This window comes from Mustelus asterias, chromosome 7 (assembly GCF_964213995.1).
Source record: "Mustelus asterias chromosome 7, sMusAst1.hap1.1, whole genome shotgun sequence".
Classification (NCBI taxonomy): domain Eukaryota; kingdom Metazoa; phylum Chordata; class Chondrichthyes; order Carcharhiniformes; family Triakidae; genus Mustelus; species Mustelus asterias.
Genome location: NC_135807.1, coordinates 26050467 through 26194645, shown reverse-complemented (window position 1 = coordinate 26194645; position 144179 = coordinate 26050467).

Below are 144179 nucleotides of genomic sequence, written 5' to 3'. Positions count from 1 at the left end.
GGGTAGGGGTGGGTCAGCCGGCTGGTGGGGGTCAGGACTGCAGGGGGGGGCATAGTTGGTACTGAGGGGGGGGGGGGCGCAGTTGGGAGTGCCGGTGGAGGGGGGTAAATCATGGGGCCGGGGGTGGAGATCGAGGTTGGCTGGGAGGGGAGGGGGGAGTCAAAGCTGGGCCCGGACATGTCTGGGAGACCAGCAATCAGGCCCTGGGGTTGGTGAGAGGGTCAGCGTTGCAGGAGTCGCGGGGCTGGCCAGTGATCGAGCTGGTCAGCAATTGGAAGGCCAGCAGTGCGAGGCCATTGCACATGCGTTGATTTCGGCACTGACAGATCAACACATGTGCAAAGGCCCGCTCAGCACTACGCTGCCAGTCTTTCCAGTGAGAATAGGTCCCACCCATAGCTTTTTAGAGGGATTCACACTGGCGCACTCTGCAATGCACAGAGAGTGGGTGATTCATTTTTAAACTCTCACTGAAAAAAGCAGTGTGATTTACTCCAGTTTTCACGTGAATTTGAGCTTTTGGGAGAACCACTCCCAGTTTCAGATGATATAATAAATACAACACATATGCTGTCAGTTATAGGAAACTGGAGAGCCATAGTTTCTCAAAATAATCGAGGAATCGATGCCAAGCTGTATAAAATCCATCAGTGGAGCCTTTTATAGTGAACTTTATTTTCTTTAGTTTTGGGATTCTGTATAAAGGCATATATCCAATTAATTAAGGAGGGCGGAGCAGACTGCTTCCAATTTAACAGAACAATGCACCTGGACAATAATGTTGCAAAGGTGAGTGCATCAATCTGAATTTTTGTAAGAGGGTTGCCATTTGGTTCTACTCCAAAGACAGCTGGAATAGAAGGTTCAATGTGAGAGTGATGTAGTAAAACAAAACAAAGCCAATTTAGCAAACGACCAGTACAGATTAATTAGAGAAGCTGGGGCAGGATAGCATTTATCACAGGTTGGATCAAAATTTGGATAAATCTTAGATCATTTAACTTTGGATTGATGGATACGATGTAAGATTTTAAATTGCTGCAAGCCACATCTTGCAAATACACATGAGGAATGTACATGAGAGAGAATCGACTTTCAGTTATCTTCTGGTAAGTCTGAATCAAAATCTTGCTCCCAAAGATCTTTTAGGATGGAAAGTGAAGGGCAGTGCAGTGAAAAGATTTGAGAACATCATCTGAAGGTGAACTCCCTAACAAAAGGATTTAGTTCCAACGTAAATCTTGGGGCATTGAAGGGTGGCATGGTGGCACAATGGTTAGCGCTGCAGCCTCACAGTGCCAGGGACCCAGGCTCAATTCCAGCCCCGGGTGACTGACTGTGTGGAGTCTGCACATTCTCCTCGTGTCTGTGAGGGTTTCCTCCGTGTGCTCTGGTTTCCTCCCACACTTCAAAGATGTGCGGGTTAGGTAGATTGGCCATGCTAAATTGCCCCTTAGTGTCCCAAGGAGTGTCGAATAGGTGGATTATCATAGAATCTATACAGTGCAGAAGGAGGCCATTTGGCCCATTGAGCCTGCGCCGACAATGACCCCACCCAGGCCCTATCCCTGCAACCCCATATATTTATCCGACTAATCCCCCTGACACTAATGGACAATTTATCGTGGTCAATCTACCTAACTCGCACATCTTTGGACTTGGATTAGCCATGCTAAATGTGGGGTTATGGAGATAGGGCAGGGGTGGGGGCCTGAGTACAAAATTCGGTCAGAGAGTCCATGCAGACTAAATGGGCTGAATGGCCTCTTCTGCACTGTAGGGATTCAATGAGAAATGGAGCAATTTTGTTGCACACAAAAGTAATAATAGAATTTCTGATTTTATTTATTAGTCAGAAGTAGGCTTACATTAACACTGCAATGAAGTTACTATGAAAATCCCCTGGTTGCCACACACCAGCGCTTGTTTGTGTACACTGTGGGAGAATTTAGCATGGCCAATGCACCTAACCAGGTCTGTGGGAGGAAACCGGAGCACCCAGAGGAAACCCATGCAGACATGGGAAGAATGTACAGATTCCGCATAGACAATGACCCAAGCCGGGAATCGAACCCAGGTCCCTGGGGCTGTTAGGCAGCAGTGCTAACCACTGTGCCATCGTGCCTGCCCGATTTGTAAGTGACAAAGGAAGGGTCCGCAGGGCAGATCATATTTCCAAGAGAACGACTCAAAAAAAGCACAAATATTTTTCATATATAAGTTGGTAAGAGTTTTGATGCCTTTGGTGTGCCAGACTTTAAAGGCAGACCTTCAATGAAGGTGGAAATAAATGATTTCCATTGTCTTGTTGAAGTTGTAAAAGACCATTGGTAAGGCCACACTTGGGATACTGTGTGCAATTCTGGTCACCATATTATAGAAAGGATACTAGTAAACTAGAAACAGTGCAGAAAAGATTTATGAAGATGCTACCGGGACTTGATGGATTGACTTATAAGGAGAGACTGGATAGACTGGGACTTTTTTTTCTGGAGCATAGGAGGCTGAGGGGTGATCTTATAGAGGCCTATAAAATAATGAGGGGCACAGATCAGCTCGATAGTCAATATCTTTGCCCAAAGGTAGGGGAGTCTAAAACTAGAGGGCATAGGTTTAAGATGAGAGGGGAGAGATACAAAAGTGTCCAGAGGGGCAATATTTTCACACAGAGGGTGATGAGTGTCTGGAACAAGCTGGCAGAGGTAGTAGTAGAGGCGGGTACAATTTTGTCTTTTAAAAAACGTTTAGATAGTTACATGGTAATGATGGATATAGAGGGATATGGGCCAAATGCGGGCAATTGGGATTAGCTTAGGGGTTTTTAAAAAAGGGCGGCATGGACAAGTTGGGCCAAATGGCCTGTTTCCATGCTGTAAACCTCTATGACTCTATTTGCATCAATAGGGCTTCATAAAGAGAGAGATTGTAGCCCAAAGCCAGATGTGAATTGAGTCCAACTCTTAAGCGACCTGATGATAGAGTTTGAAGAAAAGCGACTGATTAGAAAAGGAATGGAGCAGGACAACAGAGCAGACAGAGATGGAGGTTGCTTCCAATTGCACCCACGCTGAACTAGCAGGGTCCGAATGATGCCAGAAAGAAACATTACGGATATTGTCTGTGTGGAGTTTGCATGTTCTCCCCGTGTCTGCCTGGGTTTCTTCCCAGGTGCTCCAATTTCCTCCCACAGTCCAAAGATGTGCAGGTTATGTACTTCTTAGTGACCAAAGATGTGTCAGTTAGGGAGACTAATGGGGTAAATGTATGGGGTTAGAGGGATAGGACAGGGGTTGAGCCTGGGTGTGATGCTTTGTCGGCGAGTCATCACCATCTGCAAACTCTGAACAATGATGAGTCAGCTGACCAGATTTAGTTTCTGTTGGAGGTGGAATTTGTTGACTAAAGCTCTTGGAAATTGTGGCTGCTGTGGCCTGTTCTGGGCCTGCTTTCAGCTCATTCTCTTCTGATTTTTCAGACAGATTTTCCTATTCAATCCACGCTGCAATGAAATCGAGCTAAGGGTCCACGTTCGATGGTTCATCATGAGCTTCATCTGTGTATTTACTTGTGGTGACTTCCTCCAGCTGTAAGGTGGAAAACAATCTGTCATTTAACCCAGCCTTTCTGTTCCCCTGGGGAACCTCCATTTCTGTAGGCACCTCATGTCTATATGCAATCCCCACAGCTGAATGATCAATAGTGCTGAGGGAGTTGAGATGTGTTGACTCATTGTTTACTTGCTTGGGCTCTTTGGAGATAATAGACGGGAAGTCTATCTGCCTCTGGGACTTGGTAGACACTGATGCATCTTCGACCATGTTCATTACATTATTATCAAGAGAGCTTTGCAGCTCCAGCTTCTATTCTCCAACTGTATTGCCAATTTCTGAAATAGTTTCTTCAATCAGCTCAAATCTCTTTGTAGTTACATTCTCTGCACTGTACAAAATTCCACCGGCAGCACAGCTCAAATCACATAACTGGCTGTTTGGCACTGCAGTGAAGATCTGAAAAACCTCCCATCTATTTATCATTCATCCCTTTTGACTCAGACAGTGTGGGTTCAGTTTACTCGTGTCCCTTAGACTACAAGAGACAGCCAGCAGTAGCACTGAAGGCCGGCTCAGTGCTGCAGACAGAGAAACCACCTCCATTTCTCTCTCATTTCTCTCCCTGACTTTATGGGTAACACGGTATCTTAGTGGTTATCACCTCTGCCTCACAGTGCCAGGGACTCAGGTTCAATTCCAACCATGGGTTACTCTGTGTGGAGTTTGCACGTTATCCTCGTGTCTGCGTGGGTTTCCCCCGGATGCTCTGGTTTCCTCCCACACCCCAAAGAAGTGCGGGTTAGTTTGATTAGAGTCATAGAGTCATAGAGGTTTACAGCATGGAAACAGGCCCTTCGGCCCAGCTTGTCCATGCCGCCCTTTTTTTTGAAACCCCTAAACTAATCCCAATTGCCCTCATTTGGCCCATATCCCTCTATACCCATCTTACCCATGTAACTGTCTAAATGCTCTTAAAAGACAAAATTGTACCCACCTCTACTACTACCTCTGGCAGCTTGTTCCAGACACTCACCACCCTCTGTGTGAAAAAATTGCCCCTCTGGACACTTTTGTGTCTCTCCCCTCTCACCTTAAACTTATGCCGTCTAGTTTTAGACTCCCCCACCTTTGGGCAAAAGTATTGACTATCGAGCTGATCTGTGCCCCTCATTATTTTATAGACCTCTATAAGATCACACCTCAGCCTCCTAAGGTCCAGAGAAAAAAGTCCCATTCTATCCAGCCCCTTCCTATAACTCAAACCATCAAATCCTAGTAGCATCCTAGTAAATCTTTTCTGCATTCTTTCTAGTTTAATAATATCCTTTCTAAAATAGGGTGACCAGAACTGTACACAGTATTCCAAGTGTGGCCTTACCAAGTCTTGTACAACTTCAACAAGACGTCCCAACTCCTGTATTCAATGTTCTGACCAATGAAACCAATGAAACCAAGCATGCTGATTGCCTTCTTCACCATTCTGTCCACCTGTGACTCCATTTTCAAGGAGCGATGAACATGTACCCCTAGAACTCTTTGTTCTGTAACTCTCCCCAATGCCCTACCATTAACTGAGTAAGTCCTGCCCTAGTTCAATCTACCAAAATGCATCACTCCACATTATCTAAATTAAACTTCATCTGCCATTTGTCAGCCCACTGGCCCAATTGATCAAGATCCCGTTGCAACCAGAGATAAGTTTCTTCACTGTCCACTATGCCACCAATCTTGGTGTCATCTGCAAACTTACTAACGATGCCTCCTATATTCTCATCCAAATCAATAATATAAATGACAAATAACACACTGCTGGTCACAGGCCTCCAGTTTGAAAAACAACCCTCTACAACCACCCTCTGGCTTCTCTCAAGAAGATGATTTTGTATCTATTTAGATACCTCACCCTGGATCCCGTGAGATTTAACCTTATGCAACAACCTACCATGCGGTACCTTGTCAAAGGCCTTGTTGAAGTCCATGTAGACAACATCAACTGCACTACTTTCTTGGTTACCCTTCAAAAAACTGAATCAAATTTGCGAGACATGATTTTCCACTCACAAAGCCATGCTGACTGTCCCTAATCAGTCCTTAGGTCTCTAAATGCCTGTAGATCCTGTCTCTCAAAATACCTTCCAACAACTTACCCATCACAGATGTGAGACTCACTGGCCTGTAGTTCCCAAGCTTTTCCCTGCAGCTCTTTTTAAACAAAGGTACAAAATTTGCTACCCTCCAATCTTCAGGCATCTCACCCGTGACTGTTGATGATACAAATATCTCTGCTAGGGGACCCGCAATTTCCTCCCTAGCCTCCCACAATGCCCTGGGATACATTTCATCAGGTCCCGGGGATTTATCTACCTTGATGTGCTTTAAGACTTGCAGTGCCTCCTTCTCTGTAATATGTACACTCCTCAAGACATCATTATTTATTTCCCCAAGTTCCCTAACATCCATGCTTTTCTCAACAGTAAATACCGATGAGAAATATTCATTTATGATCTCATCCACCTCTTGGGGATCCGTACATAGATTACCTTGTTGATCCTTAAGAGGCCCTACTCTCTCCCTTGTTAATCTTTTGCCCTTCATGCATTTGTTGAAGCTCTTTGGATTCTCCTTTGCCTTATCTGCCAAAACAATCTCGTGTCCCCTTTTTGCCCTCCTGATTTCTCTCTTAACACTACTCCTACATCCGCTAAACTCTTCAAGGGATTCACTTGGTCCCAGCATGTCATGTGCCTCCTTCTTCTTCTTGACCAGGCCTCAATATCCCGATTGGCCATGCTAACTTGCCCGTTCGTATCAGGGGGCTAGGAGGGTAAATATGTGAGGTTACGAAGATAGGGTCTGGGTGGGAATGCAGTCGAAGGTCTTTCGATCTGTCCTGCCAATTTCTTCAATGACTGAATCTTCAAGATGCTCCTTGTCACACAGCATCAAGTACACTGAATACTTATGAAACTTTTTTTGCACCTCACTTTTGTATCACTTTATATCTTCAAAAAAGTGTTTGCCTTTATGATCATATTTTGTATAATTGTATTTTTTTTCCCCATGGACTACCTGCAGTACTCTCCCACCATGGTAGCTCGTGGAAGTTAAATTCAATTAATCAGTCCAGAATAAAATGTTAGTCTCCTTAACAACGATCATGAAACTATCACATTTTCTTCAAAGGTCATCTGGTTCCCTGATGTCCTTCAGGTGAGAAAATCTGCCACCTTTACCTGAACTGGCCTACATGTTATTCCAGATCCACAGCAATGTAGTTGTCTCTTAGCCACCCTCTTAGTCACTAGCTGTGTCAAGCAGAAATAGCACCATGGGTGTACTTACCTCACATACCACTGCAGTGATCTAATTAATTGACTCCCACCACCTTCTCAAGTTTTAGGGAGCAGATCAGAAACTCCAATATATATTATGTAGTTAGCCTAGACCCAAACTTTTTTTCATTTTGGCATTAGGGTGAGCAGAAGGTGTTTTACTCCAGGTATGATTCGATTGACCCACTAGGAAACCTTGATTGAAACAAATTTTATTTAACAACACAGTTAAAACATAACAAAAAGATTTAGCATAACTTTTATCAATTGACATACTTAAACATGACAAGGCTAGCTATCTCTATAGTTCCAATGTAAGTAATATCCCCACAGGTATACATTTTTCTTTAGTCAGTTAGCTCAAAAAACAGCTATGTTCAAATGGGTTCTACAGTTCCAGCATTTTAACCTCTCTGGACAGATACAGAAAGACACTTGTCTTCTGACTTCCACACAGCAGTCTCCAGAAACAGAGACTTATTTCCTGGCAGATCCCAATCTCGAAATCGAGAGAAAGTAAGAGACACAGAGAGAGCTACCGCTCCCTGAAGATCCCAAGCAGCAACCTCCCTTGGGGGTGGCATGGTGGCACAGTGGGGCGACATAGTGGCACAGTAGTTAGCACTGCTGCCTTACAGCGCCAGGGACCCAGATTCAATTCCTGCTTCGAGTTACTGTCTGTGTGGAGTTTGCACGTTCTCCCTGTGTCTGTGTGGGTTTCCTCCGGGTGCTCCGGTTTCCTCCCACACTCCAAAGATGTGCAGATTAGGTGGATTGGCCATACTAAATTGACCCTTAATGCCAGGGGGATTAGCAGTGTATTTCTCTGTGTAAGCCTAGTCCTGCCCAGCCACATGATTTTTTTTCTGTCAATCAACCTAATCAAGCTCTACTCTGAAAAACAGCAGGGAAAAACTCTAAAATAACAGAAATGCACTTGTCTAGATTAAAACAAATATTCCAGCAATTGGGAGCAATTATGCTTCTGCAGTAACAACAGAAGTTGCAGGTTACAGACAAAGTGGCACCGATAACTAAAACTGACTGCTAAAAGATCCTGCACAAGACACATGATACAAATACATTTCTTAAAGGCACAGTATCGTCACACAATGACAATTGAGAAGGAGAATAAATATTGCCTTTTCCAGCGATACTGACATCTTAAGACTGATTTTGTTTTAAAAGTAAACATTCCAAAGAATGAATGGCCTCGCAAAAGAAAAGAAAAACTTATATGGGACTCATTGTAACTTTTTGACGATTGCCTTCAATAGAAAGGAACATCAGTACAGATGGATAGCCAATTTGATATGGCCTATTTTGCACCATAGGCACATGTTAAAATTACCTCATAATTGTCAAAGCAATTGATATATCTTATATAACAGTCAGCACTGCCTTTTAAAATGGCTTTGATGATCTGTGATGTCTTGTGAAAGTCTACAAATGTGGCCTGTTTCAACAGTTCCCACAAAAATTGCCTTTTAAACATAAAATGCATTCCTGCTCAAGAAATGGATTCTTTCATGTAACTTTTCCTGCCAAAAACCCGACCAGACTAAATTAATATTTTAAATGCAAAGGTAGATAGATCCTTGACTAACCAGGGAGTCATCGGGGCGGGGGGGGGGGAGGTGGTATGTGGAATTGAAGCCCCAATCAAATCAGCCATGATCTTATTGAGTGGCAGAGCAGACTTGAGGGGCTGAATGGCCTACTCCTGCTCCAAATTTATATCAGCAGCACACTGAATCCAGAAGAAGACAAGTGTTCACAGAATCGATACAGCACAGAAAGAGGCCATTTGGTCTGTCATATTTGCAGTGCCACTCTGAAGGAGCAATTCACTGAGTGGTCCTCCTCCTCCTCCACCTGCTCATGGTCCTGCATACTATTTTTATACAGTAGTCCAAGGAGAGGTGATGGCCTAGTGGTATTATCGCTGGACCCAGGAACCCAACTAATGTTCTGGGGACCCAGGTTCAAATCCCATCATGGTGGAAACTGAACTCATTAAAAAATATCTGTAATTAAAAATCCACTGCTGATCATGAAACCATTGCTAGAAAAACCTATCTTGTTCACTGATATCCTTTAGGGAAAGAAATCTGCCGTGTAACATCGCAAAATTTGCCGATGACCTGAAAATAGATGGAAAAGCAGGCTCTGATGTGCAGGAGGTTAAACATCAAAGTAAAAAAAAATTACAAATGGATATTGACAAGCTAGGGGAATTGGCAGATGGAGTTTAATGTGGATAAATGCAGGGTTATCCATTTTGGCCAGAAAAATAAAAGGGCAAATTACTATTTAAATGGGAAACAAATTCAAAAGGTGTCTGTGCAGAGGGATTTGGGTGTCCTTGTACATGAGTCTCAGAAAGTGGATCCGCACGTGCAAAATGTTATAAGGAAGGCAAATGGAATCTTGGCATTTATTGCACAGGGTCTAGAGTATAAAAATAGAGAAGTGTTGTTACAATTGTACAAGGCATTGCTGAGACCACACTTGGAGTATTATGTTCAGTTTTGGTCGCCTTCTTTGGGGAAGGATGTGGTGGCACTGGAGGCAGTTCAGAAGAGGTTCACTAAGATTTGATTGAGGTACATAAAATACTCAACGGGATTGATGAAGTAAATGTTAACCAAATGTTGCCTCTTCCAGAACAGTCTTGGACAAGAGGTCATAGTTGTAGAGTAAGAGGGGGGAGTTTCTAAATAAAGATAAGGAGCAGCTACTTCTCACAGAGCATTGTGAATCTATGTAACTCGCTGTCCCAGAGTGCAGTGGATGCAGAATCAATCAAGGGATTCAAGAAAGAGATAGATAAATATTTGATCAAAAGTGGGATAATGGGCTATGGGGAAAAGGCAGGGAAGTGGAGTTCGGATGAGATGGAGATCAGCCGTGATCATATAGAATGGCGGAATGGGCTCGAAGGGCTGAATTGCCTACTCTCGCTCCTAATTCCTATGTTCCTATGTCCATACCTAGTCTGGCCTACATGTGACTCCAGAGTCACAGCAATGTGGTTGCCTCTAAACTGCCCTCGGGCAATGAAGGATGGGCAATAAATGCTGGCCACCCAACGACGTCCATGTCCCACAAATTAATTTGAAAAAAAATTCTTCCACTTTCAGTTAAAAGCCATACACCGGCTCTGTAAAATGTTGGTCTTCACACGAGGCACCTTCGAATCAAATCCTGGGACGAGGTATTGTGCTTGGCTGCACCCGGATGTTCTGCCTGTCTCGAACACAGGAGTTACCTCTGGTAAAATCACATGAAGAATATTCAATTCCTTCTTTAATTGATATATCCTGTTTCTATTCAACTTCATTACAAATATTCCTATTTTTCCTAATATGTGAGGCAGGTTCTTCGATGTTTAACCTCCTGCACATCAACTTGAGGATTTGCTATATAAGCTATCAGCAATTTAGAAACAATAGGCCCAATTCTCCCAACGCGACCCACAGCTTTTCTGGCAGGTCCGGTCGGGCGAATCACATAGTTGGCCCTTTTCCGAGATTTGCGCATGTGCCGGGAATGCATGTGCATCTCCCAGAGCCGGAGATCAGTCGGAGTCCAGACCATGCTGGAAACTGGCGGGAAGACAGGTAAGTCATTTGAATTTTTTAAAAATATGTTTTACATGTGATTATCGGGGACTTGCCAGGCCCGATGGAATCTCCCACCCCGCGAGGGGTACCTCATTCTGGCGGGATTTAGAGTAGCTCCCCATGTTCGGGGAACGAGCAGGAGATGCCGCTGGAATGAAGGGGGGGCAATCGGGGTCCTCCAGGGAGTCAGGCAGTGGAGGGGTGGTGCCTCCTGGGCATGGCCCCCTGGCACTGCCCAAGGAACAAAGTGTCCATGCCCAGGGGGCACCTTGGCACCAGCCATCGGGCAATGCCAAGGGGGTGGGGCCTATTGTGGCAATCAGTGAGGGTGGGGAGGGTCCCGCTGCCACTCTGCATTGGGATTGGTCTGGGCTGGAGGGAAGCCAGTGATCAGGGTGGGCTGGAGGGGAGGGGGGATGGTGGTGGTCTGCCAGGGGAGACCCTGCCTGCTGAGGAGGGGTCTGACCCTGGGGAGGGAGTCAGCGGAGGGAGGGGTCTGCCAGGGGAGGGGGGTGGGGGGATCGCCACTGCTGGGTGCGGGGGCGGGACATCGGGGTGCTCCGGGACGGGGGCGGGGGGTGTCGGGGCTGGCCTGGGAATTGTTGTGGGGGCCGCGATCGAGATGTGGGAGGGCTGGAGTGGCAGCACTACGGGGGTCTTGGGCTGGCCAGCGATCGAGTTGGCCAGCAAATGGGGAGACTGACAGATGGGAACAATGCACATGCGCAGAGTTCCGGAACGGTCAGACTCCAGCGTGAATAGGCCCCACCCCCCTGGGTTTTTCAGGAGATTCCCGATTGGGACCTCTGCAGTGCACAGAGTGCGGAGATTCAAGTCTGAATCTGCACTGAGAAGACAGTCGTGATCTAGAACAGTTTTCCTGCCAATTCAGCAGTTTTGGGAGAATCGCCCCCAATGGGTTTCCATGGTGATTACTCAGGGGGAGTTGTTTAAAGGCAGTGTTCAAAAATATAATTCAACTGTTCTTATTTCCTACTGGTGCACGCATAATAAGGTGATCAGCACAAATGATTCCCTCCTCTGTGGTACATGAATTCAGCAAAATTCTGGTCGATGAACTGAAATTCATCACCTGAAGCTAGTTCCTTAGGACAAGCATTTCTGCTGAAGAAGATGGAATTTGACAGCGGTCCATGTAGCCATCTGTGAAGCAAAGGCAATATCAGCCAATACACTGCAATAGTCCGTGTGCTCAATATAATCATGGCAATCAGCTTGGCCAGATTCGGGAGTCACTGCTGAGTAATAACTTCTTCTGCAATGTGCTATAGATTTTGAGGCCATATTCATTATTAGTCAGCTATAAGTATTTCTAAGGCCACCTTCGGTCTATTCCAAAGCACTCTAGCTTGCCCCACCACCGTTCACACATTGTAATCTTAGCCTTATACAAAATTCTACTCCTCACACCAAAATCAATTCATCCATCACTGCTCTGCACAGTCACCTGCTCTGGCTCCTGGCGTGGCAATGCCGCAATTTTAAAATTCTGAACCTTGAGTTCAAGTCCTCCCATGATTTCCCCTCACCCTATGATGCGCGTTATCACACACGAGGCTTGAGATGCTCAAGGAAATAAAGGCTTTTATTTACTATTACAACGAAGTTACCATGTATAGTACACGATCCCAGACTGAGGGGTCCCAGACAGAGCAGTGACCTTTATACCTCTCCCAGGAGGCGGAGCCCGACTGGGATGTACCATAATAACTATAATACAGGTGTAACAGCCCAACCCTAACCCCAACAGCAACAAGTAGAACAACACATCCCTAACCCCAACAGCAAAATATATACATACTCATAGTACTGGCCAGACCCTGGCTCAGTACTACCTAGTGGGAACCAACGATGGTTCACCACACCCTATTTTTCCCACAGCCTCCAGTCCTATAATCCTCCAGGCACTCTGAATTCCTCCTATTACTGCCTCCTGTATATTCCTCATTCCATTCACCCCATCATTGATGGTCATGCCTTCAGCTGCCTAGGCCCCTAAGCTTGGGACCTTCCTCCCAAAACCTCCCTGCCTTGCCCGCTCACTTCAGTTAAGACATTCCTTCAATCCTATCTCTCTGACCAATCTCTTAATCTCTTGCCTTAAAATCTCTTTCCTTCATTAGGAGTCAATTCTCAGCATGTCAGGTTCTCACCACGATAAATTTATGGGCTACAAATTGGTAAAGGTAAGTTGGCAGTGTAGTCAGGTAAACCCAGGGAGTGTGGGCTGCAACAGGCGAGGAATGAATGGAAAGGATCAAACAGACAGCTTGACTGTAGGGTTCACACTCTCTGTGGGCAGGTATGAGAAATTACCATATCCCAGACAGAACTAACACAGTCACACCTTAGGTGAGATCTTTCTGAGGTTACAGCAAGAATAAGAGAATCATAGAGTCATAGAGGTTTACAGCATGGAAACAGGCCTTTCAGCCCAACTTGTCCATGCCACACTTTTTTTTAAAACCCCTAAGCTACTCCCAATTGCCCGCACTTGGCCCATATCCCTCTATACACATCTTACCCATGTAACTATCTAAATGATTTTTAAAAGACAAAATTGTACCCGCCTCTACTACTACCTCTGGCAGCTCGTTCCAGACACTCACCACCCTTTGTGTGAAAAAATTGCCCCTCTGGATACTTTTGTATCTCTCCCCTCTCACCTTAAACCTATGCCCTCTAATTTTAAACTCCCCTACCTTTGGGAAAATAAATTGACTATCTAGCTGATCATTATTTCATAGACTTCTAGAAGATCACCCCTCAGCCTCCTACGTTCCAGAGAAAAAAGTCCCAGTCTATCCAGCCTCTCCTTACAACTCAAACCAAGTCCCGGTACCATCCCAGTAAATCTTTTCTGCACTCTTTCTAGTATAATAAGATAATTTCTATAATAGGATGACTAGAATGTACATAATATTCCAAGTGTGACCTTACCAATGTCTTGTACAACTCCAACAAGATGTCCCAACTCCTGTATTCAATGTTCTGATCAATGAAACCAAGCATGCTGAATGCCGTCTTCACCACTCTGTCCATCTGTGACTCGACTTTCAAGGAGCTGTGAACCTGTACCCCTTGATCTCTCTGTTCTGTAACTATCCCCAATGCCCGACCATTAACTGAGCAAGTCCTGCTCTGGTTCAATATATCAAAATGCATCACCTCGCATTTATCTAAATTAAACTCCATCTGTCATTCATCAGACCACTAGCCCAATTGATCAAGATCCCGTTGCAATCCTAGATAATCTTTTTCACTGTCCACTATGCCACCAATCTTGGTGTCATCTGAAAACTTACTAACCATGCCTCAAAGAACAAAGAACAAAGAAAATTACAGCACAGGAACAGGCCCTTCGGCCCTCCAAGCATGCACCGACCATGCTGCCTGACTTAACTAATACCCTCTACGCTTCTGGGGACCATATCCCTCTATTCCCATCTCATTCATGTACTTGTCAAGATGACCCTTAAAAGTCACTACCGTATCCGCTTCCACTACCTCCCCCGGCAACGAGTTCCAGCCACCCACCACACCCTGTGTAAAAAATCTGCCTCGTACATCTCTTTTAAACCTTGCCCCTCGCACCTTAAACCTGTGCCCCCTAGTAATTGACTCTTCCACCTGGGAAAAAGCTTCTGACTATCCAGTCTGTCCATGTCTCTCATAATCTTGTAGACTTCTATCAGGCCTCCCCTCAACCTCCGTCGCTCCGGTGAGAACAAACCAAGTTTCTCCAAACTCTCCTCATAGCTAATGCCCTCCATACCAGACAACATCCTGGTAAATCTTTTCTGTACCCTCTCCAAAGCCTCCATATCCTTCTGGTAGTGTGACGACCAGAATTGAACACTATATTCCAAGTGCGGCCTCACTAAGGTTCTATAAAGCGTCAACATGACTTGCCAATTTTTAAACTCAATACCCCGGTCGATGAAGGCAAGCATGCCGTATGCCTTCTTGACTACCTTCTCCACCTGCATTGCCACTTTCAGTGGCCTGTGTACCTGTACACCCAGATCCCTTTGCCTATCAATACTCCGAAGGGTTCTGCCATTTACTGTATATTTCCTATCTGTATTAGACCTTCCAAAATGCATTATCTCACATTTGTCCGGATTAAACTCCATCTGCCATCTCTCCGCCCAAGTCTCCAACTGATCTATATCCTGCTGTATCCTCTGATGGTCCTCATCGCTATCCGCAAATCCACCAACCTTTGTGTCATCCGCAAACTTATTAATCAATCCAGTTACATTTTCCTCCAAATCATTTATATGTATTACAAACAGCAAAGGTTCCAGCACTGATCCCTGAGGAACACCACTTGTCACAGCCCTCCATTCAGAAACGCCTCCTAAATTCTCATCCAAATCATTAATATAAATGACAAATAACAGTGGACCCAGCACTGATCCCTGAGGCACACTGCTGGTCACAGGCCTCCAGTTTGAAAAACAACACTCTACAATCACCCTCTGGCTTCTGTCATCAAGCCAATTTTGTATCCATTTAGCTACCTCACCCTGGATCCTGTGAGATTTAACCTTATGCAACAACCTACCATGTTGTACCTTGTCAAAGGCCTTGCTAAAGGCCATGTAGACAACATCAACTGCATTGCCCTCATCTACCTTCTTGGGTTACCCCTTCAAAAAACTCAATCAAACTTTGAGACATGATTTTCCACTCACAAAGCCATGCTGACTGTCCCTAATCAGTCCTTGTGTCTCTAAATGCTTGTAGATCCTGTCTCTCAAAATACCTTCCAACAACTTACCCACCACAGATGTGAGACTCACTGGCCTTAGTTCCCAGGCTTTTCCCTGCAGCCCTTTTTAAACAAAGCCATAACATTTGCCACCCTCCAATCTTCAGGCATCTCACCTGTGTCTATCGATGATTCAAATATCTCTGCTCGGGGATCCGCAATTTTCTCCCTAGCCTCCCACAATGTCCTGGGATACACTTCATCAGGTCCTGGAGATTTATCTATCTTGATGCGCTTTAAGACTTCCAGCACCTCGATATCTTATCAAGGCTCCACAATGTCTAGAGGAGCTACTGTGCCTCTGGAAAACTAATCAAGTATCAGCGATATGCGGACAATTAACACACCATCGCACTGGTTTGACAAAGACAACGCTTTGATTTTGTAAACAGGAAAACAGGTTATGTCCAGAAAATGATTAAAGCTAAAGCACACAGGTGAATGGATCCATATAATGTGATCAAAAACAGAACTGTAACCAATTCAAAGTAACAATATGATGACCTAATGTAAATATGGCACTTTGTAACGCAAAAACGTATAAGAATATGTAAGAACCTATGATTAGCAGAGTAGCTCGGAAGCAAGCTGGAATTACAGCCATGAGTTCTGCTCTCCCTCAGGCACGTTGAATCAAGGCTTTTTTGTTGAAGTTCTACATGGTCTATGAAGACTCAGTTTGTTCATTCCCTCCAACAGGCAGGTAGGAAGTTGTCAGTGACAGTGATGCAAGCAACATGCAAACGTTATACTGGCTACCCAACTCTATGACTATCCATGAGTCCAGATTTGTGTGAGCTTGGCACCAATTAAAATGAGTGTGTACTTCTTAAAGCCAGTCTCCATCTTTTGCAGGTTGAAGCTGGGCCTGGAAATGGCTGTGAAAGTGTTTCTCAAAAGGAAGAAAGAGCAACAATGGAGCAGCAAGTCAGAGCGAGCGAGAGAGATGGGGCTTCCAGATTTTCCAATGCAGCTCTGGAAACCTTGGTGCAGGAGGTGAAAAGAAGGTCATGTTTTCCCAGGGGGCCAGGAAACACTCCATGCATATGCTTTGTAGGGAATGGGAATCGATGTTAAGGTAGTCAATGCCGGGAGTCTGACCTCAAGAACTTGGCTGAAGTGAAGCGCTGGAAAAGTTCAATGACCTCACATGAGGAGACAAAATTAGTGAATGCTTCTTCAAATGGCACCTCCTAACCACTACACCACCAACTCACTTTAATGCACCACACTCCTATGACCCACCCATTAGCAATCAGGATCATTGAAATGATCCACCTCATCTCACATATCTACTGCCACTCCAAACCTCAGATCTTGTGGCTTCCAAATGCCTCCAATGTGACACATCACTCAAACACATTGCAATACACTCACTAACATTCATTGGCACATCACAGGGGGTACAGCAAAAAAAACGGTGGTGGACAAGTATGGTTGCCTTGAGGTGAATGTGTATCGAATTATTAATATCTCAGTCATTGAGGCCATTATGACTGGTATCACTCAAACCATCCTGGATGGTGAGATATTCCTGCTTTATGCACCTTCTCAAATCTCACTTCACCCTCAACAAACGTAGCCACAGATTGGCATAATGTTTAAATTGCAGAATATGTAACTGTGCATCTGCACTCCCAAATCCCCTTCTTTCACCACCCCGACCTTCTGCTTTCTGGTACAGAATACAATGTCACTTGGCCAACTAATGCAGCCTGACAATCAAGGGCAAGAAGAATAGTGGATCAGAATAAAGCACCCTAACACTGTGGAACTGCAACACCAAGCAGGCACATTGGCCACTACTCATGCTTCAAGCAGGCCAAGCAACGATGGGCCCGAAAATTCAGGTATACCATTCACTCAATGGATTACAGACCGAGAGTCAAAGAACCCCGACAGTACAGAAGGAGGCCATTCAGCCCATTGAATCTGCACTGACTCTCCGACAGAGCATCTTACCCAGGCCCTATCCTTATAACCCTACATATTTACCCCACTAATTTCCATAACCTAACCCTTGGGACACTAAGAGGCAATTTAGCACGGCCAATTAACCTAACCCACACATCTTTGGACTGTAGGAGGAAACCAGAGCACCCGGAGGAAACCCACGCAGACAAGGGGAGAACATGCAGACTCCACACAGACAGGGATCCAAGTTGGGAATTGAACACAGGACCCTAGCACTGTGAGGTAGCAGTGCTAACCATTGTGCCACCATGCCATCCACGGATTAATTGGGCATTAATTGAGTTCAAATATTTCATTCAATTGAGTTATGGGTGGGTGACGCACTCGATACCTCACCACCACTCCTAAAATTACAGTCGGGTGAGGACGGGTAGGCTGATGGCAGGTTCTTCCCCAATGGGGCAGTGCCGTAACTAATGGATCCATCCGCTTACTTTCCCATCTGTTGGTGGTGGTTAAACTTCACCTCAAATCTTCATTTTGTTTGAAAGAAAGGAAGCTTGCTGGTGTGAACAATTTCAGTAGCTATTTTATATAATCTAAATGGCGTGAATTTTGGAATCCAGATTAAATTATGCTAATAATTTTATTTAGTCCAAAGGAATATTTCATTTCAAATGAACAGCAGTAATTGAACACGGAGAATTAATCACCATCTGTTAGTAAATACAAGACTCCAGTTTTAGGCAAGTATTACTAGTTTACTGCGGCTGTAAAAATGATGAATAGTCTGTCTGAAATGTTGTTGGAAGCAGACAACTGACTTATCCTTAATGACCAAATCTTTAAATGTGTGTGGCAGTTATGTAAAACACATGATGATAAAAATAGTCGCAGAAAATATTATCCCATTCTCTTGACACTGCAAAATTATCATAAGCATTGAACATTTCTGGATTTGATGTGGTAATCTTGGCCAATTTTAAAAGCAAACTTTGTGCAGAGAGTAATAATTAGAACAAAGTAAAAGTTGTTCAAGATGACCATACACAAGTTTAATGTCAAAAGTCTGAAGAATACATGATGCCAGTGGATATAAAAACATATGAATATCAAGGGTATGCTGCACTATACCTCTAATAAGTTAAAAATACATAATACTTTCACCTCGGCTTGTTGCTAAATGATGATCAATTGTTTCTTGATGAAAAGAGGTGGATGCAGGGATGAAGTAAAGGTGGATTGACTTTATTACTCTTTCACAAATCCCATTTGATGGAAATAGAGTGGTGTTAACAGAATTTGGAAACTACGTTCAAACCAAAAGAGAAAATGCTGGAAAATCTCAGCAGGTCTGGCAGCATCTGTAAGGAGAGAAAAGAGCTGACGTTTCAAGTCCAGCCGACCCTTTGTCAAAGCTAAAAATGTTTAACTCACTGCCACTTCTCTTCCAGGAATGCCCACCCTGAAGAAGTATTGCTCTTCTCTCCGACAGGATTTCCGTATGTCTCTCTCCCCCTATCCACCTTCACTGCTTTACATTTTTCTCTTAGTGTTAGACAAGATATTTACCAAGACTCACTTCCACAGCCACATTTTCTTCCTCAGTGACTGTCTTCATCTCCGACTTACCCCATGCGGGCCTTTTAGCTTTGACAAAGGGTCGTCTAGACTCGAAACGTCAGCTCTTTTCTCTCCTTACAGATGCTGCCAGGCCTGCTGAGATTTTCCAGCATTTTCTCTTTTGGTTTCAGATTCCAGCATCCGCAGTAATTTGCTTTTATTTTATTGGAAACTACGTTGTTGTTAGCGTAGAGATGGTCTCCAGCACAGACGCAGCTGAATTTTAAATTTCTACCAACTATAGTGAATCAAACTTGTTTGTTCTTGGGATGTGGGCAGGATCAGTAATTCCACATTAATTGTCCATTCAGGGAAGGTTACAGTCGGTATTCACCTTGGATCTATGTGAATGATACTCCCAGAAAGATGTGTAACAAATGCCAGTATTTTCCCTTGCCAATGGTGAAAGAACAGCTGTATATGTCCAAATCAGAATGGCATGTAAATTGGGGGGGAACTCTGAGATGGTGATGCTTCCCTGACCTTCCATGTTCTTGCTCTTCTCAGTTGTAGAGGTCATGTGGCTGGCTCATGCTGTCAGAGCAGGCTTGGTGAGCAGTACATCTTATAGACTGTGCATGCTTGCAACCACTTTGTGCCAGTGGAGGGAATGAATAGCATTTAGTGTATCTTTGAAACTCATGCAGTTGAATTTTGCCTTTGGTATGTGTATTTGACATTCATTTTACCAATTGCCTCTGAATGGAATAAAAAGTTATGAATTGACAATGTCAAAGAGAAAATTCCAATGGATATTTTCTAAATCAGGGTGACCCACTGTCCTGTATTTCAAAGGACTGTATCTCATCCCTTATTTAATACGACAGCCGATGGCAAACTGATCCTAGGAGTCTCCAGTTTGAGTTTGAGTGATGCAGACAGGATTGTAAGTGAGTGACGGCCATTAGAAAGATGATCATAGAATCCCGACAGTTCAGAAGGAGGCCATTTGGCCCATCAAGTGTGCACCGTCTCTCAGACAGGGCATCTTACCCAAGCTCTAGCTCCAAAACCCCTTGTATTTACCCCATTAATCCCCCTACACATATTGGGATACTAAGAGGCAATTTACCGTAGCAAATTCACCTACCTTGCGCATCTTTTGACTGTGGGAGGAAACCGGAGCACCCAAAGGAAACCCACGCAGACACAGGGAGAACGTGCAAACTCCACACAGACAGTGACCTGAGGCCAGAGTTGAACCTGGGTCCCTGGCGCTGTGAGGCAGCAGCGCTAACCACTGTGCCACTATGCTGCCCTCAAAATAATGGCACAAACCCACGGCACTGAGATTAAGAGTCTCATGCTCTACCGACTGAGTTAGCTAGGTTCAGCGAGATAAATATATAGTTTTTTTGATTCTAATACCACTCCTCCAACTCTCACGCTCCTCAACCCCTCTTTTCCCACCCCCCCATTGATCTCATAGCCCCTGCGCTCACAGTCACCAGCAATCTCTCTGCCTCCACCCCTCACAGTCATCAGCACTCTGACCTGGTCCTGTGGTTGAATAGCTTTTTAAGAGTTGGTCAGTCTTATCTCAATGTTACAAAGGTGGGAAATGTCTGAGATGCAAAGTCACAATGATTGGACAATGTCTGAGATATATTTATGATGATTAAACCAATATTGCAATTGATGGACAGTATCAGAGGGAAACCAGAACAATCAATGGACAATACTAAATTTTCAATACAATGGATTGGTAATGTTTAATGCGTAACATAATTAATAGACAATATCTGAAATGCAACTACAGAATGGATGCAAAGTATTGGAATCCGTTAAAATGAATGGTCAACAGCTGAGGTGCAATCCCACTATGACTAAAGCACACCAGAGTTAAAAATCATAGTGGATGGATTTAAATCAACAAGAAGCCAAATGAGAAGCAGGAAGTCCCATTGATTATCTCCTTGGGTTCCGTGTAAGTTCATTTTCAAAACCTGCATGTAACAAGCAATTTCCCTGAATAAAGTAATTTTCTGGATATAAAGATCAAAGAACAAAGAAAACTACAGCACAGGAACAGGCCCTTCGGCCCTCCAAGCCTGTACCGACCATGCTGCCCGACTGAACTAAAAACCCCTACTCTTCCGGGGACCATATCCCTCTATTCCCATCCTATTCATGTATTTGTCAAGACGCCCCTTAAAAGTCACTATTGTATCTGCTTCCAAAACCTCCCCTGGCAGCAAGTTCCAGGCACCCACCATCCTCTGTGTAAAAAACTTGCCTCGTGCATCTCCTTCAAACCTTGCCCCTCGCACCTTAAACCTATGCCCCCGAGTAATTGACTCTTCCACCCTGGGAAAAAGCTTCTGACTATCCACTCTGCCCATGCCCCTTATAATCTTGTAGGCTTCTATCAGGTCACCCTCAACCTCCGTCATTCCAGTGAGAACAAACTAAGTTGCTCCAACATCTCCTCGTAGCTAATGCCCTCCATACCAGGCAACATCCTGGTAAATCTTTTCTGTACCCTCTCCATATGCCAGTGTTAAGAATTCCTGGAAGTTGCCTGCACATAATAAAAGGTTTCAGATGCATTTGCCAACATTTTCTATCTATAGAGATCAATTCACAAACAGTGGGACATACATCCTCACTTTAAACATTAAAAAAATATATATTTTGCAAATAACAATGTTGAATCTACAGTAAACATAACAAATCCATGTCAAATTGTCCTTTATGTATAACATTTTTGAAGTTTCATTGCTGCTGTGCAACGTATCATGTTTACAGAGCTGCATTGTCATTTGTCAGCAGCTGTGATTTCCAGAATCTCTTCTGGGGCCCATTGTAAGGAGCTGCAGAAAAACACTATTGTCCTGACCCCGTTGCATCTCCACTTGAAATTATATCAAATTCACATTCCGCGGCTGACGCTACCGAAAATTATATTTGTACACCCATCTCAGTCAGCTTTGTGTTTGTAACATTGAATTATTGCAGCAGCCCAGCTCTCCTCGGTGCGACAGTTTATTTGTCTATCGCGGCGGGCGAAAAACCTCCAGCATCGTTTGGGGATCGGTGATTGAGTGTTGGATAATGACTTTCGAAACACCTCACCTTTTATTTCCTGAGAATGGCTGGGTTTCCCGGCGAGGTTTGTTTTCCTCTATTGCCTCTGTCCAATTCTAACTGATTAAACCCCATCTCGGTAATCTCTCTGCTTAACATTGCCGCTAAGTAGCCTGTGGAGTGGTTGGTGTTGATTTTTTTTTTTGTGTGTGCTGGAATGAAGCTGGCAATCCTGAACTGCATTGAGTTCTGTTCAGAAGGTGGTGCCAATTTACAGCATAAAATAACGAGACCAGACTTTCAAAATAAAGCCATCAGCAGTTGAAAAGAATGAAGGTCTTTTGTCTTTCATACACTGCCAGCGAAGCAACATCAGCCAGTCTGCAGAATCTGATACGTATACGATTCAAAGTGAGTGGAATATTCACTGTTTGAATGTTATTTAAATGCTATTTAGCATAATAGTCTTGAATAATATATCAGGAACTGTACAATGGGATGCGGTAATATTTGCATTTGCTCTATATTTCACTCAGCTGCATTTTTCACAGTTACAGTGAAGATGTATTTTTGTTTCAATCTTCACAGCTGCTCACGCAGCTATGTTTGAAGACCGCAGAGGTGGACTGCCATAAAGGAAGGAGGGACTGATTGTTTCACTGGAAGCTAAAAAAGAAAACTGTTCTTATTGAATCATAGAATGTACAGCACGGAGACAGGCCTTTCGGCCCAAACTGGTCCATGCTGACTGAAAAGCCCATCCCAGCTAACCCCATTTGCCTGCATTTGGTCCATACCCCGCTAAACCTTTCCTATCCATGGTGTCTGTCCAAATGCCTTTTAAATGTTGTCAAAGTTCCTGCCTCAACCACTTCCTCCGGCAGCTCATTCCACATACGTATCACCCTCTGTGTGAAAAGGTTGCTCCTCAGGTTCCCATTAATTTTTTCCCCTCTTAACTTAAATCTATGCCCTCTAGTTCTTGATTCCCCAACCCTGGGAAAAAGACTGAGTGCATTCACCCTATTCATGCCTCTCATAATCTTAGTAAGGAGTCTAACAACACCAGGTTAAAGTCCAACAGGTTTATTTGGGAGCAAACGCCACTTGCTTTCGGAGCACTGCTCCTTCGTCAGATGGAGTGGAAATCTGCTCTCAAACAGGGCACAGAGACACAAAATCAAGTTACAGAATACTGATTAGAATGCAAATTTCTACAGCCAACCAGGTCTTAAAGATACAGACAATGTGAGTGGAGGGAGCACTATCTTATTCCACATCATTCCACATCATCTCATAATCTTATACACCTCTATACAATCACCCCTCAGTCTCCTACTCCCCAAAGAAAGAAGTTCCAGGCTGCCCAGTCTCTCCCTGTAATTCAGTCCCTTGAGTCCTGGCAACATCCTTGTCAATCTTTTCTGCACTCTCTCCAGTTTAATAACAGCTTTCCTATAGCAAGACGAACAAAACTGAACACAATACTCCAGGTGCGGCCTCACCAATATGACTGCAACATAACTTCCCAACTTCCATATTCAATGCCCTGACTGATAAAGGCCAGCATGCAAAATCTTTCTTCACTGCCCTATCTATCTTTGACTTCATCTTTGGAAAACCGTGCACCTGAACTCCAAGGTCCCTCAGTTCTACGACACTCCCTAAGGTCCTACCATTCACCATAAAAGTCCTACCTTGATTTGACTTTCCAAAATGCAGCACCTCGCATTTACCTGTATTGAACTCCATTTGCCATTTCTCGGCCCACTACCTCAGCTGATCAAGATCCTGCTGAAACTTTTGACAACCTTCCTCACTGTCTCCAATACCACCTATTTGAGTTTCTTCTTTCCTTCATGGTGTCAGGAGGGGCAGAGGTGTTCCTCAGGCCTCCAGAATGGAAACTGTGACCTCTGTTGTGCCCCACACTTCCTGACTGTAACACTGAGTGTCGGGAGGGCAGTCTCCAGGTCATAATGGCCAGAATTCTCTGGTCTCGTACACGCTGCCACCACTGCAGCTCCAGGACTGAAATCTAAAGGAGATTGGCTTCAAGATTTATTGAATGTTTTACTGTTTGTACTCTTCCTTCTGAGTCAGAAAGTTGTGAGTTCAAACCCCTCTCCTGTGTAGTAGCAGGGAAAGAGTGCCCGCATTGCTGTCCTCCAGGTGAGGTATTCAGGTGAGGGGTGGCACGGGAGCACAGTGGTTAGCACTGCTGTTTCACAGCATCAGGGATCCAGGTTCAAAACCCCACTTAGAACATAGAACATAGAACATAGAAAGCCACAGCACAAACAGGCCCTTCGGCCCACAAGTTGCGCCGATCACATCCCCACCTCTATCTATAGCCCTCAATCCCATTAAATCCCATGTACTCATCCAGAAGTCTCTTAAAAGACCCCAACGAGTTTGCCTCCACCACCACCGACGTCAGCCGATTCCACTCACCCACCACCCTCTGAGTGAAAAACTTACCCCTGACATCTCCTCTGTACCTACCCCCCAGCACCTTAAACCTGTGTCCTCTCGTAGCAACCATTTCAGCCCTTGGAAATAGCCTCTGAGAGTCTACCCTATCCAGACCTCTCAACATCTTGTAAACCTCTATCAGGTCACCTCTCATCCTTCGTCTCTCCAGGGAGAAGAGACCAAGCTCCCTCAACCTATCCTCATAAGGCATGCCCCCCAATCCAGGCAACATCCTTGTAAATCTCCTCTGCACCCTTTCAATGGCTTCAACATCTTTCCTGTAATGAGGTGACCAGAACTGCGCGCAGTACTCCAAGTGGGGTCCACTTGGGTCGCTATCTGTGTGGAGTTTGCACGTTTTCCCCGTCTCTGCGTGGGTTTCCTCTGGGTGCTCTGGTTTCCTCCCACATTCTTAAAGACGTGCTGGTTAGATGCATTGACCCAATCAGGCGCCGGACTGTGGCGACTAAGGGAATTTCACAGTAACTTCATTGCAGTGTTAATAAGAACATAAGAACATAAGAAATAGGAGCAGGAGTAGGCCATCTAGCCCCTCGAGCCTGCCCCGCCATTCAATAAGATCATGGCTGATCTGACGTGGATCAGTACCACTTACCCGCCTGATCCCCATAACCCTTAATTCCCTTACCGCTCAGGAATCCATCCATCCGCGCTTTAAACATATTCAGCGAGGTAGCCTCCACCACCTCAGTGGGCAGAGAATTCCAGAGATTCACCACCCTCTGGGAGAAGAAGTTCCTCCTCAACTCTGTCTTAAACCGACCCCCCTTTATTTTGAGGCTGTGTCCTCTAGTTTTAACTTCCTTACTAAGTGGAAAGAATCTCTCCGCCTCCACCCTATCCAGCCCCCGCATTATCTTATAAGTCTCCATAAGATCCCCCCTCATCCTTCTAAACTCCAACGAGTACAAACCCAATCTCCTCAGCCTTAATCACAAGTAATATTAATCACAAGTAATATAAGCCTTACTTGTGATTAATAAATAAACTTGACTTTTTTTTACTTTACTACCTCTTCTGGTGGTTCACCTGGAGATGAAAGGTTCCGCAGGTCCTAAGTGTAAAAAAGAATTGAGCTGCTCCCATTCCCAGGCCCACATCCCCAATCTATCCATACCACCATAGAAACATAGAAAACAGGAAGGGATTTGCCATTGGGCACTTTGAGCCTACTTAGCCATTCATTCTGATCATGGCTGATCATCTGTTCCCGCCTCCCTCTCCCCCCTCCCCCCACTCCCACCCCCCCCACCCCCCATCCCCCCCCCCCCCCTCCCCGCCCCCCCACTATCCTTTGATCCCTTTAGCCCCAAGAGCTATATCTAATTTCTATATCTAATATCACACAACATTTTGGGCTCAAGTACTTTCTGTGGCAGTGATTCACCACTCTCTGGGTGTAGAAATCTCTCCTCACCTAAGTCCTAAAAGGTTTACCCGTCATCCTCAAACTATGACCCCTAGTTCTGGATGCCCCCACCAGTGTGAACATTCTGTCTGAATCTGCCCGATCTGATCCTGTTAGAATAGTTGCACTGAGTATCTATCTTATTAGCATTTCCAGGATCTCACTGTTATGCAAATGGTTATTCCTTACCTGCATATTATAACTAATTTATAGAATTTTAATGTTTGATGGTAGACCACATCACAACATCTGGGAAAGCATTAAACATTTAGAAAGGGCCAGCACACCCTCAGCCCATTGCATTAAATATTTGCTAGACTGGGAGGGTTTGTGTTGTGTGCATGACCTGTCATTGAGAATCAGGGCATCTTACCTAGGCATTTAAATCAGGCTCCCATGTTACAGGCCTGATTTCAATTTGATTGTTGCCAAGGAGGTTTCGAAGGTTTCGGAATAGTTAAGAGAGGCTGGAGGTGCCAGCTCAAGTGTGTAAGCGCCTTGAGCAGGAATCCTTGTGGCTTAGCAAGAATCTTAGCTTCCCTTCTGATGATTACGGTCTATCACCTCTCTGCCATGTTCACTGAACTCTTGCCCCTGCCTCCCGGCCAAGCAGTGATCTCTCGCTCCTACTCCACTTCCTTTTGCTGGGCATTGTCCCCAGGCACTGCCAGCTGTGACCGTCTGCCACTGCTTCACCTGGCAGCTGCTCAGCCAATCCATTTGACCAACTGCTGAGTGGGAACCTGAGGGGGAAAAAAAATAGCCATGAGGTGTTTCTATTAAATGTAACAGTACCTCCACATTTCTGAACTTGTCAAACTTTCCCTCCACTTCCCAACATCCCTGCATCATTCCTGTCTTCCCTTGGGACCATGGAAACTAATATGAGTGGAAGAGTTTATTGAGCTAATCATTGCCTGTGCTCATTCTTTGAAAGAGCTATCCAATCAGCATCCTGCTCTTTCCCATAGTCCTGTTCATCTTTCCTGTTCACACTTCGGGCAGGATTTTCTGGCCGTGCACACCTCAAGACCGGAAATTCCCACACGAGATCAATGGACTATTACATGGTCCGCCAAATTTTCTGCCCCGCTGCTACAATTCCCTGTGGCAGGTGGGATGGAGAAATTCTACCCCTAGAGTCCAAGTCACTTTTAAGAAGTTACTATTGAATCTGCTTCCACCACCCTTTCAGGAAGTGCTTTCCAGTACTCTTCAGATTATTTTACATTTGTCTTGGGATGTGAGCATCTTTAGCAAGGGAAGCAGAATACTGTGGATGCTGGAAATCTAAAATAAAAACAGAAAATGTTGGAAGAAGGCAGAAAGTCAGGCAGCATCTGTGGGGAGAGAAACAGGTAAAGTTACAAGTCTTTGTGACTCTTCTTCAGAGAATTCATCCCTTGAAAAGCCATACAGACTCGAAACCTCAACTCTGTTCATTTCTCCATGGATGCAACCAGACCTGCTGCTTTCTTCCATGTTAATAATAACATTATTATTGCCCAACCCCAATTTCCCTTGCAGCATTTCAGAAGTACGATCAGCTTTAACCCTGAGTAAAATTCATGACAATAAGATTGGATATAGGCTTGAGGGTGGAAACTTGGCAGTTAATCATTTTCACTTTCAGCCCAATGTGGGCTGGATATAATGCTACCCATCGTGGTGGGAAATATGATGGCCGAGCCACTTAATCATGGGATGGATCCTCGTCAGTCTTGTGCTGGCAGCACCATCTTGCCCGATTAAGTCGGAGGGTCGCAGGGGCAGACTCGGGATTCCTGGCTGCTGGGTGTCATTGGGCTCATTATTGAGCCAACTGACATCCATTAACCCACCGTAATGCAGTGGTGACTCAGGGATTACAATGTGGGAGCCACATTGTTATTCTGCGTCCTCAGAAGGCCACCCAGCAAACTCCATTTTGTCTTCCAGCAGCATCTTGGGAGAGGGCTGGAATGGGGTCCATCCTGATTATGGGGACCCAGCATCAGACAGAAGGGTCACTGAAAATCACCCTCCTCTTTTTGTTTCTGGCACCCTGTCTCCCCTGCGACTCCCATTTCATGAACTCATCCTGCCCTCAGGCAACTTTAGCCTGGGGTCCCACAATGATATTGAGTCTCTGGTGGGTGCCTAGCCGTAAGCAGCCATTGCCCCCACTGGTAATGGCAGCAATGACGAGTTGCTGATCTCTGATTGGCTAGCAGCTCTTGGCAAATTGGGCTTCTGAGGGGGTAATTTTCCCATCCTGTCCGCCAAAGGATTTGTAGCGAGTTGGGGGGCAGACCATGCGAAGGTCCATTGACCTTGGGTGAGATTTTCTGGTTTGGGGGCGAGCGTGACCATAAAATCCCGCCCCTGGTGTCAATTGTGTGGAAGGCCTGCTGGTGGCCACTTAAGTGCCTAAAGGACATGAGATTCCATTACGCCTGGCGCACAAAACAGAGGTACCCCACCCGTTCTCTGACCAATAGTCCTGATCCCTATCGATGCCACAAAAATATCAGCCTGCATGTGTATTGGATTCATTGAGTAAGTATACACAGCTGTCCGATCTTACAGATATATATCAAGGCAGCCCCACTGACAAATCTGCTGAAACTTGTATTTTTTATTGAATTAATTAATGACTTATTAGCGATTCATGAAATTGAAAGATCAGCACCAACAGCAATATTTTAATTAAGATGACACACGTTGCATAAATCTACAATATACATATTTCTGAGCATTGCTAATTAATCTCTGCCTCTTCAGTCATATGACTCTAGTTTCATGAGCTTTTTAACACATTTCTTTTGGCACAAAAATCTCCAAGATTGGTGAAATAGGCCATAGCTTATCCCATTTTTGCATGCTGATCTCCTTATTTGCTTCAAAAGTGGGTGGTACAGTGGTTAGGACTCCTGCCTCACAGCGCCAGGGACCCAGGTTTGATTCCTGGCTTGGATCACTGTCTGTGCAGAGTCTGCACATTCTCCCTGTGTCCGTGTGGGTGCCCTGTTGGTGTTCCAGTTTCCTCCCACAGTCCGAAAGACGTGCTGGTTGGGTGTATTGGCCATGCTAAATTCTCCCTCAGTGTACCTGAACAGGCGCTGGAGTGTGGTGACTCGGAGATTTCCACAGTAACTTCATTGCAGTGTTAATGTAAACCTACTTGTGACACTAATAAATAAACTTAAGTTTAAGTTTTTAAATATGCGGCAGTTAGTGAAATTAGGGATTACAGATTGGTTATGTCCAATAATAGTGGGCCCACAAGACCTTCTGAACCTACGACCTCCACCTCCGAGAATGACAAGGACAGCGAGATCTATGTAAACACCAACAAGATCCCCCAAACCACACACCAACCTGACTTGAAAATATATCATCATTCCTTCACTGTTGTTGGGTCAAAAATCCTGGAACTCTCTGACAATATTGTGGGGCTTCCCACATCACATGGACTACAGCAGTTCAAGAACGCAGCATGCCATCACCTTCTGAAGGGCAATTAGGGATGGAAAATAAGTGCTGGCCTAGCCAGTGATGCCCACATCCTGTGAAAGGATTTGAAAAACTATAAGGGATCAGAGCCCATGTAGATAATTTACACATTTAAGAAGTGGAACCACACCCTGTAGATGAATACAACATGCTCTTCAAATCTTCAGCACCAGTAAATACCACTCATAGCATCCTGCATACTGTGGAAGCCAGCAAACAGTAAAAGGTCCAATTGCTTTTCTCGGAAGGGAAAATATTGTATTTGATGAAGTTAGATGTTCCGTGCAAGCTGGTTTTCTGCTTATAGCTTTGTCATAAAAGAAAAGCACAGGACCTTTGGCATGATCTAGGTCATATATTGAGGCATTATACATGGGTAGCCTCATGGTCATGATGCTGGCCTCGTAATCTAGTGGTTGAGAGTTCGAATCTGACCATGGTGAATTGGAAAATGTTTTGACTGGGGCCAGAGGAAATAAACAGAAAAAGTTGTAGACATGTCATAAATTAAAAAAATTGGTTCTTTCTTGTCCTTCTGGGAAAAGGAACTGGCCAGCTCTGGTGACAGCTCTATAGCAGTGTCTCTTAATGCCCTCAGGATAACAAACAATTGGCAATAAATATGGCTTTGCAAGTTATATAGCTAAGAAACAAAGATATAAAAATAAATCTACTCAAGTCAATGCAATTACTACTGAGTCTTCAATAAACTTTCTATAACATCCTGCCACTGGCCGTCCAAATTGTCTCATGTTGTGGAACAGCTCTCAATCTTCCAGGTTCAGGAAGTTCCTTGACACCAATAAAAAATAGCCTTCGAGTTACAGAAGTTTACAGCATGGAAGCAGGCCCTTCAGCCCAACTTGTTCATGCCACCCATTTTTTAAATAACTAAGCTAGTCCCAATTGCCCGTGTTTAGCCCATATCCATGTAACTGTCTAAATGCTTTTTAAAAGACAAAATTGTACCCGCCTCTACTACTACCTCTGGCAGCTTGTTCCAGACACTCACCACTGTGTGAAAAACTTGCCCCTCTTAACCCTTTTGTATCTCTCCCCTCTCACCTTAAACCTATGCCCTCTAGTTTTAGACTCTTCTAACTTTGGGAAAAGATATTGACTATCTACCTTATCAATGCCCCTTGAGGTTCCTGGCTGTTGCAACATTGGTGGGGTTATCATCAATATTCAGAGAACAATAATTTGAAAATCTTTGTCACTGTGGCCCAAAAAGTCTCCTCTCTTTCTCAAAAATGGATTTGTGTTTATTTTTGCAGTTATGCCTGTTTCCCACGGTTAGGAGGACATTTCCTGTAAATCTCCCAGCCCATCCAAATGCATGTTATACAAGACGTACTGGGACACAATGGGAGCAATGTACAGCTAAGTGCCAGTCCTGTGAACTGAAATGTCCTACATCCTGAATCTGCTGTTAGATTTACAACCACTTATTAAGATGTGTAAGTGATCATGTACCTGCCGTTTTTTGATAATATGAAGTGTATTCACACAAAGCTTTTTATTTACTTTTAATAATCATCTAATTCAAATTTCAAATGCAGAATCTCTCTGGGTGGGCTTTGACCAGAAGGAACACTCGCAAGCTCTAGGATGGTTCAGTCAGAACACCTCCAAATATATTTTATGATATATTATTTTTCTTTCACCAGCAATCTGTGATAAAGGGTTAACACAACAGGACAAATTCCCCCCATGTCAATCCTGCGGTGAGTAACTCACCTCTTGACTCCCCAAAACCTGCCCACCATCTACAAGGCATAAATCAGGAAAGTGATGGAATGCCTGGATAATGCATGGAATGCACCTCCAACAACATCCAATAAATTCAACACCATCCAGGACAAAGCAACCCACTTAATCAATACCCCATCCACAAACATTCATTCCCTTTACCACCAACGCAGTGTGCACCATCTACAAGATATAGCAGCTCACCAAGGCTTCTTAGACAGCACCTTCCAAACCCATGACCGCTACCATCTGGAAGGAAAAGGGCAGCAATGACATGGGAACATCACCACCTGGAAGTTCCCCTTCAAACCACTTACTATCCTGACTTTGAAAAATGTTGCTATTCCTTCATTGTCGCCGGGTCAAAAACCTAGCGCTGCCTCCCTAACAGCACCTTGGACAGACGTGGCTCAAGAAGCAGCTCACCACCACTTTATGAAGAGCAATTTGATGTGGACAATAGATGCTGACTTAGCCAGCAATGCCCATATCGCATGAAAGAATAAAGAAAGCAACACATTTTTTCCTGCTTACATTCATATTTTACATTATCAACCTCAATGTGTCTGGAGAATTACCATTAAACGATAACACATCGGAACAGAAGTAGGCATTCAGCCCATTAAGTCTGCTCCACGATTCAATGAGATCATGTCTGATTTGGTGTGATAATCCTCACCTCCATTTTCCCACCTTATCCCCATAACTTTTGATTCCATGACTGATTAAAATTCTGTCTATCTCAGCCTTGGACATAACTAATGGGCAACTCCTCATTCTGAGATTCTGCCCTTGGTCCTAGACTCTCCCACAAGAGGAAACAATCTCCCAGGATCTACCCTGTCAAACCCTCTGAGAATCCAATGTGTCCCAATTTGCAGAATTTGCCATCTTAAGGGCTGAACTAACTGAAGCCATGTGCCATTATACAATCCTGAAAACCACTGATGATGTTCTGCCTATATCATAGAACAAATGGCTGTGAAATTCTTATTGTTAATATGAAGAGCCAAATGCGGACCCTCCGGTCAAATTGCCTGTTTTCCTGAAGTTGGTCAAGACATTTCTGACAACATTTAACAGTGGCAGAGTTTGATGTCCCACCATCGAAGAAGTCAATGGGGATCTCAGCGCCACTCCACACTGTAGCCTTACAACCATTTAACACTCTGATGAGCAATAAATGGCTGGGGGCAGGCCTTTGACCCCCCCCCTTCCCACTTTCCCCCACCCCCACCAAATCTGATGGATGCACTGGCCACTGCTCCATGACACCTTCCCGCAGGAGGCGATGGTCTCGTGGTATTATCACCAGACTATTAATCCAGAAACTCAGGACTCAGGCAATGTTCTGGGGACCTGAGTTCGAATCCCACCATGGCAGTGGTGGAATCTGAATTCTGATGACCATAAAACCATTGTCGATTGTCGGAAAAACCCATCTGGTTCACTAACATCCTTTAGGGTAGGAAATATGCCATCCTTACCTGGTCTGGCCTACATGTGACTCCAGAGCCACAGCAATGTGGCTGACTCTCAATTAAACTTTGAAATGGCCTAGCAAGCCACTCAGTTCAAGGCAACTAGGGATAGGCAGTAAATGCTGGCCAGCCAGCGATGCTGATGTCCCACAAGTGATTTTTTAAAAACTGTACCCAGGAATCAGATGCAAGAGTGCACTTGGTAAGGCCACGACTGGATGCTGCCCTGGGGTAGGATAACTGGGAAGGGATGGGGGGTTCACAGTGGCAGACTGGGAGCACAAAACAGGCAGGGAGGGAGCACTTGAGGGCAAATAGCAAAAGGAGGCATCCACTCTTTTCATTCCCGTGGCCCAATCTGGCTCCCAACCTCAGGGTTCCATGCACACCCTTCCTCCCCTCTCCCCAATCCCACATCCCCATACTCCCCTCCCACCAACTCTGCCATGGCATCCTTCTGCTGGTCGCAGAATGGCAGCTGGGGTGGGAAGTGGTCCTTAAGTGGCCAGTTAAGGGCCTCAATTGGGGTGAGGGTGGATGGGCCATCCCAGGCCTCACTCAACACCTGTAAAACCATGAGTCGGGAGTTGGGAAGTCACCTGAAGAATTTTACAGCTTTGCTTTCCTGCATATCTGCCTGAGAGAGCTGTCAAATGCTGCCCTTGAATTCTATTATTCCGCTCCTGACTATCGGTAGTTATTTTGTCTCAGCTCCTTCTCCCTGCGATCATTATTTTTTCCTGATAGTGGTTCCTTTCAGGCGCGATTTATCTTGAGGTAAACATTTCTGAGGAGTTTGACTGCAAAATGGTACGGTACATGAAGTTGAGCACACCACAACAAAAGGCTTGTTGCTTTTTTAAAAAATGCTCTGGATTGTACATGGCTGACAAATTCAATATTTATTGGCCATTCCAAGTCGTCCGTGAGGAGTGGTGAACTGCTGCAGTCCGTGTGGTAGTGGTTTGATAAAACATAGTGCCTTACTTAGGCCTCTTCAGAGGCCAATTAAGAGCCAATGACATTGATCTGGGACTGGTGATAGACCAGCTAAGAGTGATTAAAAGACTTGAGTGAACTACTCAGACTTTTACAACATCCTTTTTGTTAAATCTCCACATATTTTAAATCTTAATTAAGATTCTCAAGCTGCCAGTGGTGGATATATGAATTCACGTTCTACAGATGTAATGTAGTTAGCAATATAGCATCTACAGTACAATCTGAAATGTTGGCTGGAATCCTCCAGCCATTCAGGCCAGCGGGATTCTCCAGTCCCACCGGCAGAGCACACGGCTGGCGTGGGGTGACATCAATGGGAATTCCCATTGACAGCAGCGGGACCAGAGAATCCCGCCGCTAGCAAACAATGCGCCACCTCTCACCGGCGGGAAACATGCGGCTGGGAGGTAGGAGAATCTCACCCATTAACTCTGTTTCATATCAAATTTCCTGTGGTCAGTTGAGTTTTTCCAGTTTTTTCTATTTTTATTTCTGATTTCCAGCATCTGCAATATTTAGCTGTTCTGCTCCCATGGATCAGTTCCAGCTGGTAAGATATATTAGATGCCTTTGTGCTTCCCTGGAAACAATTACCCATGCTGATAATGAACTTAACAAAAATACTTACCCAATGCAATACATTGTCCCAACCGCAGTGGCAGGCTAAATCCACTCTAAACTTGTTCTTCTGTAATGTTAGATCAATGTGATTTGTTGTATCAGGGGAAGCTTACGCAGGATCATACTAGTCTGCAAGGGCTGATAATAATGAGCTGTGCTGAAACGGAGATCACAGACGTGGGTAGTAACATCCTCAGCTCTTTGTTTGCCAGTTAGGTGTTCCTGTACGGTAATGCCAGTGGGCGATCATGTTTGCTTGAACGATTTGAAAAATGAATTCTCAACATTTTACGTTTTCCTTGGCAAGTTGCAAACCATTGGTAAGTGATTCGAGAAATTCTTCATTCTTTCTACGGTCATGCCTGATTCAGCTCGTCCCTTGCAGACTTCTATATTGTGCCCCTTATACATTGCTATATTTATAAAGGTTAGTGAATACAGGGTGAAGGTGGGAGGGTGTGGGGGGGAGGAGGGAGGATGGTCAACATTAGTAATGATGGGTGTGAACTTACCAGCTTGCCGTGCCAGTCAATCAATGTAGTGAGCTGGGAAGGTAGCGTCAGAAGCCAAAAATCCAATTAATAGAATCACAGTGCAGAAGAGGTGCTTTGGCCCATCGAGTCTGCACCAACACACGAGAAATACCTGAACTCCCACCTAATCCCATTTACCAGCACTTGGCCCATAACCTTGAATGTTATGACGTGTTCATCCAGGTACTTTATAAAGGATGTGAGGCACCCTGCCTCTACCACCCCGCAAGCAGTGCATTCCAGATCATCACAACCTTCTGGGTAAAAAGACTTTTCCTCACATTCCCCCAAACCTCCTGCTCCTCACCACGTATGCCCTCTAGTGATTGACCCTTCAGTTAAGGGGAACAGCTGCTGCTTATCCACTCTGTCCATGTCCCTCATAAATTCACACCCAGCGCCAAACGGTTTGCGATCTTCCCGGCTCCATTTTACTGGCGAGAACGGCTCCACGCCCTTTCTGGATTGGGGCCTGCAAAATGGCGCTCGAGCGCTTTGAAGCCGGTTTCACCGGCGTAATTAGGCTCCATCCCCCCACTGGCACAAAGCTCCCAGCTGTCAAAGAAATTGGCAGAGTGCCGGAAGACCGCAGTGTCGAGTTCGCCCTAAAGACCAGAGTGGAGGACTCATGTTTTCACACTGTTTGAAACTTTGAAAATTCTACCTGATGGGTTTCTATCTGACGGTTGACATCGGGTACACATGTTTTCCTGTATTTATATAAACCTGTCTACGACTGAGACGTCCCATTAGGTTACTTGTCATAGTCTTTCCCTGCCACTGTCCCATCACAATCAGTCACCCAGACCTATAACGAAATGGCCTCAAAACGCCAGGTTAAAGTCCAACAGGTTTATTTGGAATCATGAGCTTTCAGAATGCTGCTCCTTCATCAGGTGAGTGAAGGAGCAGCGTTCCAAAAGCTCGTGCGTCTGAATAAACCTGTTGGATTTTAACCCGGTGTTGTGAGGCTTCTTACTTTGTCTACCCCAGTCCAATCTTGGCATAGAAATCATAGAAATCATAGAAACCCTACAGTGCAGAAGGAGGCCATTCGGCCCATCGAGTCTGCACCGACCACAATCCCACCCAGGCCCTACCCCCACATATTTACCCGCTAATCCCTCTAACCTATGCATCTCAGGACTCTAAGGGGCAATTTTTAACCTGGCCAATCAACCTAACCCGCACATCTTTGGACTGTGGGAGGAAACCGGAGCACCCGGAGGAAACCCACGTAGACACGAGGAGAATGTGCAAACTCCACACAGACAGTGACCCGAGTCGGGAATCGAACCCGGGACCCTGGAGCTGTGAAGCAGCAGTGCTAACCACTGTGCTACCGTGCCGCCCCGTACCGTACCGTGCCATCTCCACATTATAACAAAATGAGGAGCTGAACTGTTTCTCTGAAGCTTAAGTTTACAGAAACGTTCCACAGCAATGGGAAATCAGTTTGAGCTGTCGACGTGCGCCAATCCTGGGAGATATTCCCACAGGGAAGATACAGATTTAAATCTGAACGACTGAATCTTGGAACAATCTACCACTCACTGCTATGTATTTACTGCCTCCTCCGCTAATTAGCCTGTCCCAGGTATACCAAAATTCAGTGCTGACCATAGCTTTAATGTTCCAATGTTTGATTAACAAACTCACTTTTCACTCGGCAAATACTTCTTTTCCTTCTGAACAATTGTTTTGCGATGGTCGTAGGTTTGTACGGCTCTGTGCTGATGGATACGCAACTAGCTAAACAAAAGGTCACATGGTTCAGTTCCGTCTGTTAAGATATATTAGATGCCTTTGTGATTCCATGGATACAATTACCCATGCTGATAATGGGCTTCACAAAATTACTTATCTTTGGAATATCTCTCCAATGCATTAAGAACGCAGGCAATTAATGGAATAGGACAGGGATGGATAATTAAGGATTTTGTCACTTCTGGACGAAAATAGTGAGAAGGATATCACACGGGTCACCTTCACCATGATTTAGTTCTATATCTTCATTTGTTTGCAAATGTGGGTTGGAAAGGTAACAGTTTTCCAGCAGGAAATGTGTTATTGTATGAGAAACGTTTGCCTTGAAAGGGATAATTTTCATAACTAGCTATCTACTAACCCAATGACTGTGATAATACGTCATCTCTCTACATAATGTAAGCAACAGGAGCAGGAGTGGGGCATCTGTTCCTTAGAACATAGAACATAGAACATTACAGCGCAATACAGGCCCTTCAGCCCTCGATGTTGCGCCGACCAGTGAAACCAATCTAAAGCCCATCTAACCTACACTATTCCAATATCATCCATATGTTTATCCAATGACCATTTAAATGCCCTTAATGTTGGCGAGTCCACTACTGCTGCAGGCAGGGCATTCCACGCCCTTACTACTCTCTGAGTGAAGAACCTACCTCTGACATCTGTCCTATATCTATCACTCCTCAATTTAAAGCTATGTCCCCTCGTGCTAGCTATCACCATCCGAGGAAAAAGGCTCTCACTATCCATCCTTCAAGCCTACTCTGCCATTTGTGGCTGATGTTCTTCCTCAACTGCTCCTTTAGGTTTAGGTTTTAAGTTTATTTATTAGTGTCACAAGTAAGCTTATGTTAATGCTGCGATGAAGTTACTGTGAATAGCCGCTAGTCACCACACTCCGGTGTCAGTGCTGGTACACCGAGGGAGAATTTAGCACGGCCTAAACAGTCTTTCGGACTGTGGGGGAAACCAGAGCACCCAGAGAAAACCCACGCAGACACGGGGAGAACTTGCAGACTCTGCACAGTCAGTGACCCAAGCTGGGAATCGAACCTGGCCCACACTATCCGTTATTTCCCCGAGTACCCCAAAATCTATCGATCTCTGTCTCACACCCACTGAAGTTCTCCACAAAAATGGAATGGGACTCAGTTAGGCTGTGATTTTATCGCATTTTTTAAAAGTCTTGCCATTTCCTAGTTGGCAGTCGGGAGAGATCTTTCGCTTATGCGCTCTTGTCTGGGTCTGGGGATTTACAAGTTAGGAGCAGAAGTAGGCCACTCGGCCCCTTGAGTCGAATATCATTCAATAAGATCATGGCTGATCTGATTGTAACTTCAACTCAACATGCCCACTTATCCCCTGATAGCCTTTCACTCCCTTGCATATTAAGGAATCTATCTATTTTATGAGGTCACACCATGAATTCTACCATTTGACTGCCCTAAGGCTTACGGACATTCATTTCATGAGAACTAATTCCTAGAAAGGCTACAAATCCTCATCCATCAGAGGACTGCTTACCTTTAATAAATAAAATTCCCAATGGCCCTCCCAATGTCTCTTCTTTGTCAGAGTGACTTGGTATGAGTCCAACACTTTGGCCACCAGTTCTGAGACACCCTTGCTGGTATAGAATGTTCAGCTCATTATCCCCAAGTTCTTTCATTCTTTCACTAACCAAAACAAACCATTGATCTCTACCTTGAATATACTCACTGAGTGAACATCCACAGCCTACGGTTTTCTGCTTTAAATTCAATTTCTGGCATTCATTGGGACAAAATTGCTACTATTCAGCCTGCCACCAAGAATAAAAATTTAAAATCTTCCCCTCGAGCTGTATTTTCAGACATGACTTACAATTCTCATGAGAATCCAAAGCCAAGTGGCAATGCTTTGAAAGGGACAATTAAATTATATTGAAGCGTGCAGCATGTGCCTGCACGCAGCAAAATCTGGTCATCATTCAAGTTTGGGCAGATAGGTGGCACCACACGGACTGAACGAATGGCCACAGCGGAGGCCCCAACAGCAGGCCAGAAAGCCGGTGGTTTTGCCCAACTCCACCACAGACATCTCCAGAAAATCCAGTGAAATTCTTTGCTCTTCAAGTGCCTGACATCAAGGGCGGGATTTTCCGGCTGCGCTCGCCCCAAGCATGGAAAATCCCACCCAAGGTCGACGGACTGTTGCATGGTCCGGTCCCGCTCGCCACGATTCCTGTGGCGGGAGGGATGGGAAAATTCTGCCCCAAGTGACTGACAACAGAGTTTCTGTCCATTTAGAGATCTCACTGCTGAGAGCTGCTGGCTAATTGGAGGGCAGGTCAGCAGCTCCTCAATCGCAGCACAGTCGCTGGGAATGGTGGACACTGCTCGAACTGCAGCTGCCCAGGACCGGCAACAACAGAAAGGGCCCAGGAATGGAGGTAAGTGCATCGGGCTTGACCCGGGCAGTCAGCCAGGCCCCGGTGAAGAAGGATGTGGTTGTTGTTTAGAGAAATGGCGATTGGCCTTTTTGCGGGGTTACCCTTGCCACTTAGGAGAGTGGGGGCCCTCCTTGGGCCACAGAGTGCCCATTCAGCAAGGCCAGCCATGCCCATAGGCTGTCATTTACTGGGTCTCCTTCCCATATGTCAGAGGGGACTTTGTTCCACTATTCGAATACAAACATCAGCAGCTTGAAGTCTTTATGTGGCCCTGAATTAAGGGCATCAGTTGGCCTCTGGGTGGGAGTGAATTGAAGGTTGTGACAGGCCCTTCACCTTGCTAACTCCTTCCCTGCTAATTCCACTGCTTTCTCAAGTGCCAAGCAATAGACAACTGCAACAAAGGAGAATCAAACTATTTCCTCTTGAGATTCAATTATGTTACCATTGGCGACTTCTCAACCATCATCATCCTGGAGATGCCCATTGACCAGAAACTGAACTGGACCAACCTTGGCACTTTAACCATGGCTACAAGAGCAGGTCAACTGCAACTGTTACAGTCCACAATGCCAAGCAGGCTGGGAATTTTGTGGCAAGTAATGCACCTCCTGAGCCCCCCTCCTTGCTCCCATCTCCCCCGAAGCCAGACCATAAGGCACAAGTGCAATGCAACAGTCTCCAATGGATGAGTACACCAACAACATTCAAGAAGTTCAACATCAAGACATTGAAAATATTAGCAGAAGGAGGCCAGTTTGCCCTTCAAACCTGCTCTGCCATTATTATGATCATGGCTGATCATCCAACTCAATAGCCTGATCGCACCGTCCCCCCATATCCTTTGATCCCCTTCACCTTAAGTGCTATATCTAACTGCTTCTTGAAAACATTCAACGTTTTGGCCTCAGCTACTTTCTGTGGTAGCGAATTCCACAGGCTGACCACAAAGCAGCCTGTTTTAGAACATAGAACATAGAACAGTACAGCACAGAACAGGCCCTTCGGCCCACGATGTTGTGCCGAGCTTTATCTGAAACCAAGATCAAGCTATCCCACTCCCTATCATCCTGGTGTGCTCCATGTGCCTATCCAATAACCGCTTAAATGTTCCTAAAGTGTCTGACTCCACTATCACTGCAGGCAGTCCATTCCACACCCCAACCACTCTCTGCGTAAAGAACCTACCTCTTTCACCCCTCCAGGCCTCACACCATCCTGACTTTGGAGTTCCTTCACATTCTCAGGATTAAAATCCCGGAACCCCCTCCCTATCAGCACTGTGGGTGTAACTACAGCATGTGGGCTGTATTAAAGCAAGTGGCTCACCAGCACCTTTTCAAGTGCATTACTGATGAGTGATAAACGTTGGCCTTACCGATCATGCTCACGAACAAATAGAAAAAATATACAAGGAGCCACTTCCTGTATTGTAACAGTGTGTATGTTGGTCGCTGTCTCTCCTGAATATCCTCTTGCTTATTCCCAAATGTCCTTGAGCATTACATCTTCTGTCAGCATAATTCAAACCATTATATCATCCTTCTCATATTTTTTTGTGAGTTGAATTGTTTTATCATACATCAAGATGCTCACCTAAACTGATTTTGTGCATAGTGCAGCAGATGTACTAGTAAAGGCAGGCTACGTAATTTGACAAAATGCCTATTAAACAACATCTGCACCCGTGTCAAGTTGCTGCGGCAATATCTCAGAGTGGTGATTACACTGTCGCTAGTGTCTCATCCCCAGGCTATTCCTTAAAGCCGTCACCTGCTGCCTCATAGATTCCTGCAGCAACGCTCTTTTTCAACTCGAGAAGGTTATTGCTGCAGGTAATTTTTGATCACCGCGGATAAGCTTCTACGCATTGCATAAGGGGACACTTACTGAAGGCAGGAAATAAACATCATTGGCGAATAAGCACATCACAAGGCACTGAGAATGATTTCCTGCTTTGGTGCTGAGCTCGCCTTATGATGATGGTGATGATGTTCGGTTGCGAATTGTGCTCAGTGCCCAATTTGTAATTGCCCACGGATGTTGTAGGCTTTTGTCCGGCAGGTTCCTGTCAGTCATCCATCAAAAGAGTGCACCACTCTCTACAGGCATCCGAGAAATCTCTGTGAACAGAGCAAGTAGCTATGTATTGGCTTAAGCAATCAGATTGGATTAAATATGCATCCAGTCAGTCCATAGAACTATAGAATCCCTACAGTACAGAAAGAAGCCATCCGGCCCATTGAGTCTGCACTGACTCTCTGAAAGAGCATCCCATCCAAGCCCTCCCCTCTGCCCTATCCCCGTAACCCTGCACATTTACCATGGCTAATCCATCTAACCTACACATATTTGGACACTCAAGGACAACTTAACATTGCCAATCCACCTAACCCGCACATCTTTTGACAGTCAGTCAAGATAAAAAGAGAGAGAGATGCATTTAGGAACTCATTGAATTGCTAATCGGAATCCAAGTGTAGGAGTGAATCATAAATTAATAAATTAGTATCTCTGATGCTGACTGAGCTACTGTATATTTTCACCTTTCTTCAAAGGATAAAGACCTTTATCTCAGGACTGGGTCATGGAAACAAGAGGACACCCTGTCCAGCAATTCCTCCAGCCTACAAAGGACCAAGGACGTTGGGGAGGAGGAAGAAGGTGCACCTGTAGAGCCATCACAGCAGTTACCTGCACCCTCCACAATGCAGAGGCACAAAACTCTGTGGGGACTAGATACAGTTAAGGCCAGGCCGCACATTCTGTTGGCCATTGGATGGACACATGTACGCAAGAGGCGCAGAGGCATCTGTGATCAAGTTGAATGATGAGACTCTTGGGAAGCTGCAAGAGGTGGGGACATCAACCAAAGGTATCAGGGGCCCTCGACAGAGTGGCATATGAGGTGGAGAAGTCTGCCCATCTGCTCTCTGATGAAGTGGTGCCAATAGGTGCATGCATCGAGGTCCCCATTTGGAGGCCGGCAGATGCCAGAAGGGTGGGAAGAACCAGAACCTGGTACTGCAGAATGCTCACTTACTGCTACAGAAGCTCGCAGACTTGCACTCCATCGCTGTAGCCATGGGTAAGATTCAGGAAATCTATGCAGGAAAGGAATAGAGCACCCAACATCTCTCCAGGTGCCCCTTCTCCTCAAGGAGCCAGACAGAGCCTCTTGGGCACACAATAGGAGGAACAGTGGCTGGAGGACACCCCAGCGATCTCTACCCAGGACTCTCTGAAGATGTTCAGCCCTTCAGAACCCCTCTTGCCCGTGACCCTTTCAGCTTCATTCTCTATGACTGCAGAGGGAGCAGCAGCCCTACAGCAGGACAGCTGAGGTAGGGAAACACCCTCCAGGCTTTAGGTCCCCAGAGAATGGCCGTCAAGGTCATGCAAGACAACAGGGTCAACTGACCAATGTGTTGTCCCTACTCCTGCTGGGGGTGTTCGGGGAGCATCTAGAAAAAGTGATAGGGAACACAAGATTAGGAAGTTGTTATTACACATGTGGTTGCACAAGTGCACTAGATTGTTCATCTTATGACACTATTATAAATAAACTTGCACTTTAATGAGATCTGACATGGTTTGTTTGAGATCTAGTATCTAAGCCTGTGCATGAACAGGGCTTCTGTCTTTGCCCTTCACACGCTCATCTGTCCTAATGCCCTAGATTTCTAAGTCTTACATGCTGGAGTTCTGCTTCAGCCTCCAGTTGAGCTGCCTGCCATCTCACACTGATCCCCCCGATGTCCCAACTCCCACGCATAGCTTGGAGCAACCATGCTTGTTGAGACGATCATTGAGTCAAATAGCTTTACCCTTTCCCAATGTAATCCATACCTATCCCCCCATAATCATTGACACCCAGGTGCAGCATTTAACTTTCCCACCCTCCCCATCTTATTCATCCCATGTAGGTGAAGTCCACTACCTAACTGAAGGAGCTACCCCCATGACTGTAGATCTACCACCCTCCTCCTGCTGATCCCCAGAATCTGCCTCACCTTCCTCATCCCCTCTGAAAATACTCAGCACCCCTATCACCAAACCCTCGCTCTCCCATCTTACTGTCTCTCACTGCTCCCTTTAGACCTCACCATCTCTTCCTATCACCCCATTCCCTGAGTATGCTCCCAGGACTCCTCAGTTGACACCACAGACCCCTCCCTCTGAATCCCTCTTGCCTCCTCATGTCTGTTCACACCTTCATAGGTTTCTCTGTGCCCATTTTTCACTGCACACCCACCGTCATCCCTGTTCACACCTTCCAAAGTGGCCATTCAAGCTTCACATCCCATTGCACTCCAGCATGGCCCTTCCCACCCTTCCACCCCATACCAGCTGAACAACCCCACAGTATCTCTCTCTTTCCCCTACCACCCCCAGTTTACTCTGCTGCATAGGTCTCCCCACATATCCCAGATCTTCATTCCTCTCCTACCAATCTAACTCCATCCCTCACCAGCACAGCCAATCACCGCCCATTGATACCTCCTACACCTTCCACCTTCCGGAAGAAGCTGCAGCAGCGAGAGAATCCACATGGTTAATGCTTCACTACGCACCGCTCCATATGGAGTTCCAGTGTCCACGATTGCTGAAGACCGCATGCTGTCTCAGGTGAGACCCGACATGTACATACTTTGCTGACATGTTCTGGGCTGTCACGAAAAACTGCTAGCAGCACAGATGGTCGGGTAGGGGAGAAGGATTCTGTTAAAAAGAGAATAGAATCCCTACAGTGCAGAAGGAGGCCATTCGGCCCATCGAGTCAGCACTGACCACAATCCCACCCAGCCTCTAGCCCCACATATTTACCCTGCCAATCCCACTGACACTGAGGGGCAATTTAGCATGGACAATCAACCTAACCCGCACATCTTTGGACTGTGGGAGGAAACCGGAGCACCCGGAGGAAACCCACGCAGACATAGGGAGAACGTACACACTCCACACAGACAGTGACCCGAGCCGGGAATACAACCTGGGTCTCTGGTGTTGTAAGGCAGCAGTGCTAACTACTGTGCCACTGTGCTGCCCTGGTTGGGCCTTCACCTGCATCCCATAAATGCAATGAAACCTGGTTTCACACTGACCTCTGGTGGGAATGGCAACTCACCATCGCAGACGGGAGCACACACTCCCGCAGTCATTTCACCCACCACATTGCCCCCGACCCTCCTGCCCCACCCACCATTAAATCACTGCAGGGTCAAGGGAGGTGCAGGAGGAGGGATTGGAATACTCTCCTCTTCATTTCCTTTTCAATGGCTACAAAGGCATTCTGAGTGTTTATATCCCTCTAAGAGGAATACAAACTTTTAACTTCCTTTTTATTCTTTCCATGGCACTCAGAGTATATGCCCCTTTACTCTTCACTGTTAATCCCTCTCACCTCTTGTGTTCTCATCAACCTTGGTAGTGTTCTGTTTTCTGGAGCTTGAAGCTTTAATTAAATCTCTCAAGCAAAACATAGAATCCAGACAATCCCTCCAGTGCAGAAGGAGGCCATTTGATCCATCGAGTCTGCACCAACTCCTCAAAAGAGTTTCTACCCAGGTGCCCCCCCGCTCCCCTCCACCCCCCTCACTCCGCCCGATCCCCGTAACCCTGCACATTTACTAATCCATCTAACCTACACATCTTTGGACACTCAGGTGAAATTTAGAATGGCCAATCCACCTAACCTGCACACCTTTGATCTGTGGGAGGAAACCAGAGCACCCGGAGGAAATGCACGCAGATATGGGAAGAATGTGCAAAGTCCACACAGACTGTCACCCAAGGCCAAAACGGAACCCAGGTCCCTGGTGCTGTCAGGCATCAGTGCTAAGCACAGTGTCATTGTGCCACCTGGCGTAGCAGGGGAACAAGTGGTGGGCTAGTGAAGGTGAGGGGAAGATAATGATAAGGCAAATTTAACTATTTGTTGTACAAAATTTAGACTACCCAAGGCAATGGTTGCTTATCTGCACTTTGTATCAATTAATGTTTGTTCCAATGTGCTCAAGTCTCTGGAGTGGGATTTCAACCCACAATCACAGAATACTACAGCGTAGAAGAGGCCCTTCGGCCCATTGAGTCTGCACCAATGCATGAAAGGCCCTCACCTGCCCACCTAATCCCTCTTGCCAGCACTTGGCCCAGTGCCTTGAATGTTATGGTGTGCCAAGTACTCATCCAGGTATTTTTTAAAGGATGTGAGGCATCCTGCTCCACCACCCTCCCAGGCAGTGCATTCCAGATTACCACTGGGCAAAGAGGTTTTTCCTCAAGTGCCCCCCAAACCTCCTGCCCCTCACTTTTAACTTGCGCCCCTCATAACTGACCCTTCAACTAAGGGGAACAGCTATCCACCCTGTTCATGTCCCTCATAATCTTGATCACCTCAATCAGGTCGCCCCCTCAGTCTTCTCTGCTACAGAGAAAACAACGTAAGCAACGCCGGCATCTCCACATCAGAGAAAACAACCCAAGGCTATGCAACCTCTCTGCATAACTTAAATGAACCATCTCAGGCAGCATCCTGGTGAATCTCCTCTGCACCCCTTCCAGTGCCGTCACATCCTTCCCCACCCATGCCCATCTGACCCATCACAGAGTAACTGCAACACCAACAAACAATGTCATCTAGATAAACACCTATTACACAACAGGCTAAGCTGAAACCAATGATGACCTGGCAGAATTACAAGGAGTAGTTGTGAGTCATGTGAAAGAGTTTGGCTGGCCTGTGAATTAAATAAGATATGGTGCTGTCCAATAACTTTGTGGGTGAAGACATCCTCTGATACAGCATAAAATCAGATAGACCTTAAGCTTCCACTTTGGATCCGTGCACTTTGCCTCATTCGACTGCATTTATTTTGTAAATTTCATCACTTCAAAGCCCTTCCCTCATCACAGTGATGCAGAGGCCATTTGAAATGCTTATCGATAAAGATAAGTAAAATAGGACTCACTGGAGGAAGTCGTCTTGAGCCACTGCTACCCATGCTTTAGTGTAGCTTTAATTCTGTGTTCAGCAGTGCCTGAAAAGCTCTAAGGAATGCACTTTGTCCTCATGAACACTTTACAAACTTATATGGAGTTAACTTAAATGTATAGAGTGCAGATCTGCCCACCTCCTGCCCCCACCATTTCCCCACTCTTTCTGAATATTCTCTTCCTTATTTTTCATTCAGACTCTTCCTCTCAATATCAGATCTTTGTCAGAAGGCCAACTGGAGCCTCAAAGATGTGGCATAAAGAGATTTTACAGGAGGCCATCTGGTTCACGAATGTCCTTTAGGGAAGGAAATCTGCCGTCCTTACCTGGTCTGGCCGACATGTGACTCCAAAGCCACAGCAATGTGGTTGACTCTCAACTGCCCTCGGGCAACAAGGGATGGACAACAAATGCCAGATAGCCAGCAATGCCCATGTCCCATGAATGAATAAAAAAATGAATTAAAAGAAAAACCTGTGTAAATTATATCCCTTTAAATTTGATTGGTGGGAGTTACTCTGCTTATTGCTGTTATCACTCATATAATTGCAGCCAGCAGTGTTCATGAGCCAATACCTGCTATATCTATACTGTAGCTATCGGCCTCAGTGCAGTAGGAATGCAGCATTAGCTGATCTCAGTAAGAAACCCAAATGTAACGTCTCAGGATAATAGTGGGGAGTTGGGAAGCGGAGGGAGATTGGCAAGGGGAAGTGCTGCAGCATTAATGCTCCTGATTATTATCCAGTCACCCCGCCAAGATGTGCATGCATGTGGCCGTCAAGTGAGAACATCATTAAGGCTGATATGTGGTACCCTTAAGGAGCAGAGAGATCAATGTCTTGCCAACATACATTGTTCAGGTGAACAGAAAGATAGCCGTTAAAACTGCCAGCTCTTCAAAACTTGAATATTCAGAAGCTAACATTTTCTTTTAACAGAAATTGTTCCCAAATAAGGAAACAAAAAGGACCCAACATTCCTATAAGAAGCACATGCTACAAAAGCACATTCTGAAGACAGTGTTTCTACATAAGTGAGTAATTCAGTCAAGAAAATCGCTCACTTGCTTTCTTTTCAGAACTAAAATGAACCAGAAAGGAAGGTTCCAGCTGCTAATAGGGACATTTCTTTCTGACACAATAAAATTTACCAACAATTCCACAGCAAGTAGTGAGACAAATCAATCTTGATTACCTATTGGCTGCCTGGGCCCCTGTGGAGAGAAGGGGCAGATTACAGCACTTTGTTAGTCACTCCCAAGAATAAACTGTCTAAGGTACAATCCAGTAAGGTAAAGTAAAGTTTATTTATTAGTCACACGTAAGTCTTACATTAACACTGAACTGAAGCTACTGTGAAATTCTCCTAGTTGCTACACTTCGGCGCCTGTTCGGGTGAATGCACCTAACCAGCACATCTTTCAGACTGTGGGAGCAAACTGGAGCAACCGGAGGAAACCCACGCAGACACGGGGAGAATGTGCAGACTCCACACAGACAATGACCCAAGCCGGGAATCAAACCCAGGTCCCAGATCAGTGACTAGTGGTGTATCTCAGGGATTAGTGTTGGGACCGCAATTGTTTACGATTTACATAGATGATTTGGAGTTGGGGACCAAGTGTAATGTGTCAAAATTCACCGATGACACTAAGATGAGTGGCAAAGCAAAGTGTGCAGAGGATGCTGAAAGTCTGCAAAGGGATATAAATAGTCCAAGTGAGTGGGCGATGGTCTGGCAGATGGAGTACAACATTGGTAAATGTGAGGTCACCCATTTTGGTAGGAATAACAGCAAAATGGACTCTTATTTAAATGGTAAAAAATTGCAGCATGCTGCTGTGCAGAGGGACCTGGGTGTCCTTGTGCAAGAATCACAAGGAGTTGGTTTGCAGGTGCAGCAGGTAATTAAGAAGGCAAATGGAATTTTGTCCTTCATTGCCAGAGGGATGGAGTTTAAAAACAGCGAGATTATGTTGCAGCTGTATAAGGTGCTGGTGAGGCCACACCTGGAGTACTGTGTACAGTTTTGGTCTCCTTACCGGAGAAAGGATATACTGGCACTGGAGGGGGTGCAGAGGAGATTCACTAGGTTGATTCCGGAGTTGCGAGGGTTGGCCTATGATGAGAGATTGAGTAGACTGGGGCTATACTCATTGGAATCCAGAAGAATGAGGGGAGATCTTATAGAAAGATGTAAGATTATGAAGGGAATACATAAGATAGAAGCAGGGAAGTTGTTTCCACTGGCGGGTGAAACTCGAACTAGGGGGCATGGCCTCAAAATAAGGGGGAGCAGATTTAGGACTGAGTTGAGGAGGAACTTCTTCACACAAAGGGTTGTGAATCTGTGGAATTCCCTGCCCAGTGAAGCAGTTGAGGCTACCTCATTGAATGTTTTTAAGGCAAGGACAGATACATTTTTGAACAGTAAAGGAAGGGTTATGGTGAGCGGGCGGGTAAGTGGAGCTGAGTCCACAAAAAGATCAGCCATGATCTTATTGAATGGCGGAGCAGGCTCGAGGGGTCAGATGGCCTACTCCTGCTCCTAGTTCTTATGTTCTTATGTTCTTATGTCCCTGGCGCTGTGAGGCAGCAGTGCTAACCACTGTCCCACCATGCCGCCTAATCCGATGTTGTCAATGAGTTGGAACTATGAAGGAACATATAAACAAATGAGTTAGGAGTAGGATTAGGGCAGCTCAGCCCTTTGAACTTGCTTCACTATCCATTAAGATCAGCACTGTTCTGACCATAACCTCTTGCCTACCCCGAATAATTAGGGAGAGCCAGTGGGGCAGTGATATTGTCAGTGGACAAATATTCCAGAGATCCAGGTTCATGCTCTGGGGACCTGGGTTCCAATCCCACCACAGCAGATGGCAACATTTGAATTCAATAAGAATCTGGAATTAAAAGTCTAATGATGGCCATGAAACAATTGTCTATTATTGTAAAAACACATCTGGTTCACTAATGTCCTTGAGGGAAGGAAATCTGCCATCCTTATCTGGTCTGGCCCACATGTGACTCCAGACTCACAGAAAGGGCAATTAAGAATGGGCAATAAATGCTGGCCCCTGCGATGCCCACATTCCATCAAAGATTAAAAAAACACCTTTACCAATCTATCTCAATCTGCCTTAAAACATTCAAATATTCTGCTTCTACTGCTTTTGAGGAAGAGAGTTCCAAAGACTTCCTACCTCTGAGAGAAAAAATATTTTGAATAATCTCCAGTGGATACAAGCATAGCCTGTTCATTTTTTCCTCATAAGACAATCTGTCATTCCTGGTATTAGTTTAATAAACCTTCTCTGAGCTGCTTCAAATGCATTTACATCCTTCCTTAAATAAGGAGACCAACACTATACACTGTGTTCAGATGTGGTCTCACCAATGGCCTGTACAACTGAAGCATAACCTCCTTATGTATATATTCAATTTTCCTCGCAATAAATGATAAAACAGTATTAAGTTTACTGACTACTTGCTGTACCTGTAGACCAGCCTTTTGTGATTTGTGCACACTTGGACATCCAGATCCATCTGAAACTCAAAGCTCTCATTATTTCAATGATATGGCTCTTTTTTTATTAGTCCTGCCTGCCAAAAATGGCCAATTTCACTCTTTCCCACATTCTACTCCATTTGTCCAATTACTCAGTCTATCTATGTACCAAAGTAGCCTCGTGTCCTTTTTGTAACTTTTTTTTAACCTATCTTTGTATCATCAGCAAATTTAGCAAACATGCCTTCCGTCCCTTTATCCAAGTCATTTATATCAATTGTAAAATGTTGAGACCCCAGCACTGATCCCTGTGGCACACCACTTGTTACACCAACCAGGTTAAAAACCCATTTATGGCCACTCTCAGTTTTCTGTAAGCTGGCCAATTTTCTATGCATGTCAATATGTTACCCCCTATACCATGAGCTTTTATTTTTTGCAATAACCTTTGATGTAGCACTTTGTTAAATGCCTTCTAGAAATCTAAGTACAGTACATCTGCTGGTTCCCCTTTGCCCACTGCACACGTGATCCGATCAAAGAACGTTAATATATTAGTCAAACATGATTTTCCTTTCACAAAGTCATGTTGACTCTGCCTGATTACCTTGAATTTTCCAAAGTGACCTGCCATAACATCTTTAGCAATAGATTCCAACAATTTCCCAATGACAGATATTAAGCTAACTGGCCTGGAGTTTCTTGCTTTCTGTCTCTCTCCCTTTTGAATTAAGGAGTTACATTCACTATTTTCCAATCCAAGGGCATATTTCCAAAATCTAGGGAATTTTGGAAAATTAAAACAAACACATCAACTATTATTTCCAGGATGAAGTCATTAGGATCCAGAGACTTTCAGCCTGCAGCTCCAACAATTTTGCTAAGTAGCACTTCCCTGTTGATTGTAATTTTCCTGCGTTCTTTCCTCCCTCCCATTCCCTGATTTGTAGCTGTTTCTTCGATGTTATCTCTGTCTTCTTTCATGAAAACGAATGCAAATACCTGTTCAATTCATCTGCCATTTCTTTATTTTCATTATCAATTCTCCAGACTCAATTTCTATAGGGCTAACTTTGTTAGCTCTTTTCTTATTTCTATATTGAGAGAAACCCTTCCTATCTGTCTTTGTATTCATTGCTAGCTTTCTCTAATATTTGTCCATCCTTAGTAATTTTTTTGTTGTTCTTTGCTGTCCAATCTTCTAACCTGTCACTCATCTTTGCACAAGTACATGCTTTTTCTTTAAGTTTGATGCCAGTACAACTCGTGCTCCCCTTGATATTTTTCTTTCTCATTGGAATGCATATACACTGTGCATCCTAAAATACACCTTTAAATGCCTGTCATTGCATCTCTATTTATCACTTCCCGAACTTCTTTGTAAGTTCGCTTTAGCTAGCTCTGCTTTAATTCCCGCTAATCTTTCTATTTAAATTTAAAATACTAGTCTTGGATCCACTTTTCTCTCCCTCAAACTGAATATAAAATTCAATCATATTATGATCACTTCTACCCAGGATGCATTTACTATGAGGTTATCAATTAATCCTACCTCATTACACAATACCAGGCCTAGTATAGCCTTGCTCTCTGGTGGGTTCCAGAATATGCTATTCTCAGAAACTATCGCAAAAACATTCCATGACTTCCTCATCTGGGCTATCTGGCCCATCTAAGTTTTCCAGTCTATATGTAGATTAAAATCTCCCATGATTATCGCCGTACCTTTCTGACAAGCTGTCATTATCTCTTCTTTATATTCTATCCTACCATGCAGCAACAATTAGGTGGCCTGTATGCCATTCCCTCAAGTGAATTCTTACCTTTATCACTTCTCACTTCAACCCACGCCACTTCTACATTCTGGTTTTCTGAATTTAGGTCATCCCTCTCTATTGTGCTAATACCGCCTCTAATTAGCAGAGCCACCCCATCACCTTTAGCTAGCTTCCTGTCCTTGCTAAAATTCATGTACCCTTTAATATTCAGGTTCTAATCTATGTCACTCTGCAGCCATGTCTCTGTAATGGTTATGAGGTCATGCTTATTTATTTCTCTGAGCATCATAGAAGAAGCCCTACAGTGCAGAAAGAGGCCATTTGGCCCATCGAGCCTGCACCGACCACAATCCCACCCCGGCTTTACCCCCTTATCCCTACATATTTACCCGCTAATCCCTCTCACCGACACATCTCAGGACACTAAGGGGCAACTTTAGCATGGCCAATCAACCTAACCCGCACATCTTTGGACTGTGGGAGGAAACCGGAGCACCCGGAGAAACCCACGCAGACACGAGGAGAATGTGCAAACTCAACACAGACAGTGACCCAAGCCGGGAATCGAACCCAGGTCCCTGGAGCTGTGAAGCAGCAGTGCTAACCACTGTACTACCGTGCCGCCCCTTACTTTTTCAAATTTTTATTCCATCCAAAAAAAATCAAATTCCAATTGAATCCAATTCATGGTCCCCACACGACAGACAAACAAGACCCAAGCTGGCAGGATGAGGCATTGCAACCCATCTTGGGCTTGATCTGATGCTTCATCACAGTCAAAAGGCTGAGATAACTTTGAAGATTTGCATCAGGTGACTCCTCAGTTAAACCTCATCGGCTACCCTGATCATTGACTCTACTCTGGCATAGGAGATCAACCTGCCTGATCATTTATTGCTTTGTGTGCTATCAGCTTATCTGTTTTCTTTTGAATGCTATGCTAGTTCAGATATAGAGCCTTCTGTTTTGTCCTTTCATTATTTTTGTAACCTCTGTCCCTGCTTGCTATGATCTGTTTATCATTTCCCATTTTTTTTATTCATTCATGGGACATGGACGTCACTGGCTGGCCAGCATTTACTGCCCATCTCTAGTTGCCCAAGGGCAGTTGAGAGTCAACCACATTGCTGTGGCTCTTGACTTACATGTAGGCCAGACCAGGTAAGGATGGCAGATTTCCTTCCCTAAAGAACATTAGTGAACCAGATGGGTTTTTCTGACAATCGACAATGGTTTCATGGTCATCAGTAGATTCTTAATTCCAGATATTTTTTCTTGAATTCAGATTCCACAATGTGCCATGGCGGGATTTGAACCCGGGTCCCCAGAGTATTAGCTGAGTTTCTGGATTAATAGCCTAGCGATAATACCACAAGGCCATCGCCTCCCTTTCTGTCTTGCCTTGTCTCTACTCTTTGATTTACCATCTCTTCTCCCTCCCTTGCCACCTAACAATCAGTTTATAGCAATTCCTCCTCCCTAGTTATGCGGTTCGCTAACAGTTCATTAACTTACTATTCTCTGAAGGTCAGGTAATGGGATGCAGCTATTCATTTTAGTTTTCTATTCCTTGCTGTGTAGTCCCAAATACATATATCTTTGCCCACACATCCATATTTTAGTCTTAATTCTGAGCTCAATGGTGTTGGCATATCTCTGTTCGCTGCATTTTTATATCTCTGTCAAAAGGTTACGTTTGCCCAAAATCCAGGCTGGCTGTCCAGTACAATTCATGGGGAACACAACATTGATGAAGGAAGGTTGCCTTTAGTGAGTTGTTGAGCAAGATCCCGTGGATGTTAATAATCCTGTGCTGCTGTTTCTCACCAAAGTCAGTTAAACTGATTCTTCACTTCATGGCTGTGTACAAAGGAACATTTGTCTTCAATTTTTCATGTTATGTGGGCATCACTGGCAACATGGTGGGTGGCATGATGGCACAGTGGTTCGCACTGCTGCCTCACAGCTCCAGGGACCTGAGTTCGATTCCTGGCTTGGGTCACTGTCTGTGTGGAGTTTGCACGTTCTCCCCGTGTCTGCGTGGGTTTCCTCCGGGTGCTCCAGTTTCCTCCCACAGTACAAAAATGTGAGGGATAGATCCATTAGCCAGGCTAAATTGCCCCTTATTGTCCTGGGATGTGTAGGTTAGCGGAATTAGCATGGTAAATATGTGGGGTTACGGGGATAGGGCCTACGTGGGATTGTTGTCGGTGCAGACTCGATGGGCCGAATGGCCCCCACCTGCACTGTAGGGTTTCTATGATTTTTATGAACACCTGTATTTGCTGACCATCTCTAATAGCCCTCAAGATGGTGGAACAAACCTTGCTAGGCTATTTCAGAGGGCAGTTATGAGTAACTTCGCTACTATGAATCTGGATTCACATTGGGCCAGACCAGGTAAGGATGGCAGATTTGCTTCCTAAATGGGCATTAGTGAACCAGATAGAATTCTACAATAATCAATGATAGTTTCATGGTCACCATTTCTGAGATTAGCTTTTAAATCCAGATTTATTAATTAACTGAATTCATTTCCCCTTTCAAGGTTTTTATGTTTTTTTAAATTTATCAACAGCAACATTATTGAAGGTGAAACATGAAAATTTATTTCGCTGAAGATGAAAAATGTTAACTCTTTTTTTCCCTAACCTGGAGTCATCCAAACATTATTTCCTGATCTTTCTTGTTGCCTCTCTTTTTCAGTTTTGTTGCATACCTGAATGATGGACTTTCCAACTGTACAATGTTGCCTCAATCCGACCACAATCCCACCCAGGCCCTACCCCCATATCCCTACATATTTTACCCGCTAATCCCTCTAATCTACACATCCCAGGACACTAAGGGGCAATTTTAGCATGGCCAATCAACCTAACCCGCACATCTTTTGGACTGTGGGAGGAAACCGGAGCACCCGGAGGAAACCCACGCAGACACAGGGAGAATGTGCAAACTCCACACAGACAGTGACCCAAGCCGGGAATCGAACCCAGGTCCCTTTTCATGTTCCATTTCTCGCCTGCTCCAATTCCCTTGGTGGGCGGGGCAGTAAACTTCCAGCCGATAAGTTTAGGGGAGACAAACAGGGAAAGGTTTTCACACAGCTAGTGGTGGGTGCCTGGCACTGCCATTGGAGGGGGTGGAAGCAGGCATGTTAGCATCGTTCAAGGTGTATCTTACTAGACACATGAATGAGAGGTGAATATAGGGATAGAAACCATGTATCAGAGCAGGCTTGGAGGGCTGAAGGGCCTGTTCTTCTGCTGTATTGTTCTTTGTTCTCTTTGTATACGCTGTGACAGTGGGACTGACATTGAGCAGACTGCAGCTGCCAATGCATTGGGAATTTCAGTGTGTTGAGCGGGGTTTGGAAACTTCTGTGAACCATGTCAGCCCATGTTGGTTATTAAAACAATGGCAGGCTCCTCACAAGTTTGGCAATGCTCAGGAAAGTAAAGATAACTCAACCGGAAAATCCTTAGGGGAGATCTTGAAGTTTGGTAGAACTAACGTAGGGGGGAGCTATACGATAATTGGCAGAACCATAAAGGGTGTAGATACGCAGAGGGACCTGGGTGTGCAAGTCCACAGATCCTTGAAGGTGACATCACAAGTGGAGAAGATAGTGAAGAAGGCATATGGCATGCTTGCCTTTATAGGACGGGGCATAGAGTATAAAAGTTGTGGTCTGATGTTGCAGTTGTATAGAATGTTGGTTCAGCCGCATTTGGAATACTGCGCCCAGTTCTGGTCGCCACACTACCAGAAGGACGTGGAGGCTTTAGAGAGAGTGCAGAGGAGGTTTACCAGGATGTTGCCTGGTATGGAAGGGCTTAGTTATGAGGAGAGATTGGGTAAACTGGGGTTGTTCTCACTGGAAAGACGGAGGATGAGGGGTGACCTAATAGAGGTGTATAAAATTATGAAAGGCATAGATAGGGTGAACGGTGGGAAGCTTTTTCCCAGGTCGGTGGTGACGTTCACGAGGGGTCATAGGTTCAAGGTGAGTGAGGGGGGGGGGGAGCTTTAACATGGATATCAGAAGGACGTATTTTACACAGAGGGTGGCGGGGGCCTGGAATGCGCTGCCGGGCAAGGTGGTGGAGGCGGACAAACTGGGAACGTTTAAGACTTATCTAGATAGCCACATGAACGGAGTGGGAATGGAGGAATACAAAAGAATGGTCTAGTTGGGACCAGGGAGCGGCGCGGGCTTGGAGGGCCGAAGGGCCTGTTCCTGTGCTGTATTGTTCTTTGTTCTTTGCAACAGGCATTGTGCTGAAGACAAGGCTATGGTCCTTGAACACACAGAGTTTAACATGAATCTGCCACCAATAGGCATCAGTCTTTTCAGCCAGGCTTCATTAGTCTATCCTCCGGGAAGAAGTCTGCCACTGGGCATGTCCCTTCACACCTGCAGGCCTTTCACATCAGCAGTGGCTGCTTTGAGTGCTGCAATGAATGAGACAGTAAAAGCCATAACCTCAGCAGCCAGAAGGACGAGGGAATTCCAAAGGCTCACCTTCCTGGAGATGTTGAACTGCCAGTGCAGAGGAGATTTTGCCTTTCCAGGGAAGTGGTGACATGGTACCCAGGGACTAATGGTGACATTGTGCCCATGACTATGCCTTGCTGATAAAACTGAAGGTCACCATGGCCTTCAATTCGCCACCAGCTTCCTTGCAGGGCTTTCTTACTGCCCTGTGTGGGATCTCTCAGGCAGCTGTTTTTCAATAGATCCATGCTGTTACCGATGCCTTCCTCACCAGGTTAGCTGATTTCAAGTCACCTTCAGGAAGCATAGCGGAGAAAATACACTTGTCTACATCAGTGGGGATGAAGTAGAAATGTTTGAGAGCTTCAAGTTTTTAGGTGTCCAGATCACTAACCATGCCGACATTATAGTTAAGAAAGCCCACCAACGCCTCTACTTTCTCAGAGGACTAAGGAAATTTGGCATGTCAGCTACGACTCTCACCAACTTTTACAGATGCACCATAGAAAGCATTCTTTCTGGTTGTATCACAGCTTGGTATGGCTCCTGCTCTGTCCAAGACTGCAAGAAACTACAAAGGGTCATGAATGTAGCCCAATCCATCCTCCCTCCATTGACTCAGTCTACACTTCCCGCTGCCTCAGAAAAGCAGCCAGCATAATTAAGGGCCCCACGCACCCTGGACATTCTCTCTTCCACCTTTTTCCGTTGGGAGAATGATACAAAAGTCTGAGGTCACCAACCGACTCAAGAACGGCTTCTTCCCTGTGGTCATCAGACTTTTGAATGGACCTATCTCACATTAAGTTGATCTTTCTCGACACCCTAGGTATGACTGTAACACTACATTCTGCACTCTCTCGTTTCCTTCTCTATGAACAGTATGTTTTGTCTGTATAGCGCACAAGAAACAATACTTTTCACTGTATGTTAATACATGTGACAATAATAAATCAAATCAAACCAAAATCATCAGCTTCTCAGTAGATGTGGTCTCTCAAATGCAGAGGGCTATTGGGTTGAGTTCCATGGCCAGTTTCCACCAGATCCAGGGCATCGTGGATTGCACACATGGCCATCATGGAATTGACTGAAAACCTAGGCCACCTCATCAGTTGGAAGCAATGCCATTCAATAAATGACCATCAGAAAAACATCTCAAACATCTGAGTATGCTTTCCAGGGAGCTTCCACAACACATTTATGCTCCAAGAGTCAAAACTGCCTCAGTCTTTCGACCCCACCCCTGAGCACACAAATGCATTCAGGGCAACTGAGGATACCCTCTGAGAAAGTTCTAATTCCACTCAGGGATCCTCAGAAGGAGCACCAGCACTGATATAATGAGAGCTATCTCCAAGGCAGAACATACATTAATTGAGCAAGCTTTCGACCTGCTAAAAATGTGGTTCAGACCGCTTGACCACTCTAGTGGAATGTTCCAATATTCACCTGCCCAGGTAACCTGGATTGTGGTCATGTGCTCCAAGCTGCACACCATGACAGAGCAAAAGGCTGTCAAGGCAGTGAAGAGGATGGAGAGGAAGGACAGAAGAGTCGGAGGCCAAGGAAACTGAGTCGCAGAGTGGATGATTGAGACATGCTGGGAAGATCATGCTGGGGTGTGGCACTCACAGGGGAAAGCAAGGACCTATATCCTTGGCAGATGAAGAAGAAGTGGAGCAGGAGGGTAGAGAAGAGGGCCTGGGGAGTTCAAAGCCAAGGAAGCTAAGCTGCGGGACAGAGGATGGAGATATACCAGAGGATAGGCCCCAAGGCATGTCAAGGAGTAGGTTGCATTGTCAAAAGGGAGCTTCTGATCCAAAAGTGGTGCAGGTGAAAGTACCTTGAGAAATGATAGCAGAACACATGTCTGGCTCAGGATACAGTCCAAGCCTTCACAGGGATGGCAGACAAATCAACATTCTTCCAAATACAGTCAGCAGGTTTAGAAAATCTACTGCTTCCAGTGCCAGGGATCTTAGTGGGAGCTTCATGACCTCTGTGTATCTAATGTAATGTTGTGTTTTATGCCTTGGAGAAACGTAGAGATGACACACGTGTTTTCTATATACGTAACAGGAGTTTTATTCAGAATGCTTTTGAAATGTCTGCAGCACAAGCTTCCAACTTCCCCTTTCAGTTTAGTTTATTTTTCTCAGCAACCACAGCCAGGCTTGATTAACAGCACACAGTACAGAGAACCGTCAACAGACATAAATAATCAAACCCTGAACAAGTGAACAATTGAAAACTGCATCTCTTCTCCCTTGTAAAACTAAAAAACCTTATTTTGAATTTAACTATCATAAACAGCAGATATAAGGATATTGAGGTATCCCTTGGCATTAAGTGTGTCTGTTTTCTCCAGGCACAGAAACATCCTTTGAGATATGAAGGTCACTGACAACGGCACTGAGATTTTATGAGGTTGTGGTGCTGCGTTATCAGCTTGATGAGGTGACTGGGCGGCACGGTAGCACAGTGGTTAGCACTGCTGCTTCACAGCTCCAGTGACCTGGGTTCGATTCCCGGCTGGGGTCACTGTCTGTGTGGAGTTTGCACATCCTCCTCGTGTCTGCGTGGGTTTTCTCCGGGTGCTCCGGTTTCCTCTCACAGTCCAAAGATGTGCGGGTTAGGTCGATTGGCCATGCTAAAAAATTGCCTCTTAGTGCTCTGAGATGCGTAGGTTAGAGGGATTAGCGGGTAAAATATGTAGGGATATGGGGGTAGGGCCTGGGTGGGATTGTGGTCGGTGCAGACTCGATGGGCCGAATGGCCTCTTTCTGGACTGAAGGGTTTCTATGATTTCTATGATTGATCACCATCACCATCGTTCACTGGAAGAGGAAATGTGTCCTCTTCATCATTATCCTTGAAATATCCTGGTCTACTCAATAACAAGCATCTCACATTCCATTTCATTCTGTCATCCAACAGATAAACATTGTTACCAAGCAACTGCCTGACCTGCTTTTGTCTAGATAGACCTGATGCGAATTTGTCCTCACGTTCTGACTGCTTGAAATTGTACTCTGTATTCGAATGGGGAGAGATGCACTGACTCAGCAATTGGTGAGAGTGAAATGGATTGAATGAAGGATCCGAGGATGCACCGTTGGGATGGATGTACTGAAATAGAGTGTCCCATGAATCGGTCCTCAAGAATGAGCAGGACTTGAACTCACAACCTTCGAACCCAGAGACAAGAGAGCTACCACTGAGCCACAGCTGACACTATTTTGCCCACTTGATATAAACCCAATCTCCAACTTCAAATCATGGTTCCCTTGTATATGTTCCCTTGTCGAAAAGTGTGCCTTTCCTTTGCCTTGTAACTTTGCAATTTCTCCTGCTTTCGCTTTTTCATTGGATAGCAGCGATTTATATAAAAGTCCACATACGAATGTTGCTGAGCTAAAAGATGTAAAGCAGAATATTCATATATCCAAACAAAACAAATTTCTCAGTCCAACACCTACATTTTAATACCATGCTCCTGTCACCTATGCAATTTAAATGTGCCTTATTATCCCAATAATTCTGCAATATGTCTTCTGGAGGTAGCTCAGCAATATTGGAGGAAATATACAGTGTGATAAACCCCACGAGGTCCATGGGGAATCATTGATTGACTACCCTGTGGGGCTCATTGAGTATGAGTTCCCCAGGTAAGAGGCAGTGGCCTGCCCAGCTGAAAATCATTACCTGAGCCTGTTACAAGGCAGGCCCAGGACTGGGCCTGCTGAACTGCAGGGGTGAGTGTGTGCACTCCACAGTGGTGGTTTTACTTTGCATTCTGTAATAATCTGTGTTCCTTTCTGGTTGGGCTTTCTGAGTCAGGTTATTGTAAACTTGTACCTCCTTCCAGGAAAGTAAATAGCAAAATGGGACATTTGGAGATTGTATGCCTCCTTTGAGTTCAACCATCACAGCACTCAGAATCAGAAGAACATCTCCTTTGTGTGAGTCAACAAGAAGAGCCAACTTGTCTTCAGCTAAACATAATTTAATATTAATGATCTCCTTAAAGCAGTTAACTGCTCTCTTGGGTCATGGAAATGCATCCACTTGGAAGCTTGTCTTTTTCTGCAAAGATCAAGCAATATTAATTAATTATTATTTGGAATCAGACTTTAAAATCCATCTTGAGTATGTTGTACAAAAGGTTGGAATTTTCCACTTGCCAGAAGAGCAATGACCTTTCCAGATTGCCTTATCATTCTCTGCAACAACTAAAGTAATGTTAGCATGGAATGAAAGTTTAACATGATAGCCCTTTTAGAAAGATAGCCCTTTTAGATAGCCCTTTTAGACAGTCACAATGGGCTAAATTGCCTATATGTATGCTATATGATTCTATGATTCAATTCCTGCAAAATTAAATTTCAGTCGAATATTCTTATTTTTATTAACTAACGTCAGTCACTTAAATTCAAACACAAAATTGTTTGCTATTGTTTTACCCTAATAATCCAAAATATTGAAAAATTGGATATTTACTTTTATGCTTTCGTAATGAAGGCAAAACTTGATCTAAAAAGCCAATGAAACTATTATACATTTTCCTAATTGTTCAGTTGTGTCAGTAATGGCTCTGTTGGTTGCATGATTGTCTCTGAGTCTCAGATTTTGGGTTCCAGTCCAGGACTTGAGCACAAACAATCAAGGCTGGTAGTCTAGTGTAGTGCTGCACTGCTGGTGTCCTATCTTTTGGATGAGATATTCAGCTGAGTTTACTTGCTCGCAAAATGACCAGAGGGCACAACCTCAGGCTAAAGGAACGATCCTTTTAAACAGAGATGAGGAGGAATTTCTTCAGCCAGAGAGTGATGAATCTGTGGAGCTCTTTGCCACAGAAGGCTGTGGAGGCCAGGTCATTGAGTGTCTTTAAGACAGAGATAGATAAGTTCTTGATTAATAAGGGGACCAGGGGTTATGGGGAAAAGGCAGGAGAATGGGGATGAGAAAAATATTAGCCATGATTGAATGGCGGAGCAAACCCAATGGGCCGAGTGGCCTAATTCTGCTCCTATGTCTTATGGCCTTATGGTCTTATTTCAAGAAGAGCAGGGATTTATCCCTGGTGGCCAGGCAAATGTTTATCTCTCAATCAACAACACATAAACAGATGATCAGGCCATAATCACGTTGTTATTTCTGGGAGGTTGCTGTGTGCAGATCGGCTCCCATGTTTCCTATATTACAACAGGGACTTGATAAGATATTTCAGAGGTTGAAAGGTGCTTTGAAATGTCTGTTGGTCATGAAAAGTGCTATCCTTTTTTTCCAGTTTGTTCCTAGTTGCTAAAATAGGCAAACATACATGCTTTGCATCAATACAAAGCAGTTCAAGCCATTTCTATTTTGAGAAAGGCGATCTTATCAGGTCGTCACGTCGATCGACCAGAGTTGCGGGCTGGTAAGGTCGCATGAGAGGTGAAAAGTCCCTGTAATGAGTTCCAGCTGGGCAGGCCACTGCCTGTTACCAGGGGAACTCATATTCAATGAGCCCCACAGAGAGGTCAATCAATGATTCCTATGGACCTGGTGGGGTTTATCACACCAGTTCCGTGTCCAGTTTCTCACCTCGCAAGATTATAGCAGCACTGCATTGCTGGCGTAATCAGCCTCGCATCTGGGACGGACGCGAGGCTGATTTAAATATTAATGATCCAATTTTAATGTTATTAGTGAGCCCAGGGTGCAATCATCTGGGCTCACTTGTCTTAACAGCCTCCCGGTGGAGTTCCTTATCAGCGAGGATCACATATGGTTCCCCCATCAACAGGGACCAGACATGACGGCCTTGCTGGTGGGACCAGAGGCCATTGTGGCCTCTCAGGTGGTCAGGAGCATTGGCAGGCAGTACCCTTTGGACAATAGCACCCTGACATTGCCAGCCTGGCACCCTTGCAGTGCCGACTGAGCACCCTGGCACTGCTCACCATAAAGGGGCAGGGCCAAAGGGGAGGAAGCAACATGGGATGGGCAGGACCTGAAGGTGGCAACATCCCTTGTTGGGTGTGAACCAGATAATGTTGCCGCGCCCCCCCCCCCCCCCCCCCCCCACCACCCGCCCATGGCAATATAATCTGGTTCACATCCATCAAGGGCGTGAACAGGATTAGCATATTTAAATCTTAATTTCAATTTGCATTTCCAGATTTTAGCCAGAATCATCCGGGTTCCAATATTCACCGACATGGAGGTGCAACGGGAAGCCAATGGGAATCACTACTCATCTCCACAAATGGAGACCAGGGGTGATGGCCACATCAGGGAGTTCGAAGGCCATTGGATCCCCTGGGTGGTCTTGGACATGGTTGGGCAGTGCCCCCAAGCACTTTCAGATTGGCACGGCCAGGTTGGAACTGCCAGGGTGCCGGGGGTAGGGGGGCGGGGGCGGTTGCTGCCAGGTTGGCACTTCCAAGGGGCGGAGCCTGGAAGAGGGGTGGCTGAAGGTGGTATGAGAAAGGGGTCATGAAGGCATGAAGGTGGGGGGGAGGCTTTGGCAACCCCATAGTGGGGATTTGCACACTTGGGTGGGTGGGTGCTGGTAGCAGCAATTGGTGGGGGGGCTGTAGAGGGGCAGATGCCAGTGAATGGGGGATGGGAGGAGCGGTCTTCGTCAGAGAGTAGGAGGAGGGGTGGGGTGCTGTCTGTAGGGTTGCCTGGAGATCAGGAAGGCCCCATCTCTGAGAAGCCGGCCTTGCCAACGTCTTTAGATCCCACACATCTCATGACCAGTGGAAATCACCCAAGCTCCAAAAAAAACGTCTATAAGTGTGGGTTGATTGCGATCTGGATCGGGCCAACTTTTCCCACCAGGAACATTTTTTGGGAGAGTTGCGTCCTTGAACTCATCCCAAACTCTGTTACACATACCCAAAGTTCTAGCATTTGCCATTCACTGAACATGCTCACTTGCTCCTGTTTTCAGATGCTTCCATTGTGTCACCTCTCCTGTCTGTAACGTTCTGCTCCAGCCTGAACAATTGAGCTGTCGAAGTCTGAAGGTGCTGAATCTCTTCCCTAAATTTTTCTGCCACTCTTGTTTATTTCCTTCTCCTCCTCAGTGACCATCCTTAAAAACCTACTTCTTTGCTTTAGTATCTCTTTATGAGGCACATGGCTAACTCTTTTTGTTGAAACAATGTTTAGCAACAAAGAAGAGACTGAATAAGCAGTGAATAGGAACCTACATTGGCAACATTCAAACCATATATTATTCCTGTCAACCTTCACTGCCAAAATGTTCACCCTCATTACTCAGCAGTCACAGTAACACTTTTAAAATGAGGCACTGACAGTCATTAATTTTGTCTTGCAATCAGTAGCTATAAATGTGTCAATTTGAAACAATTTCAAGTCATCATCAGAAATGCAACTTTTTGGATGTTGTGTTTAATTCCAAAACGGACTATTGGTGCCAGCGGAAAGAAATCAAGTCGCAAACAAGAAGTTTTTAAGTCTAATATTTACCAGAGAAAAAAAATGAAATGGGTGCATGACACGAGAAATTGAAATATTGAGAACTAACACTGAGAAGAATGTATCAGAATGGTGAAATCGGAGTTGATGAATAGGACATACATGCAGGAAACTTCCAACCTCGTCTGTGGCTGGAATTCTCCAGTCCCGCTGCAGTAAATGGAGTTTTGGCTGAACATCAAATTTTCCATTCTCGTTGGCAGTGGGGCGGGCACAGATGAGATCAAAGTATCCCGTCCATAGACTGCAGAAGTACCTAGATTTGCGGATAGGATTCCGTGGAGTTCTTCCAACCTCCTGCTATAGCTGTGCCAGATGAATTACTCTTGTAGTGCATTCACTGTTGTTGTAAGCAGTGAAGATAAATGTCTGCTCATGATTGGAATTCACCTTATGTGCTTTCTACAATTTTATTGCCTGCTAGTTCATTGCCCTCTCAAAGATGCAGTGCTGCATATAGAGACAGATAGCAAGAGTTTCAATGGATATTTTAACAAAGTGAGCGTTGATCCTCTGGAAAGTGAGTCTGGGGTACTAATGATGCCAAATGAAGAGATTACAGATGAATTGATTCTGGGGTTTTTTATTCATTCGTGGGACATGGGTGTCGCTGGCTGGCCAGCATTATTGCCCATCCCTAGTTGTCCTTGAACTGAATGGCTTGCTAGGCCATTACAGAGGGCAGTTGAGAGTCAACCACATTGCTGTGGCTCAGGAGTCACATGTAGACCAGACAGGAAGGATGTCAGATTTCCTTCCCTAAAGGATATCATGGCTGATCTTGTCTCAGCCTCAAATCCACTTTCCTGCCCGTTCTCCATCACCTTTGAACCAAATACTAATTAAAAATCTGTCCATCTCCTCCTTAAATTTACTCAATTCCCTGGCATCCACTATACTCTGAGGTAGTGAATTCCATAGATTCATGACCCTTTAAGACAAGTCATTTCTCCTCATCTCTGTTTTAAATCTTCTATCCCTTATTCTAAAACAAGGACATCTCATTTTAGATTGCCACAGAAGAAGAAACAGTCTCTCTATGTCTCTCTATGTCTACCCTGTGTTAGGGCCCTGGACAAGAATCCCAATTTACATTAGGAAGCCAGACCCAACGATTTTTCTATTTTGGCTTAATGTGAGGATAGGATGTTTCACTCCAGGACTAATTCCACTAACAAATTAGAGATCTTTTATGGTGAACCAAACTTTATTTAAATTAAAGTGTATTTATTAGTGTCACATGTAGGCTTACATTAACACTGCAATGAAGTTAGTGTGAAAATCCCCCAGTCGCCACACTCCGCCGCTTGTTCGGGTACACTGAGGGAGAATTTAGAATGGCCATTGCACCTAACCAGCACGTCTTTCAGACTGCAGGAGGAAACTGGAGCACCCGGAGGAAACCCATGCAGACATGAGGATAATGTGCAGACTCCACACAGAAAGTAACTTAAGCTGGGAATCAACCCCGGGTCCCTGGTGCTGTATGGCAGCAGTGCTCACCACTATGCCACTGTGCCGCCCAAACATAGTTTAAGTATAACTCTAACAAAATGAAGCAGCTTAACTCTTAACAGTTGGACAATATTTAAACATGAAAAGAAGTAACTTTAATTTCTAAATTATCACCGTTTCAGTTCCAAGTAAGCAACATTCTTCTTACAGACTCAAAATCACTTTAAATGCAGTTAGCAAACATAAATATACTTGTTATAATGAGGAAAACCAGCCTTGAAGCTTTCAGATAAATTTCTTGGAATGAGCTGCTTGCAGATCTCAGTCTTTAAACAAGCCCCAGCCAGAACTGAAAGCTGTCTTTTCTGCAAGAATGGATACATTAACCACATTATCATATGACCCTATGAACCCTGAACCCACCTTCCATTCTCTTAATCAAAAACCCCAGGGGACTTCTACTTTTTTTGAAAAGAAGTCCATTAGGTCTCTCCTAAGTGAACACTACATGATTAAATGAGTAATTATCCTGCTTTCCCATCATCTAAGCTGAATACTTACCAGACACACCAACTGCATGTTGAAAAAAACTGAACTTTAAAACAGTCCCCTTAAACAAAAGAAACATATCTATCTATAGCAGCCACTATCATCCTACCTGTCAATCCCTTTTAGCATCCTATATACCTCAATTAGATCTCCCCTCATTCTTCTAAACTTTGTAGAGTATAGACCTAAACTGCTCATTGTGGATGAAGAGGAACCAGCAGATGTACTGAATTTAGATTTCCAGAAGGTATTTGATAAAGTGCCACATCAAAGGTTATTGTGAAAGGTCGAAGCTCATGCTGTAGGGGGAGTTAACATATTGGCATGTATAGAAGATTAGCTAGCTAATTCGAAGCAGAGGGTACCAATAAATTGGTCTTTTTCTGGTTGATGGGATGTAATGAGTTGTGTGAGATGTCGGGGACACATGAAGACCCTTCACCTTTTCTTCAGAATTTGCCTTGCAATTTTTGAAATCTGAACAGCCAGGCAGACCCTTGACTTAACCTCATTGAAAGGATGACAGTCCAATAATGCAGTATTTTCTCAAGATTGCAATGGATGGATGGAAACAGATTGTAAATTAAAGAGAGAATGAGTTCGAAAGTAAGGAAAAAATATTATTTTTGTGGCATTTGTTAAGCGAATGAATAGAAAGTATTGATGTACCAAAGGTTGGGGGATTAGCAAGGTAAGTGTGCGCTGTTACCAGAATAGGGCCTGAGTGGAATTGTGGTCAGTACAGGTTTGATGGGTTGAATGGCCTCCTTCTGTACTGTAGGGATTCTATGATTCAACTTGTAACATATTCCAGCACTACAAACTGAAAAATTAAATGGAACTGAAATACCTTTGGTAGAGTGCCTTGTCTTAGTTATGTTTTCCACAGAGTTGCCCCAGTACATTCAGGTGATAAAGCATTCTTGCATTAAAAGAACTAATGTATGAAGGTGCAATAAAAAGCTGAATATGGCTCTTTTGGGTCTAATTTTTCCTCTACAGGGGAGACATCAAACTGTAATGGAACGTACCCTTAATTGCCAACTTACATAAAATGGACAAAATGTCCTTGAGATTAGATATACACAATGCAGTGAGACTATCGAACAAATACTATTTTGGGATTGCCAACACCATCCAATATACAATCAAGCTGTTATTAAACAATAATAAAAAGTGCCCAAGGTAAAGGAGATTTTTTTCTGATCTGAGCTTGCTGCTGCAAAGAAACTATTAAAGTGACAGGATTGCTTTTACTGCTCCCATATAAACCATGCTTTATGACTCTCTGCAAAGCAAAAGAGATCACCACCATACACTGAGCAGAATGTGTACACAATGCCATGACTGCTTTCCTCCCTGACAATCTACTAGCCAATTCCAGGCTAGTTTTGTAATTTTAGGATGGTTATTGTTGATTCCTGTGGGCTTTGCCTGATTTCAAAATAATGCTACATTCAACAGCGTTGTTCAGAGTGTAGCAGAGTCATTCTCATTTGTTCTGACCCTGCCATTGAGGATAGCTCAGGGGTGGATTTGCAATGAAATGTCTGATCTTGTACTTGGTGCTTTATGGCATTTTTTAAAAAGTGTTGTGCATTCCCAGTGTATGTTTACTCATGTATCAGCTTGCAGTTGTGAATAAATGACTGAATGGGTATGGGATGTGACTACAGTACTTTATTTCTAATCAAAAAAGCCGATTCAAGTAAAGTCCAATCATGGTCCCCACATGGAGGACAAGCATGATCCAAGCTGACAAGACTTTGGATCTCATCTTGGGCTTGATCAAACAATATCCAAGTTGACAGGATGAGGCATTCCAGCCCCTCCCGGGCGAGAGCTAACGCCTCATCTTAGCCAAAAGGCCAAGATGGCTTTGAAAAATTGCATCAGGTAAAGCCTTGGTTTAACCTCATTGGCTACCCTGATCCTTTACTCTACCCTAGCTTAGGCAAATCACCATTGCAGGCATCATCACACCCCATGTACAATAGGCTAGCCTTGTCCGCTGTCTGATCATTGACACTCCCCTGCCAAATAAGTATTTGGGGCAATGGGAATAATTCAACATTAATCGCTTTGAAGTAGGCAAATGTAGTTATGAGCATTAAGAGCTTTAAAAGAATGGTTAGTAGAGCTCTTTCTTAGCATGATACTGTGGAAAGTAGCAATCACAAACCAAATGACCTTCACAGAATGGATAAGCAAAAGTGCGATAAGAAGCACAGATTTCAACCTTCAGTCAGTTAAATTACAGCTGCAACCTGTATGAGATTATAGTGTCAGGGTTATACCAAAAGGTATAAAATGTGACACAACCTTGGTATCAGTCAGACATTTTGTAGGAGCAGTCTCTCAAATGTGTTTCTATTTCTCAGTTACTGTGACTTACAGACTTGAGTGGTTTCAATCTTTGATCACAACATGACTCTGCATATGAGTTCAAAAACAAAACTACATGATGAACTCATCACATATTGTTAATCTTTTTAGTACACTTCAGTTTACGAGTTTGAATTCATGAAATCTCTACAGTGCAGAAGAAGGCCATTCGGCCCATCAAGTCTGCACTGACTCAGCATCATACCCAGGCCCACAACCCCTGACCCTATCCCCATAACCTTGTGCAATTATCATGTCTAATCCACCTATCCTGAACTACAGCGTCTGCATAGAGGGACCAGGACAGGTTGTTGGTGATCTGGACACCAAGAAACTTGAAGCTCTCGACCATTTCTACTTTGTCCCCATTGATGTAGACACTATGCTTCCTAAAGTCGATGACTATGTCATTCGTTTTGTTGACATTTTGAGCAAGACATCTTGTGTAACTCTCCAACAATATGAGCTGAAATGTATATACTTCCCACTCCAAATGCTCCTCTGGCACCTCATTTTTGCAGGCAGTCTTTTTTGACATCTGTCATTTTGAGCGACAACCTGCAGATCTTTGGAGTGTGGGAGGAATTCATGAGGCAATCAGCCCAGCTACAACCTGGCAAGTAGCACATCAAAATATTGTAAAGATGTGGGAGGGATATTATCATTTGGTGATTTGTTAAAATCTTCCTGGCCCCAGAAGTTGGCCCTTTCAATCAACCGACTCCGTGGGTTTTACATTTATCCGAACTTTGATAACTTTCTTTCCATCCTTTGGGCTTCTCCTGGGGATTTTCGGTCCCCTTGGTAACTTATTACTCATTGTTACCTATGTGTCACCAGGAGAGAAAAAAAACTCTTTGTTGTACTTGAGACATTTAACTGGGACATATTGTTCCTCAGAAATTAATCCCTAACAGATAAATGATTTTACTGCTCAAGATTGCATGGGATTGGGAGGGGTGGTCCTCGAGAGGGGGAAAGGGGACTTTGGTCATGTAAGGGTGGGGAGGTGGAAGTTGGCCCCTGCTGAAGTGGACAAATGGGAGGGGCATGGGGTGGCGGTGGTGGGTGATGGTGGGAGGAGGGGGGGGGGGGGGTGATGGTGGAGGAAGGGCCGGTGATTCCAGCTGGAGTGGGGAGGGAGGGGGCCAAAAATGAAGCAGAGCATGGAGCCCCATTAACTGTAAATCCACCACTGGGATAGTATTCTCAATCAAGAATGGGCTCTGTTTACTCGTCTCAGCTTGAAGGGGGTAATGGTCCTGTGATTGGTCACTGTCAACCAGTGAATCTTACTATAAAACACATTGGATCTGAGTATGTTTTCATTCTCAACATATCTGCTGATGCTAAGAGCCTAAAATGGAGATTTGCTCCAACAACAGCCAATCTAACCATCTCCCCTTGACATTCAATGGCATTACCATCACTGAATCATTCACAATCAACATCCTGGGCATTTCCATTGATCAGAAACTGAACTGGATGAACCATATAAATGCTGTGGTTACAATGAAGAAGGTAGTAAGAAGTCTCACAACACCAGGTTAAAGTCCAACAGGTTTATTTGGTAGCAAATACCATAAGCTTTCGGAGCACTGCTCCTTCGTCAGATGGAGTGGAAATGTCCACATCATGACTACAATGAAGAAGTCAGGGGCTAGAAATTCTGTGATAGGTAAATCATCTCCTTACTCCCAAAAGCCTGTCCACAAGGCAAAAATTGAAAATGTGATGGAATACTCTCCACTCGCTTGAAAGAGCCGGCATGAGTGTTCCCTTCCTGTCGGGGAATACTGTTGGACTTTAACCTGGTGTTATTAAAACTCTTGAGGGGAATACTTCAGCAGTCCAGAGCATTCAACCTCTGATCTTCGGGTAAGCGTTCTCCAAGGCGGCCTTCAAGACACACGGCAACGCAGAATCGCTGAGCAGAAACTGATAACCAAGTTCCGCACACATGAGGACAGCCTCAACCGGGATCTTGGGTTCATGTCACACTATCTGTAACACCCACGACTTGCCTGGGCTTGCAAAATCTCACTAACTGTCCTGGCTGGAGACAATTCACACCTCTTTAAACTGTACTTAACCCTCTCTCCACTCGCATTGTCTGTACCTGTAAAGACTTGATTACCTGTTAAGACTCACATTCCAACCATTATCTTGCAATTGAGTTTGTGTCTATATATGCCCTGTTTGTGAACCAAATCCTGCACTCACCTGATGAAGGGGCAGCGCTCTGAAAACTCATGCTACCAAATAAACCTGTTGGACTTTAACCTGGTATAGTAAGACTTTTTATTTTGCTTGAATGAATGCAGCCAAGCAACACTCAAACACTTGCTGCCATCAGGACAAAGTAGCCCAGTTGATTGGCACCCTATCCACCACCTTTGCTACTCATACACTCTATCAGTAATGCACAATGTCAACAGTGTGTGCCATCTATAAGATGCACTGCAACAACTTGCATGTTCAGTAAGTCTCAGGAAGAGATCCTGAGACTTGCATGGTTGAACACTAGTGTTTATACTATACAGGTACATAGCCTGCGAGATAACTCCATGCTTGCTTCTATACTGACCTCCGTCCAGCCCACAACTGACTGTCGTCTCTGGTCATGTATCTCTGTCCATCACATTGTGGGTACTACTGATTCCCAGTCTCACATTATTCCATGATACCCTACGCAACTCATCGAGATTCCTTTGACAGCACTTTCCAAACCTGTGACATAGTCATAGAGTCATAGAGGTTTACAGCATGGAAACAGGCCCTTTGGCCCAACTTGTCCATGCCGCTCTTTTTTTTAAACCCCTAAGCGAGTCCCAATTGCCAGCATTTGGCCCATATCCCTCTATATCCATCTTACCCATGTAACTGTCTAAATGCTTTTTAAAAGACAAAATTGTACCCGCCTCTACTACTACCTCTGGCAGCTTGTTCCAGACACTCACCACCCTCAGTGTGAAAAAATTGCCCCTCTGGACCCTTTTGTATCTCTCCCCTCTCACCTTAAACCTATGCCCTCTAATTTTAGACTTCTCTACCTTTGGGAAAAGATATTGACTATCATATAGACTGTGATCAATGCCGCTCATTATTTTATAGACCTCTATAAGATCACCCCTCAGCCTTCTACGCTCCAGAGAAAAAAGTCCCAGTCTATCAAGCTTCCCCTTATAAATCAAACCATCAAGTCCCGGTAGCAGCCTAGTAAGTCTTTTCTGCACTCTTTCTAGTTTAATAATATCCTTTCTATAATAGGGTGACCAGAACTGTACACAGTATTCCAAGTGTGGCCTTACCAATGTCTTGTACAACTTCAACAAGTCGTCCCAACTCCTGTATTCAATGTTTTGACCAATGAAACCAAGCATGCTGAATGTCTTCTTCACCACTCTGTCCACCTGTGACTCCACTTTCAAGGAGCTATGAACCTGTACCCCTAAATCTCTTTGTTCTGTAACTCTCCCCAATGCCCTACCATTAACTGAATAAGTCTTGCCCTGGTCCAATCTACCAAAATGCATCACCTCACATTTATCTAAATTAAACTCCATCTGCCATTTGTCTGCCCACTGGCCCAATTGATCAAGATCCCGTTGCAATCCATTGCACACTGTCCACTGTGCTACCAATCTTGGTGTAATCTGCAAACTTACTACCCATGCCTCTTATATTCTCATCCAAATCATTAATATAAATGACAAATAACAGTGGACCCAGCACTGAACCCTGAGGCACACACTGGTCACAGGCCTCCGGTTTGAAAAACAACCCTCTACAACCATCCTCTGGCTTCTGTCATCAAGCCAATTTTGTATCCATTTGGCTACTTTACCCTGGATCCGGTGAGATTTAACCTTATGCAACAACCTACCATGCTGTACATCTGCCACTTGCAGGAGTTGCATGGGAACACCAACTCCTGCATGACCCCCTCCAGGCCACATATCATTTTGACTTACATATACAGGAAATAGCACTGTTGTTGGGTCAAAATCCTGGAACAATCTTCCTAACAGCACTGTGGATCCACCTACACCACATGGACTGAAGCTGTTGAAGAAGGGCGGCATGGTGGCACAGTGGTTAGCACTGCTGCCTCACAGTGCCAGGGACCCAGGTTCAATTCCAGCCTCGGGTCACTGTCTGTGTGGAGTTTGCACATTCTCCCCGTGCCTGCGTGGGTTTCCTCCAGGTGTTCCAGTTTCCGCCCACAGTCCAAAGGTGTGCGGGTTAGGTTGGTTGGCCATGCTAAATTGCCCCTTCGTTTCAGGAGGTTAGCAGCGTAAATAGGTGGGGTTACGTGAATAGGGCCTGGGTGGGATTATGGTTGATGCAGATTTGATGGGCTGAATAGCCTCCTTCTGCACTGTAGGGATTCTATGATTCGAAGGTGGCTCGTCACTGACTTCTTAAAGTTAATTAGGGATAGGCAATAAAACTAGCCTAACCAGTGATGCCCACATCTCATGAAAGAATGAAAAAAAAATACCTGCAAAAATGAGGCATCAGAGGGGCAGTTGAAGTGAGGAGCATGTACTTTTCAGCTCACATTGTTGGAAGATTACACGAGACACTGCAACTTCCTGCATCTTAACCGAGAGGCATCAAAATCAATTGTAGCACCTCTAAAGCTGATTGAATCGTGAACGTCTTTGATCCATACAGTTCAGTAGCAATTGTGACAGGACTCTTTGATATAATTTTGAAGCAAAAATTCAATTTCTTTCTGTACTTCAGTCAATTTTACTGGATTTAATCTATATGGGTGTTGCCTTATTGAAACTGAATCCCTGACATCAACATCATGGAAAGCCAAATCTGTTTTCCCTGGTTTACTTCCACAAATTGCGTTATGTGACTGCACTTGCTCTTGTGAATCACTTCAGCAATTTTCTGGGAGGTAAACTAATATCCCTTTTAGATTCTTAAGCACTTCCTCAATATCCAATTTAATTAGAGGAAGGTCAATGTCAGAATCTTTAATTTTTGGCTCTTTTTCTTTACCTAGTTACCAACATCTCCTTCTAGTTATCCTCTCAGTCAAAGTATTTTTTTCAGCATACTTACATGGCACACTCACTTGCTCTTTCCTCTATCGCCACATAGCTTATCCATATAGTATCTAGTATTCACTACATAGTAGTACGACAATACTATGTATTATTCACTATATTGCTTATCTTGCTCCATCTCTTTTCAATCTGGAAATATCCACTAAACTTTGCCTTCAATGGTTTGCCTGACACTGGCAACAATACTAGCACTTTTTGCCGGGCCACAAAACTGCAACCCTTTCTCCTTTTATCTGCATTTGTCTTAATCACTTGTGAGATATCGTTAAATGTTACCTGTGTGAATTTCATCACATAACTCAAGAGAGTAGTTTCAGAAATTTTCCTCAGTCCCCTTTGAATTTTAATAGTTGAAAAGTCCTTACCTATATCCTAATGCAAATTTCTAAACCTGTAGCACCTTTATTCCTTTCATCTCTTAACTCTCTCACACAGGTTGTCTTTAATAACTATTTTTCCACCTTAATTAAATCATTTCCACACACACATACATACAAACAGACACTTTCTGACAAAATAACACAATATTCCCCAAATTTTTTTTAATGACATCCATCCTAGGATAGTATCCCATGGGATATGACCCGCATAACTAGGGAGGTAGAAATGGTTATAAACTGATTATTAGATGGCAAGGGATGGAGGAGATATGGTAAATCAAAGAGTAGAGACAAGGCAAGAGAAAAAGGTATTTATAGAGGAGGCGATGGCCGCATGGTATTATTGCTGGACCATAAATCCAGAAATTCAAGTAATGTTCTGGGGACCCGGGTTCAAATCCCACCACAGCAGATGGTCGAATTTGAATTCAATTTTTTAAAATCTGGAATTAACATTCTACTGATGACCACGAAACCATTGTCAATTGTTGGAAAAACCCATCTGGTTCACTAATGTCCTTTAGGGAAGGAAATCTGCTGTTCTTACCTGGTCTGGCCTACATGTGACTCCAGAGCCACAGCAATGTGGTTGATTCTCAACTGCCCTCGGGCAACCAAAGATGGGCAATAAATGCTGGCCAGCCAGTGACGCATGTCTCATGGAAGAATAAAGAGAAAAGACAGATTGATGGATCTCACTCCCAACTCAGCCAAGATTTTTCAGGCTTAAATTTTCTGGCTGTATTTACTCCCACTGTGGCATTGTCTTGTGGTGGGCTGGGAAGATTTGCATCTGAAGATTTTCATTGATAGCTGAAGAAGAATGTTGTGTTTGATAATAACATGATAATTAAGTAACATGAGAGTGTAAGAAATAGGAGTATCAGTAAGTCAATTAGCCCCCTGAATCTGCCCTGCCATTCCATAAGATTACAGCTGATCTGATTGTGGCCTTTAACTTTCCTGCACCCTTCCCCAATTTCCCCCTTAACCTTTTACTGCCCTGTCGGTCAACAATCTATCTCGCTCAACCTTAAAATGTAATGAATGACCCAGCCTCCACTGTTCTCTCAGGGATAGAATTAATTATCCTCTGAGAAAAGAAATTCCTCTGACTTGTGCGGCACGGTGGCACAGTGGTTAGCATTGCTGCTTCACAGCACCAGGGACCCGGGTTCGATTCCCGGCTTGGGTCACTGTCTGTGTGGAGTTTGCACATTCTCCCCATGTCTGCGTGGGTTTCCTCTGGGTGCTCCGGTTTCCTCCCACAATCTGAAAGATGTGCTGGTTAGGTGCATTGACCCGAACAGGCACTGGAGTGTGGCGACTCGGGAAATTTCACAGTAACTTCATTGCAGTGTTACTGTAAGCCTTACTTGTGACTAATACATACATAAGTAAATAAGTTCTCCGTCTTTAATGGGAGACAGTAAAATCAGGGGCTGGAGATGCAGAGATCGATGAGAAGACCCAGGGAAACAGTGTGATTTTTGAAAGAGAATTTACAAGAAATTTAATTGACTCTGCCATGCTTATCAATTCTTTTATGATGCTGAATGCATGTAATGATTAAATTATGTAAACAATAGTGCTCTAAAACAGAGTTTCAGGTGTGTTTCCAATGCACTTGAAAATATAGTTACAGTGTTGTTCCCATTATAAGATGATATAAACCCTTGAAAACAAGTAAGTGGTTGGTCTGTCATACAGATCCATCATTTTTCCTTATTGAATTCTTTCCAATAATTGCAAATAATTATCAGCGCTGCTGATAAGATAACTGTCTTAATTGCATGTCATGTGTGAACATTTTTGCACTGTATTTATTTGATTGTCAAGTTCATTATTAATATTTGGCCTTCTGAATCCCTCAACCAACTTTCACAATTCAAACATATCTCTATCAAATAACATTTGCGAAAATGGTGTTGTAAATTACTGGTGCTTAATTTTCCACAACACTGCGGAATTCTATCAAAACAGTTTTAGAAACTCTCTCAAAACCTTGGTTGGAAAATAAATCTTCTCCCTCGCTGTCTTTCAAAGTTTACACTTTTGTCAGTCAGTCCTTGGCATGCAAATGGTTTCTGAATGTTTTTTTTCAAGCAGTCATTTCCGCATCTTTCTTTTTATGATGAATCATAGAATCCCTACAGTGCAAAAGGAGGCCATTCGGCCCATTGAACCTGCACCGGCAACAATCCCACCCAGGCCCTATCCCTGCAACCCCATGTATTTACTCTGCTAATCCCCCTGACACTAAGGTGCAATTTCAGCATGGGCAAGTCACCTCACCCGCACACTTTTAGATTGTGGGAGGAAACCGGAGCACCCAGGGGAAACCCACGCTGACACGGGAAAAATGTGCAAACTCCACATACACAGTCACCCAAGGCCAGAATTGAAGCCGGGTCCCTGGGGCTGTGAGGCAGCAGTGCTAACCAATGTGCCACCGTGCTGCCCTGGAACAGTGAATCTCAATAGCATTTTGTCAAGGGCCCTTCCCATCACATCTCACCTCTCTCTCTCTCTCTCTCTCGATCCTTGGGAAATAATTCCAAGGAATTGACAAACAACAAGGCAGATGAATTAACAGAAGGTTTAGTTTGGGAAAACATAGGACAACAGTAAGAAAGTTTGTAAACTCAATGACTCCCAGATCCAAATATCAACGCCAACTGTCAATTCCATCTGTCCAACAATTGCCTCTCCGTGATTGGCCCAACAGGTCATGTGACCCCTGATAACTGCCCCCCCCCACCCACCCCACAAACACACACAAAAAGGGGCATGTGAGCACACTTTTTATTTTTCTTGGTGTATTGTAATCTGGTTAATTTGTGAGATCCACCATAGAAATGTTTTTAAAATTATGTACTATATGTTGCTGTAGTAAGCAATCACCAAATGAAGTCAGGGATTTCCTTGAGCCTTGTTTTCGGTCCTCTCCCAATCTGTTCCCTTTCAATAGTTCAATCTTCTGTTCTCTCCAGGTATACCCCAGGAGATTCTTTGGGAGATCCCTTGGAAGCCCCCCAGGCAAAAACTGCATGGGAATTGCCCAGGAAGTTTCAGCTTGCACTGGGCAATTGGCATGCACCCGGAACCCTCTGAAATACCGATTTCAAGTTGAAGTTTTCAGTATTCAGTACAGTTATCCAGGAAAAGTTACAAGCATTAGACCCAGTTTTAACTCCACAGAACCCCTTGATTAACCCCCCGCCAGCCATTCACCTCCCACTCACTCAGCAGCCCCCCCTTCCACTGTCCTTGAGCACTGGAAATTGGTATAAAACTTCTTCAATGGCTTGTAGTCCAGAGTGATCATCACTTAATCTCTGTGATACTTGTACCTTCTTTCATTTGACTATTTCAATTGTCAATTTTGGAAGAAGGTGCAAGATTCATAGTGTAGGATAGCACCAATGTTCGATTAGAATTTATTTCTTGTGACCCAAGCAAGAATACAAGAAGGCCAGCACCTCATAGTTTCACATTGATCTTGCGTGGATTAAAAACATAGGATTAAGAATGATTGGGGATGAATGATAATGCTCAATGCACTCCACTGGTTCAGACACCATATGAATTATGGACCAGGTCTGAACTCCAAGATTAAATTACAGCTTTTTACTTACTTTCTACAATCCAGAGCTGCTTCTAATATATACATTCTTTCAAGTTATGAAATTCATGTGCGTGAGTTACAAGCTGAGTGGACAGCACAATGATTGAAACCCAAGAGGTAATTATGATATCATCAGCATTCGGAAGAGGTTAGAATGAGGACAGCACTTTACTAGCAGGATTTCATGAATAGAACAAGATATATATATATAACATTCTCTTTGCAGACAGCTTACTCATTCCATTTCCGATTTGCCTCATCTCAATTGATGGCAATAGGTCTGTGATATGACCAAATGCCTCTGAGTGGGCGCCACTCTGGCTCATCCCATTCTTCCAATGGCTCACAAAGTTACAGGCATGAAGAGAGAGGAACATTTTATTCTTCTTTCAATTTCACTATTGCTATCCCAAGTCATTAGTTCCAATATTACCATCGACATGTGGAAATAATGGTTATGTAACATCGGGAGTCTAAATCTTAAAGGCAGTCTGATGGAAGTAAAGGTCATTGAGCCCACTGCTTCTGGACCTTGTATATGTTCATTCTATCATGCATTCTTTTGAATTGTTGACCCATACTTCCCATGAATAATGTCATAGAATGTTATCATTCTAATATTTACCATCCTTCTTCCCGTAGATTTTAATCCACCGCCCATTTAATAATCTTGACTGACCCAAGTTCAGCAAGCTTCCCTACAGCCTGTATCCTGAAGTACTGCCCGTGGTCAATACTGGAAGATGAGCCCATAGGTATCAGGAGTAAACTGGTGCCTCACATGTCTTTTTTCACATGTCAGTTTTTGATACCAAAATGTTGGCAAGCTACTTCAACAAGGAGAGATCAAGACCTGAACTGATTCTTTTATTATTGTTGTTTTACAGAGTGTGTGTGTCACTGATTAGGTCAACATTTATTGCTCATCCCCAATTGCCCTCAAGAAGGTGATGGTGAGCTGCCTTCTAGAACCTCTGCAATCCATATGGTATAGGTACACACACAGTGCCATTAGGAAGGGTATTCCAAGATTTGATCATGTGACAGTGACGGAATGATGAAATAGTTTCAAGTCAGGGTGGCATGTGTCTTGGAGGAGAACCTGCAGATGGCGGCTGTCCTATGCATGTTCTGCTCTTGTCCTGCTACATGGCAGAGGTCATATGTTTGGCAGGTGCTGACAAAGGAGCCTTAGTGAGTTTCTTCAGTGCATCCATTCGATGATACACACTGCTGCTACCGGGGCTTGGGAATGGTGGGTGCAGATGGTGGGGACAGTAGAGTGGGGTGGGAAGGGGGTTTGGGAGTGTGAGGGCGTGGGAGGTTGGGGTGAGGAGCTGGGTGGGAGGTGGGATGGGTGTTGTGGTTGGGTTGGAAGTTGGGTGCTGGGTGGGATGGGGAGGTTTAGTATGGGATGAGGTTTTGGGAGAGTCACTTTCAGGATGGAATTTTCCCATCCCACCCACCACGGGGGCGTTGGGAGGGGAGGGGGGGGGGGGCGGCAGGCCATGCAAAGGTCCGTAGATCGTGGCCAGGAAACCTCGCCCTTTAGGTTTAGCACCACAAAATTAAATATTGTACACTTCTTAAAATTCTCTTCTGAATTTACACCAGCATTTTAATTGCAGTCTAAATTTTCATCATAGCCTAAAGTGGATATGATTCTGATGACATGCCCTGTTGATGTAACAGAGGTTTGAGAATCTTGGGCATCATCAAAATAAGTGTAAGAAGATAAAAACCAGAGTGGAATAAAGTCTGAGAATGAAATCCCTATTTGTTATTGGGGGATTGATCAAAGAAAGATTTGATAAATCTCTACTCACCCCAGATAGTAAAGTTAAAATTTATTTATTAGTCACAAGTAGGTTACATTAACACTGCAATGAAGTTACTGCGAGGTATGCAAATTCACAGTGTGCCACACAATTTGCATGACACTTTATTGGGGGAAAAGAATCATGCCAGTTCTCGAGTTAAGGCCATGCCATGTGTCATTCTTCTCTGAAAAATTCAGAATTGACATTTTTCCTGAGCTGCCGGTAAATATCTGATTGATAAATCCTGGGGCTAGTATCATTAATGTAAAAGGATCAATGCCATTTATGGTATATTGTGGGTTGGTGCCAGAGAACTCAGAATGGTATGGTTGTATTAGCTACAGAGTTGAATTATTGTGCAAATGTAGTGATTTCTTTGTAATTGCTGCCCTTGCTGGTTGCTCTGTGGCTAATTATCATTGGAGGAACAACATTGGGCCTCCAATTTCACCATTGCTACAGTCACTTTGTTTGTGAAAGAAGGACAAAACCTACATTTATATGGCAGCTTTCATGTTGTACCGAATTACTTTGCAGCCAATTAAGGAACCTTGAGTTTGAGTCACTGATATAATGTAGGCAATGTTATCAAATGGCATAACAGGATCAAGGGGTCGAATGGCTTACTTCTGCTCCTAATATGTATGTCTGCATGTTATTTGGATGGATGTGAGCTGGGCCAGTTAGCCACAGTTGTCGACAATTATCTTACAAACAAAAGGTGGAATCATGGCTGTGGTTCTGTTTATTTTGTTGCCAATGGGAGTTTACTGAGCAGGCTTTGTAGGGTGAAATTGCCAGCAAAGGAGTGCATAATTGCCTCATAGTGAATCAGTAATCTGTTTTACACTGCCCCTTATCCTCAAGAATCTTTTCCAATGACCTAAATCTTTTTTTTTTACTATTCACCAAGTATCCTGCCATATCTTTTTTGAGTTTTCTGAAGTATTGAAATAAAATTGTAGTGCGTTGTAGATATTGAAAATATATTGTAGTGAGAAGCAGCCATCAGCACTGTCTTCAGACTTGCTGATCAAGAAAATACAATTGTGAACCATTCGGTCTTTGTGCTCTGGCTTCTTAAAAGTCATGTTGCACGCAGACACATAAGGGCTCCAAAGCTTCTCGCTGACAATTAAGGCATTGTTCAACTATCCTTTCTGCTCAGGAGTCCTTTATGCTTCTACTTTGTGAGATTGCTGATTAAGTAAAATCCAATTGCACCCTTTCTATGAAGTATGTATTGAATATGTACTCAGGCAGAAGAAAATCCCTATCTCGTCTAAAGAATGGAGAAGATATTGTAATGTTTAACTGGGTTGCAAGTATTGAATCTTTCACCCAGATATGAATTTACTGTCACCGTGTCCATATGGAATAATATATAAAGCATAGCAATGTAAGTTGAAGCAGTGACCAAAATCATTGTTATTGTCTGCACAGTGACAGTTAATTATTTGGAAATTTTCTTGTCAAATGAACAATATTGTACAATGTACAAACTGGCACTGTATTATATTGTTGCTGTTCTTAATATTAATGACTCCGCTCTGCATATATAATCGAATGATATTTTGTAACCAGATGCAAATGATGGACATTATCATTTTATTAGGATCTTTCTATGATTGTTTAGTGAATTGATTGGAGTATTTTGAAAGGGGGAAACACCATGCATGATTGACAGGGAGGGTTTACAGAGGAGGGGGGTGAATATGGGGCATGGAAACAGGAGATACACCTGGGCTCATTATTTCTCGATCTGGCCCTGATACATTGGTGGTGGAGGGAGTTTTTTAAAAATTTGTTTGTGGTATCACTGGCAAGGCCAGCTTTTGTTGCCCATGGGGAGGCGATGGCCCAGTGGTATTATCGCAAGACTATTAATCCAGAATCTCAGCTAACATTCTAGGGACCCAGCTTTGAATCCCGCCATGGCAGCTGGTGGAATTTGAATTCAATAAAAAATATCTGGGATTAAGAATCTACCGATGACCGTGAAACCATTGTCGGTTGTTGGAAAAACCCATCTGGTTCACTAATGTGCTTTAGAGAAGGAAATCTGCCATCTATACCCGGTCTGGCCTACATGTGACTCCAGATCCACAACAATGTGGTTGACTCTCAACTGCCCTCCAAGGGTGACTAGGGATGGGCAATAAATGCTGGCCAACTAGCGACGCCCATGTCCCACAAAAGTAAAAAAAATGTAACATTGCCTTTGAGAAGGTGGTGGGAAGTTTCTTTCTTCAACCATTGCAGTCCATGGTGTGTAGGTACACCCACAGTGGTGTTGGGGAGGGAGTTGCAGAATTTCATCCCAGAAACAGTGAAGGAATGGTGATATAGTTGGAGGGGAACTTTCGCGTGGTGATATACCCTGGCCGGAAATCTCCCCAAAAAATTCTAAGTGTCAAGTTCGTTGGAAAACTAGAATAATTCACGCTATTTTTTTCAATGGGAATTCACACTAGAATCTCTGTGCAATGCAGAGGCCACCAGCGTGAATATCATTAAATTTCAGGGGTATGGGTTATTCACGCCCAGGAGGCTGAAACCAGCAGCCTCTGCATATGTGTCCCAACCCCCCCCACCCCGACCATTCCCAGCACCCCCCCTGATCTCCAGCGTCCACCACCCCCCCCTCCCCGCCCCACCCTGAAGTGCCAATACCACCCCCTCCGGCAGACTACCAACGCCCCCCCCCTCCACAACCACACCCCCCCAGGCAGGCACCCACCCAGTCAAAGGGTTGGAAGGAGAGAACCCAGGGACTGCAATAAATAAGGAGGGAATCGGGGTTGGAAACTGTGTAAAACACCGTGGGTGGTATGTTTATCCTGGAGTGTATTATCTCATCGAATTGGAATTGTAGTGAGGCACCTCATGGTGCCACATGCCATTTGGAAAGATCCGGAACTGGATCCCACTTTAGGTCCCACACAATTTGAACCGCTGAATAGAATTTTTCCAAACTTATGAGTAAAGTATATGTTTGGAGAAAATGGATGGGAACCGGGCTCCAGTCATCAGAAGGAGAGAGCTACAACCCCAAAAGTTTAAGTTTACTTATTAGTGGCACAAGTCGGCTGATATTAACACTGCAATGAAGTTATTGTGAAAATCCCCTAGTCGCCACAGTCCAGAGCCTGTTCGGGTACACTGAGGGAGAATTTAGCATGGCTAATGCACCTAACCAGCACGTCTTTCAGGCTGTGGGAGGAACTGGAGCACTTGGAGGAAACCCACACGGACATGGGCAGAACGTGCAGACTCCACACAGACAGTGACCCAAGCCGAGAATTGAACCCGACTCCCTGGCGCTGTGAGGCAGCAGAGCTAACCATTGTGCCACCAAGGAGCAAGCTTCTGTGCAATGCCCTTTGGTCATTTTTCATCAACCAATGCCTGCAACGAGGGCACCGATAATAATTCCAACTGGCTTCATGTGCATAAAGTCCAATTTCTGCTTTCAGTTTACTGTATGTTATGTGAACTGAACCATGTCGTTCACCATGGGACCGATGAACTGAAAAATGGTGGTACTTTAAAGAATTTAGTTGGATTATTTGGAAAAGAGGATTAAAGCATCTCGTCAGCTCACAGAAGTAATCTTCAGGCAGTCAGGTTGTGTTAGAAATTATTTCATATATTAACCACTTTGAAGATGTGAGTGCACCGAGGGTATCAATTTTAACGGAGGAAACACTGCAAAAACCGGAATTCTGACCATTTGGGAAATGGAGACTTGTGAGGACCATTCCCTGACAGGAAATCTCCTGGCACAAGCAGGAAGTAGGATCGGCAGCCAGTTCAGATGATGGAGGCCCTATTTAGGTGTGATTCCGTGTGCTTGCTAGCATTTTGGCAGCAGTGAAGCAGGATCCCGGCCATGTGTGGAATCTGCCACCTCAGTGGAGGTAGCCACCCTGCAGTAGCTTGGGGGACTATCAGAGCCAGAGGGTCCATGCCCTGTAGAAAGGAAAGGCTGCACCCACAATGGATCTGGAAGGGCTTCCCCTTTTCTTTCAAGAGGCCGATTGGCATGTGATAGGGCATCCAAGTTGAGGGGCCCTTGCAGCTGCCGAGTCTCCATACCTACCCGCCCTCTAATAGGGTGAACAGTATTGATGGCAAATGCAGAATCAGGGGACGTGGTAGCCGAGTGGTACTATCATTAAACTATTAATCCAAAAACTCAGCCAATGTTCTGGGGACCTGGGTTCAAATCCTGCCACAGCAGATTGTGAAATTTGAATTTTAATAAATCTATCTTGAATTAAGAATCTGCTGATGACCCTGAAATCATTATTGATTGTCAGAAAAACCCATCTGGTTCACTAATGTCCTCTAGGGAAAGAGATCTGCCATCCTTACCTGGTCTGGCCGACATGTGACTCGAGCCACAGCAATGTAACTGACTCTCAATTGCCCTCAGGCAACTAGGGGTGGGAAATCTGTGCTGGTCAGTCAATGGCGCCTGTGTCCCATGAATGAATAAAAGAAATTAAACAAGGAAGTGGCCTATGGAGAGATGCAACTTAGGGCGTACGGTCAACATTAAGTCCCAACATCAGGCTCTCAAAGTTCACAGAAAAATTCAGCCTTTTAATCTGTTTCTTCCCCAACAAGTATTGAGAATTTTCAGGATTTTCTGTACGTGTCAATTTTAAGTGTTGATAAATATGATGTACAATAAAAACATTTGATTTGATTTATTATTGCAGCATGTATTACTATACAGTGAAAAGTATTGTTTCTTGCGCCCTATATAGGCAAAGCATACTGTACATAATGAAGCAAAGGAGAGAATGCAGAATGTAGTGTTACAGTCATAGCTAGGGTGCAGAGAAAGATCAATGTAATGCGTTGCAGGTCCATTCAAAAGTCTGATGGCGGCAGGGAAGAAGCTGTTCTTGAGTCGCTTGGTACATGACCTCAGGCTTTTACATCTTTTTCCCGAAGGAAGAAGATGGAAGAGAGTATATCTGGGGTGTGTGGTCCTTGATTATGCTGGCTGCTTTTCCAAGGCAGCAGGAAGTGTCGACAGAGTCAATGGATGGGAGTCTGGTTTGAGTGATGGACTGGGCTTCATTCATGACCTTTTGTAGTTTCGTTTGGTCTTGGATAGAGCAGGAGCCATAACAAGCTGCAATACAACCAGAAAGAATGCTTTCTATGGTGCATCTGTAAAACATTGTGATGGGGCAATATTGTATTAGGTATGATACTGGAATAATGATTCTGAGCCATGGGGTTGGATTCAATGTTGGGTGGTGGGCTCCTGCTGGTGGAAGTGGAAGTACGTAGCCTGTGTGCTCCCACCCAATGCTCTTTCCCCACCCCCACTAAGCACTGCGCAGTCAGTTAAAACCCCTCTGCTGATACTGCTGAGCAGTCAATATCATGGAGTCACTGATCCCGATGAATTATGCATTGAGGGCAGAATGGTCGACAGCAGCAAGGTTGAGCAATGTTCCAGAAGGAGGGTCTGGCCAGACATTTAAAGGGCACACATCATAAGAACAGAATAAGAACATAAGAACTAGGAGCAGGAGTAGGCCATCTGGCCCCTCGAGCCTGCTCCGCCATTCAATAAGATCATGGCTGATCTTTTTGTGGACTCAGCTCCACTTACCCGCCCGCTCACCATAACCCTTAATTCCTTTACTGTTCAAAAATGTATCTATCCTTGCCTTAAAAACATTCAATGAGGTAGCCTCAACTGCTTCACTGGGCAGGGAATTCCACAGATTCACAACTCTTTATGTGAAGAAGTTCCTCCTCAACTCAGTCCTAAATCTGCTTCCCCTTATTTTGAGGCCATGCCCCCTAGTTCTAATTTCACCCGCCAGTGGAAACAACTTCCCTGCTTCTATCTTATCTATTCCCTTCATAATCTTATATGTTTCTATAAGATCTCCCCTCATTCTTCTGAATGCCAATAAGTATAGCCCTAGTCTACTCAGTCTCTCCTCATAAGCCAACCCTCTCAACTCTGGAATCAACCTAGTGAATCTCCTCTGCACCCCCTCCAGTGCCAGTATATCCTTTCTCAAGTAAGGAGACCAAAACTGTACACAGTACTCCAGGTGTGGCCTCACCAGCACCTTGTACAGCTGCAACATAACCTCACTATTTTTAAACTCCATCCCCTTCGCAATAAAAGGACAAAATTCTATTTGCCTTCTTAATTACTTGCTGCACCTGCAAACCAAATCCCTGAGATTCCTGCACAAGGACACCCAGGTCCCTCTGCACAGCAGCATGCTGCAATTTAGCATATAAATAATAGTCCATTTTGCTGTTATTCCTACCAAAATGGATGACCTCACATTTACCAACATTGTACTCCATCTGCCAGACCCTCGCCCACTCACTTAGACTATCTATATCCCTTTGCAGACTTTCAGCGTCCTCTGCACACTTTGCTCTGCCACCCATCTTAGTGTCATCTGCGAATTTTGACACACTACACTTGGTCCCCAACTCCAAATCATCTATGTAAATCGTAAACAATTGCGGTCCCAACACTGATCCCTGAGGCACACCACTAGTCACTGTTCGCCAACCAGAAAAACATCTATTTACCCTCACTCTTTGTTTTCTGTTAGTTAACTAATCCTCTATCCATGCTAATACATTACCCGTAACACTGTGTACCTTTATCTTAAGTAGCAGTCTTTGGTGCGGCACTTTGTCAAATGCCTTCTGGAAATCCAGATTCACCACATCCACAGGTTCCCCATTGTCCACTGCACATGTAATGTTCTCAAAGAATTCCACCAAATTAGTCAAACATGACCTTCCCTTCATGAACCCATGCTGCGTCTTACCAATGGGACAATTTATATCCAGATGTCTCGCTATTTCTTCCTTGATGATAGATTTAAGCATTTTCCCTACTACAAAAGTTAAGCTAACCAGCCTATAGTTACCTGCCTTTTGTCTACCTCCTTTTTTAAACTGTGGCGTCACATTTGCTGTTTTCCAATCTGCGGGAACCACCCCAGAGTCCAGCGAATTTTGGTAAATTACCACTATTGCATTTGCTATTTCTCCCACCATCTCTTTTAGTACCCTGGGATGCATTCCATCAGGACCAGGAGACTTGTCTACCTTTAGCTCCATTAACTTGCCCAACACGACCTCTTTCGTGATAATGATAGTTTCTAGGTCCTCACCTGCCATAGCCTTCCTGTCATCAATTTTTGGCATGTTATTTGTGTCTTCCACTGTGAAAACCGACACAAAATACCTGTTCAATGCCTCAGCCATTTTCTCATTTCCAGTTATTACATCCCCCTTCTCATCCTCTAAAGGACCAATGTTTACTTTAGCCACTCTTTTTCGTTTTATATCATTGCTCAGACATCCCTCTGGGGAGAGCCTGCAGTTGCATTAGGAAGCTTTTAAACTGGCCAGGAGCTGAGCAGGTGGCTGACAACTTTGAACACTCTTTATCAGCTGACCCTCCCATTGTTTTGGAATGCAGTGTGGAAGGAACAGGCATACTCGGGCTCCCCCATCCCTTCCTCCCCGCTCCACCCCCACCTCTCCTCAAACTCACAACACCATCACTGGCTGATTTGCAGCCACTAAGGAGGATTCCAGACAGCCCCGAGTCAACGATGACTCCCTTCCTCCAGGCTATCCATGATCAATATAATGAACTGCTGCAAATCAAGAAAGGAGACTCCTCAGGCAGACTGGATGAGAAGGTCAGCAGCCACTGGATCATCCAGAAGATGTGGTGGTAGTGCCATAGGAGGCTAAATATCATTCTCCGTTCCGCAAGGGGTTGTCATTAATATTATCCGCATAGTGGGTGCCCACATTTGGGAGGTTATGTAAGAGTCATGGTGAAAGGGTTCAATAAATATTTCCTGTTATCACAATGCCTCTGCATCAAGTATGATGGAATCAGCTACTGGGGCTGGTTGTGAAAAGAAGCACCCAGAGCACGGAGGGATGCCAGTTGCTGTATTAAGGCAGTGCATGATGTCAGTCAGCAGGGCACGGTCCTTTCTGACAGGATAACAAATTCATTTCTCATTTCTGGTCTAGTGACGAGAGGTCATAAAAGAAAGAAGAGATCAAGGACTCATGCGTGGGTGCCCATCTTTCATCTCACTCACGGAGGAGGACACAGTGCGGCTGCAAGCTGCAGGTCAATTGGCTGCGGAGAGGCTGGAGTCTATGTCAGGGGTGGTGAGAGAATGATTGAGTGTGCTACAGATAATGATGTGTTAGGAATGAAGTTGTTGTGGGAGATTATAGTGTGAGGAGAAAGGTGAGAGGATATTCTGGAGATGTTGTAATCTTAGCTGATGCTTCATATGCTTTCAGATTCATTAGTAGCCTTTTTGTTTTTGTGTAGCAGCAGGTCAGAGCTCAGCAGACACCATCCTTATAGGGCCTCTAAGGAAGCGGCCTATGAGCCTATAAGCCTCTACTTTCTCAAGAGAGTATGGAAATTTGACATGTCCACTTTGACTCTCACCAATATTTACAGATGTACCCTAGAAAGCATTCTTTCTGGATGTTTAACAGCTTGGTATGGCTGCTGCTCTGACCAAGACTGCAAGAAACGACAAAGGGTTGTGAATGTAGCTCAGTGCATCACACAAACCAGCCTCCCATCCATTGATGGGGCGGCACGGTAGCACAGTGGTTAGCACTGCTGCTTCACAGCTCCAGGGTCCCGGGTTCAATTCCTGGCTCGGGTCACTGTCTGTGTGGAGTTTGCACATTCTCCTCGTGTCTGCGTGGGTTTCCTCCGGGTGCTCTGGTTTCCTCCCACAGTCCAAAGATGTGCGGGTTAGGTTGATTGGCCAGGTTAAAAATTGCCCCTTAGAGTCCTGGGATGCGTAGGTTAGAGGGATTAGTGGGTAAATATGTGGGGGTAGGGCCTGGGTGGGATTGTGGTCGGTGCAGACTCGATGGGCCGAATGGCCTCCTTCTGCACTGTAGGGTTTCTATGACTCTGTCTAAACTGCCCACTGCCTCAGAAAAACAGCCAGCATAATCAAAGACTCCACACACCCTGGACATACTCTCTTCCACCTTCTTCTGTCAGGAAAAAGATACTAAAGTCTGAGATTATGAACCAACCGACTCAAAAACAACTTCTTCCCTGCTGCTACCAGAATTTTTAATGGACCTACCTTATATTAAGTTCATGTTTCTCTGTGCCCTAGCTATGACTGTAACACTATATTCTGTGCCCTCTCCTTTCCTTCTCCCCTATGTACTCAACGAACGGTATGCTTTGTTTGTATAGCGCGCAAGAAACAATACTTTTCACTGTATCCCAATACACATGACAATAATAAATCAAATCAAATCAGGTGGAACCTGAGAGGAACATGATTCCATCCTTGCTCCACTAACCACTGGCTCAGATACTTGCACCTCAGTGGGATTGTGCGTTTATGTTTGTCCATACTGAGCCCTGTATTTTACATTTGTTGGCACCTTCTCCACCATTGCTAGAAGGACAAGAGCAGCAGACACATGGGAATACCATCCCACTGCAAGTCATTCACCATCCTGACTTGGAAATATATTGCTGTACCTTCACTATCGCTGGATCAAAATCCAGGAAGTCTCCCAAACAGCGATGTGGGTATACCTACGCCACATGGACTGCAGCGATCCAAAAAGGCAGCTCACCACCACCTTCTCAAGAACAATTAGGAATGGGCAATAAATGCTGCCCAAGCCAGCGACGCCCACACCCCATTAATGAAAAAAAAACCTGAGGTCCCAATTGCCTGTTTTGATGGATGGAAAGGATCCCATACACTATTTGAAGAAGAACAAAGGAGTTACTCATGGTGATTTATATTTATTCTTCATCCAACATCGCAAAAACAGATGATGTGGTCATTATTGTATTGTTAATCGCATTAGTAAATGATGGTAGGACATGTTTGAGCCTTTCGGTTGCAGTTTAGTAAAGGAGACAGAGTTCAGCTTCTTCATAAGAGGACCTTTATTTCTTTGATTCAACTCCACATACAATTCTCCATCAACACCCAGTGCCACCTGTGGCCCCTTTATGTATCAGTAACTTCTATTGAATAATTGGCATCAAATTAGGACTTAATTGAAGGGTCTGTTAAGCCATTCCTAACAGAACACAGATATTAATCTGTGATGCTGACACAACCAAAGCAGAAGCAGAGAAGCTTTATTCATTCATGGGACAGGGAATTGCTGGCTGGCCAGCCAGCATCTATTGCACACCCCTCATTGCCCTTGAACTGAGTGGCTTGCTGGGCCATTTCAGAGGGCAGTTGAGAGTCAACCATGTTGCCGTGGCTTCAGAGTCACATGCATGCCAGACCAGGTAAGAACGGCAGATTTCCTTCATTTTGTACTTTGCAAATCATTTTGCTTGAAAGATGACTGCTGCTGAGTAATCAGCTTCCAGATTTTTAATGTATTTACTCAATGAGAAACCATTCTGTTTTTGTAATTCTCAGCATTCAGGGCATTTCTTAACCATGCGGTTCCAGAAGCTACACATAATTGCATTTATTTAATGTTGCAGGTTAGAGAATGCGATAGGAAGATTTCTAAGTATTCCCAATACAGGGTTGCATTCAAGTATCAGGATTAAAAAGAAAAATAATTTTGTTAAAAATACCATTACTGAAAAGACTCTTGCTTACTCTTACAGCCTGAGTTAGCCAAGCACAGTTAGGGCAAAAATCCAGGTCTGCTACAACTGTTATCAGCAATCTCGATGAGGCAGGTGGAAGCTTTAGGTAGAGGTGCAACCTTGTGAACCTGTCAGGAGCAGGAACGATCGACAGGCAGGAGAAATTAATTGAGCAAGAGGCAAAATGTCAGTTTCCCAAAGGCAGGATGAAACGGGATATTAAATTGGCGGTAGATTGAGTTTCCTGCCAGTAAGTGGTGAGAACTTCTTTTGAATGCATTGGCATGCCATGCATGCTCATTAAAACACAACTTTGGCAGATTAAGTGGTACCTTTGGAATTAATTATCTTGCAAATGAGAAACATGTGCCTTCCGATCCATGTCTGGGAAAACGTGTGGCAGGTAAGGCAACCTTCTGATGAATTTCCTTTGAGCTGCTTTGCTTGAATGGAGGATATTGTTGAACCAGGAGAGAGGAAACATTAATGACTGCAATCTGGTGGGGCTGTGAAAGGGGACTGGCTGATCAAGAGAAGGAATTGGCAGCCTTATCATGGTTTGCGGGGAACTGAGGGAGGAAGATGCTCTCCACTTGGAATGGTAGGTCAAGCATGATTGTGGGGAGGACAAGGGAAGGTCAATGGTAAGATCCTGGGAGTCAAACGTAAAAAAGGGTGATGGACGAGTTTGAGGGTGATGGAAGGTAAGTGAGGATGGGTGCAGAGTGATGGCTTCCAGTTTCAGGGATGCAGGAGGGTGACTGATCTAAAAGAGATGGGGGTGTTCCATCTTCGTATCATAGAGTTCCTGCAGTACGGAAGGAAGCCATTCAGCCCTTCGACCCTGCACCGACAACAATCCCACTCAGGCTCTATCCCCGTAACCCCATGTGTTTACCCTGCTAGTCACCCTGACATTAAGGGGCAATTTAGCATAGCCAATCAACCTAACCCACACATCTTTGGAGTGTGGGAGGAAACTGGAGCACCCAGAGGAAACCCACGGAGACACGGGGAGAATGTGCTCCACCTCACTCGATGTGAAAAGAAGATTCTGCCAGTGTCCCTGCTCCAGATCACTGGAATGTGCCTGCATGAATGCTAGGCAATGATAAGTTGAGGTTCAGCCATTGAGCGTTTCACGGGTTGAAGATTCTACCTACACACTCTGCTCAAGCACATAGAATAGCCTTTTCTTAAAGGACCACTGGCAACTATGGCAGGGTAACCAACTGTCCATTAGGTTGACTAAGGTTTCACATAACCATTTGTTCCACATTTCTAGGGCAACTAGGGAGACACTGAAAACGGGGCTCTCAGTTGAATGATTTGAGTAAGACTACAAGTCTGTGAATCCAGAAGACAAGTTCTCAGTTTTGTTGCTTTAACATCACTCACACCCCCCTCACACTCCACCCCCCTCCATGGTTCCATGTTGAAGTATTCCTTACTTTATGTCATAACAGTCGGTTACCCTGAATGATGGATCTGTGCGAAAATCATGTTTAGGAGAAAGTGGGAGGGCAAAATTAACCTCCAAACGTTTTATCTTAAACTTGAATGAGCAGAGAGGAATTTGAGACCCGCTCTCCAAAGGTTGCTGCTGATGTTACCCCTTTGGTAAAAGAAAATGTATTCTGCGGGATAACGAGAGAGTACTGCAGCTCTTGTGGCGTGAATTTGTTTCTTCACTCCAGGTGCACTGTGAATTGGATAAGCTGACATCGCTATTTAAGCCAACTAGCCTGGCATGAACACCCAGAGAGCAGAACCACAGTAAAAGTCAGATTTTATTAATGCAAAGGCCTCACTTACAAAGACAGTTCTCAATGGGCTGTAAAGCGCTTCATTGAGCTTTGTTGTGGCTCCCTTAGCATCATGCAATCAATTAGTATCAAGCAATTATATAATACCCCGGCCACAGCCAGAATTTCAGGCAGCTCTCAAGTGAATCCGTTCTGTTGTGTCAGGTCACACTTTATGCACTGTTGGATTCCATGCCGTTGCATTGCCTGGCATCTCGATGCTATTTCAGAAGAAGCGATAGTGTAGCTCGGGGCAAGAGCCAGCTCACAGCCTTTCCTACTTGTCTGGGACAGGACTTCATGTGCAAGTGTATGTGTCAGAGAATCATAGAATCCCTACAGTGCAGAAGGAGGCCATTCGGCCCGTTGAGTCTGCACCGACCGCAATCCCACCCAGGCTCTATCCCCACAACCCCTCATATTTACCCTGCTAATGTGCCTGACACTAGGGTCAATTTAGCATGGCCAATCAACCTAACCCACACATCTTTGGGCTGTGGGAGGAAACCGGAGCACCCGGGGGAAACCCACGCAGACAGGGGGAGAATGTGCAAACTCCACACAGACAGTGACCCCAGCCGGGAATTGAACCTGGGTCCCTGGCGCTGTGAGGCAGCAGTGCTAACCACTGTACCACCGTGCTGCCCGTGTCAATGAATTCTAATGTCCTCAGTGCCTGGAACATCCGAGGAAAAAGTCCTGCACATTGTTTTTCTTTTGCAGCATGTTTCACTTGCACTGATGATTTTACGTGAAGGGAAGATGTGAATAAATCATGAAAGGGTTAGAGTGACATCTGTTCCAAACAGCAATTCCACAAGAAATTAGCAGCTGTAAAAAAAAAAATGAACACATTGAAATTCATAACAATTGTCTCAGTCGGTAAGGAGAAAATGCCTGTCACCATCTGTTGCCAGTTATAGTGATTTGTAGCAGACTTTGAAAGGTTAAATATATCGTACTTGAGTTTGTAACTACAATTGCTGTCAATTTAGATTAAAAGACAAATGTGGAATGAGGACAAAGGAGGTGTTGATATAACTTCCAAAGAATGGAAATTGAGCTGAAACTGGTCAGAATCACTTTGAAACAATCAGGATTAGAACAAAGCACATGATCATGATTTGGGTTCTGAGATTTGCATTGATGTTGATTGAAAGTTAATGGGAAACCAGTTTGTTTGACTTTTACACTTTTACAAATTTATAGACAACCTATTTTAAAACACCAGACGGCTGGGCCCCAAACAGGTCCTGGTCTCCACGGTTTCACACTGTATCATTTCACATCCTGTGATATATGTGAATATATATTGTGTGTTGAGGTCTGTCGTGTGGACTGCCCCTTTAAAAGTGCGGATGAGGTGACCCGTCCAAAGATGTGCTGGTTAGGTGGATTGGCTGTGCTAAATTGCCCCTTGGTGTTAGGCTTTGTGACTAGACTAGCTTGGCTAAATGCATGGGGTCATGGGGATAGGGCCTGGGTGGGATTGTGGTCGATGGGCCAAATGTCCTCCTTCAGCACTGGAGGGATTCTATGATTCTATGGACCCCTGGGCTATTAGCGCCCCCCAGTGTGAGATCCTGTTGGGCCTGACTGTAAATGAGTGCACACCTTGAATAAAGAGCTCCCAGTGTTCAAGTTATCAAGCCAACCTCGCAATTCTTTCTGCACCCTTAGTCCATTGGGGCATACATAATTCACCCGCAGAGCTAGCTGTGAAGACCCACAGTGAGTCCCAGACCAGCCACGATACCAAACAAGAGAATTCCCTCCAGTGATGTGGAAAAGAGGGATTTGCCCAGAAATTCAGTCGATCTGAACTATTAATGTTTCCACCATTCCATAGAATCCCTACAGTGTAGAAGGAGGCCATTCGGCCCATTGAGTCTGCACCGACCACAATCTCACGCAGGCCTTATCCCATAACTGCACCTCTGCTAATCAACTTAACCCGCACATCTTTGGAGTGTGGGAGGAAACCGGAGCACCCGGAGGAAACCCATGCAGACACGGGGAGAATGTGCAAACTCCACACAGACAGTGACCCGAGGTCGGAATTGAACCCAGGTCTCTGATGCTGTGAGGCAGCAGTGCTAACCACTGTGCCACCCTTGTTTATAATTTGCGCATAGTTTAAGGCATGTGGAGCCATGTGATATATGAATTGGTTTTATGGTCTTATGTGGAAACTTATCCAAAATTCGACTGACATTTTTAACTCCTGCCAAGTCTCATTCACCCCTCACCTTTGTACTCATTGATCTACATTGGCTCTGGTCCGGCAGGGCCTTCTCATCCTTGCTTCCAAATTCTTCTGTGGCTTTAATGTACCCTATCACTGCTGCCTCCTCTGGTTCCACAACCCTCTGAATTTCAAGGTCTCTTGCGTATCCTGATTTTAATTGTTTCACCATTGGCAGCTGTGCCTTCAGCTGCTGTGTCGCTAGCTCTGGAGTTTCCTTCTTGAACACTCTCCAACTCTCTCTCCTCCCTGAAGATAGATGCTCCTTAAATTCTTTTGATCACCTGTCCTAATATTTTCTACTTTGGCTCAATGTCAAACACTCTTTGATAATGTTCCTGTGAAGGCCAGACCTGACAGATCTGACATCGATTCAGCATTTGTCAAAGCTTGTAAGCAGTTCAGGATTGATCTGACTTCAAATGCTGCAATTTTGAATAAGCATTGATCACGGATCATTAATGCAGTCGAAGAAGGTCCCCTTTCATGACTATACATCGCAGGTTGTTGAAGCATTCAAAAACATGATCCTATCCTATAGGATTCATCGAAAACACTCAAAAATGCTCAAAAGCCCTTGTAGCTTGTCAAGGTTATGGTAGAAATCTCCTGCATTAAGGGACGATCATTTGTGATTGGAAAGAACTTGGGGATTCAAGGGAATAAATGTTGCATCCACACGATAATGCGGACAACTGATGAGAAATGAGAAATTCTGTTTCATTTATCAAGTTACTGTCAAAGTTTGGGAGAGTTAGATGATTATGAAAATGCTATCGTTCAAAAGTCCTGTTTGTTTAGGCAATTCTGGCCAAAGAACAGTAGGAAGGACAGGAAGTTAAGAAAAGTTGGAGGGGTCACTGTTCATTAACGATGGTATTCACACATTAGAGAGGGACGACTGGAAACCAGGACGTGGAAGCAGTTTGGGTTGAGATGAGAAATGATAAAAGGCAAGAAATTACTTGTGGGAGCGGTGTCCAGGCCCTTTATTTGTAACTACAGAGTAGCAAAGCATATTAACAAAGAGATAATACTCATCTCCAAACTCCGTGGCCTACGTCTCAGCTCCTCCCTCTGCGACTGGATCCTGAACTGCTTAGCCCACAGAACACAATCATTAAGGATAGGCAACAGCATCTCCTCCATGATCATGCTCAACACTGGTGTCCCACAAGGCTGTGATCTCAGCTCCCTACTATACTCCCTGTACACCTATGACTGTGTGGCCAAATTTCCCTTCAACTCGATTTTCAAGTTTGCTGACGACATCACCTTCGTGGGTCGGATCTCAAACAATGACGAGACAGAGTACAGGAATGAGATAGAGAATCTGGTGAACTGATGCGGCAACAATAATCTCTCCCTCAATGTCAACAAAATGAAGGAGATTGTCATCGACTTCAGGAAGTGTAGAGGAGAACATGTCCCTGTCTATATCAACGGGGACGAAGTAAAAAGGGTCGAGAGTTTCAAGTTCTTAGATGTCCAGATCACCAACAACCTGTCCTGGTCCCCACCATGCCGACAATTATAGTTAAGAAAGCCCATCAACGCCTCTACTTTCTCAGAAGACTAAGGAAATTTGGCATGACAGCTACAACTCTCACCAACTTTTACATATGGACCATAGAGAGCATTCTTTCTGGTTGTATCACAGCTTGGTGTGGCTCCTGCTCTACCCAAGGCTGCAAGAAACTACAAAATGTCGTGAATTTAGCCCAGTCCATCACGCAAATCAGCCTCCCATTCATTAACTCTGTCTACACTTCCCACTGCCTTGACAAAGCAGCCAGTATAATTAAAGACCCCATGCACTTCCGGACATTCTCTCTTCCGCCTTCTTCTGTTGGGAAAAAGATACAAATGTCTGAGGTCACATACCAACTGACTCAAGAAAAGCTTCTTCCCTGCTGCTGTCAGACTTTAGAATGGACTTGCCTTGCATTAAGTTGATCTTTCTCTATCCCCTAGCTATGACTGTGACACTACATTCTGCACTCTCTCGTTTCCTTCTCTATGAACGGTATGCTTTGTATAGCGCGGAAGAAACAATACTTTTCACTGAATGCTGATACATGTGACAATCATAAATCACATGATTTATGTGTCAGAAATGTACGGTGACAACCATAGGGAATTTTAACCTACATGTAGATTGGAAAAATCAGATGGCATTAATGAGGGATGCGTAGAATTTTTTTCAGGATAGTTTCTTAGAACAGCACATTCTGGAGCCAACTAGAAGGCAGGCTATACTAGATCTGGTATTGTGCAATGGGATAGGAGCAATTGGTAACCTTGAAGTAAAGGGGCCCCAGGTAGCAGTAATCATAATATGATTATATTTTACATTCAATTTGAGGGGGAGAAGAGTGAATCCAGGACTAGCATTTTAAACTTAAATAAGAGTAATTATGAGGGCATGAAAGCAGAGCAAGCAACTTACAGATGTGCTTAAAGGATAGTTCAATAGATGTTCAGTGGCAGATAAAGGGATATTTCCAAATACACAAAATAGACGCATTCCAGTGTAATGACTTTACAGGGGTCCACATGGTGGATGAAGGAGGAAATTTTCCAGAAAACCATATTTTGCATCATCAAACATATTTACTTATTGGACTAATTGGCACCACTCATAACGGGCCAACAATGCAGAGGGGCACCCCCGGATGGATATTCGATCGGGTCCCCCCCCCCGCACAGCTGAGAGACTCGCGAATTTCAAAGACTACGGAAGATCCCTAATCTGCCTAACAACAGCGCGCAGCTGCATTTTAAACTGGCCAAGGACGATCAAGATCCCTATGAAACGAGACATAGAGTGGGTTATCAAAACCAAGCTATCACTGAAATATTACCAATTCGGCCAAGGCAGACATAAAAATCTGATAAACTAAGATATAAGAATAAAAGATTAGAATGAAATACTCCGGACATCCAACAGGACAGGATGACATTAACACTCAATCTCACAAGCAGGAAACACAGACACGAAACAATAAGATCAATTCAGATAAGAGGACACATAGAGAAGATAATGGGAAACGCATTTAGACACCGGGGCAGGACCAAGTAATCCCATTAACACGAACACACACCATACAAATGCTAATCGATGAAACTTCCTAGGGACTTTTTAAACTGACAGACCACTTTATACATATTGTAAAAATGCATAATCAAATGTTCCCGCTCGAATTTGGATCCCTATAAAGATCCAGAGCTGATGTGAAAGGATTGAGATCAACGTGGCCAAGCCACTGTTTCTGAGCTGGCTACGGGGGTCTCCCTGGGATCCCAGTAATTGTACAATAAAGACACGCTTTGAACCTTGATTTGCGACTCAACTTCTATTCTGCACTGGTAAAGGGATATTTCCCTACAACAAAATGGCGTAGTCACGGCAGGATTTGATATCTGACTTCTGACTGATGGCCACAGTTTGAAAGTCGGGATCAAATTTAAACGAATCTGATACAAATCCAGAGCAGTCAAAGGCGAGTGCAGGTCTCCGTTCAAAGTGAGGTACCTTTAAGGGTTAGGGTTTGTCTGTTTTAAGTATTGTTGTCTTGTAGAACTGTATAATCTTGCCTAAGTTTTTAAATTGAAACAGAAGTCCGCACTAAAGAGGTACAGGTCAGAACGACCGCGTGGAAGAAGGTAAGTAACTTTTAACTTTAATAGGAGTAAAGGACCAGAGGTAAAGATAACAGGTTTTGGGCTATTTGATAACAGGAATTAAGACTAATATAAAGATAAGTACCGCATGCAGAACTAATTGGTGTAACTAACCCAGGATTGTAAATGAAACCGCTGTCTGTGCCAAGGCAATAGGACAAGGGAGTGCTTGACTCAAGGTGCCCTACCCTAAACTGGACGTTAAGAGGAGAAATCTCCCACGCTAAGGTTGGGTTTTGAAGCGGGCGCTAAGAGGCACAGGCACTCAGGGTGCAAGGCACGGACAGTGTAAATCGGGTAACAACACTGACTCTGAAGGGACGAACAACCTCAGAGTCGATACAGTTACTAACTGTAACAGGGGCTTTGATAACAGAATACATATGTGTAAGTGTTGAGGAAAAGGGGACCCGATCCATCCTGACCAAGAGACACGACGACGGAGGATCCATTAGGGACCCGGGCAGAGTTTGATAACCTTGTTCGTCTGTAGGGAACACCACAGCCCATAGCAGGATACCCGGTTTTGGGGTAACGGATCAACCCTGCTAGTGGGGGTGGTGGCCGAGCGGGAGGCGTTGTACTTAGAGGGGCTGGGAACAGGGGCCGACAAACCCACTAAACAACCAGCACACATCCCAATAAGACAACACAAAATAGACCAAGCGTGAGGTGTCAGGAATAGTTGGGGGAGCCCGGGGGAAAGAGACCCACTGGGACCCCACTACGAGGCCCTACAGCAATACAGACGGTGCTGGGGCAGTATCAGTGACAGGAGATAAGGGAGAGAGTTGAGGCACTTTTACTGTTGGAGCCAGCATACGGGGGTTGCAGGACTGCTAGACAGAAAAATGGCAGACCACGTTGTTAAGGGAGAAACTGCAGTAGCTCTCATTTTGAAGTATCTGTTAGCCAGAGAAGCGATTGTTGCAAAGATGAAACGGAACGGGTGGAACGCATCACAAACTTTAGAAGATCAAAGAAAGTGGGTAGACGGAGTTAAACGGGACAAAACAAAAGTAATGGGAGTAATATTAGTGACCCAGTTAGCTGGACTAATTGAGGAAGTAAATGCCTCAATGGAGGAGAGACACAAAGAGACAGAACAAATTAAAGTATTACAGGAGAGAGTGAGGGAATTAGAACACAGAAGACACACTGCGGAGATAACGCAGAGATCAGAGGAAACGGACCCTCGGCGCCCATACGAGTCAGTGCAGAAACATACAGCCACTCCAGCATCAGAAGAAAACATAGAAAATTATAATCTAGCGCCAGTCACGAGAGGAGGGACGTTAGCACAACCAAAGGCAACCTATAAGCCTTTTACGCCAGGGGAAAGGCAGCAATGGATAGGAGAGATCTTAGTTTTTGTATTTCAGTGTGTTTGTGAGATCTGGTAGCTTGTCGAATGTAGGTGGTTGTTGTTGTAATTAGATTGAGAGCAGGGAGCTCTTTGTTCCTGTGGAATGTTTGCTACAGGCAGTGGGTGCAGTGTATTGCACCTTGGTTTAGCCTCAGGGGGCTGAGAGAGTGTTAAAACTGTTAAAGATTAAAGTGATAGGATTTCTTGAATTTACTTCTGTTTTGAGTTAATTACAGTTTGGAAGAAAGAAGAATAAAAGCGATTGTCTTAATCAATGTTCTGTATTCTCTTTGAATGTTTTACACTCATCCCAGTCTGAAATGATAAGTTTGAATGAAAAAGGATGTACTGTGGAATGACTTTTGGAAGCTTCCATGTGTATGTGTGTGTGTGTGTGTTTAAACAAAGTGGTTGCGTGGATGCTTTGTCGTTGTTTGTTTTAATGTTAAGAAAGGATTTAAACCTTGGAAGGAAGCATGTGCTCTTTCCTTTGTCTTGAAGTAGAAATTATAAGAGTTAGTTGAGGAGTTAAGAGAAGAAAATAAGTTATTTTGTGGAAAGGTAGAAAAGCAGGAACAAAAGACTGAGGTCTATGAATTAGTTTAAAGTATATCAAGTCAGTGAAATACAGTATTAATCGCAGAATATCGCGATCTGCGAACGTCAGATAGTTTAGTATTCTGAACTAGTTAAAATTATGTACTGCCGTCGGAATTTCATGAGCCATCAAGGTTCAAGGTTTGCCAAATATAAAAGCACTGCAAAGCTTAAAACCTAGCCAGTTAAGAAACCAAAATGTTCCTAATCAAATAACTGGTATGTATTGTACCTGCTTTGATTTTGATTCGGCACCTGTTACTTTTCCTAGAGTGCGGGGGTTTCGATCTGGAGCTCAGTTTAAAAAAAGAAACGGCTTAAATTAAAAGGGTTTGGATATCACGGTTACGATGTGTAAAGTGGTATGATACAACTGCCGCTTGATTATTTTTATTATACAGTATAGCACTGCCATATAGACACAAGAATAACATCAAATCCTGAAAAGCCTTAACCAACTTTGTATGATATATTCATATACTATATTGGGTATTGATAAAGACATAATTATTTTGTGAAGTACTGTGGTGTAGCGCTTGCACGCAAACAAATGATCAAATTAGAGATAGTGTAAGAGTACTCATATAAAGATCGGAACTGTATGGCATGTGATTTTAATGGGGAAAGCGATGTCTTTTGATAAGATTACATACAAATGAATGGATGTCCAATTGCAGCCAAAAAAGGCCAGTACAAAGTGTTATTTAATTCACACTAAGCTTGCTATGGATGGGGGATGCCAATTCAAGTTGATTCGGACCAGGGAACACATTTCACAGGAAAGGTTCTGAAAAACATTTGCCAACTATTAGGAATAAAACAAAAATTTCACATCCCCTATCACCCGCAAAGTTCCGGGATGGTGGAGAGGATGAATCGGACTCTAAAAATAACAATGGCAAAAACAATGCAATCCTCAGGTAGAAATTGGACAGAAGTCCTACCTGCAGTTCTGATGAGGCTTAGGGCGACCACAAATCGAACTACCGGCTTGACTCCATACGAGCTGATGACCGGGCGAGCAATGCACTTACCCGAAAACATTATTACAGGCTGGACAGATGTGGGTCCGATAAAAGATAGGATCCGACAATACATCCGAGACCTTAGCACCCAATTGAAGGGGATGCGCCGGTCCGTAATTTCTAATCAGGCACAGGTCGACGCAGAGGGTGACTCAGAAATATTACCAGAAGTCCCAAAAGCCGGGAGCCGGGTATTAACAAAACTGCTTCCTGCAAAACCAGGATTTGCCCCAAGATGGCACGGACCTTACGAGGTCATTATTAGCGGAGATACCTGTGCCTGTATAGATATAAGGGGACAGGGGGTCTGGAAACACTGGACCCAATTAAAACTATATGAGGACAAATGAACTAAAAAAATACCGTTTTGCTCATTCAACTTCCACAGGAACCAGGACCAGATCTACTATCAAGACGTCGGAACCAACTACTTTTAATTTAATTGCCTGTTTATTTTCTGTATATACTGTAATTGTAAAATACTGTTGAAAAAAAAAGAGCGATATGGGAACAGGGACATATCTGATAATAACCCTGACCATTGTAAATACACTCCAACATATGGGGGTTAGGGGAGCAGAACCACCAATCATGGAAGGAAACCTATTCCTGAAAACACACATCCAGATCTATGGGAATAGGACCGCTTGTTACCCCTCAGCGCGATCAGTAAACTCCCTATTCATCGCAACACCAGAGTGGCTCCCACAAGAGTTATTCACTATTGACACATCGGGGGCACCCTGCAAAGAACATATTGGGTACTTTAAGCAAGGGATACAAGGAAGGTGTGTAGAGCTCACTGAGCCGGGAATTCTAAGGGGGACGGGACCCCAACCGGAGGAGACACATGGGAACTACCCACAATGTTTTAAGGGAGAGGGATGGGGGTGCGTGCATGCCTTTATCCCTAAAAATGATTCGTGCGCTGAGGCACATTGTGCTCTCCAGGAGTGCCGGGTCCGGGAAGGACACTTCACTTGTGACTGCAAGCAACAAAAATGCATTGCAGTCACCGCGGGTAGGCAGCTTATGTGTGGCAAGTGCAACAGCACCCACGTAAGCTCAGCCTCAGGGACATATCCATTTGATTCTCACCAAGAGGTACAATCAAGTGGACAGTCCAGGGGGAGGGAAGGTTCCACAAGATGGGGCCATGCGGTCAAACGACCCCGGGGTAATGCATGTTATCGGGTTAAAGACGGGTACGTGTTTTTATTTAAAAATGTATATATGACGGCCACAGACAGACCTCTCACGGTTCCATGCCCAAGCGAAGGGCATGTCCAGAAACGCATAGTGACCAGGGCCATCAGCGCAGAATTTTGCTCCGACTGGCAGGCCCCTGTCACACTAGGGTCTTCTTTAGGATATGGATTTCTGGGGACACTATCCCTGGGAGGCGCCGCAGGGGTGATCAGCGCCAGTAATAGGAACTTCTTCATATGTGGACTGACCATTTTAGGAAACAACACCCTACAAGCATTAGGCGCAATTGACCAAGAACTCGCAGAACTCAGACTATACGCACAACAAACGAGATACGCGGTGGACTACCAGCTAGCCAGACAAGGGGGGGTATGCACCATCATCAAGGAAAAATGCATCACATACGTACACGACGAGACACTAAACATAACAGCAGCCATGTCCGGGATACAAAAACAATTGGATAACTTTAAACAGGGGTTAACAGGGACTGATGGGTGGTTAGGATGGCTGTTTAACACAGTTTGGGGAGCATATATTATGAAGGGATTAATCCTAGTGGTAGCCATCCTGTTCACACTCTGCCTTGGCCTAACCTGTATTAAAGTGATATGTGCAAATATTACATCAAGAATGCTACCCACTGCCAGTATCCAGATGCAAGAACTTAACAACGACACAGAAGAAGAGGAACAACGGCAAGGACAACAGCTGTACAAATCACTGTTCCTCTGAAGGTCGTCCATGGGGGGTCAGCCATGAATGGCACCCCCTGGACGAGAGGAGGGACTGAAGGAGGAAATTTTCCAGAAAACCATATTTTGCGTCTTCAAACATATTTACTTATTGGACTAATTGGCACCACTCATAACGGGCCAACAATGCAGAGGGGCACCCCCGGATGGATATTCGATCGGGTCCCCCCCCCTGCACAGCTGAGAGACTCGCGAATTTCAAAGACTACGGAAGATCCCTAATCTGCCTAACAACAGCGCGCAGCTGCATTTTAAACTGGCCAAGGACGATCAAGATCCCTATGAAACGAGACATAGAGTGGGTTATCAAAACCAAGCTATCACTGAAATATTACCAATTCGGCCAAGGCAGACATAAAAATCTGATAAACTAAGATATAAGAATAAAAGATTAGAATGAAATACTCCAGACATCCAACAGGACAGGATGACATTAACACTCAATCTCACAAGCAGGAAACACAGACACGAAACAATAAGATCAATTCAGATAAGAGGACACATAGAGAAGATAATGGGAAATGCATTTAGACACCGGGGCAGGACCAAGTAATCCCATTAACACGAACACACACCATACAAATGCTAATCGATGAAACTTCCTAGGGACTTTTTAAACTGACAGACCACTTTATACATATTGTAAAAATGCATAATCAAATGTTCCCGCTCGAATTTGGATCCCTATAAAGATCCAGAGCTGATGTGAAAGGATTGAGATCAACGTGGCCAAGCCACTGTTTCTGAGCTGGCTACGGGGGTCTCCCTGGGATCCCAGTAATTGTACAATAAAGACACGCTTTGAACCTTGATTTGCGACTCAACTTCTATTCTGCACTGGTAAAGGGATATTTCCCTACAACAGTGGACTTGTTAGAATATGAGCTCCCTGATTGAGACAGTAATAGCTGTCCAATCCGGGAGCCCTGCAGAGGTACATAAGATGGAGTGTCGCAGTTACCGACACTCAGGGTGTATACTCTATACTGTGAAGTACCTGCCTGAGCATTACTAATGATTGTCAATAAATCTAAGTTTGGTGAAGGGACATGAGCCTCGGTGGAATTATTTCACCAATGGGAAAGAAAATTTCCAAGGGGAAAGTCTGTCATCTGTGGTTAACCAAAGTAGTTCAAGACAACATTGAACTTAAAGAGAACGCATATGTGCCACATCAAAGGTTATTTCATACAATAAAGCTTGTGGTGTAGGGGGTAACAAATTGGCATGGATTGAAGATTGGTTAGTTAAAAGGAAACAGTTGGCATAAATGAGTCTTTTTCTGATTGACGTGATGGGGCTGCATGGTGGCGTAGTGGTTAGCACTGCTGCCTCACAGCGCCAAGGACTTGGGTTCGATTCCCAGCTTGGGTCACTGTCTGTGTGGAGTTTGCACATTCTCCCCGTATCAGCCTGGGTTTCCTCTGGGTGCTCCGGTTTCCTCCCACAGTCCAATGATGTGCAGGTTAGGTAAATCGGCCGTGCTAAATTCTCCCACAGTGTACCCGAACAAGCACCGGAGTGTGGTGACTCGTGGATATTCACAGTAAACTTCATTGCATTGTTAATGTATGCCTACTTGTGACTAACAAATAAACTTTATCTTGACTTTGGTGTGCCACAGAGATCAGTGCTGGGGCCTCATCATTTTACAATGATATAAATGACTTGGATAAAGGGACTGAAGGTATGGTCGCTAAGTTTGCTGATGAAGATAAATAGGAAAGCAAATTGTGAATAGGACATAACCTATCCTTTTGTTGTCTGCTAAAGTGAGTCGGCAAAAATCCAGCAAATGGAGTATAATGTTGGCAAATGTTAAATTCTCCATTTTGGCAGGAAGAATAAGAAAGAAGCTTATTATCTAAATGGTGAGAGATTGCAGAGCTCTGAGGTTCAGAGCGATCTGAGTGTCCTCATGCATGAATCACAAAAGGCTGGTATACAGGTACAGCAAGCAATTAGGAAATGTTCTTGTTTTTTGTGAGGGGAATTGATTACAAAAGTAGGGAGATTATGCTTCAGTTGTACAGGGCATTGGTGAGACTACATCTGGACTATTGTGTGTGTGATGTACTGGTCTCCTTATCCAAGGAAAGATGTAAATGTGTTAGAAGTAGTTCAGAGAAGGTTTACTAGATTAATAGCAGGAATGAACAGGTTTTTTTATGAGGAAATGTTCGGTTTGAATCTACTAGAGTTTAGAAGAGTAAGAGATCACTTGATCAAAACCTTTGAGATTCTGAGGGTATTGACAGCGTGGATGTGGAGAGGATGTTTCCTCTTATCGGAGAACCTAGAACTTGGCGTCACAGTTTAAGAACAAGGGGTCACTCACTTAAGGTGGAGAATTTTTTTCTCTCGGGGGATTGCGAGCCTCTGGAAGGTTCTTCCTCAAGAGACAGTGGAAGCAGAATCCTTAAATATTTTAAAAGCAGAGTTCGATAGATTAACAAGGGAGTGAAAGGTTATCGGGATAGATAAGAATGTGGGGTTGAGGTTACAATCAGATCAGCTATGATCTTGTTGATGGCAGATATGGCTCGAGGGGCCAAGTTGCCTACTCCTACACCTAATTCATATGTAACTCCCAAACGGGAGACTTTTAGAGCTAAAAGGATAAGATTTAGTTTTCCTCTGATTTTCTGACTCAATGAATTAAATATGTGTTGATTAATTCTCTTAAACAGGAAAGCAATTTTTAAATTAAATGTGCAGATATTAATTCTCTTGAAAAAGATGAAAACAACCCTCTACAACTATCCTTTGCCTTTTGTCATCGAGCCAATTTTATATCCATTTGGCTACCTCACCCTGGATCCCGTGAGATTTAATCTTATGCAACAACCTACCATGCGGTACCTTGTCAAAGCCTTGCTAAAGTCCATGTAGACAACATCAACTGAACTGCCCCCATCTACCTTCTTGGTTACCCCTTCAAAAATTTACATGAAATGAACAATATGGATTTGTTTTAATCAAACCCAGCGAATTCACAGCCTGCAGCGGTAAGAGGTACCCTCACTATCAGGCGCCTGGTAGGCATTCGCCACATATTCGCATATCACACTGTTCAGCTCTATCTTGGACATTGGCACTGCTTGATGGTGCTGTTTCATGAATCCTGGAAGACAACATGTCCTTGGAGTAGAGTCAAACAAGTTTTTGAAGAAAATGTTCAGTCCCTTAACTATAGGGCAGGGCAGCCGATGGCCTTGTGGTGTAATGGCTTGTCTATTAATCCAGAAGCTCAGCTAATATTCTGGGTACCCGGGGATCAAATCCCACCATGGCAGGTGGTGAAATTTTAATTCAATAAAAAATACCTGGAAATAAAAATCTACTGATGACCATGAAAACATTGTCGATTGTCGGAAAAACCCATCTGGTTCACGAATGTAATTAATGTAATTTAGGGATGGAAATCTGCCATCCTTACTTGGTCTGTCTTACATGTGACTTCAGAACCACAGCAATGTGGTTGACTTTCAACTGCCCTTGGGCAACTGGGGATGGGCAATAAATGCTGGCCAGCCAGTGACGCCCATGTTCCATGAGGCTTTCGTTCATCACCTGAATTCCTCTGAGAATTACATACAATACATGCACTTGCTTTGTGGTTACTGGTTAGTATATACATTCACCCCCATCTCTGTTCTGGCCTGAACTACCTGCCACCCATATTTCCAACCCCCACCCTCACTTGTGTATACTAGCTGAGAATAAATTGAGAAAAGTATCGGGTTTTCCTTTCACCGAGTTAATTAACTATTAAATATACCAGTTGACTATTAAACACTCCATTACATAAACATTGCAAAATTAGTTAATATGTTCTTATTTTCATGCACAATATACTTAATTATTCTACATGATTTTCTTTAGCCCCCAGATCCCTCAAAGTGATAAATCCTTTAATTACAGAATTCACAGCTGATGAAGGTTGTCCCAGTTTTCTTAGAAAAAAACATATACTGGTTTAAAATCCAAAGTTCCAGTTCCTGGAAGCTGTCCCCTAATTCAGTACCAATTAATGAGCTTGTTTAACGAGGCCACTGAATGATTAGTGTGAGAGTTGGAAAATTGTGACGCTTGTGCAGCAGAGGATGTGGTTCTGAAATTAGAGCTTGGACAAGTCCAACGCGGCAAGAATTGAGTGAACTTTACTCAGTACCTAATCTCAAGAAGGCATTCAGCATGCTGGCCTTCATTGGCCGGGGCATAGAGTATAAAAGTTGACGAGTTATGTTATAGCTCTATAAACCTTTCGTTGGGCCACATTTGGAATATTGCATGCAGTTCTGGTTGCCACACTTCCAGAAGGACATGGAAGCTTTGAAGAGAGTGCAAAGAAGGTTCACCAGGATCTTGCCTGGTCTGGAGGGTTTTAGGTATGAGGAGAGGTTGGATAAACTCAGTTTGTTTTCACTGGAAAGACAGAGGTTGAGGGAAGACCTGATCGAAGTCTACAAAATTATGAGGGGCATAGATAGGGTGGATATTCAGACACTTTTTTCCCCAGGGTGGAAGTGTCGACTACAAGAAGGCACAGGTTTACGGTGAGAGGGGATGAGTTTAATGGAGACATGTGGGGAATGTTTTTCAGAGTGGTGGGTGCCTGAAACACACTGCCAGTGGAGGTGGTGGAAGCAGGCACATTAGCAACATTCAAGGTGTACCTTGATAGACACATGAACGGGAGACGAACAGAGGGATAGAAATCACATTTCGGCACAGGCTTGGTGGGCGGAAGGTCCTGTTCTTGTCCTTTGTTCACTGCGAGACCCCACAAATATCACCAAGTGAATTCGCCAATGAAGCTATTTCCTATGGTACTGTTTTTGAAAGAGAAACTTTAAAAATGACAACAAATTGTTCTTCAAATAATGTGATTAGTATCCAAAACAACTGGAACAGAGAGTGGCTGCTCCATTTAAACTACCGTATCTCTGACAATGCAGCAGTCTTTCAGTGCCGTTTTGGAATGTCAGATTAAATTATATGTATTATATATAAATTGTGTCGTCCCGATGTCTGTTGATATCACAATCTCAAAACTGGTGTTATTCAAGATTTGTTCTCTGTTTGGAAGCTGTAGTCTCGAGTAAAACAAGGATAATTATCCATTCACTGCCCAAGCTTTATACATTAGCCAATTCAACATTAAACTTATCTGAGGAGATAAATAATTTCTTTGTAAAGCGCATTTAAATATTACTACCAAGGCAGCTGGTTCCACATAGCAGCCGATTTGATGAAAATAATTTTGGGTCATAAAACTTTTCAGTCCAGATGGTTTACTGGGAAGAGCTGACATTGAATAAGTTACCTCCAGCAATGCTTCATTTTGTACAGGTAAACACACGCTTTCGTGCTTACAATAGTATTTAACACTGAATTACATTAAAAGTCACAGTACAGGAACAGGCATTAGACCAACTATTCTGTGTCGGGATTTATGTACCGAATGAGGCCCAACCAAAACTAATCGATGCATCTCATTCCTCAGAAGAAGATTAAGTAATGTCTCCTTCCTCATCGGGCTTGAAACTTATTGATCATGAAAATTCTCCTTAACACAATTCAGAAACGCTGTCTCCTCTCTGTCCATTAAACTGGTAACATCCCAGTCTATGTCTGCCCATGAATCTGGTACCATCCCAGTCTTTATCTGCCCATTATTCTGATACCATCCCAGTTTATATCAAGATAAATAAAGCTCCACTGTCATTATGCAATATTTTTTGAAGATCTCTGCAAACTCCCCCCGGGTTTCCGCCCCTGCAGCTTCCTCACTAGTTGATGGTCTCTAGACTCACCCAGCTGTGGAATGATACCTCAGCTCTTTCCCAACTCCAATCAAATAGATTCTGCCCTTTCCAGTGTTGAATTTGAGGACATTTCTGTTCCCCCAGTAAGAATGACATGGAAGAAATATAAATAAATGTTGTGATGGTGGAGAAGTCAAGCCAGCTGAAGGTGTGATTTTGGACAGCTTTTGGGGGCAATTCTCCCACCCTGCTGCGCCAAAAAATCAGCGCAGCGAGCCGGGAGATTTAAGCGCTGTCCGAACCGTGGGATCCGTGCTGGGCATCTGGCCCTGAGCACATCTCCCAGTGCCAGATTTCCAGTGCCGTCATACATGCAGGGGGCAATTTAAATATATTTTGAATATCATTAGCAGGCCCGGGACTGAGGTATCCAGGCGCGTTAGCCTCTCCCCCCATCGGCCAAGAGTGTTTCACTCCAGCGGGGCTTACGGTAGCTCCCCACTTTCGGGGAGCTAGCGCCCAACCTCGCTGGAGTGAAGGAGGGGCAATCGGGGCCTCTAGAGGGTTGGGTGCTTGGGGGGGGCCTGGCCATTGGCACCTTGGTAGTGCCAGTCTGAGCCTTCTGGCACTGTCCAAGGGGCAAAATGCCAATGCCCAGGGGGCATGGGGCAGTGCCAAGGGCGTGGGGCCTAACGGGGCAGGGCTTAACAGGTGCGGAAGTGTGGGACAGGGCCTGATGGGGTGATCGGTGGGGGTCCCACTGCCACTCTGCAGTCAGGATTGATGAGGGTGGGAGAGAAGCCAGCGATCAGGGCTGGTCATCAGGGTGGGGGGGAGGGTCAGCCTGCTGGGCGGGTCGGGGTGCGGGGGGGTTGGGGCTGCTGGGGGGTGGGGTTGACACTGCGAGTGTGGGGGGGGGGGGGGTGGTGGTCAGGGGGTGCTGGAGATCGGGGTGGGCTGAGTATTGGGGGGGCTTGTCAGGGCTGGGCCCAGCATGTTTTGGGGGGCCAGCGATCAGGCTGGCCAGCAATCTGGGGGCCGGCAGACAGGGGCCACTGCCATCAGACTTTTGAATGGACCTACCTTGCACTGAGTTGATCTTTCTCTACACCCTAGCTATGACTGTAACGCTACAGTCTGCACTCTCTCCTTTCATTCTCTATGACCGGTATGCTTTGTCTGTATAGCGTGCAAGAAACAATACCTTTCACTGTATACTGATACATGTGGCAATAATAAATCAAATCAAAATCAAATAGTGGTTATAAATAAAGAGTAATTGTTTGAGCAAACTGTAGTCTCGGGTAGATGACTTTAGGATTGATGCGTGATTAATTCACTCGGGAGGCTAGGACGTACCCGGGAATAAAGGCTTTTATTCACAACAAGAATAGAGCATACTGCTTAACAATACTATCCCAGACTAAGGGCTACTAGGAAGTAGCAGTGACCTTTATACTCCTGTAAGAAGGCGGAGCCAAACGGAGTGTAACACAGAACAATGCTAACAGGTGGAACACCCCAACCCTAACCCCAATAGTAACAAGAGTAACATATGTACAAGTACCCATAGTGGTAACCACCTATGGTTCACCACAAGGATAATAAACAAACAATGCAGAATCCTGTTGAGACCACACAATAAAAACATGGTGGCAGTGGTTGTTGCAGTGGACGGTGACCAGAAAATACACAAAATACTCTGAGAGGCAGCCACAGACATGGAAAGTCCAAGAAGTCCTTTTTTTTAAAAAAAAAGGATGAAAAGAACGGATGCAAAACTCACCAAAATGTCAGAGTATTGTAGGTACAGCAGAAGCAAGCTGAGACACAAACCCAGAGTCCGGACTGCAGTCAGCACAGTTCCAAAACAATGAGCTACACTGGTGAAGCAGCAACTACCCAGGGTTTTGTACAGACATGGAATGAATGCTACCACTACAAATCAATCCAGAATGGTAAAGATCACAACAGGGTTAGCATTGGGACAAATAGAGAAAGAAGTTTTCCAGAGAACCACTTCTCCTATGCACAAAAAAAAGAACAATGGGATCGGATTAATACCTTACTTTATGTAGTTGGAGCTATTGCTAATGATACGAAAGTGAGGCAGTGAATCAATAAAACTTCAACTGCTGGCGCTGTGCGACAGCAGTGTTAACTTAGCAACTGTTTAACTTTCAACAAATATCATGGGATGTCGTTGGCTCTGCCAGTGATGCTAAGTGGGATGGCACGGTGGCACAATGGTTAGCACTGCTGCCTCAGAGCGCCAGGGACCCGGGTTCAATTCCTGGCTTGGGTCACTGTCTGTGTGGAGTCTGCACATTCTCCCCGTGTCTGTGTGGGTTTCCTCCGGGTGCTCCAGTTTTCTCCCACAGTCCAAAAGACGTGCTGGTTAGGTGCATTGGCCATGCTAAATTCTCCCTCCGTGTATCTGAACAGATGCTGGAGTGTGGTGACGAGGGGATTTTCACTATAACTTCATTGCAGTGTTAATGTAAGTCTACTTGTGACATTGATAAATAAACTAAACATATCCCATGAAAGAATAAAATATATTTTCGGAGGCCTCCTCTCCTCGTTTCCAGAAGGCTCTCGATTCTTTGTTGAATTTCATATTTCATCACCTGACGGTTAGAATCAATGAATTTGCTGCTTACTTTTAAACCTTTTCAACACCTAATGTCTTCTTTGGAACATTCCGCTTGACCCCTTTCAAATCGTCGCAAAATCTATGGCTGCTCTGTATAATTTGCATAATCAATGTTATACAAGGAATGAGAGATATGTGAAAGGGAGAGAAAAAACCAAAAACTGCTGGAAATTCAAAATGACCATCTGTCAATACTACCCGCTGTTCACTTCAATCTCACAGCATGACACTCAGTAATGACCTACGGCTCTCCCAGCCTGTTCCCTTCAATAATTGCTGCCTTTGAATTGTTGCACCTAGAACACCCCATGCAGGAATCCATTGTCACAAGAGTCTTGCATTCCCACAATGCCCAGTTGATCTGTGTTTAGCAGTGGGGAGCTGGCAATGAGTAGCATCACCTACAGAGCAAGTCGCAGCTCAGGAGTCTCCCTTTATATCATAGAATCCTGACAGTATGGAAGGAGGCCATTCGGCCCATCAAGTCTGCAAAGACAAAAATCCCATCCAGGCTCTATCTCCGTAACCCTAACTATTTACCGTGCTAATCCACACCCCCCCCCCCGATGCTAAGGGGCAATTTACTGTGGCCAATCCACCTAATCTGCACATCTTTAGGCAAAACTGTTTCCATAAATTTTTAAGGGTGCCAAGCAAAAATAATATGATTCCACTTCTTTACAATGGCAAAATGTGTAATTTTGGAGAATAAATATTAAAATCCTACAGCCAGTGACATTCAATCCACTGAGGGAATGGCGGTTCTCTGTGGAGCTAGCCAATAAGTCCCATTTCTCCATAGCCTGTAAGGTTGCCAGACCAGAATCCCTAGGTGTATCATGAAGCCAGACTTAACCCCAACAGTTTTTCTGTTTTTGTGTAAGTGTGAGGAAAGGATGCTTTACCTCAGGAGTAATTTCGATGACAAATTAGTGATCTTTTTATCAAAACGAGCTTTATTCAGAACAGAGTTTACGTAGATCTCTAACAAAATGAAGCAGTTTAACTCTTAACTGTTGAACAATCTTTAAACATGAAAAAACTCTAAATTTCTAACTTATCACTATTTCAGATCCAAGTAAGCAATACTGTTCCCATAGACTTAATCTCCACTTTAAATACAGTTCGCAAACTCGGGCATACTTGCTTTAAATTGTGGTAACAGTGTGAAGGTTTCAGAGAGAGTTTTCAGAGAGGTATTTCAGAGAGAGAAAGAGAATGATCAGTTTGTAGGCTTTTATCTTTAAACAGTTCTTTCCAACAACTTAACACAGAAAGCCATTTTTCTCTGCAACAAACCTAACTCCTCTAACTTTTAGTATCACATGACTATATGACCCTGGATATCTAACTCGCCTTCCATTACTTTAATAAAATTCCCAGGGTGTCTTTCTCACTTAGAATATAGCTGATTGTGTTTTTTTATAAGTAAAGACTTTAGGGCTAAAATGAGTAATTATCCTGCTTTCCAGCACCTGCTGCATTCCCACCAGACATCTTTGCCTGAATTTTACTGTCCCGCCCGCCACAGAATTGGAGCAGGTGAGGGGCAGACAATGGAAATGTCCATTGACCTTGGGTGGGATTTTATGGTATTTGGACGAGCGAAGCTGTAAAATCCCTCTTACTGACTTTAAACACTCTGCAAAATCATTAAATATATCTATCACTGTATCTTCATGAGCCTTTAAAGTTTATTTTCTTCAAATGCCTATCCAATTTCCTTTTGAAATCATTCACTATCTAACTTTTCCCACCCTTGTAGGCACCGAGTTTCAGTCATGATCAGTTGCTATGTAAAAAGGTTCTTCCTCAAATTCCCAATTTATCTCCTGTGCAAAACCTTCATTCCATATCCCCTGGTCCTTGTTCCATAACCTATTGGCAACACTGATTTTTTTTTGGTCTACCTTATCTTAAACTGTCAATCTTGTACACATCTAGGAAATGTCCTGTCTGAAAAGAAAACGATTTATCATGACTCACTTTGTATTATTGTACTTCCACATTCCAAAACCATTGAGTCTACCTGTCTGCAAAAACCCACCAGAGATAATAACCTCAGGGGAACGTGAATGAGCTGCATTCCCTGTTTCATTAGCACTCATCTGGGTACTCAGCTGAGTGGAGCCAAGCCATTAAACACAACCACTTGGACAATGGTACCCTAACTGAGAGAAGGATTCACAGACATGATCTAATCAAATTACAATTGGGATACGCTGGCCGTGGCCTTATTTGGATCCCTGGGTGGTTGGAAAGGGAACATCCTGTGACAACCCAAGCTTTGTGTGTTTTAAGCATTTGCTGTCTCTGCAGTACAGGAAAAGCAGCTGAGATGCTAATGATACAAGACCCAGATCAGGTCCATTCCCCCCCCTCTCTCTCTCTCTCTCCACCAAACTTTCAGGTTCTTGAACCCTGTCTGTGAATTGTAACTATTCCAGGTGCTGCAGACAGAGCTCTTTGAAAGAAATCAGCCCAGCGTGATTGTCTCTAGAATAAAAAATAAATTGTTCATCTGCATCTTCTTCAAATTGTCTCAATGCCAGGAGCTTCAGGACAACAAAATTCATCCTGAAGCCCTAAATCACCAACTTCCATGAACTGTAAATCTTTTTCATTTAACTTCCCCACTCTGTAATCTATTTGTGTGTGTGCAAACTTTGAATGTGTGTATGCACGTGTGTGTAATTATTTTACCTAGACTGGGTTAAGCACAATAAAAAATTATTCTCTTTGTTAAAACTCAAGGAAACCTGTCTGATAATGGTCTTGGTGCATAAACAGTTAAACACTCGTGGAATTGGCAAATGTACTCTTTTAAAAAAGAAACCTTTTTCAAACAAGGAGTGGGTAAAGGAGAGAGCCAATCTACCCCTCCTTACCTGATGATAACATGTGTCTGTCATTTTATAAAAACTTCAGTTGGATCACTCGATCACTTTCACAAATCTATGCCAGATCTCCATGTATCTGTTTTTAATTCCCCACTGATTATTATTTCTGAAACCTTTCCCACCACTAATGTGAAACTGACGGGCCTGTGGATAATGTTCTTACTCCCTTTCTTTGAATAAAGTTGTCACCTTTTCTATTCCACAATCCACTTGCACCTGCCCCATATTTACAGAAGATTGGAAAATTAGGAGTTGGATCTTGAGCCCGCGTTCGCCGGCTGCAGGAATGCCACTGCTGGCTCAAAATGCAGAGAGGTCGGAAAATTGTGATTCTGTTTTCCAATTTTGAGCTATCCTTGCTGACAGAGTGATGTGGAACAGGCCGGGTAAGGGTATGAACTTAATTTGAATGCATCAGCATATCATTAGCGAGCACTCACGCTGGATATTGAGGCCACAGCGAATATTCAGCTGGCATCAAAGTGACATCACATCAGCACCATTTACAACAGCTCTACATAAGTGCGAACCTGGTGCCGTCACCTCTGAGGCAGATATCGGAGGTGAGCTCTCAGGCGCCCATTACTTCCTGGGCAGTCCAACACGCAAGGGGCACCATAGAGAATGCGCAGGATGCCTTGGGGCTGAGGTGAGGGTCACTGTCACCACCAGGGAGGGCGATGTTTGAGGAGGGGTTCAGAGGCCTTACCTTCCCTTCATATCGGATCATCACTTGCTCCGAGGGGATTGCTGATGCCAAACAGGCATCGCTTCCTGGTTCCTCCAGCTGGGTTTCTGTTCAAACAGTAGCTGAGTGGGTGCCCTTTCTTGTTGGAGCTGCAAACTGGATGGGAGGTGGCCTCAACAGAGGGGCAGTACTGAGTGCGACTATGAGGTCCTGGGCTCCTGCTTTGGGAGAGGCCAGGTTGCAAGAGCAGTGTGGGAGAATCAATGATGAGGCAACAACCATCCCATGCGGCATAAAGACTTTCTGGCTTGGGTGAGGGTGAATGCAGTGAACCTACAAATCTTATTCTGTCAATGGTGAGGCCAGAGAGGATTACTGGACAGGAAGTTTGAATCCACTTCTCTGTGAACTCTGACTCTCAGGAACAGTAGTGAGGGTTGATTGCTTTCATGCAAGGCTGCTTGACCTCTCAGCACTGAAGACCCCAAAGAATGAGGCTGCCCTCTAGGGAATTATTTTAAGAACTAATTGCATAGCTCTCAAGATTCAGTTGTGTCTCGTGTGCATTATGCCTTTTTCACTGCCCTATTAAGTAAGCTGCCTTTCAACTTTCAGAGATCTTAATATAAAAATATGAGAATATTATTCATTCATTGTTTGGGAGTAAGCAGAAACATAGAGTCATAGAGGTTTACAGCATGGAAACAGGCCCTTCGGCCCAACTTGTCCAAGCCACCCTTTTTTTAAAACCCCAAAGCTAGTCCCAATTGCCCGCATTTGGCCCATATCCCTCTATACCCATCTTGCCCATGTAACTGTCTAAATGCTTTTTAAAAGACAAAATTGTACCCAACTCTACTACTACCTCTGGCAGCTTGTTCCAGACACTCATCACCCTCTGTGTGAAAAAATTGCCCCTCTGGACACTTTTGTATCTCTCCCCTCTCACCTTAAACCTATGCCCTCCAATTTTAGCTTCCCCATCTTTGGGAAAAGATATTGACTATCTTGCTGATCTATGCCCCTCATTATTTTATAAACCTCTATAAGGTCATCCCTCAGCCTTCTATGCTTCAGAGAAAAAAGTCCCAGTCTATCCAGCCTCTCCTTATAGCACAAACCACCAAGTCCCAGTAGCATCCTAGTAAATCTTTTCTGCATTCTTTCTAGTTTACCTTGAAACCTTGGAAAATAATCTGCTTACTTGTAAGATCAAATACACAGGGTTGAGAGAAGGCTAGATTGTTTTGTATCTGGCCTGTGGAAGTAAGATGATTAATAGACCAAACTGAATTTTCTTCCTTCATATTTGCTTAAGTTAACCTATTTTACTTAATTATCTGGAACACTGGCTATAAAACTTTCCCCAAGGTCTGAGACTCTGTTGGTACTGATTTGAAAAACATTTTTGAGGCATCACTGATCAAATACAGCCAGAATTGGCCAAAAACTGAAACTCTGCACCTCAGTAATTAAGTCCAAACTACTGCACTGCGTGTGGATCCTGAGTTTGGGTAAACATGTGAGATTCTTCAGTTAATCAGCCTTTTCATAAAGTGATGAATATTCCTCCTTCCTTGACGACTATTTTTTTAAGCCTTCCTTAATTTTGTTCAGTAAAACATTGTCTTCAGCTCTGCCAGAAACTCTAAATTAGCTTTGCCTCTGGTTCCAGACTCTGCCTCGGGTTGGCCCAGGCGAGTCATGGCCCAGCATTCGATTTGATCCTTAGGAAAGGCTTGACTCCATAGAGTCTCTTAATTTCACCATCGTAACATTATCTGCTTATCTTTCCTAAAGCACAAACCTCTGTGATTCACATTGGTGCTTATCAGGAGGATGTAGTGAATCTCTGCTCACAGGGCATGGAGGCTTGTTAGGACATGTGCAGGTTAATAAATCAGATTCTGACCAACTGTAGAGGATGCCCTGCTGACCTTGCATAGTGCCTGAAAATTCAGTTTTTATGATCAATTCCTAATATCCAACTGCAGAATTCCCTTGATAAGACGGGAAGGTGAATGATCAACAGTGCTAGATTACTCTGATGAAGAGTCATCCAGACTCGAAACATTGGCTCTATTCTCCCTCCTCCGATGCTGTCAGACCTGCTGAGTTTCTCCAGCATTTTATGTTTTTGTTTCAGGTTCCAGCATCCATAGTATTTTGACTTTTATATTATTGTACTAGAATATAAGCTTGCCTGTATGAATGTGGTAACAGTTTTAACAACACCAGGTTAAAGTCCAACAGGTTTATTTGGTAGCAAATACCACCACACTGTATGAATGTGGCCATAAGACGTAATTTTGTTTTGCATAGAACATTTCTGCAAAGTGCCACTGAATGGTTTGCTACATTGAAAGCTCCATATAAATGCAAATTTTCCTGTTTGTAGGAACATAGGAATTAGGAACAGGAGTAAACAATTCAGCCCTTCGAGCCCTCTCCGAGTGTTGATGCTCAACACAATCCAGGGCTGAGAAGTCTGTTTGATTGATGCCCCTACTATCGGGTTAAATCTACTCCTTCCCCCCCGCACCATTTTCACACTGGAGCACTCTGGAGTATGCACTGCACCAAGGTTATTTTGGCAGCATTTACCTCCCTATAACTGTGCAGGGGTAGAGCAACAATGCTGCAGGAAAACTACGACCTACCATATTCTTCTCCAAGTTACACACTATCTTGACTTGGACATATATCATCATTCCTTTACCGTCTCTGGGTCAATATAGTGGAATTGCCAATCAAATGTCAAAATGGTAGAAATAAGAACTCCAATGAGCAGCAGTTCATTGTCACTATCTTCCCCGGATAACTAAGGAGGAGTAATAAAATCAGACTAGTCAGCTCAGAGAGCAAATTACATCTAAAAATATTTATTTCTTTGCATGGGTTTCTCTGTAGGGTTCCATTTTAATTCTTAAGTTTTTATTGGGGGTCCCCCACAATTGAATTTTGACACTCCACTTAGACCTACGTTGATGCAATTATCTGAAATAACAAATGGAACACAGACCATGGTGGAAACAGATGCAGAATAGTAACAGAAGAGTTTAGGAAGCTGAATGAAGCATGGTTGAGGGCATAGGTTTTGAAGGAGTTTTCGAAAGACGTGAGGGAATTAGAAAAATGGAGGAATGTGTTGAAGTAAAATGAAGGCCGACCACACTAAGGCAGCACGGTGGCACAGCGGTTAGCATTGCTGCCTCACAGCGTCAGGGACCCGGGTTCGATTCCCAGCTTGGGTCGCTGTTTGCACGGAATCTGCACATTCTCCCCATATCTCCGGTTTCCTCCGGGTGCTCTGATTTCCTCCCACAGTCTGAAAGATGTGCTGGTTAGGTGCATTGGCCATGCTAAATTCTCCCTCAGTGTACCCGAACAGGTACCAGAGCGTGGAGGCTGGGAGATTTTCACAATAACTTCATTGCAGTGTTAATGTAAGCCTACTTGTGACACTAATAAATAAACTGTAAACACTAAGGCACCAAAGCCCGACTGAAGAGTTCAAGAACAGATTTAGATCAAGAAATTTCCAAAGCAATGGACTTGACAAGGTGATAGAGATATTTGTAAGTGCATCTGAGGCTTCTGAATTCAGCGCACTTATTCAGTCCGAGAACTTTACATAAGTGCCATTTCTGAAGGGAAATTAGCTGATGTCTCTTAGACATAGCACTCCTCAAAAATGCTCCATCTTGTTCAAGACCAAGAACGTGGGTCACCCAGGATAGTGAGTTCCCTTGCCCTCTTCCTAATCCTTATAAAGCCTCATGCAACATCTGGGAAAGATGCCTGAATCCAGGTCTTATTTTGCTCTCTGGTCCTTCTGGCACACTTCCACGTGTGTGCATTCGAAGGGATTTTCATTTGATCTTATGAGTATCAGAGTTCTTGGCCTCATACCTCTGACCTCTCACATTCCCAGCTAATCCCTCCCTCTCCATCGATAAAGATGGGGTAAATTCTGAAATCTTGAAAACTCCAGGTCACTTTGATCCAAAGATTCTCCTCCTGAATGACATAAAGCCAGATAACGTTAGATGAATGCCAGAGCAAAAGGTAGAACAGGTTTTAAGTGCAACAAGTACAGTTCCTCACACCTGACTTATATCCTATGCCCCATTATGTTAACCAGTTCTAGCCTCCAAGTCTACCAATAAGTGCCATGTCCTTTTCAGTTCCTGAGCCTTCCCTCAGGTTCTGAACTCTACCATCTTAGTCCTACAACAACCTTGGTCTACTTGGGACGTCCTCATGCCTTGTAGGTCACTCTCAAATTTCTAGCTCATGCCTATTTTGTCTCTGCTTCTTCTAATTTCAGGTCCTATACATGTGGAACATACATTTTATTTTAGTTCTTTTAATTTAGTTATGGGATGTGGTCATCGCTGGCTAGGCCAGCAGTTATTTCCCATCCCTAGTTGCCCGTGAAAAGGTGGTGGTGAGCTGCCTCCTTGAATCACTGCAGTCCCTGAGGTGTCGGTACACCCACAGTGCTGTTAGGGAAGGAGTTCCAGGATTTTGACCCAGTGACAGCAAAGGAACATTGATAAATTTCAAAGTCAAGATGGTGAGTGGCTTGAAGGGGAACCTCCAGGTGGTGATATCCCCATGTATCTGCTGCTTTGTCGATGGAATCCCTACAGTGCAGAAGGAGGCCATTTGGCCCATCGAGTCTGCATCGACCACAATCACACCCAGGCCCGATTCCCATAACCCCACATATTTACCCTGCTAATCCTCTTGACACTCGGGTCAACTTAGCATGGCCAATCAACCTGATCCGCACATCTTTGGAATGTGGGAGGAAACCGGAGCACCCGGAGGAAATTCACGCAAACACGGGGAGAATGTGCAAATTCCACACATTGTGACCCGAGGCCGGAATTGAACCTGGGTCCCTGGCGCTGTGAGGCAGCAGTGCTAACCACTGTGCCACGTACCGTCTTCTAGATGGTAGAGGTGGTGGTGTCAGGGGATTGGAAGGTACTGCCGAAGGCTTCACATCACATAACAATGTAATACACCAAGTCATAGAATCATAGAAACCCTACAGTGCAGAAAGAGGTCATCTGGCCCATCGAGTCTGCAGCCACCACAATCCCACCCAGGCCCTACCCCCATATCCCTACGCATTTACCCGCTAGTCCTTCTAACCTATGCATCGCAGGACACTAAGGGGCAATTTTAGCATGGCCAATCAACCTAATCCGCACATCTTTGGACTGTGGGAGGAAACCGGAGCACCCGGGGGAAACCCACGCAGGGGAGAATGTGCAAACTCCACACAGACAGTGACCCAAGCCGGGAATCAAACCCAGGTCCCTGGAGCTGTGAAGTAGCAGTGCTCACCACTGTGCTACCGTGCCGCAAGTCAAAAGCTTGAATATCCTTGAGGACAGCTGCAAGGTAATGCTGAGACTATCCTACTCCAGCAATATGACTCAAATTCTTATTTTAAGAGAGTAGACATCTATTGCAGCAGTGTGACCTTTTATTTCTCCATTTCTGATGTCAGCCATTTTATGGCCTGTCTGAATATGATTGTAACTCTGAAGTGTCTGAATTCTGAACTGTGTGATCTATGGAATAATTCTATCTGTTAGTGACACAGCTACTTAAACAAGTTGATATAATCAGTCAGTTTAAATACGACACAGCAAAAATGCAAATTAGGGTTCTTAGTCATATTTCAGTGCGAGGAATGAATTAACACTTTGAGATATTGTGAATTCTCCAGAATATAAACCATGCCAATAATCTACTTTGCTAAGGTCATTGTTCTATGAATTTGTCATACTTATTAAAGAACTTAAGTTTTTTTTGCTTATTTGAGTGGTCTTCATAGGTTAAGCTCTCAATGTCGGTGATTAACAACCTCCAATTTTAGCCAAATTGAAGTATATCACCTTCACACGTTTCATTTGAAAGATTCCTCCACAGGGCGAAGGTTTGAACATTACCAGAGTGCCTTGTGGCGGGGGGACTTCATCCTGCTGGAGAGGCCAGAATCAGCATGCTGAGTGGGCCACTGCGCATTCGCCAATCTGCCAGTGGGGAGATGGGCGCACGTGCACTGCCCCCCATCACCAGATTCCTGATTACCAGCCTTCCGAATTCTTCCCAGACCCCCTTCTCCTGATAGCCAGCTTCCCTACCCCACTGCCTGATCGTGGCCTCCCTGACAACCCCAACACCCCCCCCCCCCCCCCCCCCCCCGGCCCCCCCGGCCCCCCCGGCCCCCCCTCCGATCGCCAACTAGCACTGCCCAAGGGGCACACCCCCCCGACCTCCCAGGGAGTTCCACAATGGTCTCTGTCCCCACCAGTGGGGTGAGGGGTGATCACATCTGGTTCCCGTTGATGGGGGCCAGCTTTACTCCGCGCTGGTGGGAACCTCTCCCAGTGGGGAGGGAGACACTAGCGAGCCTGGAGAATACCGTCCCAGGTTCACTAATGATATGGAAATGTGAATGGACGCCAGTCATGAATACCGCTGCAGGCCCCCCTGCTGCTATCTCCCAGCCCGCTGCGCTGCTCGAGTGGTGCAGTGGGCCGAGAGAATTGCCCCCAAACTTTTTAAAATCCTCCCTAACTGATTATCAGATTTTCTAAATGACTATCATTCAAATCATTTTAAAGCAGTTATGCAGGTGTATTATAATGTATTATAGCAATACATGCCCCCTGTTTATAAAACCTGTCACATTTTTGCCACATGCTTTTTGTGGCCTTTCTCCATTGTGAATTCCTCTTTCGACGTTTAGAATGAAAACCGCATCTATAAACTTGTCACACTTTAATTATACCCTCCCATTGTTATGACTTTAGCTTTCAGCCTCCCAGTTGCTCTGAGTGAACTATAGGGAAACATTTGTTTATCAATCAACTCTCTCTGCATCAGACATTATTAAACGATAAATAATAGTACCATAAAATCAAAGTCTTAGACAAAGGTACAGTAAGAAGTCTCACAACACCAGGTTAAAGTCCAACAGGTTTATTTGGAATCACGAGCTTTCGGAGCGCTGCTCCTTCATCAGCTGATGGACTTTAACCTTCTCACTGTGCCCACCCCAGTCCAACACCGGCATCTCCACAACATGCATAAAGGTAAACAGAATATGTGTGACTTTAAAATGGGGCATTGAATTGTGCCTTCACATCTTGCTCTCGGAATTAAAGCAAAACAATTCAGATACTGGAAATTTGCAATAAAAACTGAAAATGCTGGAAAAACTCAGCAGGTCTGGCAGCATCAGTGGAAGAGAAACAGAGTTAATGGGCAGAATGTTCACAACTGTAATTTCTGCAAGAAAATCAGTATGATTCCTGTCAACCTCAGTGGCAAAAGATAAGACTGAAGCATTCGCAATAAACTGCAGCCAGAAGTGTCGAGTGAATGAGCTGTCTTGGCCCTCTCCGGAGGTCCCCTGCATCACAGATGTCAGTCTTCAGCTAATTTGGTTCACTCCATGATATCAAGAAATGGATGAAGGCACTGAATATCACGAAGACTTTGGGCCCTGAAATATTCTGGCAATATTGCTGAAGACTTGTGCCCCAGAACTTGCCGTGCTCCTAGCCAAGCTGTTCCTGTACAGCTATAATACATCTACCCGGCAATGTGGAATAATGCCCAGATATGCCCTGTACACAAGAAACAGGACAAACCCAACTTAACCAATTACCTCCCCATCAGTCAACTCTCATCATCATGATGGAAGGGATCATCAAATGTGCAATCAAGCAGCACTTACTCAGCAATACTCTACTCACTGACGCTCAGTTTGTGTTCTGCCAGTGCCACAACTGGCCTTATTACAGTTCGGTTCAAAAAGGGACAAATGAGTTGAACTCCAGAGGTAAAGTGAGAGTGACTGCCCTTGACATCAAGGCAGCATCTGACCAAGTATGGCATCATGGAGCCTGCATAAAACAGGAATCAAGGGAAAATTTTCCAATGGCTGGAGTCATACCTGGCGTGAAGGAAGAAGGTTGTGGTGATTGGAGGTCAGTCTTCTCAGTTCCAAGACATTACTGCAGGAATTCCTGAGAGTCGTGTCCAAGACCCAACCACCTTCAGCTGCTTCATCAATGACCTTCCTTCCATCATAAGATCAGAAGTAGGGATGTTCGCTGATTGCACAATATTCAATATCATTCATAGTTCGTCAGATACTGAAGCAGTCCATGTCCAAATGCAATAAGGCCTGGTCAGCATCCAAGCTCAGACTGACAAATGCTGGGTAACATTCATCCCACATAACTGTCAGGCATTGAATATCTCTAACAAGAGAGAATCTCGCCACCACCCCTTGACTGAGGAGTGGTGGTAGCACAGTGGAATTGTCACTGGATTAGTAATTCAGAGACCCAGGGTAATGCTCAGGAGACCAATGTTTGAATCCTACCACGACAGCTGGTGGAATTTAAATTCAAATTTTAGAAAAATCTGAAATTAAAGATCTAATAATGGCCATGAAACCATTGTCAATCATCGGAGAAACCCATCTGGCTCACTAATGTCCTTTAGGGAAGGAAACTTGCCATCCTTACCTGGTACATGTGACTCCAAATCCACAGCAATGACCTCTGAAATGGCCTAGCAAGCCACTCACAAGGGCAACCAGTGATGGATGACAAATGCCAGTTTAGCTGGTGACACCCACATCCTGTAAATGAATACGAAAATAATGGCATTACATCACTGAATCCCCCACCAGCAACATCCTGTGATTACCATTGACCAACTAATAAATAATCTGGCTCGTGAATAACTCATCTCCTCGTTCCCCAAAGCTGTCCACCATATACAAGGCATCTAAATGGAATACTCTCCAATTGCCTGGATGAGTGTAGCTCCAACAACACTCCCTAGTCACCACCCAGGAAAAATCAGGCCATTTACACCCTATACACAAAGATTCACTCCCTCCACCACCTACACACAATGGCAGGTGTGTAAACCATCTACAGGATTCACTGGGGGGGCTCACCAAACTTTCTTAGACAACACCTTTCAAAGCCATGACCACTACTATCTTGAAGGACACGGGCAGCAGACACATGGTAACAAAACCACCTTGAAGTTCCCCTCCACTATTCTGGCTTGGAAATATATCGCCGTTCCTTCACTGTTGCTGGGTCAATATCCTGAAATTCCATTTCAAACAGCACTGTGGGTGCACCTACCGACCTCATCCGTGGCTGGGATTCTCTGATGCTGTTGCAGTGAATGGAGTTTTAGCTAAATGCCAAATTCTCCATTCCCACTGACTGTGGGGGTGTGGGTAAACAAAATCAGGTGAATCCTGCCCATAGAATGCAGCAGTTCAAGAAGGCAGCTCACTGCCACCTTCTCAAGAGCATTTAAGGATTGGCAATACATGCTGACTTAGCCAGCAGTGCCCACATCCCAAGATGAATTTTTTGAAATGATGTATCAATGCTCTTTAAACATTAAGGATAAAACAATGTTGGGTATGAACTTCACCTACATCATTAATACTGCAGGTATGACATAAGTTGTCCCAACTAGAAGATTTCCCATCTCCAATTGTCATCGCCTTAAAATGACATGTGGGCTAACTATGCCCCAGTGATTTCCATTACTGTAGATTCCCCACAAAGCAAACAGCTGGGAAAATAACACATTCCAGGCCACATCCCCTACAATGAATCCCCTGAGGAAAGATTTTGTGGGTACTGTAAAGTTTCTGCAACACCTCCTCGAGGTTAATTCGAGGCAAGCTTCAGAAACTTTCAAAGCTAATATTACCCTCTCTCCTTCTCAGTTTGGAGAAGCACTGAGATCAGATAGAAAGTGGATTTGTACACAGGTCCACACTTGTAACAGCTAAAAAAAAACAATGCTTCTACTCATCGATTTTTTTTTTTGTCCTTTGTTCTTGACGAAGCGATAATGTGGTTGGAACTTATTCAATGCCAAAATGTCTGCTGATAGGCCTATGAAAAAAATAATGAGACAGATTTCGAGCTCATAATGCTGAGATTTGTTGTGCATGTATGTTGTTTCGGTACTAAATGCATTTAAAGGTCTCTTGAGGTAGTGTTTATGAGATCTCTGTGCAAAGGTTTATAGCTATTAAGATTCCAGAAACCTATGCTACATAGACAGACCTAATGGTGCAATCTGGGCAGCAATGTTGAGATTCAGATTTGTTGACTATCGTAAACGATTAATAATTTCAATGGACATCTACACTGTCATTGTAATCCATCCAATAATGTTTCCTTTACTCTTTCTGTTCAGTTGGACCTTCATGGTTGCTAAGCAATGTCATCTGGGAAGAAATTGTTTACAGGAGCTGGTACTGCAATTGCGATATTGTTTAAAATAACAAATAACAAATAACAAAATTACAGCACAGGAACAGGCCCTTCGGCCCTCCAAGCCTGCACCGACCATGCTGCTCGACTTAGCTAAAACTCCCTACCCTTCCGGGGACCATATCCCTCTATTCCCATCCTATTCATGTACTTGTCAAGACGCCCCTTAAAAGTCACTACCGTATCCACTTCCACTACCTCCCCCGGCAACGAGTTTCAGGCACCCACTACTCTTTGTGTAAAATATCTGCCTCGTACATCTCCTTTAAACCTTGCTCCTTGCACCTTAAACCTATGCCCCCCTAGTAATTGACTCTTCCACTCTAGGAAAAAGCTTCTGACTATCCACTCTGTCCATGCCTCTCAATCTTGTAGACTTCTATCAGGTCTCCCCTCGACCTCCGTCGCTCTAGTGAGAACAAACCAAGTTTCTCCAACCTCTCCTCATAGCTAACGCTCTCCATACCAGGCAACATCCAGGTAAATCTTTTCTGTACTCTCTCTCCAAAGCCTCCACATCCTTCTGGTAGTGTGGCGACCAGAATTGAACAATATATTCCAAGTGCGGCCTAACTAATTAGCCATTAATACTAGTTTTTTTAGTTAGTTTCCCCAGCCCTTTTGATGTGATGCCACACTTATCCTACCCCATTATTGCCATAATGTCATGACAATATTTTCACTGGGAATTCCTCCATATTCCTTATTGCTTTGACGGAGGGAGTAACAGAGATGGTTCAGGCTGTTCCTGAAGACAATATGAGCCACCATCAATAATAACTCTTGGAGTCAGCTGCAAAGGAATGGTACTTTATTGCACAAAATAAAATAATAAAGTAAAACCACAAGACTGTGGCGAACACAAACAGGTCCCAACCAGGACAATGCAATAATGGACCCACTTGGGGGCCTGCTTTATACAAGGCTCGGTGTACGAGCTCCACCTAATTACCAATCCCCAGGGAGCTCATATTCAACAAGTCCTACAGGGATGTCAATCAGCGAACCCTATGCAAGTCCTCAGGTTTATCACACCACCCAAACACCAAAATATACAGGTTAAGACTCCTTCACTTGTCTGAGGACCAGTTTCTGCAGACATAATTGGTCCACCAGATAAACCATAGGTCACAAACAATAGACAATCAATCAGCACCACAGCATGATCACACTGCCAGGACCATAATTATGACTGGTGAACATGACGCAAAAATCAGACAAATTTTAACCAGTTTTATAACAATCTTAAAATCTCAGCTAAACTATGCTGCGTAACTACTTTTACCTGAAGGAAATCAGGGTGAGAAAAAATAATTCTCTGAATGAAAGGTGTGTCTGTCCGAATCACTGTAACCTGGCAACTCTACAGCGCTCACTGCCCTCTGAGCACTCTGCATTTCTTTGCCTCTAGCCTCAGGTTCCTTCCTCCCTTTGCTCCAATACCAGCAGCTGTGGCACTGATTTTATGGTCCTTCTTGTTGGACCCACCTCCACCACCAGAAAACCCACCGGAATGGGGGCTGCAGAAAATCCCAGCCTGTATCTTAAGCTTTCTGGATCCTAAGCTCCAGAATTCTGCCCCTAAACCTTTCTAACTCACTCTTTCCATTCAACACTTACTTTAAAATCTACCTCTTTGACCAAACATTTAATCACTCCTCCTAATATCTGTTTCTTTGGTTCAGTTCAAAGTTTATTTATTAGTGTCATAAGTTGGCTTACATTAACAATGCAATGAAGTTGCTGTGAAAATCCCCTAGTCACCACACTCTGGCACCTGTTTGGGTACACTGAGGGAGAATCTAGCATGGCCAGTGCACCTAACCAGCACGTCTTTTGGGCTGTGGGAGGAAAGCAGAGCACCCGGAAGAAACCCACGCACTCACGGGGATAACGTGCAGACTCTGCATAGACAGTGACCCAAGCCAGGAATCGAACCCCATTCACTGGCGCTGCGAGGCAGCAGTGCTGACCACTATGCCACCATGCCGCCCAGTGTCCATTTTCATTGGATTTTGCTACTGAGAATTGTTTTCAACATTAATAGTACTGTAGAATTCTGTTGTGTAACCAGGCATAACTATAGGGTTCGTGGCATAACTATAGGGTTCGTGGCATAACTATAGGGTTCGTGGTGGGAGATACAGGACGGATATCAGAGGTAGGTTCTTTACGCAGAGAGTGGTTGGGGTGTGGAATGAACTGCCTGCAGTGATAGTGGAGTCAGACACTTTAGAAACATTTAAGCGGTTATTGGATAGGCACATGGAGCACACCAGGATGATAGGGAGTGGGATAGCTTGATCTTGGTTTCAGATAAAGCTCGGCACAACATCGTGGGCCGAAGGGCCTGTTCTGTGCTGTACTGTTCTATGTTCACATCTGTTAAATCGATGAAATGCCAATGTTATAAGTCGTGTGCAATATGTTTTTGTCGGAGGTGATGTGATAAAAAAAAACAATTATATTCCGTAAAACACCAATGAAATTGAACGTTCAGAGGGTGTTTGATCTCAATTTTCCTAATTCTGTGAAATGTGTGATACCTTGATTATCTTAATTATGTTGTGAACCACGGCTACGTTCACTGAATGTAATATTTGATGCTGGTAGTTTCATTTGAGTTAATTGACTCTTAGGTAAAGTACTGACTGTTAGATACTTGTCGAAATCAATTTCTGACCTGCCACATTGAAATTGAAGCAATTTTCTCATTTAGGTCAAAGATTAGCAAATTTAACTGCACCCTGACAGAGATACAGAAAAGGTGTGAACACATGGAAACTGAAGAGGAAGAACATATTATGCTCTTCATTGTGAGAAAAAATAAAACTGAGGATTTGAAAAATCTACAAGGTCATAGTTCCAAAGCCCACGAGCATTCAAAATAAGTTATCATGTGATTTTCACATTGGCTTTTCCTAAATGAATTTTTGCACATGTGAAAATGAGACGATTAGGATTGAAAATAGATTGTCAGCATCGAGCATTTGCAGGTTAGGTATGGTATTGTTACATGTGTACTCTGTGATGCACTATCTATCGAGCCGAGACTCGTTGAGAGTAAGACAAACAGGCTTTTATTGGCAAGAACTTGGAGCCATCCCTGTCGGTGATCTGGTCTGAACTGAGAGCAAGGGGGGAGGAGCCACTGCCTTTGTACCCAGACCAGAGGGAGGAGACTTGGGCGGAACCGACAGGGATGTGCCACATATACAGGTAACAGATAACAGTGGTTTACCACACTCTGGTCCTGCAATGAATCTCAATCTAGGAAAAGACGCTTTGCACTTTTATGAACAACATTGCGAATGAAGGGCCATCCAGACTCGAAACATTGGCTCTATTCTCCCTCGTAAGAAGTCTCACAACACCAGGTTAAAGTCCAACAGGTTTATTTGGTAGCAAATACCATAAGCTTTCGGAGCACTGCTCCTTCGTCAGATGGAGTGGAAATGTGCACATTTCCACTCCATCTGACGAAGGAGCAGCGCTCCGAAAGCTTATGGTATTTGCTACCAAATAAACCTGTTGGACTTTAACCTGGTGTTGTGAGACCTCTTACTGTGTTCACCCCAGTCCAACGCCGGCATCTCCACATCTATTCTCCCTCCACAGATACTGTCAGACCTGCTGAGATTTTCTAATTTTGATTGCTACGTGGAGGGCAATCATACTCATTTGGAAATTGATTTATTAAGGCATTCTTTTTAATTTTAATTAATTCTCAATGTATTCACATTGAATATATTCAAGATCCCTAATTTAAAACTTGTGCACTACTGCCTGGTCTTTATAACCTAATGTATGGTAAAGTGTATGGTACTGTTTAATACTTCTAAGGTCATCATGAGATAAGTTAGTAGAGCTTGATCATGTTTCCAAAAAAATAGATTTTGAGGGCAGATTTAGCAAAGTTTTCAATTGGGTTAGGATTCGAGTTAGGGTGTGACAACTCATGCCCACTTATTTCCATCTCTGGTTATCCTGATGATTTAGTGGATTAATGCAATGCTTAGTGTGATACAAATCCATACCGACTAGTAAGATCCCAAGTTCAATTGCTGCTCAGTACAGAGTTAGGTGACCTCAGTTGGAGTAGCATAATAGGTGGTAGAATTGGTCTCCACATTTGCTATGCTCAAAAGTATTGAGGTCAGTAAATATTCTGGGCTCCTGCTTCTCATCATCGCCCAGCTAGACAGTAAATGTATGGCTATGGAATGAGGAAAAGAATAGTTTGGCTGTGATATTTTCAGCTGTATGAATAGTAGCGCAACCTTTAGAGTCAGTTATGACTTAGTTTGTAGCACTCTTGCTCCTGATTCAGAAAGTTACGGGTTCAAGTTCCTTTGCAAAGACAGGAACACCAAATATAGGCTCACACTCCAGTGCAATGCTGAAGGTACGCTGCAGTGTCAGAGGTGCCATCTTTCAATGCAATGTTAAACTGAGGTACTATCTGCTCTGTCATGTATGAAAAAATGACTATTTGTAGAAGAGGAAAGGAGTTATCCCTGATGCCCTGGCCACATATTTGTCCCTCAGTCAGCATAACTTAAAAAGGAGATTTGAGTCACTGAGGTGAACTTTACCATCCCATCTGCCATGGGAATCGGTGTGAGTGAGGGCAAGTTCCGTTCACCTCGCTGGGATTTTACCGTTTTGGGACAAGTGCGACCGTAAAATCCCACCCATAGTGTTGTGACTATGGAGGAAACCCCGAATTTCGTATGGAAATATTGAACTTTAAATAAGGCCAGTGGATTTAAAAGATGGACATACAAGCCAGAGATGGCTGAGGAAGCAAATTTAATCGCTGTCTATATTCCTGGTGAGTGATGCTAAGAGAGACAATGGAATCACAGCAATTACAGATGAGGGCATAGACAAGACTTCTTTTAATATGTAAAAAGGCAGAGAGAAGCCAAAGTGAACATAGGCCCCTTAGGGAATAAGACTAGGGAAATAATAATGGGGAATCAGGAAATGGCTGAGGAATTAAATACTTTACATCAGTCTTCACGGTGGAAGACACTAATAACATTTGTTTCCTTTAGTAATTAAATGAGAATGAATCCCATTTTATTCCAGTGATGGGAGGAAGTGTCACAATGATGGAGGATCACCCTGAATTATATATGGAAATATTAAATATTAAATTAGACCCGTGGCTTTAAAAAGGACATGCAAGCCAAAGATGGCTGAAAATATGTATTGGGTCACTGGCTGAATTGCTGGTATGTGATACTAAGAGAGAAACAATAGAATGACACCCTGTTTACAGACAAGGGCACATCAAAAACACCAATACCAGACAAAAACTCAATGCTATCTCCTGTGGAGATAATAGGAGCAGATTATCATCTCAGAAGGAATGATGTCCTTTGAGTAACATCCCAGATGTGCATTTGTGCATTTTCACCTTACGGGAATATACAATGACTGGGACAAAAACCATCTGTAAAGCTTGATCAGTGTCAATTAGTGCTGGATGTATTAGTGTGTGAAACAGGAGAAAATATAGAGCAGTTTTTTTTCTAGATTTTGTAGGTATCACTCTCTCTCTGATTGCTAAAGTAAGCCAAGTCAGTGAAGCGACAGTGGACATGGAAAGGGGCAGGTTTCTGACTAAATTGCAGAACACTGGAACCTCGAAACCAGCTTTTCACCTGTTGGAATTAATGCTACTGGAATCACAAACCGCAATGGCTGCAACATTTCACTCATCGACTCCTCATGGACAAATCAAGGACCATTTGTGTGCTTGTTTCACTTAATTTGGATTCAATTCTCACTCCGAAACTGAGTGAATGCATATGCTTGCACTTACATCATGTTTCTTGCATGCAAGAGCTAATCAATTCATTCTTTCTTCAACTCAAGAAAGCTTGGTTATAACAAGCTCCTTTTGAAAGATAAATATTGGGACTGGGAAAGATATCCACAAGGGAAGGGATCCTTTTAAAATTTATCATGTTGTGACCATCTGAGAGAGTTGAATAAAGAAAAGGAGCCAGTTCGCCTCTCCTCACCCAGGGCATAACAATTGGGGGGGGGGCCCATTTGGATGGTAATAAATTGAGAGACCTCGTCCAGATGAACCAATTTGGGGAACCTTGCAGGGGACCAGTCATAACCATTACCATATTGCTGTTAGGAGGGGTTGATATTCATACATTGGCCGCTGCATTTCCTACATTGCAACAGTGACTGCATTCAGAGGTACTTAATTGATTATAAAGCACTTTGGAACATCATGTAAGGATTTGTATTTCTCTTTTCTGTCTAGCCTTACACATAGAAAATGGCCACTTGTGATTGGTATGGAAGGCAGTTAGCATCAATGATATACCATGTACGAGACAAAGTCATAACTCCTGGGAAACAAAAGAATCTTTCAGTACTACATATAAGAATACCCAATTGATCTAAAGTTTAAAGTTTATTTATTAGTGTCACAAGTAGGCGTACATTAACACTGCAATGAAGTTACTGTGCAAATCCCCGAGTCGCCTGTTTGGGTACACTGAGGGAGAATTTTGCCAATGCACCTAACCAGCATGTCTTTCGGACTGTGGGAAGAAACTAGAGCACCCGGAGGAAATCCATGCAGACACGGAGAGAATGTGCAATTTTGTCTTTAAAAAGCATTTAGACAGTCACATGGGCAAAATGGGTATAGAGGGATATGGGCCAAACGTAGACAATTAGCACTAGCTTAGTGGTTAAAAAAAGGGCATAATGGACAAGTTGGGCTGAAGGGTCTGTTTCTATGCTGTAAACCTCTATGACTCTATGACTGTATGATGCGCAGACTCCGCACATACAGTGACCCAAGCCGAGAATTGAACCCAGGGTCTCTGGAGTTGTGAGGCAGCAGTGCTAACCACTGTGCCACCGTGTCGCCCTGTTGGAGAAAAATAAATTGTGAAATGACAACGTCTTGTTGTTGGAGTCAAATTTCTGATGTCAAAAGCCAAATCTATTCTCCGGCTGCGTTCACCCCAAAACCGGAGAATCCTGCCTGAGGTCAATGGACCTTTGCATGGTCTGCTGGGATTCTCCGGTTTTGGGGTGAACACAGCCAGAGAATCCCAGCCTGGATCCTGTCATATACATGACTGCCCTGCAATTTACTTACAACTCTCTCTCATTCTCAATGGAGTTGCAATATACTCCTACCTCGAGTTACCTTCTCTCAGTTGAAAAAAAAGTTACCTGTTTTGTATACCTAATGGTGCGTTTTTTTTAAATTATGAAGAATGGTCCACAGCTAATAGATTTTGATTGAAAAGATTGAAGTTATTTGGATACTGATTGCTTATTGAACCTTGAATTGAGAAACTTTAGCTGGATTTTCACTTCTGGAGACAAATAAATGTGATGGTTTGGTCTCTCCCTTTATTTCAGTTTAGTTTTGACGCTTAATCCTATTTGTATTTAATGCACAGTATTGTTGGAAACATTCTACATTGGTTGATTTTGTGACCTCTCAGTGGGATTATTCAGTGAGGAGCTGACCGTATAGATCAGGAGGCACAAAATTCAATCCTTAAAAAAACACAAAGGAACTTGGGAGTACTTGTGCACGAAACCCAGAAAGGTAGCACAGAGGTGCAGCAGGTGATCAGGAAGGCGAATGGAATGTTGGCCCTTATTTCAAGGGGGTTGAAGTATAAGAGTTGGGAAGTCTTGCTGTATAAGGTACTGGTGAGACCACATCTGGAGTACAGTGAGCAGTTTTGGTCCCCTTATTTAAGGAAAGGTATTATCTTATTGGAGGCAGTTCAGAGAAGGTTCACTGGATGATCCCTGGTCAGGAGAGATTGTCTTATGAGCAAATGTTAAACAGGTTGGAACTCTACTCATTGGAATTTGGAAGAAAGAGGTGATCTCAATGAAATGTAGAGATTTCTTAAGGGACTTGACAAGATTAATGCTGAGAGGGTGTTTTCCCTCATGCGAGAGTCTACGACCAGAGGGCACAGTCTGAGAAGAAAGGGGTGTCAAGTTAAGACTGAGGTGAGAAGGAATTTCTTCTCCCAGAGGGTTGTGAGTCTTTGGAACTCCTTGCTACAGAAAGCAGTGGGGGCAGAGTCCTTGTGTATATTTAAGGCTGAGATAAATGAATATTTGATCAGTAAGGAAATCAAGGCTTATGGGGAAAGGCAGGAAAGTGGACATGAGGAATGTCAGATCAGCCATGATCCTATTGAATGATGGAGCAGACTCGAGGGGCCAAACAGCGAGCCATCCACCCTCCCATAATACTCTGCTTGTTATTTTTATAATGTTCTTCAACAGGAACATGTTAGGATTTTCAAGATTGGGACATCAGAGATAAATAGGAACTTGCTGAATCACAGAATTCAATGCAGTGGACAAGAACAGTGTCAACAGTTTCATCAAGGTGTACTTAATAGTGTTAAATTGCTACTTTTAAATCACCATGGTAATGCATGAGGGGCAGATGTTAGTTGAAAGAAATGTGATTCACATGAACCCTCCTGCATTAGAAGCAATTCAGAGAAGGTTAAGCAGGCTAATACCTGGAATTAGTGAATTGTCTTATGAGGAAAGGTTGGACAGGCTAGGCGTGTATCCACTGGAGTTTTACACTTCCCGCTGCCTCGGGAAAGCAGCCAGCACAATCTAGGACCCCAGGCGTCCCGCACATACTCTCTTTCACCCTCATCCGTTGGGAAAAAGATACAAAAGTCTGAGATCACGTGCCAACTGATTCAAAAACAGTTTCTTCCCTGCTGCCATCAGACTTTTGAATGGACCTACCTCGCCTTAAGTTGATGAGGCAACATTTTTTTTCATTCTAAGGGTTGTGAGTCTTTGGAACTCTCTTCCTGAAAAGGTGATGAAAGCAGAGTCTTTTATATTTTTAAGGCAGGGGTGGATAGAATTTTGGTAATCAAGGGAATAATAGGTTAATAGGGATAGGCGGGATGCAGATTTGAGGTTGCTATCAGATCAGCCACAATCTTATTAACCAGCGGAGCAGGCTTGAGGGGCTGAATGGCCTACTCCTGCTCTTAATTTATATGTTCAAAGACAAGGGCAAAGCACAAAGAACAGTACAGCTCAGGAATAGGCCCTTCGGCTCACCAAATCTGTGCCGATCATGTTGCCCTCTGTAGACCAACTGCCTGTATCCCTCCATTCCCTGCCCGTTTCATGTGTCTATCCAGATAAGTCTTAAATGTCACTAACGTGTCTGTCTCAACCACCTCACCTGGCAGTGCATTCCAGGCCCCCACCACCCTCTGTAAAAAAAACATGCCCTGCACATCTTTATTGAACCTTTTCCCCCCCCCTTACCTTGAACTTGTGCCCCCTTGTAATTGACATTTCTGCCCTGGGAAAAGGCTTCAAACTGTTCACCTTATCTATGTCCCTCATAATTTTATAAACCTCTATCAGGTCACCCCTCAGCCTCCACCTTTCCAGGAAGAACAATCCCAGTTTATTCAATCTCTCCTCATAACTAATGACCTCCATACTAGGCAACATCCTGGTAAACCTTTTCTGTACTCCCTCCAAAGCCTTCATGCCTTTCTGGTAGTGTGGTGACCAGAATTGGACACAGTATTCCAAATGTGGCCGAACCAATGTTTTATATAACTGTAACATAATTTGCCAACCTTTTTACTCGATGCCTCGGCCAAAGAAGGCAAGCATGTTCATGTTTATACGACTCAAATATTTGAATTGTGTCCGTTTTACATGCATGTTAAATGTTAATCAGATTCTTGTCTGTTGATAAATGCTGACTTACATTGTAGCATTCAACCATGCAGTGTTCCTGCACTCAGTGATCGAAGCAATTCTGTCCCAGTGCTTTTACAAGTAAATCCTCATTTTCCCACTATAACCCATCACCTTGCTAATTGATTACATCTACTCCACTAAATGAAATGCTCTTCATTTGCCAGTTTTCCCCATGTAAATGTTTGTTCTGATATAACAGAAATGCAGTCTTTTTTAAAAAAAAACATTGTTCACATGCTTTGATGTGTTTGCACTGTTAATTTGGCCAATTTCCCTCCTGAAACATCCCTAAAAAGGGATTTTGCATAATTTTGCACCATGTCCCAATCTGTTGAGCTTGGTAATGTCACCTAGAGCTCAGCAATATACCCTCACCGCTGAGTCAGAAGTGATAGATTGCAAATGCTATCCCATAGACTTGAGTACATAATAATGACTGACATTTGAGATGAATACTGGTGAGGTGTTGCACTATTGGAGATGCTGCCTTCTGAATGAGATGATAAACTGACACCTCATCGCAGTTATATGTAAAAAAAATCCTCTGGCACTACTTTGAAGGACTTCAAAAGTCTGAGGTCACATACCAACCAACTCAAGAACAGCTTCTTCCCTGCTGCCATCTGACTTTTGAATGGACCTGCCTTGCACTAAGTTGATCTTTCTCTACACCCCAGCTATGACTGTTACACTACATTCTGCATTCTCTCCTTTCCTTCTCTTTGAAAAATATGCTTTGTCCGTATAGTGCGCAAGGAACAATACTTTTCACTGTATGCTAATACATGTGACAATAATCAAATCAAAATCCCTGCAATGCAGGAGGCAGCTATTTAGCCTATCGAGTTTGCACTGATTCTCCAAAAGAACATCTTATCCAGGTTCTCCACCTGTGGTGTTAACCACTGTGTTACCGTGCCTCCCTTAACTGGCTGCAACATTTTCTACATTACAACGGTGACTGCAAATGAAGAGTTCTGTTGACTGTAAAGCACATTTGGGCATTCTGAAAGGTGTTATGTAATGGTTAGCCTGTCTTTCTTCAGAGTAAGAATGAATTTCCAGAGCGAATCCTTGAAAAAAAAAGAACACTTGAGGGATTTGAATGGATATTCAAGGTATCAAGCATTGTAACCGACATAATCATTTGAAGACAATTCCCTGACAAGACCATCCAAAGGTGTATTAGATCATGTACGATCTGACCTGGATGGCTCTCAAATCAATATTTGCTGAAGGACACACTTGTCAACTTTTTCACTTGGGGAGCCACATTTGCATATTTTTCTCACTCAAGGGGCTGATGAGCAAATTTCAGAAAGATAAGTTTTGGCACAACAATAGACTGAACTTCAAAAAAAGTTGAGGTTTTAAGGAAAAATCAATTGCCGAATAAATGTAAAGCTAAACTGTAGCAATAGATAGTTGAGTTAAAAAAACGTAAGCAATAAAAATGACCAGAACATTGGAGGGTCAGTGTATGTGAGTGGGAGCATGTGGGTGCCTGTATGTGCATGTTTTGGTGTGTGGCAGTGAGAGTGAGTGAGAAAACTGAGTCTGGGCAGGCAGACTCACACTCACTCCCACCCACTCATTCAGTCACTCACCCCTATTCACTTCCAGACTCCCACCCAGTCGTTGGCCCCCACTCAGTCACTCAAAGAAGGACATAGAAACAGAGAAACTAAGAGCAGGAGTAGGCCATTTGGCCCCTCATGCCTGCTCCACCATTCAATACAATCATGGCTGAGGCTTGATTTCAATGCCATATTCCCACTTTTTCCCCATACTCCTGATGCCATTAAAATCTAAAAAGAATCTATCTCTTTCTTGAAGATATTCAGTGACTTGGCCTCCACGGTCTTCTGTGGTAGAAAATTCTACAGGTTCACCACCCCTTGAGCAAAGAATTTTTTCCTGATGTCAGTCCTGCATCATGAGACTGTGTCCCCTGGTTCTAGATTTCCCAACCAGGGAAAACATCCAATCTGTCCAGCCCTGTTAGAATTTGATATGTTTCAACCAGATCTCTCTCATCCTTCTAAACTCTAATGAATACAGACTCAGGTGAACCGATCTCCCCTAATAGGACAATCCTTCCAACCTCCACTGTACACGCTCTATGGCAAGTATATCCTGTATTAGATAGAGACCAAAACTGCACTCAGTGTTCCAGCATGGTTTCACCAAGGCCCTGTATAACTGCAGTAAGACATCTCCTCAAATTCTCTTGCAATGAAGATCAACATACTATTTCTCCTCCTTATCACTCACCCCCACTCTGTTACTCACACCTCACCAGTCACTCAGTCACTCACTCCCACAGACCTACTCACTCACCTACCTAAGCAGTGACCATTGCCTCCCTGGGCCTGCGAAAATGAGAGAACTTCCTGGCTGCAAAGCAACGTTGCCCTCCCTGGACCCAACCTACCTGTCTCCTTGGGCTCCAGCCCTGTCCTATTTGTCTCCCTGGGCTCCAGCCCTATTGTACCTGCCCTGTTGGGATCCAATTCTATTGTACCTGTCTCCTTTCTTCAACCCTGTCATATCTGTCTCCCCAGGCTCCAGGCCTGACATAGCTCAGCTCCCCGGGCCCCAGTCCCACGGTAACTGGCTTGCCGGGCTCCAGTCCTATCGTAGCTGTCCCCTTGGGCTCCAGCCCTGTTGTACCTGTCTTCCCATCTCCAGCCCTGTCATGCCTGTCTCCCCAGGCTCCAGCCATATTGTACCTGTTGCCTCAGGCTCCAGCCCTGACACAGCTCAGCTCCATGTGCTCCGGTCCCACTGCCTCTGTCTCTCTGGGCTCCAGTCCTGTCGTACCTTTGCTTCTCTTGCCCACCAGCCTTAAATACACTGTTCACTGCTCCACCAGAGACTGTTTCTCTCTCATTTGCTACTGACAAGGCTCATTTAGTCAGCCTTTCAGCAGCTCAAGGGGGAGAGAAACAGCTTGTGATTGGAGGAGCCGCTCCATGCAGAATCTTGCATTGAGACTCAGTTGGTTGACAGGAATTTTTGAAACTGTCTCTGAGGGTGTCACGTAGAGGGACTTCACGGGTTGCATCCAGCCCATGGGCCATTCTTTGGACAAGCTGCTGTAGAGTTTCATTTGCTCCTAATTCACTGATTATGCATCACATTAAGGAATTGCCCAATTAAACCCCCCGGATTGTCAAATTTATTGAAACCAATGTCCTGCTGGGCAGTCAATGAGAACTCACCTACAATCTAACAACAATCGATGCCAAGGGAACAGTTTCGGCTTTGAGCAAATGTGCAAACTAGATATAGGAGTTCACAAGTCAAAAACACTTTGAAAAGCAGATGAACTCCTATTAGACTGAAACAGCACATAAACTAAACAGATGCACTTACTCCACTCATTGTATCACTTGGAATATAAATTACTCCTTAAATGCCCTTCGGTGGATAGATTTTGTTCAAAAGTACACATAATTGACAGTGAGAAGCAACTGGGCTCAACTAATCCCATAGAGCAACAAGCAGTTCCATTATGTTAAGTGTGTGCAATGTACTTTTTATGGTTAGTAATCGCAGTGTAAAGTAGGAGATAGTAGAGACACAAATCAGAAGTTGTCCCAGAGTGCTAAGGGTCTCGAGTTGGTGATACCCATGCTGATGTAATGATGCATATTCACAGGCTTCTCAGAAACACAAAAGCTATTTGATAATTTTGGACAAAGTGTACAGAGATTGACAGCCCCCTGACTGCCCAGAGCAGCCCACTGGCTGCCCCTAGTCCCTATATTTCTTCTACATGTCTTCAGACTATCTTCTGCCCAAGAGAGGAGTCCACCCCCTGAGGTGATAACCCATTCTCAGTCCCAATTGGTCCCTCAAGCCAGGTGACAATTTTTTTAGGGAACATTAAAACTGACAAAGCCCCAGGGCCTGATGGCATCCATCCTCGACTGCTCAGGGAGACGAGAGAGGAAATTGCTGGGCCTCTGACGGAAATCTTTGTCGCTTCTTTGGACACGGGTGAGGTCCCCGAGGATTGGAGGATAGCGAATGTGGTCCCGTTGTTTAAGAAGGGTAGCAGGGATAACCCAGGAAATTATAGGCCGGTGAGCTTGACGTCCGTGGTAGGGAAGTTGTTGGAGAGGATTCTTAGAGACAGGATGTATGTGCATTTAGAACGGAACAATCTCATTAGTGACAGACAGCATGGTTTTGTAAGAGGGAGGTCGTGCCTTACAAATTTGGTGGAGTTTTTTGAGGAAGTGACAAAAACGGTTGATGAAGGAAGGGCCGTGGATGTCGTCTATATGGATTTCAGTAAGGCATTTGACAAAGTCCCACATGGCAGGTTGGTTAAGAAGGTTAAGGCTCATGGGATACAAGGAGAAGTGGCTCGATGGGTGGAGAACTGGCTTGGCCATAGGAGACAGAGGGTAGTGGTCGAAGGGTCTTTTTCCGGCTGGAGGTCTGTGACCAGTGGTGTTCCGCAGGGCTCTGTACTGGGACCTCTGCTATTTGTGATATATATAAATGATTTGGAAGAAGGTGTAACTGGTGTAATCAGCAAGTTTGCGGATGACACGAAGATGGCTGGAATTGCGGATAGCGAAGAGCATTGTCGGGCAATACAGCAGGATATAGATAGGCTGGAAAATTGGGCGGAGAGGTGGCAGATGGAATTTAATCCGGATAAATGCGAAGTGATGCATTTTGGAAGAAAAAATGTAGGGAGGAGTTATGCAATAAATGGCAGAGTCATCAGGAGTATAGAAACACAGAGGGACCTAGGTGTGCAAGTCCACAAATCCTTGAAGGTGGCAACACAGGTGGAGAAGGTGGTGAAGAAGGCATATGGTATGCTTGCCTTTATAGGACGGGGTATAGAGTATAAAAGCTGGAGTCTGATGATGCAGCTGTATAGAACGCTGGTTAGGCCACATTTGGAGTACTGCGTGCAGTTCTGGTCGCCGCACTACCAGAAGGACGTGGAGGCGTTAGAGAGAGTGCAGAGAAGGTTTACCAGGATGTTGCCTGGTATGGAGGGTCTTAGCTATGAGGAGAGATTGGGTAGACTGGGGTTGTTCTCCTTGGAAAGACGGAGAATGAGGGGAGATCTAATAGAGGTATACAAGATTATGAAGGGTATAGATAGGGTGAACAGTGGGAAGCTTTTTCCCAGGTCGGAGGTGACGATCACGAGGGGTCACGGGCTCAAGCTGAGAGGGGCGAAGTATAACTCAGACATCAGAGGGACGTTTTTTACACAGAGGGTGGTAGGGGCCTGGAATGCGCTGCCAAGTAGGGTGGTGGAGGCAGGCACGCTGACATCGTTTAAGACTTACCTGGATAGTCACATGAGCAGCCTGGGAATGGAGGGATACAAACGATTACTCTAGTTGGACCAAGGAGCGGCACAGGCTTGGAGGGCCGAAGGCCTGTTTCCTGTGCTGTACTGTTCTTTGTTCTTTGTTCTTTGAAGGGGGGGAGGTTTAACACAGATATCAGAAGGACATATTTCACACAGAGGGTCGTGGGGGCCTGGAATGTGTTGCCGGGCAAGGTGGTGGAGGCGGACACACTGGGAACGTTTAAGACTTATCTAGACAGCTATATGACCGGAGTGGGAATGGAGGGATACAAAAGAGTGGTCTAGTTTGGACCAGGGAGCGGCGCGGGCTAATTGTTCCTTGTTTCTCGTTTCAAGGCTTCATTCTATGATCATCTTGCTGGTGCCAGTACAGAGCGAGACTGCGGATAGTTGGGAACCTGTCTCGGGGGCAGGGAATTCATATGGTGTTCATGGAAGTGGAAATGACTAGGGTTGGGAAGCATTTTCCGATCAGGGCCATTGTGATCTCCTGGACTCGTTTCGATCGCCTCAGGGGGTCGGAGAGGAATTTCCCAGATTTTTTTTTTTCCCCATATTGGCCCTGGGGTTTTTCACTCTGGGTTTTCGCCTCTCCCTGGGGATCACATGGTCTGGAATAGGGGGGTGGGGGTGAGTTAATAGGTTGTAATGAACAAAGCATCGTAGCTGTGAGGGACAGCTCGGTGGATAGGATATTGGTATGTAGATAGGCTGGAAAATTGGGCGGGGATCCTGGATTCAGGATTCAATCCTGGACCGGGGAGCGGCGCGGGCTTGGAGGGCCGAAGGGCCTGTTCCTGTGCTGTATTGTTCTTTGTTCTTTTGTTCTTTTGACACTCTTTTGCTGTGTTGCCCTGATAGGGATAATCACCACAGCGGTGATATAAAAGCTTTGTATTATTCATTCTCCCCCAGAACTCTGTCGAACTTTGGGATCCTGTCAATCCTTGACAAAATCTACCCACAGGGCTGTTTTAAATAAAATAGCTCAACTTCCTTTATTAGCCCAAATCGAAGAAGGGTCCATATTTTATGCTGATGAATTTTACTGATCCGCTGCCTTAATTCCTTAATTTCTCTGAAGATTTTTTAGTCTGGAAAGAAAATGCCAGAGGTTCGGAATAAAATTTCAATGCCACTCGTCCATAATTTACCTTATCAGTTTAACCTTCCTTCTCCTCCATTTATTGATCATGGTGAGCAATATATATTTGCTGAAAATTAAATCAGTTTATGGAATTGTAAATTCTTATAACACAAAAGAAGGCCATTCAGCCCATCATTATATGACAACACTTCCAAAAGAATTATCTAATCTCCCACCTCTTATCCTGAAACCCTGCGCATATTTCTTCCTCAAGTAAATATCCAAATCACTTTTGAAAGTTACAATTGAATCTGCTTCTACCACCTTTTCAGACAGTGGGTGGACTTTTCCCAAATTCTGGCAGGGTGTCAGGTTCAGATTGTAAACCAGTGTGTATCTCTCATGATGGACTCTGCACTCAATGCATAGAATATCTTGGGGTGTGGATTGCACCACCATCCTAGCAGGGTGAGGCCTGATGGAGCCAGCAATGCCAACACCACAGAGATTGGGGTGCCATCTTCAAAGAGTGCTCCAATCTGTGTTGAAAATTAAACGATCCTCCAACCCGCATGGACATGGAGGACATTCCTCCCCCCCCCACCCCCCGACAAGTATTGGGGTGACCACCATCCCCTGACCAAGAGGCAGTGTCAGGGCACTGCCCAGCCATGTCCCTCACCACCTGGGGCTATATTTAGCTGCATGCCTAAGGCATGGTCATTATGTCTGGTTTTTATTTTTGAAAACCAGCATTGATTAGCACTGAGTGGTGTCACACTGGCTCGGTGGGAAGATAAGGTGAGGGTGGATGTCGTGACATTAAGCCTTATAGTGACATGCAATTTTATTATAAAATGTGCTAATCGGGGGCGGCATGGTGGCACAGTGGTTAGCACTGCTGCCTCACAGCGCCAGGGACCTGGGTTCGGTTCCTATCTTGGGTCACTGTCTGTGTGGAGTTTGGACATTCTCCCCATGTCTGCGTGGGTTTCCTCCGGGTGCTCCGGTTTCCTCCCACAGTCCAAAGATGTGCGGATTAGGTACATTGGCCATGCCAAATTGCACCTTAGTGTCAGGGGGATTAGCTAGGGTAAATGCATGGGATTATGGGGATAGGGCCTGGGTGGGATTGTGGTTGGTGCAGACTCCATGGGCCGGGTGGCCTCCTTCTGCACTGTAGGATTCTATGATTCACGTTTGTGCCCTTCCTAGTTATGAGCCTGATTGCATCATCACAAGGAGCAGGGAAAAAAACCCAAAATCTCACCAGCACAGATTCAGTTTTGGGCCTTGCGTGAGATTTATCGGCTGTTATGGGATTTTTGCCCATCATAGCCAGTGAATTCCAAATCGTGAAACTCGCTGTGTTAAATAATTCTCCTCATTTCCCCCACCCAATTATCTGTTAGACCATAAGACCATAAGACATAGGAGCAGAATTAGGCCACTCAGCCCATCAAGTCTGCTCTGCCATTCAATCATGGCTGATATTTTTCTCATCCCCATTCTCCTGCCTTTTCCCCATAACCCCTGATCCCATATTAATCAAGAACCTATCTATCTCTGTCTTAAAGACACTCAATGACCTGGCCTCCACGGCAAAGAGTTCCACAGATTCATCACTCTCTGGCTGAAGAAATTCATCCTCATCTCTGTTTTAAAGGATCATCACTTTAGCCCAAGGTTGTGCCCTCTGGTTCTAGTTTTTCCTACTAGTGGAAACATCCTCTCCACGTCCACTCTATCCAGGCCTCGCAGTATCCTGTAAGTTTCAATAAGATCTCCCCTCATCCTTCTAAACACCAAGGAGTACAGACCCAGAGTCCTCAACTGTCCCTCATATGACTGTTCATGACTTTCCATGATTGGAAACCTGTTGCTTGATTGGAAACCTGTTGCATGAGTGAAAATTGGAAGTTGCATTGGAAGGTTGCATGGGTGAAAAAAGGAAGATGAGTAGTTAAGCGGAGTTGAAGAGTAATCAACAATAATTCAAATTTCATACAAGTTAATAGATTGTCTCATAATAAGCTAAAGGTGGTTTTGTCCCAATATGGGGAGTCACAGGGTTTGGAAAGTGTGATTGAATGCACACATGTATTCCAAAAGAACCTGGAGAGAAAAATGGAAGAGCACTAAGTGTTTTTGTTTAGTATTAGTTCCTGGAGCAGCAATAAGTAATTCGCCCATGAAATTCCTTGTTGATTTTTCCAGTGTCCTAAGGAGACTTTGGGAAATAAACAGAAGAAGGTCTGAGAAGGAGGGTGAATTAGATTGGATGCATTCACTCTCACCTCAGGTACAGAAAGAGAAATAAAAAGACAGAACTGAAGTTTGGTTTTAGAAAGTGAGAAGAGACAGGAATTGGAAAGTCAGAATAAGTTTATTTATTATTGTCACAAGTAGGCTTACATTGCAATAAAGTTACTGTGAAAATCCCCCAGCTGCCACACTCCGGCGCCTGTTCGGGTACACTGAGTGAGAATTTATCATGGCCAATTCACCTAAGCAGCATGTCTTTCGGACTGTGGGAGGAAACCAGAGCACCTGGAGGAAACCCACGCAGACACAGGGAGAATGTGCAGCACAGACAGGTGACCCAAGCCAGGAATCAAACCTGGGTCCCTGGCATTGTGAGGTAGTAGTGCAAACCACTGTGCCACCGTGCCACTCTTGAATGACATTCAAAATTAAACATTTGACGTTTTAAATCCCCAACAATTCACAACACGGAGAAATGAAACTTCACATATTTAATTTAACTTTCTAAGTTTGATTGGTAATCATCACACAATTAAAAGGGTAATTATGCAATTAATTGCAAGACTTAACTTCCTCTGGTGAGATTAATGGACTAATTTCTGATTGGACTCACAGCTTCATTGCATTCTTCAAATTTTATACATCAGCTTGGCCTACTGGGGAACCCCTGGGTCTACCCAGTGGAACCCGAGGGTTCTATGAAACCCAGTTAGGGAAACCCTGCTCTAAACACAAGTAAGAGTTTTAACAACACCAGGTTAAAGTCCAACAGGTTTATTTGGTAGCAAATACCATTAGCTTTCGGAGCGCTGCTCCTTCGTCAGATGGAGTGGAAATTAACCTGGTGTTGTTAAAACTCTTACTGTGTTCACCCCAGTCCAACGCCGGCATCTCCGCATCATGACCTAAACACAAGTAGACAAGGGCTATATATAATTCAAATGTCGGGTAGGAATTTACGAACAGGAGTAGGCCATTCTGCCCATTGAGACTGCTCCACCATTCAATTAGGTCATGGCTGATCATCAACCTCAAGGCTACGTTCCTGCAGTGTGTCCCTTGCTGTCACTCATCTCCAGAAATCAATCAATTTCTATCATGAACATGTCCAGTGATTGAGCTTCCACAGGCCTCTGACTATCTGGATTATATCTCGGGTAGATTTTAAGTTTAAAGTTTATTTTTTTAGTCACAAGTAAGGCTTACATTAACACTGCAATGAAGTTACTGTGAAATTCCCCCAGTCGCCACACTCCGGCGCCTGTTCAGGTCAACGCACCTAACCAGCACGTCTTTCAGACTGTGGGAAGAAACTGGAACACCCGGAGGAAACCCATGCTGACACGGGGAGAACGTGCAAACTCCTATAGTTGCTTGCATACCATCCAATGCTAGGCTTGCAACTGAAATCTAGTGCCAGTTGGAAAGGCAAACTAAGAAGAGGTCCTTTAAGTTAAATTGCTTCAAACCTTTGAACTTTCCTTGTGCACCTGTATGAGGTGGAACCCCAATGCAG